The sequence below is a fragment of the Euprymna scolopes genome, chromosome 18, assembly GCF_053919585.1.
Source record: "Euprymna scolopes isolate OS-2025 chromosome 18, ASM5391958v1, whole genome shotgun sequence".
Lineage (NCBI taxonomy): Eukaryota > Metazoa > Mollusca > Cephalopoda > Sepiida > Sepiolidae > Euprymna > Euprymna scolopes.
Genome location: NC_136499.1, coordinates 107,912,810 through 108,024,392, shown reverse-complemented (window position 1 = coordinate 108,024,392; position 111,583 = coordinate 107,912,810). Strand labels below are relative to the sequence as shown.

At 34.8% G+C, this 111,583-nt stretch overlaps 2 protein-coding genes across 2 annotated transcripts; one reads left to right on the top strand and one right to left on the bottom strand.

Moving 5' to 3' along the window:
* Positions 1 to 14,127: 14,127 nt before the first annotated feature.
* LOC145297750 (4-hydroxybenzoate polyprenyltransferase, mitochondrial-like) lies at positions 14,128 to 47,205 on the bottom strand. The gene is made up of 8 exons (XM_080143981.1): positions 47,082 to 47,205; positions 37,864 to 38,222; positions 33,284 to 33,450; positions 31,801 to 31,922; positions 23,842 to 23,927; positions 21,765 to 21,898; positions 18,258 to 18,446; positions 14,128 to 14,471 (listed from the first exon to the last, which is right to left on the bottom strand). The coding sequence occupies exons 2-8, from the start codon at positions 38,207 to 38,209 to the stop codon at positions 14,349 to 14,351; spliced, it is 1,167 nt and encodes a 388-aa protein (XP_080000107.1). The 5' UTR covers positions 38,210 to 38,222; positions 47,082 to 47,205; the 3' UTR covers positions 14,128 to 14,348.
* Positions 47,183 to 103,547, top strand: LOC145297748 (DNA replication licensing factor mcm2-like). The gene is made up of 19 exons (XM_080143978.1): positions 47,183 to 47,518; positions 56,337 to 56,518; positions 56,976 to 57,148; positions 59,396 to 59,487; positions 69,450 to 69,621; positions 73,159 to 73,268; positions 74,527 to 74,636; positions 76,417 to 76,624; positions 80,276 to 80,410; positions 83,078 to 83,269; positions 86,082 to 86,175; positions 87,265 to 87,515; positions 89,346 to 89,510; positions 90,688 to 90,762; positions 93,716 to 93,802; positions 94,182 to 94,334; positions 96,071 to 96,253; positions 99,615 to 99,770; positions 103,323 to 103,547. The coding sequence occupies exons 1-19, from the start codon at positions 47,513 to 47,515 to the stop codon at positions 103,431 to 103,433; spliced, it is 2,655 nt and encodes an 884-aa protein (XP_080000104.1). The 5' UTR covers positions 47,183 to 47,512; the 3' UTR covers positions 103,434 to 103,547.
* Positions 103,548 to 111,583: the final 8,036 nt, after the last annotated feature.

Sequence of the window (111,583 nt, the reverse complement as noted above, 5' to 3'; positions counted from 1 at the left end):
AAACGGGGTTAAATGTTGAGTTATTAGGCCTTCATTGTTCCATTTTTAATTCATGTGTATGTATGTAGTATGCATGCATGCATGTGTATATATATATATATATATATATATTCTATTTAAGATTTATGCCAGAATTCATTAAAATTCTTAACAATTGAATTTGAAACATGAAGTATTTATTTCTCACAACTTCCTAGCAGACGCATTGGATATTTACAATGTGAGCATCATATATATGTGTGTGTGTATTCAGGCAGCATTTTTTCATTTAAGCAAACATTGTTAAAATAGCAGAAATGCTTAATTATACCTTTTTTTAAAAACATTTTTCTAATCTTTTTTGTGTTAAAATCAATCCTGAATGAAAAATCCAATAACCTACAATTATTAATGATATTACATATGGAACCAGTAATGATATTTTAAAATACTTAACATAATGCAATTTTATCCTGTGGTGCTAATTCTGGCATCGCAGGATTTAAATTGTTAATATATCACCTGGAACAGTGTGAAAACATTCCTTTAGCGTCTGACACGTTTTCTCAGCTTTTTTTTTTTTTTTTAATTCTTTTCAGCATTTTTGTTTTTTCACCTGATGATGATTCGATGAAGAATCGAAAACGTTCATGATACATAAACATTTTTTCTTATGTTAACATAAAAAGATAATATAGTGGAGCAAGTTGTCTCAATATTCCATAAAAATCTTTCACTTAGTGATACAAACACCAAGTGAAAGATCGTTTCAGCAATCTGCCCCACTAAGAAAAATTGAAAAAATAAAAGGTCTAATTAAGCAGAAGATCAATTTTTTTTTATAATATTGGCTTATATATATAGCACTAAAGAGTAAATATGGAATGAATATTTCAGATATATATATATATATATATATATATATATATATTCCAGGTTAAAAATATCCAAAAATAAAAACCATTGAATTTCAACAAGGTTGTTGATAGTGCTCAGTTAAAAAGAGCAAGATATTATTTTATTTAGGTAAACCAAATTACCATGAGTCACAATAATAAAGTTACTGTTTCAGTCTTAAAACATCGTCAGGCGTCAGTAACTTCATTGTAGCGACTTATCATAATTTTGTTTACCTAAATTGAATAAAATGATATATATTTTATTTTTTGTTGAAGACTTTTGCCAGAATTTATTCAAAAACAATTCTTCAAAACAAAAACTTTCATTATCCATGACCTTCTGCGAATTACCTGCAATCTTTCGAATTTGGTTAATGTACCAATAAAAAACTTTTGAGAGTCTCTTCAACCACCTCAAAAAATTTAAATTGACGGCCCTCTTGCAAAGATCAGCAGCAATATTGAAGAATTAGGCAGCGTGGAAATTCTACTACATCCATCGTTTATACAGTTTTTTCCTGATGAATGCATTTAGTTATTCAATGGAGTTGGGGAATACTCTCAAGAACTTTTAGATTTAAAACTGAAAGATTGGTACTTTGACAAAATCCGAAAGTTTGAACCATGTCATGGTTTTTATTCTGAAGAATATTTAGTGAAAGTTGATACCCCCCCCAATGTTTATGGTGTACATGAGAGAAAGAAAACATACACAAAAAAAAATCACCTAAATTGGTTTGCTAGTTTTATTTAGAAAAAAATTAAAGTCAGATTTTATGGTTAAACAATGATCGTCGATCTCTTGACCTCATTTTGTAAAACAAGGGAGATAATTTCAAAGAATTAAAATTTTGCAAAATTTTAGAAAGCCATTCTTAACATGAAGGAGATATTGGAATGACTGAAATTTATTACTAGTTAACTTAGCTCTTCGGAAATTAAGTTCAAAATCAGTATTGTACATCATGGTTTCTTTTTTGTTCCTTTTTTTTTTGGTTTAAAAACTTATCTGTAAAATATAAAACTACTTGATCAATTTACATGATTTTTGGAATATATTTTCTTTTAGTTACAAGTACATACATCTTATAGACTTTTTTAAAAAAAATTTTCCATGTGGGGTAGTTGTGGACTCGCGCCAAATATTTAGTTATATTTTTTTCAAATGGATTTTTGCATAATAAATTATTTTTGTTAACACTGCACAAATTCTTTTACTCATTGGTAAAAAAAAAATCATCTGACATGGAATTAATTGTCTCCGAATGAAGAACCAGATCAAAAGAAATGAAATGGTTTTTTTGAACCTCACAAATTTTAATTCACTGAATTTTTTTTTTTTTTAAATTAAAAGTTTTTCACATGACTTTTACATCCGGCAGCATTTACACAAGGCGGGTTCTAAACAAGGAAGAATCATGGGAATGTTAAATTCACATTATGTCCCCAGTCAGGGAAGATAATGATAACGTTGGCTTTGGTGTCGAGTTTCAGGGAGGTGTCGAGTTTCTCCTACATATAGTGCCTGGTATTTTCAGGTGGTCATCCATGCTCAACGTTGCTGAACTTCTGTGATTGAACTAAAACTGGTGTGATACGGATGTATATTGACTTTTGCATAATTATAAAAAGGTAAAAATTTGTACAGAATATCATCTGATCCTCATCTCGAAAATGGACTAAGATTTCGTTCTAATGCTTTTTCCTAATAATAAAAACCAACTACATTAAAAAAAAAAAGTAAAAGTAATCCAGAAATATTCGTTAAATTCGCCTAACAAGAAATAGATGCTGTGCTTAAACAACAGCAAAAAGTAGTTAAATAAAGAAATAAGTTAAGAAAAAACATGTTTTGAAATGCTATAATAATTTCTACCTCTACTTGTATATAAAAGGCACTTTGTCTATGTGTGTGTGTGTGTGTTAGAGTTTGTTTCCTATCGACTTCAAAATGGCTAGGCTGATTTATTTGGAAATTTCACACTAATGTACTTTATATGCCTGGCAATGTTTTTAGATAGGCTTTGTATCAGAATGCCTTCGTTAAGTATTGATAATCGAAAAAATCCAATCTAAGATGGAACAGTCAAATTTTTATCAAAGTTAACATCCTTATACAGCCCAACATCATAAGTGCATATGAGAAGTTTTATCATCACACAAGCAGAAAAGCCCAGCATATAAAATCAGCAGTAAATTCTTTGATAAAATGGGTGCATTCAAACAATGTTTAAAGCACAACTGAACCATGATGGCATAAATAACCTCACTTAAGTCCAATGGTGCGTTTCACCCAGTAGAAAATGAACATTTAAATTCCATTCCAGTCTTTTTAATCAACTACAAAACGAAATAAAGTGAAAGAAAAATTGGCATAAATAACCCTTCGAATCGGTTAAATCCATGGTGCGTTTCAACCAGTAGAAATCATAGAACGAAAAGGAATCTTAAAATTCTATTCCAGTTTTTTTAAGCAACTATGGAAGTAAAGAAAACCCAAACCGGTGTTCTTTTGTAACTGTCCCTTGTGAACGATCCTGCAACGGTGTAAAGTGGTGGCGGGGGAAGGAGGAATTTATTAGAGAGAAAAGATTTGACCACTTTCATTGATATTAACTGATTTTGGCAGTGAACTCTCACCAGAAAAAATATAGAAATCTACGATTATCGAGGAAGTGGAGCGGTAATAGGCCTATAACACACCTCAGATAATGTGCTGCAGTTTGTGCACATTACATTCGCATGAAATGTCCTGATTTTTTGGTCCTGGATATGACCTTAAACTATATCCAGTGGTGAGGCCCCAGCTTGTGGGCTTTGGGGAGTGTGGAGCCACCCTTTAAATGCCATTGCTCCCAGGTCCACTCTGACCCGGAGTGGTAGTCCCAACTATGGGTTAAATAGAAACTGACTTGAAAACAACACATATATTCTATTAAAAAATTTTTATTCAAAATCTTTGGATTCGGCATAAATAACCTGAAAAGGATTGATATGCTATAAAACAAAACCAACCAACCAACCTTGATTTTTAATCCTATTAAGGTCAAAATCAGAGGGAAAAAAATGAGTTCATTTTATATATATAGGGATAATCTGATAGACAAATGTCCATCCAATAATAATCTACTGAAAAAAAAATATGGAAATGCAAAAATATAAGGGGGTGGGGTACAATACAGAAATTGTATCGCTTCATTTTAATTTAATTTAAATCAGTATCGTTTTTTTTTTTTCTGTGGACTTTTTTGGGATTTAATTAAGGAGTTACCACTAATTTAGACCAAAAGCTACTCGAGGATAAAGAGACGGATTATCGGAAAAATAATGAAGAATATTATGAAAGGATTGAAACCGACTAATGAAATTTTGATTACTAATGAGGACGGTTTATGACAAATATTTGTTGACGTTGGATTTTGAAGACTACCATGTTGTAGTCTGCAGGGAAGTTCTTGAAAAGAAAACATGAAAATTCTCTTGCTAGGCATACAGGAGAAAAGAAACCTTAAAATGTAAATATAGATTTTTTTTTTTTGAGCGTCCGATTAATGGAACGCTGGCGGGTAATGAGTTAAGAAATCTGGCTGACCTGTGGGATTTTATCGTATGCGATAAATAAATAAATAAATAAACTGGAAGAATACTGACATTCCTCTTTTTTCCATGTAAATCAGTTTACAGTCAGCTTTTTCTAAGAGAGATCAAAATGTTAGAATCAAGACACTGTTTTTTTTACTTCCAGTTTCTGCCCTATGGATGGGACGAAGATGACAATGACGGTATGATCTCCTCCCCATCTGGAGATCATACTTTCATTGTCATCTTCGTCCCATCTGTGGGGCAGAAACTGTTAAGAATGGCTTTCTTATCCGCTTGTCCACGTCTAATTATCCAGCCAAAATGGACAGCAGAAAAAAAAAAGACCAGACAATCTTGACTATTGCCAATCGCTAAAAAATAAAATAAAATAAAATGGGGGGGGGGGGCGATCCTGCCCTCACAATGTATGGTGGTGGTAGGAGGTATTTTTAAACAAAACCTTATGAAGAGGTCATTTTCATCTCAATTCTATTTTGGTTTCACAATTTATCGGGTTTCAGTTTTCTTTCCAAGGATTTGACAAAAATGAGTTTTTTTTTGTTTTTTCTTTTAAAGATATTTTAATGAAATTGTTTTAATTTTTCAGATATTTTGTATTTTTTATTAACACAACTTAATAAAAATAAAATATTTAAATAAAACAACAAAAAAACAAAACAACTGGTTGTTGTGATTTTAAAAAATATTTTTATCCATGGTGGAAGGTCAAAAGATTGGAAAGGAGTCATCACCAAATAACAAATGTAACTTACAAATTCTAAAACCAGAAAATTACGTTTTTTTTTTTAAATATTTACATATAAATCTATATATTAATACGACAGTGTGTGCATTATTTTCTGTGCCACGCTTACATCCGGGTCGTTTAATTGTTATGCACTTCTATTTCTTGTAATAAATAATTTTACCAAGAATTCTTAATAAGTTTTGGTTTCGGTTTCAATTATAGCTGATGGCACTTAAATCATTTATTTTTTTTTATAAGAATTCTTCATAATTTTAATTTCGGTTTCGATTATAACTGATGGCACTCCAGCAATCTATTTTGTTTTTACAAATAATTTTATCAAGAATTCTTCATAAGTTTGGATTTCGCTTGTGGCCGAAGGAATTCAAGTTATAATTTTTTTTTTCATAAGTTTTAATTTCAGTTTCAATTTAAGCTAATGCACCCAAGTTATATGGATATATTTTTATTATTTCTGAAATCACAACTTTATCTTCTCTTCTGTCTATCTATATAAATAAAATGAACTCATTTTTTCCCGTATGAGTGTGACCTTAATAGGATTAAAAATTGAGACATTACATGCAAATCTATTACACACAAGCTGCAGCACAATATCTGAGGTGTGTTATAGGCATATTAGCTTTCCATAACGTCGTTGATTTCATCTGGTGAGAGTTTGCTGCAAAAACGCTTAGTTTCAATGGAACTCTACTCTCTCTATTAGATTCCTCTTTCCACTGCCACCCATTTACACCGGACTTGACCGTTCACAGTAGAAAATTACGAGAAAACACCGGTTTGCGTTCGTAGTTACTTAAAAAAAGTGGATTGCATACAGCTATTCTAACGGTTACTTATTCCATTTTCTTTTTTTTTTACATTTTTTTATTTATTTATTCTTTTTCTTTTATTACCTAATCCAATGGGTACTTACGCCATCTTTCCCTTTTTTATTTTATTGTTTTTTTCTTTCTCATTATCGTTTACAGTTTACACAGAGAAAATTGTGTTTATTAAAAAAAAATAAACGAAACAAACTAACCATGGATTCCATGTTTTACAACAAACTCTTACAGTCGACAACTACTATTTGCGTATTCAACTGTATTTATGCAACGTTCCTTTCTTTTTCAGCATAGAGTTTTATTTTCTCTGTGTTTGATGAGGTTTTTTTTTTTTTTTTTTTTCCTTTACCAACTGTGACTGATTTACGGTCAGGCATGATCACCGCGAACGTCCGATTGGAATATCCCCTTTAAATGGGGAGCTGGTTTCCACCCCCATCATTTTAGGGAAGCCAAAACTGATCCGCATTGAAACAAAATAAACAAGCACCAAAAGACTGCCCTGCAGTAATTAAAAAAAAATAACAGGTCATCGTAACAATCCTGCGATGACCTCATTAAGCGGCCAACTGTCAATCAAACCTCTGGGACTTTTTAACCCTTAATTTAACACGCTTCTCAATTCCTAGGTGGTTGCCTATTTTTCCCCATTCGTTTCCACCTTCGCGTCAAGGCTTCGGGGGTTCAATCCGATCTTCCTACTAAAACTTTCATTTTTTCTTTTAACGTTTTTTTTTTTAACACACACACACACACACACACACCTACAAACACACGGGCAATGCCAGGTACCCACCGCCAGTAATATATAAAAATGAATAGAACATTAACTCTATAATAATATATATATGAAATCTGCAAGAATTAAAATATATTTAAGCATACTTTACAACCGGGTTTTGCCGGGCGTTGTGCTAGCTTAAATAAATACTTTTGCAGTTTTAACAAAAAAGCTACAATAATTTCAGAGCGTCTCCATTTACCCTGAACATCTACAGAATGTCAACATTAATATATTACATATGACTGAGTCCCTTGTGGAATTTCCACAGGTCCCGCTAGTAAATTATTAAAATCCGAAAATTTGAAGAGCGGTTGCAAATACCTCTAATATGTTTCCATTATGCCATTTTGCTATTTCTATGTTTTGTATTGAGATAAGGTAAGGAGGTTAGGTAGCAAGAAACAGGCTGATATGATTTAGAAGAGGATTGGTGTGACGTGGGGGGGGGTCTAGATTAAGAGGTGAATGCAGTATTTAGGTGCCTTTGTGTTAATTAGGATGTGTATAGATTAAGTTATGCTATTGTTCGGCCATTTGACAAGGTAAGGAGGAATTTCCTTTTGTGGGGACATTGTCTGAAGATCTCATTTTTAATGTTCATACAGGCTATGGATGGGTAATTGATAGCCTGAAGAATCCTATATTTTTCGGTGGTGCATACGGGCCAGGTCTTGGAGGTTGGATCATAAGATTTTTTAACATCAATGATCTTCCATTCTATTTTATATGGAGTGTTTGATTCTTTAAGTGACCAAATTGTAATGCCTAAAGATGTGTCAAATCTCTTTTCAGGGTATTTGAAGGTGTAGTTGTGTGCATATAGTCTTAGCTTAAAGGTACCCTGAGTCATATCAATGTAAATTTCTTCTTTACTTGCGTTATTTCCAGGAATGACTTTGGCTTGGTAAACAATAGATTCAATTGTGCAGCCTCCTCCCAGAGGGCAAGTATCTCCTCTCCTGCACAAAGAGCAAGGTTTATTGGAGTTGGGAGTTTAGAGGTCAGGATAGAACCGACTGAGGAACAGCAGGAATAGCTAGTTTTGATTGTGTTTCTTTTAAAGATCTTATGGAGTTTGTTGGTGGGCGGAAAATGTTTATCTATTAGGAGAAATTGTCTACCTATATTGTACTTGACATTGAGAGTAAAGTGGGGGTGGGTGAACCAAATAATGTTCCTGGATCTGTTGGATCTGCGTTGTCTGGTGGGCGGATTGGGTATATATGAGATAGTAGCCACTTTCTCGGAGGGCACTGTTGTAATATGATGCAGCTTGTTGGAAAATCTCTCAGCTGGATGAGAGGTTGGAGATTCTTCTGCTGATGCTGGGGACAAGGTTCTGGAAAACATGAGGTGGGTGGCACGATTGAGTGTTGATGTACCTAAGCTGTTCATCGGGCTTGTGGTAGGGTTTGGTAGAGTTGCTGGACAGGTTCAATGTTACATCTAAAAAATCCCCACTAGTGAGGTTTGTGTCAATGGTGATATTAAAACCTGAGTTCTTTAAGGAATGTGTTCATTTGTTTCCTGAAGCTGTCTAGGTTCTGACTTGTGGTTGCACAAGAGACACAAGCCGTCGTCTTGGTAGAGGCCAAATTCATGATTGGAGAACTTGTTGTGCAGGGAGTGGAGAATAAAGAGGCCTATCAGATCACACACAACACACTATCAAAGGCTCCCATTGGAACATCAAATGGGTCTTTAGGATTGGATTTCTTAACCCACGTTTTGTTGTCAATGAAGAGGAGGAAATTTCTAGCGTGGAGGATAGTTTCAGGCTCTAGATTACTAATCTGGTGAAGGTTAGAGAGTTGGCGAGGATTTCCCTGCTGATGGAAGGGTAAAAGTCTTAATGTCAAACTGAGTGAATTTGCATGGCTCCTTATTGGGAATGGCTTTGAACCAGTGGATGGTTGCTTGGGGATTACTCCAAAGCCTTAGGTTTGAGTTATTTTTTATATGTTTATTAATTTTCTTGAATATATGTTTACTTGCTAAACCCATTTCACTCTTAGCTGGGTTGGTCTGTCTTGGAAATGGGGTTTGTGATCATTCAAGGTCATGAAGGCTGTCTTCTGTGCTAGCTGATTGGTTCTGTAATCAATTTTCAGTTTCATTGCAAGGTTTGAAGTTTCCTTGTTTATACTGAATAAGGTATGGCTTGATGCTATTTGGTATTGCTTTATGATGCTGTTTTAGGCAAGATCTTTGGACTTGTTTTTATGAATTTTGTAAATGTTTCTGGTTTTATCTGTGAATGTGAGTGTGTGTTCACTAGACTTAAGCTTTTTGATATCAGTGGATAAGTTTCTTTGAAAGGCGGTACTATTTCGTGTGAAATAGATTTTGAGAATTAAATCCAACAGGCGTCCATTCCAGGAGCTTTGTCTGAATATTTGTAGGATTTCAGACCATAGTGGTTATTTACGTTTGGGTCTTCCGTAGAAATAGAAAGATGATATTTCCACCTCATACGTTTCACAGCATCTTCCATTTTATTAAGGGATTTCAGGTAGAATGTGTTGCTGGGTGTCGGGATGTTTTTAGGAGAGTATCTGAGTTCTTGTTTGTTCATTTTCCTAAATGTTCCCTTCAATTGATGATATAGTTCAAGATTTATTTTCTAGAGTGTTCAACTGCACAACCGACCAATGTCAAGACAAAATCGGTAGAGATATCGGAAGTGTGGGGGCTGTATCGCATGTCAGGAGACAATGAAAAAAAACAAAAAAACAAATAAAGTGCTCGATCGCGGATGTGAGAGCTGAAAATACAAATATTTATTTCAAACTAATATATATATATATATATATATATATATATATATATAATGGTTGATTCAATGCAATGAAACCACTGGTACGCCTTGGAAATATGTATATATAATTTTGAAATAAATATTTGTATTTTCGATCGAGCACTTTATTTGGTTTGTTTTTTTTTTTCATTACTTGCTGACATACTATATATATAATATATATATATATGTGTGTGTGTGTGGTCAGGTCATGTCATATGCTACTGGTACAATGTAACCCAGTACTACCTGTCTCATGGTCGGGTCACCAGCGATTAAGCTGGTTCCCCCATCAGACTTGTTTGGTGAGAAGGGCAGCTAGTCTCCCTGAAGGATTAAAAACAAGACCTTCCAAAGGGTGAATGAACCCTTTTTTGGGGTCAATGGCCAACTAGCACCGTGTATATTTGTGTGTATGTATATATGTGTTGCCGTGGAGAGGGCAACCTTTCTAGGAGAAGCAAATCTCTGATTTAAAAAAACCATAAAGCAGGAGACCAGTATCTGCATTAAGCTGGTCTGCAGTTTAATTTGTTGCTGGCTATCTTGCTCTTGCTTGTTGCTGGATCTCAACATTTTGAACCGAGAGAGAGACTTAGCTGTCGTACAAAGCTAAGACTCTGTAACATCATCTTTGTATAGATACTCCCTCAGGCATTTGGGCTCATGGACTTTAAGTGTCTGAGGGAGTGGCACTCGTCTGACAAGACATTGCAATCATTGTGTGTGTGTGTGCATGCGTGTTTTTTGATATATACTATTAATCCTTCGTAAGACATATTTGATTTGGGGTAGATTCCTTTGATTTGCATGCCTAATTTAATTTTATTAAAAAAAAAAATTTTGTATGAATATGGAAGTGTCCTTAAAGTTCAATTTACACCTTAATTTTTTTTTCTTTTAGTCCAAAGAATCCAAATAACGTGTAACAATTAGTAATGAGACTATTCCGATATTTTTACAGATGCCGATACAATTACTGATTCCGATTCTCTATAAATCTCTAAATTAACTATAACATGGTTATTTTTCATATATATTTTAAAAATACATGTTAATTGTACAGATATTTTTCAAACATGAAAATACACTGGGGGGGGGGAGTAATCTAGCGATTTTAGTTTTACTGGAAATTTAAAATCAATAAATATTTAAAATTTTATCATTACCATCGACAGTGGAAGATTTTGTATTAAACAAAATTAAATCGAAAGGGCAATTAAAAGAATCGTTTTTGGCATTGGAAAATAAGCAGAAATTTTTCTGATTCCAATACCGATACTGCCAAAAGTACTAATTTTACTGATCACCGATTCGGCTTAATCATCCCAACACTAGTAACAATAAAATTTTAAACCTACTCTTTGTATTTTTCAATTTTAAGTCATGAAAGAATGGGCTTTCTAAAAGCAAAGTCCCCTGATGCTTGCTGCAGGCCTGTCAGACTAAAATCAAACATTATTAAAAAAAAAATGTATCAAATACAGAATATTCCCTAAATATTTTTTGGGATTTTTTTTTTTTTTTACACAGTGATCACCACTTATCAAGGCCCGGAAACCACTCAAGGATAAGGGTTAGATGATCAATTAGCTTTCAAAACCCCCCCCAAAAATAAGTAAATTCAAAGAAACAACTTTGGGTCTGCACCGGTTGAAATCTGTAAACAAACAGATCATAAATTAGAGTTATTTAACTAAAATAAATAGCGAGAATACCTGTCCCAGGACAGATAAAATTAATTAAAAAAAAAAAAATTTATTTAAATTTGATTCACCTCAGACAATATTGCCACTGAGACTTAAAACACCATATTTATATGGGGCGTCCTAAGTGGGGAGTCGTGTAGTGAGATGTTTGTTTACATTACATTTTAAATTTCTGTATGTTGGTATAGTCAGAGTAACTGGGAAAGAATTTCAATGGCAAGCAGTTTGAGGAAAAGTTATTAGAGTAAAAAGTTTCTCCAGCATCTGGGAACCTCTACAGCAACGGGGTGGAATTTTGTTCATTGTTGGACTGTTTAAGGGGGGGGGGGAGTATACATGCAGTAAATATGGAGCACATTCCATTAAAAAACTTGTAAAGACATTAAAAAGTGAAAATATTGAAAAAAAAATCATATTGTATGTACCCGTTATGGAATTAATAGAATTTCATAATAGAATTTCACTTAATTTGATCAAGTATTTTTTTTTTTCAGAAGAAAATCAAATTTTAATGAGATTGATCACCTTGCAGCCATCTTGCCTGTTTTACGGCTGAGGAGGAAGGTTCCTTTAAACGAAAAAAGGGATTAACAAAGGACAAAATGAAAAAGGGATTAAAAAAGGATATAAAAACTCTTTAAAATAAGTGAAAAAAAAAACTAAAATATTTATATAGGTATTTTTTCTGTCCAGGTTTCAAAATAATCTTGTCAAACTTTGACGGTCCTGGATATGACCTTAAACTATATCCAATTATTTCCGATGGTGAGGCCCCAGCTTGCGGGCTTTGGGGAGTGTGGAGCCACCCTTTAATTGCTATTGCTCCCAGGTCCACTCTGACCCTGAGTTGTAGTACCTGTTAGGGTTCCAACTATGAGTTAAGTAGAAACCAACTTGCAAAAAACAAATATACTCTATTAAAAAATTTTTCTTCAAAATCACCGGATTCAGTATTAAATAACCTGGAAAGGGTTGATATGCCGTAAAACAAAAACAACCAACCAATCAAACGTTGACAAACTTTAAGCGATGATGGAGTTATCTTCCTTGGCGCCCCCCCCCTTCTCCTCGTCCACAAAATAGGCAAGATGGCTTGGATACGATCGATTTCATTAAAATTTGATTTTCCCCTGTAAAAAAAAAAATACTTGATCAAATTATTAAGTGAAATTTTTTTTTTATGAGAACTTTATTCCATAACGGGTAGGTACAATATAATTTTTTTTTCAATATTTTAATTTTTTAATGTCTTGATTAAACTACACATGTACCCAATTTTTTTTAACGCAGTTTACGACCCAATCTACAGCAACCTTGCATTAGCATGTTTCAGTCAATTACATAAGCAGTCTGAAAAAACTGACACAAACACTGCCAGGAGATAAAATATTCAAAATGCAGCGTTCATCCCTTTCCCTTTCTAAATAGAAAGCAATTCATAACATGGGGAAAGGGGGATTTCTCGTTGACATGGCATGTTGAAAGTAATTTTCAGTTTAAAATTTTTTCTTGATTTAATGAATTTCACACTTTCATTGAAAATTGTCTTCTGACAGTTGATTGGATAATCATTTCAGCATTTTCCGGAGGCTGATGTAACATGCCAGAAAATGCCAAAACAAAATTGACAGAGATTGGGTCGTAAACTGGATAAGTACTTTTTCTTTAAATTAAATATATTAATAATAGAATGGGGTACACTGTTCAATTTATGAGTACTTCTGCAGTTACCAACCAGGATTTCCATAAATGTTAGCTCGGGCTAACCTGGCAACTGACCACCAGAATATGCCAAGCGCTGATCAAGTCGATCAGCCAATCAAAAATCGATAATAAATGCGATTAGCCAACTAAAATCTAAGCAGATGACTTGTAATGAATTGGAAGAAAAAAAAATGTTTAAATTACGTACAAATTTAATCAGTCTAAAAAAATGGAATTTATCGACTTTAGATAAAATGTTATATAAAATGGGCCCGTCCCAAATTATTAAATAATTTAGATAGTATGCGGGTAGGTTTGCTAGTTTTCATTTATGTGATTTGGATTCACAAGAAATGAAGGTTCAGTCGGAGTCAAATTAACCAAAAACAGATGTGAAGTCCACTTATTTATTTGCAGACTGTTATCCTCATCTTTTAGTTGTTGTTTCATGATGTTTCAGCCAATTATTCCTCTGGCCTTCGTCAGCCCTTCGGAGCCCGTGGAACAGTGAATAGAGATGTTAAATTTCTACAGTTCCAGGTGAGCATTGTCTGAAGATAGCGGGTTCAATCCTACCCAAAGCCGGCGAGAGGCTTAGTTGGCCAAAAACCTGGTGAGACGAAAAACAACTATGGAAGGCAGTAATTGCTGAGAATGGAGTTAGGGGATTCGTAGTTCCTATCCCGTCGCGATTACCACCTGATGAAGGCCAGAGGAGTAGTTGGCCGAAACATCATGAAACAACAACTAAAAAGATGAGGATAATAGTCCGCAATAAATAAATGAATAAATAATACTCATCTCAATGACCATTCCAATTAATTAAATAATAGATGCAAAATCCCTATTTACAATGCCTCCCCACGGGACAGAGTTAGACACCAGGATCGTTTTTTAATGTGGAGAAAAGGAACAAAAATAAAAATTGTCTCAGTCGTGACGGATTTCTCCTCCACTGACAGAGAACAAGAAATTGAAGTACAGCATCTGAAGAACAGATACTAAACTTTGATCTTGGCCCGAATGCAAAGTCGTTTAGCACAAAGATAGAGGGAGTGAGAGAAGTCGTGAACTTGCTGGAAGTATGGGAAGCGAACACTACATGCAAAGAATGATAATTAAGATAAATTAAAAGGGGATTACATTAAGTGGAGCAATTTCCATAAAAATAAATAATTACTTGAAATGGACATCTGGTTAATTTTTCTACACACAACAGACATACCTGCTCATTTTTTTATATTAGAAACGCACACAAACTGACGCACCACTTGCATTCTTTTAAATAAGGGAAACAATCAAGATTCAGTTTTTATAAGATTACTGAGCACTATTCCTAAAAACATGATGGATCCCAGACGGAAATTGGATCGGAATTTGTTTCCGCATTCTTCTGGATTATCCAGGTTGACACTATAAAGCTGCAAACAACAAAAGAAAGAAAAAAAAAATAAATAAATAATGAACATGAAATTTTTGATGTCTTAAAAAAAATAAATAAATAAATAAAATAATGACAAAAAAAACTAAAATAAGTTAAATTTGAAAATATGTTAAAAAACAGATAATACGATGCAGAATCTTTATCAAATAAATGAAATATTCATTTTTGTTTTTTTTAATTAAGTTTTACTATAATAGAATTGATTGCAGTATGAAATATTGTAAAATCATTAAATTTTTAATAAGAAAACAGTCAATTTAAAAAAAAATAATGATTTTTGCCAAAATATTTGTATCTTAAACAAAAACTCTTTATCAGTTCATTAAAAATTTAAAATTTCGTAACAAAAATAGCTCAAATTAAAGAGATGTTCACCATCTTACATTGTGTAACAATATCTGACAATTGCATCAATAACACAACATATTACAAAAAAAAATACTTTCTCCCATGATAGATATTTTTCCAAAATTAATAAAAATAAAATCTCTCACTAAAAATATATATAATAAAAGGGAACATCAGTCAGTATATAGTTTGATATGAAGACAACTTTTTCATTCATGAAAACAGAGTATACTTTTTTTTGGGTTTGTATTACTGTACACATAGATTCGAAAAAGTTGTCAAAAAACAAATATATAACAAATAAATGTTATCAAAGGCAAGATAAGTTACTGTTCTACCTAACTGGATATATTTTTTGTGTTTTTATTCAGTGTAACATGTTTATTCAGCTCGAAAAACATGCAGTGTTTACCGATGTATTGGAAAATTCAAAATGGCAGCTGACTCTCTCTCGGAGAGGGTACGTTTGGGAAAACATATAAATAATAAACTAGACAAAATACTGTTAGAAATTTGCTCAATATATGTTACCGTGACATAAGTTGACATGTATTCGGTTGTTTTCTAACAGTATTTTGTCTAGTTTATTATTTATAATACCTTTTCCCAAACGTACCCTCTCCGAGAGAGAGTCGGCTGCCATTTTGAATTTTCCAATACATCGGTAAACACTGCATGTTTTTCGACCTGAATAAACATGTTACACTGAAAAAATACACGAAAAATATATCCAGTTAGGTAGAAAAGTAACTTATCTTGCCTTTGATAACATTTATTTGTTCTATATTTGTTTTTTGACAACTTTTTCGAATCTATGTGTACAGTAATACAAACCCTTTTTTTCTAATATAAAATGTAAAAGAAAAACATGTTCGATCTGACTCCTTGTCTCTCTCTCTCTCTCTCTCTATATATATATATATATAGTAAGTTATAAAATATATATGGCGATTAAGCTACACAGAATATTCCACGTTTCATCCACTCTAGGATAAGCCTGATGAATCCTAGAGTGGATGAAACGCGGAATATTCTGTGTAGCTTAATTGCCATATATATTTTATAAATTACTATATAGCTTTACTTATGTATTGAGCACTGTTGAAGTAAATACTTAAAGTTTACACATAAATCTATACTTTCGTATATTAATTTATGTGGTTAAATGAAGTAGTCATATATATATATAAAGCTGAATGTCTGTGTGTGTGTTTGTGTCTGGTCACGAATAGGCTCCTATATGGTTGACTATTATAGAAAACTGATTACATATAATGATAGAAGATGTATCGAGAAACAGGAATGGGTATGTTTGATCTGGCAGAACGGTGGTTCATTAAAATTGTGGGGTCTGCGTTCGCGCCTGGTCCACAAAGTATGGAAATAGAAAATTTAAAAATTAAAAAAAAACGTTTACAAGTGTTTTTGATATAGATGTACATAATAATACTTTGATAAGCATGTTTTAACTTAAATAGGGATGGTATAATAAAATTGTGGGGTCTGCGTTCGTGCCTGGCCTCCATAGAATGGAAATAAGCACAAACTTAAATAAAGACTTTTTATATCTATCTGCATAAGTATATTTTGATAATTATGTTTCAGTTTGAAGAAATATGGTATAATAAAATTATGGGGTGCTCGTTCGCGCCTGACCTCCATAGAATGGAAATATGTCACAAAGTTTAACAAGGTTTTTTAATATAGATCCACAGAATATTGAAACCGTCCTCTCATGACGAGTTCGCTTCTACGCATGCGTCATACAACGTCGGAACATGATTTAGTTTAAATATTTGAAAAACTGACACAATTTTGTGGACGTCGTCTTAGCTCAGTTGCTTAGAGCGTGGCCTCATTATCTAAATGTTTTGGGTTCGAATCGTGGTGTGAAATGTCTTTTTTATTTTTCGATTTCTTAAATTTTAATATTGAAGCAGGGTTATTTAAGCCATTTTCACGTGTTTTCAGATTTTTTAACGTTTGTTTTTCTGTTTTTTTTTACTTTGCTTATTCTTAGGTTTTCATTAACACCCCCCCATCCCTGCCGACCACACACACCCAAAAACACCCGGGCAACGCTGGTTACTCCTCCCCCCCTCCCCCCGCTAGTCTATATATAAAAGGCAAAAGGAGCGCGCATTTTTGTATGCCCAGCAAAGGCTTTTTCTGCCAGGTTCGGGTGGGGGGGGGGTACTATTTCTTAGAACTTTTTATCTATCCCCTAGATCATAATATCTACCATTTGCAAAGGGACGTCATGTCTAGACTTATTTTGATCGACTTTTATAAGATTTGTGCTATTTCGTTGGGTCGCATGTTCGGCTTTTTAGTATAAATAAAGTGAAACTAAATTGCAATGAAGTCAGTTCCTTTGCACCAGGGACGTCCAGAAAGTAAATCATCTTTGATCAATTTGGTGAAAAACATCATATCAGACAATTGCTATTCATTTGGACACTCCTAATTTTTATGGGGAACTGGTTTTCCCCCAACAACTTTGCGAAACAAAACAAAACCAAAAAATACTGCCTCGTAGCCAAAGTTAAGTGCGGGATTTTGCTATGGCGTGATGTTTGATCTCATTAAATTTACACACCTGTCACATAACTTTTTAATCGTTTAATTTCATGCACTCTTATTCCATTGCCTTCGTAGCGTCGAGGTATCATGCTTTTTTTCTGCCTTCGCCTCAAGAATTTGGGTTCGAGCCTACTTTTTTTTTCTTTTTTTTTTTACACAGGCATCACCACATTATCAAGGCCAAGAGGCCACTCAAGGATAAGGGTTAAACAGTGTACAGTAGAAATTGGACAATATAGTAATCATTAGTAATGAAAATTCGGTAAATTTGATAACTTATATGGAACAGTTCATCAAGAACTTATTTACGTTAGACTTGAACACAACCATATTGTAGTCAGCTGGAAAGCAGGAAAACAGAAGACAATTCCACAGGTGTGCAGTTCTAAGGAAGAAGCTTTGTTCATGGAATCTACGTTTAGGTTTAGGCACAGATAAAGAGTGGGGGGAATTATTGATAGTGTTTTCAGCTAGATGAGTGTTTCTTGTGAAAGTTGTGAAACCTGTCTACCAAAACTTTTTTTTTTCTTTTACACCTACAAACACCCGGCAATGCCGGGCACTCCAACTAGTAACACTGAAAAACCACTTCCTCCTTATGAAATTGGTCCAGTTGACCCTCAGAGAATTAATAATTTTTTAAATTTTAGATATTATTTATCCAAAGCAATGCCGATCAAGACAATACCAACATTTTGGTAATTCATCTTGTTATTTTTGACATTTCGCTGGACATGCAAACATACACACAGACAACTGTCCTTTATATAATAGAATATTCTCAAGAAATGGCGGGTCTTACTGCTGGTATAATATATCGTTTTCTACTCACCTGATGAGCTATGTGGGCAGAGGTTAGGGCTAAAGCTGAATAGTATGGCCACAACTGGTCACTCATTATACCAGACAAGGCCAAACTGCTGACCATTACTCCTGTAAAACCGGAAAGCCACAATTTTGTCTGATTCCCAAACTTTAAGGCTGTTGATTTAACCCCAATCAAAATGTCGTCATCTTTATCCTAAAAAGAAAAAAAAAAGTGTTATTCACCCAAAATGTCAGATTTCAAATTTTTTTTAAGGAAAAAAAAAAAAAAAAAAACACAAGACATTTTTGCTGCTTGTCCATGATTTTCCCATACATTAAAAAAAAAAAAAAAAAAAATCAGTATGATATACATTCCCGTGACAGAAAGAAAATACATACGCCCAAATAACCAGACATGCAGCAAAATCTCATCACTTCACTGTACAGTTTTGGAATTCCTTTCCAGTATCTAGTTTCCCAACTGTACTAAAATGTAGAAATTTAGATGTAATATGAACAGACTTCTCGCTGTTCAACTCCCTTCTTAGAGTGCCCATGTAAGCCGTGTCCCTAATTCACAGTAACCCTTTACATTTCAGTGGCAATTATTCTTGTTTGGGTGAATATGACTAAAAAAAAAAAAATAAAAATAGTTGTGGAACACAATGCTGTGGGATTACTTCCATGTTGGTTATCTTCAAGTCCAATGTTAACAAATACTTGGTGATATATTCGCTGGAGTTATCAAATTCTAACAATTCCACCCATTCTTTTCAATCTTGTCATAGCATTGTCCATCATCCGACTATTTTACTAACCTTTATTCTCGAGTTGCTTTTGACCTTGATAAGTGAATAACATATCTATATTTGATTAGCATTTTTTTCCCCTTATTTATAAAGACAGGTGAACTGTTCTTTAGCTTTGGTAAGCAATTACTTTCAGATGATATCTCGATAAAAGCACTAGTGCCTATCACCTTATTAAATATATTCGCAATATTGCAATATTTTTGGGTGATAATGGGGTATGGTCCCTCACAGTCAGGAGATTCTGTTTATAAATGATACTGCTAGGAACTGAAGAATCAAATTAATTCACGTTCTGCTACCAACCAATCAGAAACCAGAATTGCTCCGTAAAAATTAAACCTTTTTTAGCAACTTCGCATGTGTTTTCTTCATGTCAACATGGGAAGAATCTTTTGCTCTTTGGCTTCCAACTCAAGAACTGTCTACTAAGAACCACTTACCTCCAGGACATGGCTTACAACTCTAGAGCCACCAGGAAGGGCATTCAGCCTATAAAAAAAATCTTGCCTTAACTAAGTATTACATATTAGATACCCTATATCAGTAGCAATTAAGTTAGCTAGCATGAATTTTGACACAGGTCAAATTTAGTGCATGTCAGCATAACCTTAATCTGAAAACAGAATCGTTCTCCAGAGACGAGTGACAGAAAGTTGAGGCAGGAGGGAAATGCTGAAGGCAAAACGGAGACAATGAAGAATGATGTCACGTCTTTGAACAGAAAGCTAAGGTTTTTAGATCAATCGCACTTCTTAGCTTTGGTAGATGGTGTCTTGATAAAAACACTGGTCTCCTTCATTTCATTGGATTAACATCAGGAAAGACATCTGACCTATAAAAAAATTTTGCCTCAAGGAAATAACTGCCAAAGAAAATATGTTGCATTTCAGGTTATGTAGTTTAAATAAAGACCTGGCCAAAGAAAGGTTAGTTTTTAGAAGTCAATTTCTAAAAGCCATGCCAGCATGTAAAACTAATGTTGAATCGAATAAGATATTCATGACAATCATGCATTCATTAACAGGTGATATACAGAGATAAACAAAGACATCTTTATCATTAATAATGAAGATTTATGTTAGATGTTCTTAATCTAAAAGAGTTGATATTCTTTTAATTCTCTAGTGAATTGGATAATCACTTGATTCAACGTAGAAAGTGAAACACAGATTTGTGCTGATTAATGCTGACTAAATTCATATTGAGATTTGTGAATCTGAAGTGTAAGCCATTTTGAGTTTCAGAACAGTTTCAGATGGTTCGCTGTTCCACACAAGTCCTGGGAGGTGACTTGTTTGTAGTAGACAGTTCCACAGAACAAAATATTCTTACCGTGTCGAAACCTGGGAAAGAACATGTGAAATTGCTCCAGAAAAGGTTTAATATTTATGAAGCAATTCTGGTTTTTGATTGGTTGGTAGCAGAACGTGAATTAATTTGATTCGTCAGTTCTTAGCAGCATCGTTTATAAATAGAATCTTCCGACTGTGTGGGATCATACCCCATCAATCTCAAAATATTGCAACATGTGTCCCATTTGAAGGTTCTTGATAAATTGTAGAAACATATCTAATTTGATTGGCCCCACACTTTCTTCAATGCAATCTCTCTCACAGATGTGATGTTGCTAGTCTCAGTCTTTTCTAGCAATACTATTATTCCAGTAGTTTCTTTCCAAGGACTGCAAGGTTGTGGAACTCTCCTCCTGCTCACTGGCCCTGTCCATGGGGCATTAGAATATGCCGACTGCCCCCCTGCAGAGAGTAAAAGTCCCTCAATGGGAGTCCTGGATATGACCTTAAACTATATCCAGTGGTGAGGCCCCAGCTTGTGGGCTTTGGGGAGTGTGGAGCCACCCTTTAATTACCATTGCTCTCAGGTCCACTCTGACCCAGAGTGGTAGTACCTGTTAGGGTCCCAACTATGGGTTAAATAGAAACCGACTTGAAAACAACAAATATATTCTATTAAAAAATTTTTTCTTCAAAATCTTTGGATTCGGCATTAAATAACCCGAAAAGGGTTGATATGCCGTAAAACAAAAACTGTTTTCCTTCTATCTACAGCCTTGATATTTTCAAGACTAAGGTCAATAGGCATCTCCTGTCTTTGCAATAATCAGCTTTCGTTCTTGTTAGCTCTTTAAATTAAGTGGCTTCATGCCTTGTCAAGTGATCACCATAAAAAGAAAAGAAGAATACATAATATGGCATCACCGAAATCAGAAATATATCTGTAATTTGATTTGATACTGATTACGATCACGCATTCGCTAGGTGTGAATTTTGACAAGATATACAAGTGACTTGAAAACATTTGTGAATTTGATATTCCCATGAAACTTCTTCTTTGGAGGAAACTAGTTCAACCCGCTAGGGTAAGTAAAGCTTCCATTAAGTACTTCCTGGAGTTTCAGAATGATCCAACCATTTCTTTTCCAGCAAATAAAAGAAATAGTTTTTTATTTTCTGAACTTGTGTAAAAAAATTGAGGCATTTCCGACTAAATTGTTTGTTCGTAATACATTTTAAACATTTTTTTTGTTGCTCCCAAATTTATCAGAAAGATGAAGATGAAGATGCAAGTCAGAGCCAAATGATTCTGCTGATCTGAGCAACAATTCAGAAATTGATAAATGCCAAGAAAAAAAGAAAATGATGCTGCGCTGAGAGTTGATGGAGTGTAGAGAATAATGTGTGATGGTTCACCTAATCACTTACCTGGTGGGCATAGATCGTGTCATAGATCAACGTCCACGCTACACAGCCTGCATAGAGAGGCAACACCACTGACCAATCACATGACCCGTTAATGGCTGAATATCCTACAAGGGCACCATAATTAAAAGTCAAACCTACAAAAGAAAATCAGAAAAAAAAAATATAGCAAAAATATTTTGCACATCATTTTAAAAAAAAAGTCTTTTTTCTATCTGAGTTTCTTTCAGTCTTTGAAAAAATATTTCAGTAATTAAAGAAAATTTGGGTGACAGGGAAGATGGAATTTGTCGGGTTAGGGTTAGAGAGGATTTTTTGACAATTTGCGTAAGAGCATTTAATACATGTGATATTTCCATCTTATTTTTTTTGCTCATTTTTGTTTCATGCTGACATCTGTTTTTTTTTTTGACTCGTTAAATCAGTAACTCCACTAGTATATAAAATGGATAGTTGATAATTACAGGAACTGAAAGTTCAGTTGGGGTTAATTTGCTGAACATGATGGTTAGATTACAGGGTTTGTGAGAATTTATACAGACTGATGTGACATCACATAGCTGAGTAAGAGAGTGAGAAAAGTCAGCAGTTCCTTAAAAGCACTAAAAGGAAAATTGGGTGGGGGGTAATATGATGTTTTGGAATTTATTGGGAAGATTAGAGTTAGGGTTAAATGGAATTCTTTGACAATTTGCTTGAGAGTACAGTCAAACCTTTGGATTCCAAAGAAAAAAAAAGTCAAGCGACAAATGCCATGATGTGTCGACAAAATTTTGATTCCTGGACAACGCTGACAGCAATCAAAGCATACGGTTTGATGAAACGTTAACAGCTTTGCGCAAGGTAGTCACTCCCATTTTCTTTTTTAATCCAGATTTGAGTGTTTTTAAAACAATATAGGGTTTTTTATTTATTTTTTTAACCTACTTTTTTTTTTTTCTTAAGAATTATATTTTTAAATACCTGGACTTAACAACAAGCTGAGCATGCAAGGTCTTCCGCCCTGAGTGAAAAAATTATTTTCACCATGACTAATGTTTGTGCAAAATTAAAAAAAAAATCCAAGGTGTGGTTATTGAGAAAAGTGCGAACAAATGAACGGATGAAGGATTTGGGGGCAATTTTACCCTATAATGACCCCCACCTAGGAGGATCAACCAGGGTTATCCCGGAAAATACATGCTGACAAAAATTTACTTTCAACATGACTATTGTTTGTGCAAAAGTAAAAAAAAAAAATCCAAGGTATGGTTATCGAGAAAAGTGCAAACAAGCAAACAGACGAACCGGTTCAATCCCTTCTTTGTCATCATCATTATAGCCTTGAGACTCTGGAGGAGCATAGGTCATCCACAACAGCCCACCAACATCCACGATCCTGGGCAATTTGCTCCAGCTCCCCCTCAGTAGTAGTCTGTCTGCTTGGCATCTGCCACCAGGTTTCTTTTCCAGGTGTTCCAGCACTGAAACATTCTTTGACCCCAACATGTCATACTTTCTGCAGGTGCAGTACCTTCCTCTTCCAGAACCGGAGCCTCTCGGGTTTTTGTGGATGCTTTTGTAGCGAGGAGTTCTTTTTTTTAGACGAAGGGTCCTGGCCCCACGCCCAACCTTCCCAGAAATAGGTGGAGTGCTCTTAGTCTGGCCTCTACTTGTTAATTTTTCTGTGCAACAAATGTTTCAAAAAACATTTGTTGCAAAGAAAAGTTAATATAGTTTTCTTGAAAAAATAAAAATATTTCTTTCATATAATTAAACATACAGTAAGTCTCATCTTGTGTTACTAGTTTTATCTCCAACGTTTTGAATTTATCGTCTGGCAGTGTTTGTGTCAGCTTTTTCCGGCAACCTTTCCGGATGCCTACTATAAACTCCTAGAAGATGCCGACACGACCTGGGGTCAAGTTCTGGATCAATATCAAAATTAGATTCCAAAATATAAAAAAAATAAAAAGGTAGGAACTTATTTGCCAAACCAATGTAACAAGACGCGAGAAACCCTTATCCTTGAGTGGCCTCTTGGCCTTGACAATGTGGTGATGCCTAACTAAAAAAAAAAAAAAAAAAAGTTGAAATTTACCAAGTACAACCTGTGGCCAATCCGTGTACCTTTTAGCAAGAGGATATGTCGTAACAAGCAGCATTGATGAAGCACCAAGAAAGATACTGAAAGGAAAGGAAGAGAAAAAACATTGCTACATTTTTAGAAGGGCAATATGTGACAATCTTCCCCCCCCCCCCCACCGTTATCCCAAATTAAAATTAGACGATATATTTCTAAGATTGGATATAATTTTATTACTTACTAATAAATTGCTCGGTCCTAAAATATGCTTAAATATATTTTTTTTATCTTATTTGAATGTTGATTGTTGTATTCCGTTGGGAAGCAGTCCTATGGTAAGGTGTCCCACAGATGGAAAATCATGAATGGAATGAACAAAGCTTGATTACTTATGGAAATGGTTTATGACAAGTATTTGTTTACATTGGAGTTGAAGATGACCAGAGTAAAAGTCCCGTAGATTGGTGCACAGGCAGTAGAATATGACAGAGTTAAGATACAAATGTTGATATTAGATTTGAAGATGACTCTGTTGTAGTCATCAGGAAAGCAATCCCACAATAATGTGTTCTGCAAAGGTGAAATTCTTGTAAAAAAAAGTTTGTAGAAATTTCAAATGTTGATGTTAGGTTTGAAGATGTTGTAGTCATCAGGAAAGCAATCCCACGGTAATGTGTTCCACTGAGATTAAGTTCTTGTAAAGAAAGTTTGTTTGCAGAAATTTCATTTGCAGACTTAAAATAACATAAAAATCCTTTGGGTTCTTGTTGTAGTTTACATTCCTTCATTTATAAATACCTCGTTTTCAATTAATCTATATATTAATACGATAGCGTGTGTATTCTTTTGCGTGTCACGCTTACATCCGGGTCGTTTAATTGTTATGTTCTTCTATTTCTTGTCATTAATAATTTTACCAAGAATTCTTAATAAGTTTTGGTTTTGGTTATAACTGATGGCACTTAAATCATCTATTTTTTTTTTATAAATAATTTTATCAAGAATTCTTCATAAGTTTTGGTTTCGGTTATCGCTGAAGGAACTCAAGTTATATATTTTTTTTTTTAATAAGTTTTTATTTTGGTTTCAATTCAAGCTAATGCACCCAAGTCATATGGATATATTTTTTTTATTTTTGAAATCGCAACTTTATAATATATAAAAATCGATAGAACATTAACTCTATAATAATATTTAAGTGTACTTTACGACCAGGCTTTACCGGGCATCCGTGCTTGCTTAGATAAATATTTTTACAGTTTTAACAAAAAAGCTACAATAATATCAGAGCATCTCCATTTACACTAAACATCTACCGAATGCCAACATCAATATATTACATATGAAGGAGTTCCCTGTGGAATTTCCACAGGTCCTGCTAGTTAATTAATTAAAATTATTATTTTGTAAAGAAAAACAAATCTACAACATTTCTTATTAGTTGATACACAGATTATTTCATTCAATATATACTTACATATTTATGCATACATGTGTCTCATAAAAGACACTCTTAATAAAATGTGTATGTGCGTGTATTTCATAAACCAAGAGGTAATGATTGTACAGTAGAAAAACCACACTGACTGACAACCTGGGTCTGCCAAGTTCATACCTAGTCTATTCTACCGTATCACTGTGATTTAGGGATGTTGTGGAGTATCCTATCTAGGCTTGATAGAGTTCAAATCAGGCTTCGAAACCTAGTAGGTAATGCCTTTTTCTCTTCCCTGCAACCACTTTCCCCACAAAAAAGACATTGCAAGCCTGTCTCTGCTCTAACGTTATTTTCATGCCAAATGCTCGACTGAGCTCCAATCTATGGTCCTCCACTTGCCAAACTTTCACAAAAAATACTCAACTAGCTACAACCACTATATATGATTTCCCCCACTCTCTATCTGTGCCTAAATCTAAATACAGATTCCATGAACAAAGCCTCTTTCCCAGAACTGCCCGTTTGTGGAACACTGTTCCACTAGCCTGCTTCCTAGTTGAATACAACATATTAGCCTTCAAATCCTATGTAAACAAGTTCTTGTTGAGCTGACCCCATAAATAAATCAAATTCTACCCAATTTACACAATTAACGATTACTACACTACAACCTTACATTCATTAACCCTTATCCTTGAGTGGCTTTCAGGCCATGATAAGTGGTGACTTCCACGTAAAAAAAAAAAAAACTTAACATAATCCATCCTGTGGTTGCGTCCCAACAGGTCACAGGTATGTTTTGTACAGTTGAAATAAATCTCTATGCGTAATTGTTTGTCATCTATATATGTTGCACACGTTTTTGTATGTCCAGTAAAGGCTTTTTTCGAAGGGGTTCTCGGGGGGAAGGGTTTACTATATTTTAGAACTTTTTATATACTCCCTAGATTGTAATATCTACGATTTGTGAACGGTCGTCGTCTCTACATTTACTTTGAGCAAGTTTTTTTTTAAAAAAAAACCTGGTTTCCAGTGTTTGTCTGTCCTTTCCGTATAAATAAAGCGAAACTGAATCAAATCAAATCAGCTCGCTGGCCTTCGTGGCCGGCACGTCTTGAAGACAATCAGCTTTGATCAAAGTGGGGAAAACCCTTCATATTAGACAATTGCTATTCATTTGAGAGCTCCCCCTTTTTCAGGGAAGCTTGGTTTCCCCAACATTGTGAGGAAACAAATAAATGAAACAGCGGAAAGCTGAACTGGCCTTCAGCCAACGTTCATTTCTGCACCTGTGCAGTCACTTTACAAGTCAATTTTTTGATTGACATCACTGAATTTGAACGCTTTTCAATTCCTATGGCCTCGTAGTGGTAAGATGTCACGTTTTCTTACATTTTCTTTTCCGTCACCGCATCACGGGTTCAAGCCTGCCTAACTACTAACACTTTTTTTTTCTTTTACACCTCCAAACACCCAGGCAACACCGGGCACCCAGGCTAATACATAAATAAAGATATAATGACCCATGTGCCAAACAGCTCTCACAAATCGTTTTTGTTCAATTTTACAACCTATGAACCCCTTTTCGGTGCTTTTTTAATGTGCATAATTATGCAATAAGAGACTTATTACTTTTAGTGTCTGTACACACCACAAACACATATATAAATAAGATGGCAACTTGATGAATATCTTTTTTTCTACTTATCAAGGCCTGAAGGCCATACGAGGATAAGGGTTAATGAATATAAGGTGGTAGTGTAGTAATTAATCATTATGGTGTAAATTGGGTAGAATTTGATTATGGGGACAGCTCAAGAAGAATTTGTTTACATTGGATTTAAAGATAATCATGTTATATTCAACCAGGCAAGCAGTTCTGGGAAAAGAAGCTATTTATTTCTGTGTTATTCATAATGATAGCATTGAAGTAAAAAAAGATGCTTTATTTTAATTATTCAAGAATATCTCAACAAATTTATGAATTTTCACATGAAATCAAAATAGAATAAGTAATGGTTGTGACCCAATGGGTCGCAGGTAAGTCTAATACATGATACAATCTCTTGCAACGGTGTCCGTACATAAGTAAAGATATAACGACCTCTGCGTTGCCATACAGCTCTCGCATTTTTTGTTTGGTTCATCAATTTTTAGGTCCTCTGGCTACCCATTACTTCTATATTTTCTGTAAATACATACACTTTTTAACTCTACCTCCATGTTGTCTTATTTCTTTTAAACCATTTAAGGCCACAATATTAAATATAAAAGCTTGTAAATATAGATGTTAGAAATGAAGTTTTAATTTTAGTATTTCTGACTGTTTACTGTCCTTTTGTCAAAAATGAATTTTTTTTTTAAATAAAATTTTCCTGAATATGGAACTTTCTAAAAAACTGTAGATTTTTAATGTCATTTTCAAACAGTTTTACTGAATATGTACGACTAAAAATTATGTACGACCAATGTACGACTAATTGTCACTGCTGCTGATTAAAGCAACTTTGACACAGGCGATTGACTGTGTTAAAATATCGTAAAACAATCTTGTAATAAACATTAAAACTAATTTACTCAGAAATTTGGAGGGATTATTTTTGGCAAATATCTTATTACGTCCATGCTTAGAAAGATATTTACTAAAGAAAACTCCCTATTTTTATTAAATATTGCCTCTTACACAGGCGATGTATTGAGTTCAATAGCACAAAAAATGTTATTAAAAAATAACTTTGTTTATTTTTTACAAAATTTTTAATGAAAAAAAAAAAAAAAAAAAATGAAAAAAGTACCGCACAGAATTGAAAAAAATAATTCTTTCAGTTTTTAAGGAGTTCATAATGTAAATAAATACTTATGTATCTACAGGTTACCCCCCCCCCCAAAAAAAAACAAAAGCTTAATGGAGGCCATCTAGAACATATGCTGCAGAATGGAGAAAAAAAGGCCAAAGACCCCAGTGTTTTTATGTGATGTTTTGAATATATATATAATCATGAAACACTAGTGTTTGTAGGTATATAATATATATATATATATATATATATAAAGCTCCCCTCTTTGGTAGAGCACTCTCGTAAATTATCTTACTCGCTACTTAATTTAGCTGAAATAATGCGAAGCTCGCGATTTGTTTACAAACAAACGTTTGAGCCCTCTACGAGTAGCGGACGGATGTTTATTTAAATAATCGTTCGGACAGGTTAATTTCGGCCACTGATTCCGTAGTCAAGGGGTAGGACTGCCGACTGTCATCACGACGGTTCTAGGTTCGATCCTCGGCTTGGGAGAGGTGTTAGTCTAGCGGCACTGATGAGTTGTGAAACAACGAAACAGGTCTGTATGTCGATGACTAAAATATATTTTATAAAGCTCCCCTCTTTGGTAGAGCACTCTCGTAAATTATCTTACTCGCTACTTAATTTAGCTGAAATAATGCGAAGCTCGCGATTTGTTTACAAACAAACGTTTGAGCCCTCTACGAGTAGCGGACGGATGTTTATTTAAATAATCGTTCGGACAGGTTAATTTCGGCCACTGATTCCGTAGTCAAGGGGTAGGACTGCCGACTGTCATCACGACGGTTCTAGGTTCGATCCTCGGCTTGGGAGAGGTGTTAGTCTAGCGGCACTGATGAGTTGTGAAACAACGAAACAGGTCTGTATGTCGATGACTAAAATATATTTTATATATATATATATATATATATATATATATATATATATAGGGTGACCCAAAAAAAAACAAAAGAGGCCATCTAGAACATATGCTGTAGAATTTAGAAAAAAGAAAAAAAGGCCAAAGACCCTAGTGTTTTGATGTGATATTTTGAATATAATAAACTAGTTATGCCCAAAGTTTCATTTCATTTGGACAAAACACTAAGAAACGGGGCCTAATTAGAGTTGGGGCCCGTTTTTGGGGGGGTCACCCTGTATTTATTATCTGCCTTCAGAGAGAATATTTTAAAAAATAATTTATTTTTGTAAATACTTTTTATATAAATCTAAAAATATATTTGCAAAAAAATAACCTCTCGACTGAAACTTCTGAGTAAATTCATTTTATTGTTCATTTTAATAATACCATAGCAGATTTTTACAATATTTTGTGCTGATAAACCCAGGTAGTTCGTTCGTGTCAAAGTTGCGTAATTATCAAATCAGCAACAGAAGCAAATAATCGTACATTATTTAGTTGTATAATTTTAGTTAACCTCGTTATGTACGACCAAAATCTGCCACAACTAAATGTCCAATTCAGCTCCTGCTGATTCAAACAACTTCACACGCTGTTTCTATATGTCAAACAGCAGGAGCAGTCAGTCATACAATGATCGGGAATAATTTTGGTTGCACATTTTTAGTAAAACCCTACAGCATCTGGTATTTTTGAATGATCACCCATCTGGTACTGACCAGAGTCAACATTGCTTAACTTTGGTGATCCAATGAAAACTATTGTGTTAATGCTTTTTTTTGTTTGTTTACATGGAAGTCATGACTTACCAAGGCCCAGAGGCCACTCAGGGATAAGGGTTATTGTGTGTACAGTAATCAATGGGACAATATCGTAGTAATCGTTAGTAATGGAGATCTGATAAAGTGTCTTACTTAAGGGGGCGGTTCATCAGGAATTTGTTTATGTTGGACTTGAAGACATACAAGTTGTAGTCAGGTGGGAAACAGGCAAACAGAAGAGAGTTCCACAAGCGTGCACTTCTAAGAAAGAAGCTTTGTTCATGGAATCTACGTTTTGATTTAGGCACAGATGAAGAGTGGGGAAAATTACTGACAGTAGTTTCAGCTAGATGGGTGTTTTTCGTGAAAGATTGGCAAGGGAGGACCAGAGATTGGGGCTCACATGAGCACTTCCCATGGAAATAACGATAAAATAACGACAGGCTCGCAACGTCCCTTCTGTGAGAGAGAGGTTGCAGGGAAGAGAAAAGGGCATCCTCCACTAGTCTACGAAGTCTATTTTGTACTCTGTCAAGGCAGGATAGGCTGTTTTTAGCAGCTCCTGCCTAGATATGACAGGAGTACTCCATCCTTGGACGTACTTGGCTTTTATATAGATAGAGAATTGCATGTGATTATGCAACTGAAAAGAGGAGAGTAACTGCCCCGCGGTCTACGTAATTTGAACACAGTATTGTATGCGGCGATATAAAATACATAAATTACATCCTTTCTCACGGTTAGTTAGTGTGTCAATACTAGAGATGGGACGGTTCCAATATTTTTACTAATTCTGATACAATTACCGATTCCGTATTAAATTCCCAATTCCGATTCTTTCTAAATTTAAACATATTTAACTCTAAAGTTGTTATTTTTAACGATTACCATGAAAACGTGTGTTAAATGCACAGATATTTTCTTAAACGTAAGGATACACTTGTGAGGGATGATCTATCGATTTTAGTTTTACTAAAAGATTAAAATCAACAGATATTCACTATTTTAGTTATTATTATCAGTGGTAGAATATTTTTCTTTAAAGAAAATCAAATAAAAAATAAGCCAATTAAAAGAATCATTGTTGGCATTGGAAAATAGATACAACTATTTCCGATTCTGATACCAAAATTTCTGATTTTTTTTGATTTAACACTAGTCAATACTTAGATTGATAAGTATTAAAATATTGATTTGGCTGTTTCGTTTAACGGCATATCAACTCTTTTTTTGGTTATTTCATACCAAATCCAGTAATTTTGTTATTGTTTTCATGGTGTTTGGTTTGGTTGTTTTGTTTTATGGCAAAACAAACCTTTTCAGATTATTTAATGTATAATTTGATCATTTCAATAAAATTTTTTACGGTTTAAGTTCTTTTTATTTTCAAATATTTATTCATGGTATTTAGTTTGGTTGTTTTGTTTTACGGCATATCAACCCTTTGCAGGTTATTTGGTGTTGAATCGGGCCATTTTAGTAAAAGTTTTTATGCTTCAAAATTTTTATGTATCTAAATATTTATTCATTGTGTTTGGTTTGGTTGTTTTATGTCACAACATATCAACCCTTTTTTTTTTTTTCTTACTGCCGAATACAAATGTTGAATTGAGGACAAATTTTATGAAGGCTCATACCTTCTAAACTAGTATTAATCCACAAATGAACATAATGCATCTGAAAGGATTTTTTTTTTGTTTTACCAATTAGTCACCATTTATTAAGGCCACAGACAACTCTAGGAAAACAATTAAAGAGATGGATTAGATCGGAATGATGAAGAATATTATGAGAAGATTGAAAACAATGAATTTGATTTGCTTATGAAAACGTTTTGACATTTTTTTTTTTGTTTTACTAATTAGTCACCATTTATTAAGGCCACAAACAACTCTAGGATAACAATTAAAGAGATGGATTAGATCGGAATGATGAAGAATATTATGAGAAGATTGAAAACAATGAATTTGATTTGCTTATGAAACGTTTTATGGCATTATTTTTTTTTTTTAAACTTTTTATGGTTTTTATATGACTGATCTAACAGTGGCCAAATAAAAACATTTCTCTTACCTGTACCAGTTGAGTTGCATAAGAATAAAGAGACCCAAAGAAAGTTGTGAACCGAGAAACACGAGAGCTTGGAACGGAGTAATCTCGCCTGCAGCAATTGGTCGCGCCTGTGTGCGTTTCACCTAACAGGTTAGGGTTAAAAGATACACAAATAAAAGAAATTCAAAAACAAAGTTTTAACCATTATTTCTTCAACTTGCATATTTAATAATACAAAAAATTGAAAGTTCAGAAAACCTATTTAAAAAAAAAAAAAAAAATTATAGAAAAAAAAATGGTTGTGAGTTTATGAAAAAGTCAATACGTTGATTGTTGGTATGGATTTGGAATATTTCACTAAATTTCTGTGGTTGCTTATTTATATTGAAATACATGCAAAATATGGCAGTACAAAAACATGGTTGTGAATTTATGAAAAAGGATTTAAAAAATAAATAAATAAAAGAAATTCAAAAATACAAAATTTTATTTCTTCAACTTCAATAATAAGAAAAGCTGAACGTTCAGAAAACCTCAGTATACTTATTTATATATATAAAAAAATGGTTGTGAATTTATGAAAAAGGATTAAAAAAAAAAATAAATAAAAAAAATAAAAGAAACTAAAAAAAATACAAAATTTTATTTCTTCAACTTCAATAATAAGAAAAGCTGAACGTTCAGAAAACCTCAGTATACTTATTTATATATATATAAAAAATGGTTGTGAATTTATCAAAAAGCCAGCCAATACATTGATTGCTGATATAGATTTGAAATATTTCACTAAATTTCTGTGGGTGCTTATTCATAAAGAGATACATGCTAAACAGAGCAGTTCAAAATAAAATAACAGCAAAACTTATGCATATGTTTACTTATCAGTGAAAAATATTTGTGCACACCAAAAATTACAAAAAAATTATTGTGCAGAATTTTAATAAAAAATAAAATTAATTTACTATTCATAGTTCACAAACTCTGAACAACAAAACCATCGAGTAAAACAACAGCTATTGTGTTTTTTAGTAAAAAAAAAAAAAAAAAAAAGATCTATCGCTATAGACAACAAATATTGATTGCAGTCATGAACAAATAATCTAAAATATTTGTTACGGAGTTACGTCCTCTGCATGTAGATTCCCATTGTATACTTTATAATGTCTTAAAAATAATTAAAAAAAATGCAATTTTACCAAATTTTCTGTAAAAATTACTTTCAATTAGAAATAACTTTCTACTCGATTTTTCGTCATTTTTGGATATATTACTATTTTCGACATGACAATTAAGTACATAACATTGTTTTTGATTAGAAAAAAAATCAATCTGTCGATTGTATCTTAACAAATACCAAAATTTATTTCCTTATTTTCTATATTTCATGCAAATATTTTTTTACAAAAAATTAAGAAAAAGGACAAGAAGGACGAGAGGGTCAAAAAGCTATAGAACTCGCTATAGGAAGAGAAAGGGGTGAAAAAAAAAAAAAAAGAAAAGAAACCTTTTTATCAAAATCCTTGTCCCACATATCATTGATAATGCAACCAGCGCCCCTCATAACAAGAGCTCCAACTCCAAATAAAGCAAGCATCTTGAAATCAGGAAGATGGCCAGGGGAAGCAGCCATTGAAATACTCCAAGTACAAGGCCAGTAGAGGAGCCAGGTTCCTAGAAAAACACAATTTAAAAGTAATAAAAGGACCATAAATAATTCTTTTTTAAAAATTAAATAAACTTAAAAAAATTTTTTTTTTTTTAATTAGATTTAATTTACTTAAATAAATTTAACATTTATTCAAGATCAGCAGGGCTACCCGGGACTAACATGTAACATATTTCTATTAAAACTTCTATTGCTTCTTTCTTTTTCTCTCTTCCCTTCTTTTCTTTTCTTCATTGCCCAGCCCATTTCTCTCTCTGGACACACACACACAAATAACTTCCCCTTCTATATATTCCCCACAGAGTAAATCGACATAAAGGAAGTAACTACTTAAGAAAAAAAAAATCAGTTTCTTCTCTTTACCTATTGGTTGGAAAACAGACCCTCACGCCCTGAGGATATCTGTACCAGTTTAGGGTGAAAGAATGAATAATCTTTTATTTTTAATTTTTGATATTTTTCATTTCAACCAATGCTCATCAAGAATATACCAATTTTGTGGTTACTTGTTTTGTTGTTTTTGACTTTTAACTGGACATACAAACACACATACAACAGCCTTTTATATAACAGACTAGTAGAGGTATCTGGTGTTGCCCAGGGCAAAAGTGTAATAGGTTATTATTAAAACTTTTACCTCTTTACCTCTCTGTCTCTCTTTCCTTAGTTTCCCCCTCCCTTTCCCCACCCAGCTTGTTCCTCTCTCCGCATATACATAGACAAATCATTTTTTTTTATAGATTCCTTGAGGAATGAGTTGGCATAAGGGAATTAACTCCTTGTAAAAAAAAATCAGAGTTATTCTCCTTTAGTCAGCACATACTCTGGCTGGAAAATCTGCACCAAATTAGAGTAAAAAAAAAAAAAAAAGAGTACTTTCCCCTAAATTTTAGATATTATGTGGTGCATCTGCAAACAAAATGAAGGACTTACGTGTGTTGCTCCATGAGAAAGAAGAGAGACAAAATGGCCGACTCATTTATGCACTTGGAGTGCATGATGGGAAAGGCAGTTTTTTTTTGTTTTTTTTTTCTTTCAAGTAGGACATAAAAGGAGATGAGCAGGTCATTAAGGTAAGATTGGAGAAAGGAGAGACATGTGCCTTTGCATTGGGTGAGCACTTCTAATCAGCCTACTCTTTTGTAGAGCACAAGCTATTTTAGCGTAACACTTTGATGAACATGGCTGAGTGGAGGTGAAGTGGTCAAATATTGAGACCCTTCACTGGAGAAGGGGACCTAGTTAAATGGCTAGACAAGTTAAAGATGATGGCGAAGCTTCAAAAGATCGAAGATGTGGTTAACTTGTTATCATTATACTTAGAAGAGGAAGCCCTCACAATATACCAACAAATGCAGGAAGAAGACAAAGGAAACCTTGCCCTGGTAGAACAGCGACTGAATACTCACTAAGAGACCCTTTGAAGCACTTGGCAAGTTTTCAAAGTTTGGATTGACTGGTGAGTCGGTTGATGTCTTCGCCTTAGGAGACTGGCAGGATTGGCTGGTTATGTGGAGAGGAGCCTAGAGATGACTGTGAGATTGTACCTCGTGAACGGTTTCCTGAAAGAAGTTTCTGCGAATCTGCAGAGAATACCAGGGATTGGTAACCTGGAGGTGGATGATCTTTTGGTCCACACTAGAGTTCTGATTAAGAAAGGCAATCAAGATTGGATTTTTTGCTCATATAAATCCAAGTTTTTTGTTATCTGATCTTCCATTCTCAGGTCCATACCAAATGGTATATATCATTTAATTATTGGAATTCTTTTTGAGATAATAATTTGTATATTTTATTTATAATAAGACCAAAAAATCCAACCTTGATCGCCTTTCAGGGCCCATGGTACAGTGGATAGAGACGTTGAATCTCTACAGTTCTAAGTTAGCAATCCTACCCAAAGCCAGGTAGAGGATTAGTTGGCTGAAACGTGATAAGACAACAACAACAGGCAGTAATTACTGAGGATACAGTTGTAGATTCAGCATTCATATCCCATCGCAGTTAGCAACCTGACGAAGGGAAAAGGAATAGTTGGCCGAAACGTCGCGAAACAACAACTATAAAGATGAGGATAACAGTCCGCAAAAAAATGAAAAAATGATAGTGTTATTGAATTTGGAATTCTTTTTGAGATGAGTGATTTGTATAATTTATTTTTATTCAATTATTTTTGGACTATTATCCTTATCTTCTAGTTTCGGCCAATTATTCCTCTGGCCTTCGTCAGGCGGTTAACCACGACGGAATAAGAATATCCACCTGACAAAGGCCAGAGGAATAATTAGTCAAAACTTGAAACAACAACTAGATGAGGATAACAGTTTAAAAATAATTAAATAGAAATAAATTAAAATTATAGTAGTTCGTTTTGTATTTTTTTACTTTTAGTCAGACATATAAAAATATATACACACAGCCAACACCCATTTATATCTCTACTTATACGGGAAAGGCACTTTGTGTGTGTGTTTGTGTGTGATATTTTTCCCTGTGGGCTCCAAAACAACTGGGATGATTTTTATGAAATTGCACACAAATATACTTTATGTACCAGGTAGTGTTCTTAAATAGGTTTTGTATTGAAAAAATCTGATTAAAAATGGAACAGTCTGATTTTGTTCAAAGTTAACACCCTTATATAACCTAACATTACAAGTGCAGAGTGAGAAGTTTTATTACTGCACAAGCAGAAGAGCCCAGCATATAAAATCAACAGTAGGTTCTTTAGGGATGTGTTTGAAATGAATGTTTTTATTTAGAGCACAACTGAACCATTATACTTGACATTTGCATTTTAAAGTTTAATTAAAGCCATTAATAAAAAATTTATTTCAGAAAATCAACAGTAGTTCTCTACAGTGCAATGTAGACTATAATGTATTGTGGACTAAGTCACTGTGGGAAGGCATGTGAGATTCTTCCTGGTGCATCGTGATGGGTTCCTGAATAGAGCAAGCAATCAATCGAATTGTAGATGTTCAACGTAAATGGAGACCCTCTGATATTATTGTATCTATTTACAATGCCTCCCCACGAGGCAGAGTTAGACACCAGGGTCGTTTTATTGTACCTATTTACTATGCCTCTCCACGGGACAGAGTTAGACACCAGGGTCGTTTTTTAACGTGGAGAAAAGGTACAAAAATAAAAATTGTCTCAGTCGTGAAGGATTTCTCCTCCACCGAAAGAGAACAAGAAATAGAAGTGCAGCATCTGAAGAACAGATACTACACTTTGATCTTGTCCCGAAGGCCAAAGCCCTTTTGGTAAAACTGCAAAAGTATTTATCTAAGCTAGCTGGGATGCCCGGCATAACCCAGTTGTAAAATACGCTTAAATATGATATTTTAATTCATGCAGATTTTGCACATATTATTATACAGTCAATTTTCTATGAATTTTTATATCTTATAAAGTTGTGACTTCAAAAATAAAATATATCCATATATGACTTAAGTGCCATCAGCTAAAATTGAAACCGAAACGAAAACTTAAGAATTCTTGGTAAAATTATTTATTACAAGGAATGGAAGTCGATAACAGTTAAACGACAGTCACTCGAATGTAAGCGTGACATACAAAATAAACAACACACATGCTATCCTATTAATATATTTATATTTTCATAAGTTTATCCTACAATTCTACTAATAAGATCAGAAAAAATTGTTTTTTTAAATCTAATAAAAAAAAAAAAAATGTCCTTATTTTATTTGTCTCTCCAGGAAGTTCAACACAAGGTCAGGTATTAAGTTGAAAAGCTGGTACATTAGAAGTAGCACACTCTGACCTGATATATATATGCATATATCAGGTTGACAAAAAAGTTTTTGCAGTTTTTTAATAAATTCAGATAAACATATCTCGGCTCAAACAAAAATTTATTGATCAAAATAAGCACGATCAGAATCCACACACTTTTGCCAACGTAAAACAAGTGTATTTATACAAGGAGTTCCAGCTAGAGACGTTGTGAGCCTGTCGTTATTTTATCATTATTTCCATGGCAAGTGCTCGTCTGAGCTCCAATCTCTGCCCCCCTACTCGCCAATCTTTCATGAAAAACACCCGTCTAGCTGAAACCACTGTCATTAATTTTCCCCACTCTTTATCTGAATCAAAGCGTAGATTCCATGAGTAAAGCTTCTTTCTTAGAAGTGCACGCCTGTGGAACTCTTTTCCGTTTGCCTGTTTGCCACCTGACTACAACTTGGATGTCTTCAAGTCCAACATAAACAAATTCCTGATGAACCGCCCCCTTAAGTAAGACACTTTATCAAATCTCCAATACTAACGATTACTACGATACTATCCCATTGATTACTGTACACGCAATAACCCTTATTCCCAACGTAAAAGTGAGCTGTTAACTTTTTTTAACAAATGAAAATCAAATGCAACTTTTATTCACTCACCAATGGGTTTGTCGAATCGTACAAGGCGTAAATACGGCTGAACATAATGCGGAGAGGCTTTGATAATTGTGTTTGCGTTAAATGACAGATGACAGCGAGGAGAAGCGGAAAAAGATGAAAACGTTGAAGGAAGAAGATTCGACTTGTTTGGCGTTTTTTGTACGCTGCGATCAGATTTCCATAAACAGGCAGGAAGCGAATGCACCGGCCGATTTTGAAAATGGAAAACGTGTGACTCACGAGAGAAAAGTGCCAGAGTTTTCGCTCCAGCAAGAATCGAGCAAAACCTGTTGTCTGCCATGAAAGAATGGCGGCCAAGTTGATGGACGAATGGCCAGAGTTTCATTGCTTGAAATTTCCTGAAGAATACAAAAAGTGAATTAACAATTTAAATGCTTTAATCGGCTGAAGTGCAAGGATTAATTTTTTTTTTTATTAAAAATAAATTAATAATAAAAAAAATAATATATTTATTTATAAATATATTATTTTTTATTAGTAAAGAAAGTTTATAAAAGACAGAACAATGCAAATGTGTAACAGACAGACTCACACTGAAGTAACTTAAGATATAAACAAACTGAGCATGCCCCCTCCTACAAGTGAATAAATAAATCTGTTCTAGCAAAAATTTACTTTCATCATGACTAATATCTGTGCAAAATTTTTAAAAAGTTCAAGGCATGGTTATTGAGAAAAGTGCACGGCCAAATGATTTGGGGGCAATTTTACCCCTATAATGACCCCTAGGGAGACAACCAAAGTTATCCCAGAAAATCCGTTCTGGCAAAAATTTACTTTCATCATGACTAATGTTTCTGCAAAATTTTTAAAAAAATCCAGGGTGTGGTTATTGAGAAAAATGCAAATGGATGAACGGGAGTTTGTTTGTTGCATTTTGTAACCCCTTTTGTAGTGTGCTGATTGAGTTTGGAGGAAGTTAGGATGTGTTTTAAGTTTTTGGGTTGGCGTTTGCTTTTTATTATTTTTGTTTTAAGCATGTTGTTTAGTTCTGACTGAATAGGAAAAGTTTTTTTTTGCTATCTCTGTGAATAGTTCTGGGTTGTTTGTATTGTATGCTAGAATTTGTTCTTTGTTGTGTTTTTTTTTGGTTTCTTAGTTCTACTGGAATGTTTTCTGGCAGTTTATATAAGAACAAAGAATTAATAACATATGTTGATAAACACTTTAGCAAGAGTCAAAAACACATTTTTTAAAAAGAAAACACAAATGAAGTGGATTGTCCTTAATCTGCAGAGGATCTAAAGAAATACTTTCTTTCTCATCAGAGGAGAGGAGTTAGCAAAATGCGGAATCAGATTTTGCTTGCAAAGTATTTAATGGAGCAGATGGAATGGGGAGAAAAATGAAAAATGATTTCATGTGAATGGATATTCGAATAACGAGTGGAAGATCCAGGGATGGTAAAATCCAAAAAGCTGGGAAAAGTGGAGGATCCAGATGTAAAAAATCCAAAGGCATTCCGTAAATGGAAGATGATATTTCGAGGTCATCCAAAAGACAGAATTCCGTGAAATAATTCACAAATAGGTACAAGGAGAAAAAGTTAGTCTGAGATATTATAAAAAGGTAAATTGTTGGCAAATAAAGAAATAGAGGGTTTGAAGCTACAAAAAAAAAAAAATAAATAAAATTCATTCAATGAATTTAAAAATTTATGACGTGAAATGTTTGTATATCGAGCAATTCTTATTTAGGTGGGTTGGTTGGTTGGTTGTTTTTGTTTTACGGCATATCAACCCTTTTCGGGTTATTTAATGCCGAATCCAAAGATTTTGAAGAAAAATTTTTGATAGAATATATTTGTTGTTTTCAAATCGGTTTCCATTAGCAAGAGAGCTAACAACAAGTTAAACTGCAGACCAGCTTAATGCGGGTACTGGTCTCCCGCTTTATGGATTTTAGATCAGAGATTTGCTTCTCCTAGAAAGGTTGCCTTCACCACGGCTTACGGGAGCCCTCTCCACCCCAACCCACACATATATATATATATATATACATGCACAAATATACACAGTACTAGTTGGCCGTTGACCATGAAAAAGGGTTCATTCGCCTTTGGAAGGTCTTGTTTTTAATCCTTCAGGGAGATAGCCACCCTCCTCACCAAACAAGTCTGGTGGGGAAACCAGTTTAGTCGCCGGTGACCCGACCATGAGGCAGGTAGTACTGGATTACATGGTACCAGTAGCAAATGACATACATACATACACACATTAAAATATGCATTCCAATATTAGTAGAAAAATCAATTCCCTGAATAGAATAGTTTTAGCACCAGTTTTATGTCCTCTTATAAAGATTAAAATCAAAATATAATAATATTAAACCTTATGTCTAGAATCCGTGTTCTCATTTTGATCAAAATCCATGACATGAGTTTGATTCTAGAAAATGTCTAAAATTTAAGGATGAACCTTAAGAAATTGAAATTAAAGGAATCATCTTTACCTCGAAATCCAGACGTTTGATGAGAATAATCTGAATAGCTATATGAATTAATGAGAAATAAATCCTATTATGCCAAGTAGGCGGGCAAGGATAGTCAGCAGTCATAATAGTGTTTGACAGGAAGAAACTTGCATTAAAGCTAAGAATTGATGGCTTACATTACAGTAGAACTCCAGGATACAGCATTAAAAATTAGTAACAAAATAGAGCACATTATATAATACACATGTATATAATCAAATAACATTATAAATAACACCGCACGGCAAGGCAAATAACATAACCAAGAGCCAGAAAAACATCATATTCCACCTCGTAGCCTGAAAAAACCATATCACCATATTGCGGGGTTCTACTGTAGTTGTTTTTTTTTTTACATAATACACATGTATATAATCAAATAACATCATAAATAACATCGCAAAGCAGGGCAAATAATGTAACCAGGGGCGAGAAAAAAATCATATTGCACATCGTAGCCTGAAAAAATCATATCCTAGAACCACCATATTGCGGGGTTCTACTGTAGTTGTTTTTTTTACAACCATTTTTTAACGGTTTGGCTATGGCTACTTCTGCTGACCAGACGCCAATGAAAAAGGAGCCGGGAGATGCTACATCTCCCACTCCAAGCAACAACTGAAGTAAATTGCCAATGTTACGCAATTAGTGGAGAGGGCTAAACAATGCCTGAATTTTGTTGTGGAAATGGGACTAATTGTCAACTTACCAAGATTGGAAGAAATAAGAAAATGTCTAATTTTATTTGTCGTAGATCACAAGACAAAAAAGGGTCATCAGAGCTTCCACGGATATTATAAATAACTTACTAGCACCAACAAGATATAGTCCGCAACGTATTATAAAGTGTAAGGGGTACGACACTTGGAGTACTTTGTTTAATACAAAAGAAGAATGCTTGGCAATATCTCAAAAAGAAATTATTACGAATAACTATATTCTAAGATCTGAATGTATAGAAAAAAAAAGAGAACCACTGTCTCAATCTTTCACATCCCACACCACGTCGACAGAGAGCACATTAGAGCATTCCTTCTAAAATCTGGAAAGATTGTCTCAGTACAGTGTGATGAATTTCACGGAATATAGTAATTTGACATTCCTCTCAATAAAGAAAATTTTACAAACATCCCATTCTTTCTCGAAGTGGGGAAAGAAAAGCTCTCTATCATTGGAGCAGACAGACAGCCAACGTGCTGGAATTGTGGCGAGATTGGCCACCTCACCTCTGATTGAACCCCCTCCCTCCCAACCTAACAAATCCAAAATTTAGAGTAAGGCAACATCTGGGGATACAGCTGACAGAAAAGGAACCCCCACCCCTTCCCCCAAGAGACGACTAAGGATGATGATCCAAAAGAAAACCCAAAGAGAGAACCTTGGCTAATTGTTTCCAGAAAGAAAACCCCTGGCCGCCTGCGTCTTATATAAATGCAGGAGGCGGCCATATTAGAAAAGGACCCTGGCAAAGTCAACAAATACATGGAAATTGTAAATTTAGAAAAGAAACTGGATGCACAAAGATCAACCACCCCCAAATCACCCAACAAACCTCAACTCCCTTCTCCTAAACTGTTATATCCGGTTTTGACGGTATATAATAACATGACAAAATACGCCGAGTGGAATGCGTAACAAAAGGTTTATTCGTACTTCGAAGTAATATACAATACAAAATGGCTGCTTGCCTTGAAGTTGGTATACATGTAAAAGAAGGTAAAGGAAAAAGGTAACTTAATGTGTGTGAGCGGAACGCTCGTCCTGGGAGCTTGGTTAATCCTGACTACACTTGGAGAGTGTAAGACGCGAGACGGTCGGACTAGTGCGTACCACTTGACTCCCCACAAGACAAGACAAGACGCTCTTTTATACACCGTTTCATATCCGGTGCTATACGTAATTATGTCCCTTATAACATAAACAAAGCTCAAACCAACAACCAAATTCAACTCCAAAACTCAACACACAGTTCCAACAAAACTCAAATCCCGAGTCACATCTCCCGTCCTCCAGAAACTACCTAAATTATTCCCTCTTAGTCCCATCAAAATGTCTAAACATCACTCTTCCCCTGTTCCTTCTACTTCTGCAACCCCCATAATACCCCTCCTATATCCTCTGCAAAGTCCCTACCTGCTCCACACACCCCTATCGATACTGAAAACCCTGCAACCCTTAAAAAGAGACAGAAGCTCCTTCTTGAAAAAAAAAAAAAGAAGAAAACAAGGAAATTTATAGTATTGTAGTGATGCCCAAATCAACAACTCTGTTTATTTTAAAGGGGTAGACCTTTCTAAACTCATTGATTTCAGGGAAAAGGTTGGAAAACCAATCGCTGACCCCAGCAATTTCGCAAAAAGAATCTTAACCGTAATTCAAAAAAAGGAAGACGTCAAAGATTTATAGACTATCCTTGAAGAAGCAAACAAAGCTTTTGAACTTGCTTTGGCTATTTTCAAAGATTCAGACAATCAAAATTTACGAAAATGTGTTGGATGGGTCCCGGTAAAAATGCACCCATCCCTGAGTAGGGTAGCTAAATTAACATATTCCTTGCATGTCGGCAGTATTTCGCATGATGGGCTCATTGACACTTAGATGGTTGGTTGGTTGTTTTTGTTTTACGGCATATCAACCATTTTCAGGTTATTTAATGCCGAATATAGTTATTTTAAGGAACGATTTTTAATGGAGTATTTTTTTAAGTCAGATTCTATTCAACCCATAGTTGGGACCCTAACAGGTACTACCACTCCGAGTTAGAGTGGACCTGGGAGCAATGGCAATTAAAGGGTGGCTCCACACTCCACAAAGCCCGCAAGGTGGGGCCTCACCATCGGATATAGTTTTAGGTCATATCCAGGACCACACACTCAGATGGGTACCTATTCAATCAAGAGAGCTGTCGGCACGCTAACAACCGTGATGTTCATTTCTGATTCTCAACCCTAACGCATCATAATGGATCTCAAACTTGCTACTCAGAATGTCCGAGGACTAAGGGCCGACTCGTGAAAATTTCGCTTGAGCCTGGACCTACAGCACCTCGGAGTGGATATTTGTTGTTTGCAAGAAACCCATCTCATTCCAGGTGACCATTTGGGTGCACTAAGACGTATTGCGCTTACTCAGCGTACTTTAATTCTCACTCGAGAGGTGTTTCTGTGTGCTAATTAAAAAGTCTTTAGATGCGTCGTGTGACTCGTGCTACATGGATTTGGAAAGGAAACTGCGTTTTGGATGTTGCCATAAAAAGTACGGGATTTCGTTTCATTGCACGTTGAGCATGCTGCTGCTTTTTTTTTTTTTTTGTGAATTGAGCAGTTCATGAGTATTTCTCAATTGGTTATCTTAGCGGAAGACTGGAACGCGGTCCTGGGTGCTGATTTAGATAAATTTGGGTTACCTTCTAGGGGTACTATCAGAGAGTGGGATGCTGTTTTATTTTATAAGTTTGTGGATAAATTTGAGCTAATCTACAAATTCCAAAATAAAAAGCCCCGTGACTTAGTGTGGACTTTGGACAGGTAGACGCGGCTCCAGTGCGGTACAACTCTCGAGTTATACGACCGGTCCTTAGTTAAGCGAGTCGGCCTAGGAGTATTAAATTGTCAAAGTTTTCACAATATAGTTTATTCGGATCGGATTTTAAAATAGGGGGGGGGCGTGAATTAAAAAAAAAACGTTTGTCTAAAATATTATATTCGGTTTATTGGAAAGATCATAAAATTTCACATTGACCCTGAAAATATCGTAAAAATAGAATCAATAGAAAAATTTTGATAGATTTTTAAAGTTTAAAAATACTGAACTCGTAAAATTCGATTAATTTCATTACTGTTTTTTAAAAAAATAACAAAATAATATTTTTATTACTTTTTATACAACTTTAATAGTTTATTTTGGAAGTATAATCCATAAAGAAAATAAACAACCCACTTTTAAAAGAGAAATTACGAGGTTTTTATATTTTATTCGCAGTTTCGTGTTAGGGGTGTCAAAAATTCTAACAATATTTCTCTGATACACCTAGTTATGCTTACATCGTCAAGTAAATACCAGACGCTGATGGCAAATATTTCTATTTCATTGAATGTTTTCTTTTTTTAGATATTTAAAAAAAAAAAAAAAAAATAGTCGATAAAGAAGTATTAAAATATATCAATCAAAAACTCGTGTATTTCATTAAAAGAATTAAAAAAAAAAAAAATCAACGAAGTGGATTTTTTGTTCTAGGGGAAAAACTTATAAGTGAATGTGCGTTTCCTTTTTAACTACGGAGGATGAAAAATACTAATTTTGGTTAACACACGCAATAAAAAAGAGACATTATTTATGTCCCTTGGACGAATCCGTATTTCATAAATTTAATTTTAGTAGCAGCAGCTCTTTATAGCTTCGCGCAAAACACGTTGCGAAAATGCGATTTTCTACGACCCTCGCTTTAAAAAATCCTTTTACTTAAAAAACACATGGAATTTAAAATATAAATAAATTCTTTACAATGAAGGATGGAACTACCCATTTAATAGTATATTTTTTAAGTAAGTGATTTTTTGGCATATATTTATAAACAAGTAAAAATATATTGATTTTCTTTATATTTTTTTTTAAAGAAAACCGCTGTAAAAAAAAAAAAACAAATATTGCATAATTTGCTATTAAACCTGTTATTTTTTAAAAATTTTGGTCTTTGCTCCTTTAATTGAAAAAAAAAACAATTAGGGTTTGAATTACATTTTTCAAGTAGTTATAAGCTTCGAAAAATAGTAAGTTGAATTATTAAAGTTCTGATCATCATTTTTAATTGCCACTTACTGACACCTAGTACTACTACACACACACACACACACACACACATATATACACACACACACACGTTTCATCAAAAAACTTTCCGCTTTCATTATTTAAATCAAAACATGTCAATTAAACAATTACGGATATATGTTCTCTTTCACTTTCTTTATTTACTTTTTTTTTTTTCATAGTTCTTTCCGGAAGTAATTAATATCTAGTTTATTTTTTTTGTTATTTAATTCCTACTTCGAGCATAGTTTAAAATTCTGATTTCTCCCTCTGATTTTATTGACAGGTGCCAGAAAAAAAATAGTGTCGCCATTTTCGGCGATAAACTGTAGAAGTACCAATATTTTTTCTAATAACTTTAATAATTTTTATGTTTGATGTAAAAAAAATTTTTTTTTTAAATACCAACACTTCTGATGTTTGATTAAAAAACAGTTCATAAACATATGTTTATTATAAAGGTTATGTCAGACCAGAACGAGAATCACGCTCCCCTCCCCCATGATTTTAACCGGTATTCTGGAGTTAGTATTTTGGTGCTAATGCAGAGAATGGTCCGCGCTATTTTTTAAATCGTATTTCCACGTTTAATTAAAGTTTTGATACCTTTTTTTTTATTATTATTATTCAATTGTAACGTTCAAGTACAGAATAGGCACAAAACACCCTCCCCTCCCCATGTTAAGAATAGCTTTTTAAATAATAACGTTATTATTTCAGCACGGTGGTGATGTGCCTAATTTGCTTTGGTGGGGAAGCAAATAAATACAATAATTGCACTAGTACCGATTTATTAAATGTTTCCACGTTCGGAATGTCTACTATATGGGAATGTTATTTTAAAGCGCCAATCATGTAAACACGATCACTCTCTGCATGATGAGTACCAGTATTTTTTAACGCCATAACCCAGCGTAGTATAAACCCTAACCCAACCTATAAAAATTAATTATGATCGTGTGTATTATTATTCATCGGACTATTGTTCTCATCTTGAGTGTGATTTTCACAACGTTTCGATCGACATAACCTTCGACCTTTTTCAGGTGTATCTTGTCGAACTCAGGAATGTTTCTGTCGAATTCGAGAATTTGGACGGAATTTCGAGCGGAATGTGTGTGCTCTTGTTCCGTCAGCCCTGACTAAATAGAGGTCCTAAGTAATTCGCAAATGTATATTTCGGTCGCCCAGCGACCACAACGAGGATTGAACCTTCAACCTTCAGAAGAATATCACTTTTACAATTGATTTTTCCCAGTACTTTAACCACTGCGACGTGGTCATTCGTAACATAAAATTTGTCTGACGTCACTTTCCGCCACATGGTTTTGTAAACAAAGAAGTGACAATCTTAACGAAAGCAACCGCGACATTTCAACAATTGTTATTCTATGTTATTCAATGAAACCTAAACATGACCTTGACCTTGAAATAAATTTGAACAAAAAATAAAATAAAAATAAAAAATAATAAAGAACTGTTAATGAATTTTCTTCAAATAATATGGATTAGTCGAACTACTATTCATATCTCGCTTATTATTTTCACGCTTCGGCCAATATAATCTCCGATCTCGTTCAGGTTCATTTTTCGAACTTCGGACCCTTTCATTACCTAATTATTAAGAGCGTTCTTTTTTTTTTGGGGGGGGGGGGCTATGAATAAAGTGTAGTATATGTTCTATTCGCGGTCAGTGAAGAACAAATCCTTCTAGAATGAGGTAATTTTCATTTTTTTGTTCCACTAGGTCAGAGATTACATCAGCTGAAACATTATGTAACAAAAGGAATTGTAGTCCGAATAAAAATTAATTTTTAATTATTTCTTTTCTTCTTCATATTAATCTATTCCAAATATTTTTATTATATAATGTCGGTAATTTAGTACTTTTCTTAAGAGAAAAAATATTTACGTACAAAAATCAAGTAAGACTCGAAGCCCAACAAAATAATGGATGCACCGGAACCACGTGGTTAGTACTCTGCGGAGCATAAGTGACCAGACGTGACCTTTTCCCGCCATTAAACTTCTCACTCAAACCTATATCGCGCAATAATTCATGTGCTTTATTTATCATTTAACCTTTTTAATATATTCTTTTAACTTATCAACAAAGTAAATACATAAATAATCATTTTATAAAGGTTTTCTTGCGACAAAAGATTTAAAAAATGAGTATATGTTTTGTATTTATTGAAGAACTATTTTGTTAACCTCGCACTTCAGATTAATTGACCTCTGTGAACTTCAACGATTTCCCGCGCTTTTTCCACGCACGTAACTTTTTTCTATTGTGATCACAACTTATCTTATTATTTAACTTTTGAACAGGAAATTAACGAAAACGATGTCGGTAAGTTAATTTTATGTTATAAAACAACTTTTAAGATATATTTATATTTTTAATTAAAGAAATTAAATTTTGTAGTTTAAATTAAACTTTTAAATCTGCCGTTTTTATGGCGATTTTTCTTTTTTTTTTGTTCCAAATATTCTGAAATAGTTTTGACTTTTTCCCCGATTTTCGTACATTTTTCAAATCTTAATTATCTTTAACGTGTCGTGCTGAAATAATTATATTTAAAAAGCCGGTCTTAACATGAGGACTAGGACGTTTCTAACTATTCTGTTCTTTGGCATAACAATTTAATGAACAAAAACTAGCGTAAAACTTTAATTGGTACCTTGCACTAAGGGAGGAAGTTTTGTAACTATTCTGTGCTTCCACCTAACAATTTATCGTGAAACTTGAATTTAACCTGAAAAAAAGACAAAGAAACTATTGAAAAATAGTGCGGTGGCAAAAAGCAACTTTCAATTTAATTTGAAAACTTTTTTTTTTTTTTTTTTTTTTTTACAACCTGCCCCAGCGTAGTATAAACAACACCCTCAACCACCTCATGTTAAGAACGGCTTTCGGAATACCTCTACCCAACCTCCCCTTGTTAAGAACGGCTTTTGAAGTTGTGGTATTCCGAAAGCCGTTCTTAACATGGGGAGGTTGGGGTGGGGCACGTCGTAAAAATTTGCCGTTTACTTCAAGTTTCACGATGTTTTTATTAAATTGTTAGGTAAAAGTACAGAATAGATACACTACACCCTCCCATCCCCATGTTAAGAATGGCAATGAGTTTGTATTACTGTATACATAGATTCGAAAAAGGTGTCAAAAAGCAAAAACGGGTTTGTATTACTGTACACATAGATTCGAAAAAGTGGGTTTGTAATTACTGTACACAGATTCGAAAAAGTTATCAAAAAGACAAATATATAACAAATAAATCTTATCAAAAGCAAGATAAGTTACTAACTGGATGTTTTCAGTGTTTTTATTTAATTTAACATGTTTATTCAGCTCGAAAAACATACTGTGTTTACCGATGTAATGGAAAATTCAAAATGGCGCCGACTCTCTCTTTAACACGGTAAGTTTGGGAAAAGGTGCTATAAATATAAAACTAGACAAAATAGTATTAAAAACTCTCTCAATATATATTACCGTGACATAAGTTGACATATATTCGGTGTTTTTTTAATAGTATTTTGTTTAGTTCATTATTTATAACACCTTTTCCCGAACTTACCGTGTTAAAGAGAGAGTCGGCGCCATTTTGAATTTTCCAATACATCGGTAAACACAGTATGTTTTTCGAGCTGAATAAATGTTACATTAAATAAAAACACTGAAAACATATCCAGTTAGGAAGAAAAGTAACTTATCTTGCTTTTGATAACATTTATTTGTTATATATATATATATATATATATATATATATATATATATAATTTTTTTTTTTTTTTTTTTTTTTTTTGACAACTTTTTCGAATCTGTGTACAGTAATACAAATCCGGGTAAAAAAAAAAAAAAAGATATTAATAAATGTGTAGTAATGTTTTATTTCAATATTCATAAACATTAACGTTGTCATTTAAAAAGAGTAAAAAAAAAAGTTTTAAAAAGTCGATAAAAGTGATTAAAAGTGAGATATTATTAATAAATGTGTAGTAATGTCTTTTATTTCAATATTCATAAACAGTAAAACAATGTCGATAAAAAGTGTTGTTACTATGGCGACTAAAACATGTCCTTTGCGGCTGCGCGGGGAGAAATTATTGTTTTTTGAGGGTGTTCGGCAGGGAACTCTTACCGCGACCAGTACCCAAATCCGCAAAAACAAATAAATGTTATCAAAGGCAAGATAAGTTACTTTTCTACTTAACTGGATATATTTTTCGTGTGTTTATTCAGAACCTGTTTTTATTCAGCTCGAAAAACTTTTAAAACGTTTACGTTCAATTATTATAGAAAAGTGATCCCCCCACTTTTTAAAATTAACATTTCTTCATATATTGGAAACTACTCGTTTGCCGTAATTTTAAACGTTATTTTCGTTTTCAGCAACCCCGAAAACCTTTAAGAGTGGTAATTTTAAAGGAATTTTCGAGGGTGGAATAATTCTTCATATTTACCTTTTTTTAATTGAATTGTTAGGTGAAAGTACAGAATAGTTACAATACACCCTCCCTTCCCCATGTTAAATGATAGTAGATAAGTACAATTTACTTTTTAGAGTGCCGCAATGACCAAGGGTTTATTGGATATCTGAAGGAAATACAAAAGAGTGTTATTTACATGGCACAGACGTGCATATCAAGCAAAATGAATAGTAGTCCTCTACGCCCCCCCCCCAAGTCTTTGGTACTGTAAGTGGCGAAGACTGAGTGGAGATAAAATGCACTTAAATGTGCCTAAAAAGTAACTGAGGTTATAGTCTTTGGAAAACTAATCGCTTTTCAATATGGGAGCATGGTGTAACAGACACTTTGCTTCGAAAAGTCACATGGTCGGGTCGCGTCGTTGACGACGCAGAGGTTGAAGTTCATGGGGACCAGCCTTGTTATGGGGGAGCAACCTGGCCAAGAACCGAGGGAGTTTCTTGGGGGTTTCCTTCGATGGTGTAGTAGTACCCTGTTCTGTGGGGATATCCGGTGATGTCGCTGGAGAGCCCGGGGGTAGATGACCCTCATTATGTGGCTGAGTGGGTCCAGGAGTTGTCGCCTGCTGTGGAGATGAGCCAGCTGAAATTGGCTTGCCTTGCGGGGCTAGCGTAGGTTTATGTTGGGAATCAGGACCAGCTGGGTTCGGGTAGTGCAATAAGAGGGGGCCAGGAGACGAGATGATTGGGCCCCTCTCCGTTACCGGTGTGGTGTATCTCCGCTACCGGTGTGACACGTCCGGAACCATCAACTCGTACCATGCATTGATGGAACTGACGAACTTCTATCACAATCCCAGTTTTATCCCATTTGTTTGGGTAGGGCCCGACTTGGTTCTGGATTCGGACAGTGTCCCCAACCTTGAGGGGGGGGGGGTAAGTTGACTGTGTGTTTTGACAGCCTTTCAGCAGCACGCATGTGTCTGTTGCGCAGGGCCTCTTCTCTGCTTTGTAGGGTCTCCTGCCACATGGGATGGGGTCTGTATTTTCCCGGGTGTATCGGGATGAAGTCTCTGATAGGGCGTCCAAAGAGGCACATAGCAGGGGAGAAGGCAGTGTCACGATCTGGTGTATTGCGATATTGGAGCATGGCCCTTTGGAAGGAGTCAGTGTTTAATGATCCAGATGCACTTGTGTTGTTGACTAACAGTCGTTTTACAGTTTTTACACTGATCTCAGCTCTGGAATTACTGTGAGGGAATGCTACTGATGAGTGTCTGTGACTCACTCTCCAAGCATTTAGGAAGCGCTCAGTTTTGGAGGCGGTGAATTCAGGGCCATTGTCAGAAGAAAGTTCCTCTGCTATCCCATAGGTGACAAATGTCCTGCGCAATGCCCTAATGAGTCCTTCAAATCCTTTTCTCAATTTTCCTAGGTAACACCGAGATAAGTCTCGCTAGTTGTATATAATTTTTCAAGTTACAACTCACCCCATAGATCCAACGTAATGTTGGGTTTCATGCCTCTAGAAATTATGAAACTGTCTTAGATTTGTTTTTTGTCTGCTGTGGTCCAATTTTTACTTGGATTATTTCTTTACGACATAAAATTGTTGTCCTGAATTGCTAAGTAATATTCTATGTGTGTTATTTTGTGTGGCATCTTTTTTTCTTCCGAGTGACTGTCATTTAATTGTTATGATATTCTATTTCTTGTAATAAATAATTTTACCAAGAATTTTTCATAAGTTTTTGTTTCGGTTATAGCTGAAAGAACTCAAGTCATATATATATATATGTTTAGGATTTGAGATGGACAACATACATATCGGCACCCGATAATAAAATGTCTAGCTTTGTCCAAAGCCTCTACTACTGCCAAAGCCTCCCCTTCGATGGGGGCGTAGCGGGACTCTGCTGATGATGTGAACCTGCTTCCTACCAGGGCAATCTTCCATCCGTTTTTGCAGCAGAAGGGTTTGTGAGGTGCTGGGCAGAGACAGTGTTTTTGGAATAGCCAGAATCCTATGCCGTCTTTGCTCCAATCGGTTGCTAGACAAGTTGGCCTGCGTTTGTCAAAGATCTCCACGCCATGTTTGATCTCGTGGATAATCCGTCTTTTTGCTTCTTCAAAGGTGTGTTGCATTTTGTCAGTCCAGTCAAATTTGACACTGGGTTTCAGGAAGTCTCTGAATGCTTTCATTTTCTCTGTCGCTGCAAATGCATACGAGACTTGTGAACCAAGTCCAAAGAAGCTGCGTATATCCGTGATATTTCTGGGAGTGGGAAATTTTTTTATTGCTTCCACGAAGGATTCACATGGCCCCACAGTTGTTTCCCTGATTTGAAAACTGGCGAACTCCGTTTCCTTCTTGGCAAATCCAAATTTGTCAGGATTGCCTGTGATGCCATTGTGACCGCAAAGATCCAGTCACTCGACTGCTTGGAAGAAGCTTCTCTCAATTCCATTGTCACTCTGGTATGTTGAGGTCCACAAGAGGGTGTCGTCGATGATTTTCGCTTTGTTCGGAACATCCATAACTATCTCATCAAACCGCCGTGTGTAGGCGTCGCCTGAAGCTACGTACCCTTGTGGGGCCACACAATATCTATATCTACCCCATGGGGTGATGAATGTTGTATAGTGGCGATCCTCATTGTGAAGTGGAATGCTGTGGTAACCATTTCAAGCATCGAAAACGGTCTTCCGTGTGTGTGGAGGGATGGATCGGACTTGGTGGAATGGGGACTGGGTGTGATGCGTTTCTCGAGTGGCATACCGGTTGAGTGGTTGGAAGTCCACCGTGCGTCGGGGTTTACCAGATTTTTTGGGGCAGACAACCATTCGATGACACCATGTGACTGGTGTGCCAACAGGAACTGGCTCTATGACACCCAGTCGAACGTCTTGATCAAGGCCTGCTTTCACTCCCTCTTGCCAATGTATCGGCACAGGAATAGGGGTGTGGTAGGCAACTGGTTCTGCATTCGGGTCGATCATGAGTCGCATGGGTGGGCCTGACATCATGGGTAATGGTTGGTGCTGGCAGGTGTTGAATGTGCTGGAGGTGTAGTGATCCAGTAGCCAGTTTTCTATTTTCTCCCTATTCTCCTCTGTTGGTGGGTATGGGATTGTGGTCGGGGGAGGAGGGGGTGTCTCACGATCCGGACACTTACATGGTCTTTTGCTTCCTTCCGTGGGAGGATATGTGGCATCACAGGAAGAAAGTTGTGAGGCTGTACCAACAGATGGGAAGTTTGCAGGGATCATGCCGAGAGCCACACACGCATGCTTAGATAGGTAAAGGCGCTCTGTGGATGGTGTGAAATATACGAGCTGCCGTGTGCTGTCAGATACGCCCGATATGTGCAGTGGAAGGGCGCCTGCGATTTCAATCAATTTGTCATTGGCAGCTGACATCTTCATTGTGCACGGAATGAGGTCACAGACTGTCAAGCCCATCTTATGTAATACTGTGATGCCACCTAGGCACGACTGGCATCCTGTATCTGCCATAGCTGTATGCGTCACAATGGCTGTGGAAGTGAGGGGGTATGCCAATGTCAGCAATGTCAGAAGGGATGACCTGTATATCAACCTTTATGAATGGTTGTGGATCGGACGCACAACGTTCCCACACTCTACACAGGTCATTGTATATATGGTGTTCAAGGACAAAAGTGTGTGTCTCAGAAATAGCTTCTGGATCTGCGTTGGAGGGAGGGGGTGTTTCGACGGAGCAAAGGGCATCAAATAGAACCGCAGGGTCGTTATCGAACACAGTGATGGCATTATTGCTTGCGATGGGAGTGCGCCTCTGTTGATTGCGTCGGCAAACCTTTCCAAAGTGATGGGGTATGCCACAATGGGAGCATGTGTTATTATACGCCGGGCAAATTTTCATTCTGACTGCTCTTGATGTAGGTATCTGGTGAGATTGTCCGCAGTAACCGCAGGGTGGGTTGCTTGGAGAAGGGTGTCGGTTATGCCGACGAGTAGAGTTCTGGTTGGAGGTAGTATTTGATCCACGATTCTGTAGACGACTCCGCTCTTGTCTTCTGTATGAGCTGGTAGCTGCAGCAGTAGTGGGCTCATTGCTGTTTATGAGAAGGCGGCCAGCGGAGCGCTTCCCACTTTCTTTGGCCTCGATGAGGGAGACAGTTTCCTCAAGCGATTGCTCTGCTAGTTGGGGTTGTCCCAGTATGTCCAGTCGGATATCATCGTCGTAGATACCCCGGATGACACAATCTTGGATCACGCTGTCACTGTAGCTAATTTGGCTTCCACAGTTTGTACAGCCTATCAGGTACCGACACACACCAGCCTGCCCTTTGAGCCTTGCGGCGAACGCACGAACCGGTTCGTCCCTGTCCTGCTTCATGCTTTGTAGTTGAACTCTTGCTACCACAACATTCTCTTGTCGTACAGCGAGAGTTTTTATTTTTTGTAGGACGGTTGTCTCGTCAGAATGTGCGAGAGATCCGAACGCCCTTGTGCTCTTTTCTCAAGGGGTCGTCACAGCACTCGAGGAGTTGAAACACTAGATCCGTTCCCTGTAAGTGGCAGGCGGTTTTGTAGTCGTCCCATCTCTGCTCAAAGTAGGCGAAGTCAGCACTTGAACCTGCAGCCGATACTGTGGGTCGCTTGATTTCTCTGCCTTGGCTGGTGCTGCTGTAGCTGTGGCAGTAGTGGGCAGGTGTAATAAATAATAAACTAGACAAAATACTGTTAGAAATTCGCTCAATATATGTTACCGTGACATAACTTGACATATATTCAGTGTTTTTTTAATAGTATTTTGTCTAGTTTATTATTTATAACACCTTTTCCCGAACTTACCGTGTTAAAGAGAGTCGGCCGCCATTTTGAATTTTCCAATACATCGGTAAACACTGTATGCTTTTCGAGCTGAATAAACATGTTAAATTGAATAAAAACACGACAATTATATCCAGTTTGGTAGAAAAGTAACTTATCTTGCCTTTGATAACATTTATTTGTTATATATATATTTTTTAACAACTTTTTCGAATCTGTGTACAGTAATACAAACCCGACCTTTTTTTTTTTTTTTTTTTTTTTAACAATTAAAATTATCAAGTATGAATAGACATCAAGATTTAATTCTGAAATATCTAGCATTTGAAGCTAACTTCATCAGAAGTTTGAAAGGTCATCATACATTTAATATGTACGTTTTAAATTATTTAGCAATAAACTACAGGTTTAAAGTAATTACTTTTTTGAAAAAAAAAAAAAAAAAAAAAAAAAAAAAAAAAAACAGTATGAGGAATTATCTTCTCACCTGGTTTAACTCCAAGACAAAAATGGCAAAAAAAAAAACAATTACAACAAAGCATACCTCTAAAATTCGACACAAATTTTATATGCCTAATTTGCCTCTGAATAAAGCTGGTAACACCTCGAAAGGTAATAGTCCTTTATCTTGAGCAGGAACTGGAATACAAGTTCAGCATTGTTTGAAGATCGGATTAATTACAGCCGTTTGAAGGGGTTGGTTTTGATGCCGTCTGATTAAAGATTCGATTCTCGACTAGAATCGACGTCACAGAAATTTATAAAGAATGTTTAATTGAAGGAAAAGTCATTAATGACAGGTGAATAATTCTGACCTTAAAAATCTGTGGGAGATATAAATAAAAACATAACCTAATTATTTAGGATGAAGTATAAAGGTGCTCAATATCTCTGAAAGAGTTGAGTTCCATCTTCCTCCATTGCTACTTTTCGATAGGGTTTTACCCCGATTCATGTTATGATTCGCCTAATAGAGGTTTGTGGTATACTTAATTCCATAGGAGCTCTTCTGGTAGATTTTTTTGACTTTGACTTTAAACAAACGCATCGGCAACACGTTGCTTATTATTCTCCGTGCAGACTGTTTTAGATCGACCAGTTTTAGGAGCATTAAAGACCAAGTCAGTTGCATCGGATTTGTCATGCATACGGTAAATGGTTTCTCTTTTCGGAGCTGGAGTACCAACCCACTTTCTCCTTACGGTTTCAGTATTTTAAGATTTCTAATACTCTTTAAACAACCATATTCTTGTATCGGTACTTAAATTATTTGACATTATGGGTTCTCTTAAACATTTGAAAAAAGAAAACATTAAAATAAATGTAATTATATAACAAAATAACATAGTTGCAATATAGTTATAATAAAGGATTGCTTTGATATAACTGAGACATAAACCTGTTCAAAATGTTCACCTACTTCTGACTCCCCGTGTGTGTGTATATTTGTAGTCATCAACATACAGTTCTGTTTTGTTGTATCACAGCTCATTAGTGCCGCTAGACTAGCACCTCTCAAGCCGACGATTGAACCTGGAACTATCACATGGATAATCCGCAGTTCTACCGATCAACCCACGAAACGGTGGCCGCAGATAACTTTGCCAAATGTCTATTTTAAACATTCGTCCACCACTTTACACACACACACACACACACACACACACACACACACACACACACACACACACACACATATATACACACACACACACACACAGTGCCCACAAAGTCTGGCTGCATAATGTAGCCAGACTTTGGACACCCTGGTTATATATACACACGCACACATCTGTTTACAAATTTTTTTTTTTTTTTTTTTTTTTTTAAGCTTTAACGAAAAACAGCAGGCTCAAATGTTTGAAATTTGTATGAAGTAACTTTTTTTTTTTTTTTTTTTTTCATTCTTGACGACAGGACCCAACTTCAGATCCATTTTCTGTAGCCAGTCCTGATGGATCTCAAAGCCGGAGGGATCCAGTAACTTCCAGCCCTGGTCGAGATCTTCCTCCATTCGAAGATGAGTCTGAATTGGCTGATCCTGTTATTGACGAGGAAGAAGAGGAAGGCGAAGAATTGTTTGGCGACAATTTTGAACAGTAAGCAATGAACATTTTTTCTTCAAATTCTTCCGTTTTTGTGCTAATCCATCTTTTCTCTCTCTCTCTCTCTCTCTCTCTCTCTCTGTTTATACAGTTTAGCAAAGATGTTAAAAACATAAAAATAAAGAAAAATATATGATGTACATACCCATTATAGAATGAAGTTTTCATTTAAAAAATTGCTTCATTCAATCAAGTATTTTTCTTCCTGAAGAATCAAATTTTAGTGAGAACAATCACAGCAACAGGAAATTTCAACTAAGAGGGGGGTGGGGGTGGAGATAACTCCATCTAATTCTTGAAGTTTGTCAAAATACAGATGGGGGTTCTAATAATTTTATTAATAAATTTTATAATCATCTTTTGAAAGAAAAAAATAAAAGGAATACCTAAAATTATTTATCTGTTCTACAATATTTTGTCTCATTCTAGATTTTCTTTCTTTCGTTTGCAGGGATTATCGTGTTATTCCAGCTTTGGACGTTTATGCCAAAGATGGCTTGGATGATGATGCGGATTTATCAGAGCTCTCTGATGGAGCTCGGCAAGAAGCGGAAAAAGCCATGAAGAAACGTGACCGTGAAGAAGGCTTGGCTTCTGGACGGATGCGAAGAGGACTGATGTATGGTAAGTAAATCCCCGTCTTTTTTTTTTCTTTTTTTTTTTTTTTTTTTTTTTTTCTTTTTTTTCCGTGACAAAAAAAATGGAAAATTAAAAAAAAAAAATATATAAGGAGTGTCCAGCATTGCCCAAGTGTTTTGGAGGTGTGTGTTGACCAAAAAAAAAAGTGGTGGGGGCAGGCAGGCTTGAACCTGTATCATGAAGGAGGAAAATAACATAAAAAAGAATAGTGAATTAAATGACTTGATAATTAACTTTTGCCCAGGTGAAGGATATTGGCACAAGGACGAAATTTAAAAAACAATTTTTTAAAAAATAGAGAGGTAGGATGAACTCGAAAACGTAGGGTAATTAGTAGTGTTGGGACGATTCCTAAATTTTTTTCCGATTCCAGGAAAATGTTGATTAACGATTCTGATACCAAGTACGATACCGATTCCCATGGAATTGTTTTGAAATATACCATTATATAATCAAAAGTTTTTGTGTAGTGAAAAAATTTTGTACAGTAAAAAAGTGGAAATACAATTAAGGGAATTTCGAAAACGATTTGATTTTTTTTTTTTTTTTTTTTTTTTTTTTTTTTTTTTTTTTCATAAAATTTCTTTCCTTGAAGATAAGTCAAAACAAATATTGTAACCATGAATTAAACATGCACCATGAAATTAATAACAATTTCAGAAGTTATTTTATATATTAAAAAGTATAAAGAAAAAGGATTGATGTACACGAATGCTACCCCTGTAAAGAAATACGCATCGTCTCCGATGTTGTTCGACTGAGGGAGAAGTTATTATTTTTACATAGTTTTTTTTTTTTTGCGCCGGAGTTTATATAATTATTAACAGGAAAATTGTAAGTCAAAATGGAATCCACGCTATTTTTAAATATTATTTTCAAGTTTAATTATGTTCACGGGACTGTAAACCATTCACAAAATTTTGTGGATCCGCTTACTGGTGTTTGCACCAACAATATTGAAGCCTACTGGTCTCGTATTAAAAGAATACTGAAATACATATCGGGATCAGTAGGAGAAATGAAATGGTTTCATGTCGATGAGGCCATGTATACAGAGGCTTATAACATGAAAAGTGAAAAAATATTAGATAATTTTGAAACATTTTTAGAGCATGTTCATGAAAAATATGGTTATTAAAAAAAATCTGAATAAGCTTTGGAAAAAAAAAAACATGTTTTGAACAATTTTTATTTTTGAATAAAAAATGATTATTTAAAAAAGTGTTCTCATTGAGTAGTTTTTATTTTATTCTTGAAAATAGAAGGTATTCATGCACTTATTGAGCCGTGCTGAAATAATGACATTTAGAAAACCATTCTTAACATGGGGACGGCAGGGTGTTGTGTACCTATTCTGTACTTTCACCTAACAATTTAATAAGAACAGGTATCGTAAAGCTTTAATTAAACTTGAAAATACTATTTAAAAAAAATGCGGATCAATAAGTGTACTAGCACTAAATAACGTTTCACTGTTTCGATCTACGACATTTCATGAGAGGTATGTACACGCTAAAGTTTTTTGTTTATTTTGGTTTATTGCCACAGGATGGAACGATAAGTGTTGTCCTAAAGCTTTTTATTAAAACTTTTATTGAAAATTTAATTCAAGTATGCTGGTCTGGAACTGGGAGCATGCCTTTTCCACGAGCACTGGGAGGATAGCAGCAATCAAGCTGGTTTTGGTGTTGTGGGAGGTCAGGTTGGTGATGTTATCAATGTATGACCAAACGAAGTAGTCTAGCAGTTTCAGGTCGGGAGGGGGGGGGCAGTGAGAGAAGGGAATAAAGTCATAGCACTCCTTCTGAAGCCAAGCCTGGGTCTCTGAACTTGTGGGCCAGCGCAGAGTCCTGCTGCCACACCCAGAGTCTGCTAGCGGATATCTGATTGCACTACGGGATCACCACACTCTTCAGCACATATCCAGGCTGACTTCGAAGATGTGAGGTAGCCTAATGTTGTCCTCACTTGAAACCACATTAACGACCGTAACCGTGGCCGGAAACTCTTTCATCATCCTGGGCACATCCCTGTTATTTGTAGCAATCCAACAATACATTTTGAAGGTGCTGGCAATGATCCTGTTATGCTCCATCAATCATACCCAATTGATCCCATTTAATCGTTTTATAGCTTCCAAGACAAATTACTCCTAATATTTGTTACATGAATTTTTTTATTGCACAGTTTTATTAACCGTTTTTTTTTTTTTTTTTTTTTTTTTTTTTCTAGATGATTCTGATTCTGATGAAGATCGTCCTACAAGACGTAGACGCGTTGCTGAAAAAGCTGCCGAGGGGGCAATGGATGAGGATGATGAGGAGGTGAGTGGAATTTGTCCGTCCAATTTACAATTTTTTTTAATATATATATACAGGGTGTTCCAAAAGAAACAGTGCAGTAGAAATATGCTAATAACCCAAAGAAACAAAACTCACAGAAACATACTATTTATTGCAAATACTCACAAATCCAATACCTTATCAACTAAAGTACGATTGAGGATTGACTCGTGCAGTAAGATATGATCTACAATAACTGTTGAAAGTGTGCGCCATTCACCTGCAGACATAAACGAGCGCGACGCTGCATGTTTTGAAAAACACTCAAGTTCATCAGGTTTGATGTTTTGAATAACACTTGTTATTCTCTGCTTCAGTTCATCCGTAGTTCGAGGATTGTCTGCATACACTGAGCCTTTGAATTTGCCCCACAAATAAAAGTCAGGAGGTGTTAAATCCGGTGATCGAGGTGGCCACAACCACGAGAGATCACACGATCCCCAAAGACATCACCAACTGCAGCCATACTGACACGAGCCATATGTGCAATTGCACCATCTTGCTGGAACCAGCCTTGTTGCTTTTCTTGCTCCGTCAGTTGATCAAAAAATGGCTCCAGGATGTTATGAATGTAACACTCAGATGTGATGGTGTTTTCAAAAAAGATAGGTCCAATTATACGCCGCCTTGACAAAGCACACCAAACACCAACTTTTTGATCGTGGAGTGGCTTCTGAAACAGAGCATGAGGATTTATTGTAGACCACACTCTAGAGTTCTGACTGTTCATGTACCCAGACAAATGGAACCATGCTTCATCACTGAAGAATGCTGGTGCTACCAGATCAGGCTGTCTACTGACTTCCTGAGATGAAACGCACCTACATAGATGTCTTTGTTTTTTTATTCCCTTTTGCAAAACTTAGTCATGTTCTGCGAAAACAAAAACAAAAACAACATTCTCCTCCCCCTCCCCTCCCTCGTTTTCTTTTTCCTTCACCTCCTCACCTTTTTTTTTTTTTTTTTTTTTTTTTTGCCTAGTTGGTAGGGCGATAGAACATACCAACTGCCCCCCTGCAGAGGGTAAAAATCCTTCAATGGGACCACCAGTTGACCGTTGGTGGCAACCCGTAATGCATTAAGAACGGGATCCTGGTGGTTGAGTGGAACATGCCTAGGAAATAATAACATGATACTACAACACACCACTTTGGCCCTTACTAGGCTAGACGGGAGGTTGGATAGGCCCGATCCAATCAATCGGTTGGTCATGACAAGCACTAATTCAGACAATCCAAACAAAAACACACTAACACTCAACATAAACAATAAACTGAATTAATAAGCGATGGCTGAAGGGTCAATCAAGCTGGGAAAAAGGTAACCATCAGGAATAATAAAAATACAGGGAAATCCCATACTTGGGTGGGCATAACCATATATTGTGAATGCTTGGAAACCTCCCCATGTTTGAGTATACCAGCTATGTAGCCCTGGAGAACCGAGGCGAATGGGATTTACCCCCTCATAGTTCTTCCCCATAAGGGGCTCCGAGGAGGGTGGGGAGCATGGCTGATGAATTTTTCAAAAATTATTATGAATACCAAAAAATCCAAGAGACCACACACAGAAATTGACTCTGACAGCGACAATGAAGATACAAACTTTCCAAGATTCATCGTGCTAGAAGCAACGTCTAATATACCGTTAACTAAAATGTCACCCTTCATTATCCAAAAGGTAATATCAAGCAAAATAACACCTAAAAATGTCAAAAAATTAAGGAATGGTACCATATTGGTAGAAGTACTAAATAAAAAACAGGCCAAAACTCTACTTCAACTACAAAAATTGCATGAAACAAACATCAAAGCTTATCCACACCAAACACTAAACTACTCCAAAGGAGTCATAAAAAACCAGGAAATCTCCGTCTGCACAACAGAAGAAATCAAAACAGAACTAAAAAACCAAGGGGTCACAGATGTAAAAAGAATCACATTTAAAAAAAAAGGAGAGGTAATATATACAAACACTTATATATTAACATTCAATTATCCTCAAATACCAGAGACCATCAATATAGGTTATGAAAGAACGAAAATAGAACAATACATCCCAAAACCTTTACAATGCTACAACTGCCAAAAGTTTGGACATAATAAAGACCAATGTCTAAGATTCTTCACATGTGGAAACTGCAGTGAAAAAAACCCAGACCACGATGAAGAAGACTGTCCAAATAAAACCAAATGCACAAACTGTCAAGAAGAGCACCACTCTCACTCAAAACAGTGCAAAATATATAATCAAGAGAAGGAAATAATAACAATCAAATATCAAAAAAATATAACCTTCCAAGAAGCCCGCAAAGAAGTCACAAATCGCACCAAAAACTCATATGCCACAATAACCCAACAAGCAAACAAAATGTACAACTACAATGAACTAAACCTTGCTCCAGAAATTGCAAACCTAGCAAAAGAACTAAAGAACATACTTGAAGAATTAAAATCTTTTTTATCAGAACTGAAAATAAACTCCAACAGCCAAATAAAAGTCAGAAACGAACAACCCAGTATAAAAGAAAACGAAACAAAGGAAATCAGAAAAACTTCCATCAATATTGAGGAATCAATCCCTAAAGAAATGAAACCTCCTCAATTATCAAAACGTGAAAGATCCAAGTCACAAACAAGGACAAAAACAGATGTTAAAAATAAACACACAACAACAGAAAAAATGGAAATAGAACAGAACAACAAAAAAACTACCCCCCAAAAACAAAATGACAAACAAAAAACAGAATTAGTATTAATTGAAAATGAAAATAAATTTGAACTAGTTGAAACTGATAGCCAAAAAAGACAGTCAAGACAAAGTAAATCTAAAAGTCCCAGACCAAAACCCAAAAAAAGCCTCTCACCAGAAACAAGAAACAGACCATCCACTTCCAAAAGAAACACCCAAACTAACATCGAAACTATGGACGTAGACATAAACACCAACAGTCCAAAACCAAAAGAAAATATAAACCATGACTAACAAAATCCTACAGTGGAACATAAGAGGATTAAAAATTAATATCGAAGAAATGCAAATACTTATCAAATCCTTATGTCCTGCAATAATTTGCCTACAGGAAACACACTTAAAAGAAAATGACAAAATTAACATAAAACACTACTCAATATACAACCACATAAACAAATTATCATGCAAAGCCACCGGTGGATCATCAATACTGATAAACGAAAACATTCCACACAGCAAAGTGAACTTAAAAACAAATATGCAAGCTGTTGCAATAACTGCAACACTACACAAAACAATAACCCTATGCTCACTCTATATACCACCAAATGAAACAATAAACGAAACTGAATTAAACAATATAATCAAACAACTACCTAAACCTTTTCTACTGTTGGGAGACTTCAATAGTCATAATATATGGTGGGGCAGTAAAAAAAACAACAAAAGAGGCCAAACCATAGAAAAAATAATTAACCAAAACGATCTATGCCTACTCAACAACAAAGAGAATACATATATGCACCCACCAACGGGAACCCTATCAGCAATCGATATAACACTATGTGACCCAACTATATACATGGATTATAGCTGGAGAACACATAAGGATGCATGCGGAAGTGACCACTTCCCAATCATAATAGAAAACGAGAATCCCAAGCCAGAAGACAAAACACCCCGCTGGAATTTACAAAAGGCAAATTGGGAAAATTTCCAAAATACATGTCAATACAGATTAATACCTGAAGCGAATCCTGACTTAGAACACATCACATATTTCAGCAACACCCTACTCACAATAGCCGAGGAGAACATACCAAAAAGTTCCACTACTACAAAATATAACAAACCCTGGTACAATAAAGAATGCAAAGAAGCTATAAGAGCCAGACGTGCAAACCTAAGGAAATTTAAAAACAGTCCAACGAAAGAAAATTTGGACACCTATAAAAACAGCAAAGCCAAAGCACGGAAAACTATCAAAGAATCAAAACGGAACTCGTGGAAAGATTATGTAACAAAAATTAATCAAAACACAAAACCCAAAAAAGTATGGGAGATGGTCAGAAAAATAGCAGGAAAAAATACAAAGAACCCTATTAAACACCTTATATGCGACAACACAAAGATTACCGACAAACAAAATATCGCAAATAAATTAGCAGAACAATTCTCAATGAACTCATCATCAAAAAACCAAAATAAAAAATTCCAAGCTATAAAGAAAAATGAAGAAAAAATAAAAATAAACTTCAAATCAAAAAATGAAGAAAACTACAATCAATTATTCAACAGTGCAGAACTAGAGGAGGCAATAAACAAATCTCCCGATACAGCAGTCGGCCCCGACGAGATCCATTATCAATTCCTCAAAAAACTACCAAAACCATCACTGGACTACTTATTACAAATTTACAATGAGATATGGATAACTAACAACATTCCAAAAAACTGGAAGCAGGCAACAGTAATCCCAATACCCAAACCAAAAAAAGACCATACAAACCCAACAAACTACCGACCCATTGCACTAACTAGTTGTTTGTGCAAAACTTTTGAAAGAATGATTAACGAAAGATTAAATTGGTACTTGGAAAGCAAAAATCTAATTACAGAAAGCCAGTCGGGTTTCAGGAAAAATAGAAGCCCCACCGATCACTTAATAAAACTGGAAACACGCATAAGAGAAGCATTTGCAAAAAAAGAACATCTAATAGCAATTTTTTTTGACATGCAAAAGGCGTATGACACCGCTTGGAAATACGGAATCCAAAAAGACCTGTATGAACTAGGACTTAGGGGTAGAATGCCAGAAATTATCAGAAATTTCTTAACAAATAGAAACTTCCAAGTACGGATGGACAACACTTATTCAGTCCAAAAAGATCAAGAAATGGGGGTCCCCCAAGGCAGTATCCTGTCTGTCACCCTCTTCAACATTAAAATAAACAATATCATAAAAAACATAGACCCAGGAATTGAAAATGCCCTATACGTGGACGACCTACTTATATACTACCAATCTAAATATATACAAACAGCCGAACGCAAACTACAACTCTGTCTGAATAAAATAAACAAATGGGCCATAGAAAATGGATTTACATTCTCAGAGGAAAAAACTAAATGCATCCACTTTTGCAAATTACGAAAATTCCACCACGACCCCAACCTGAAACTGGATAACAAGAACATCCCACTTACCGACCAACATAAATATTTAGGTATTATATTTGATAAAAAATTGAACTTTATACCGCATATAAAATATTTAAAAGCAAAATGCCAAAAGACAATGCAATTGATCAAAGTCCTAGCACACACCGATTGGGGTGCAGACAAAGTCACATTATTAAAATTATACCAAACTCTAATCAGATCTAAAATGGACTATGGATGCTTCATCTATGGAGCAGCAAGGAAGTCCTACATAAAAGAACTAAATACAATCCACCATCAAGGATTAAGATTAGCCTTGGGAGCATTTAGAACCTCTCCAGTAGAAAGCCTCTATATAGAGGCCCACGAGCCTCCACTGATTCTAAGACGACAGAAGTTAGCGCTACAATATTACCTAAAGCTGGTATCAAGTCCAACAAATCCTGCATATCAATGTACCCTTCACCCACAATACACACATCTCTTCAACAAGAAAGAAGATATCAAGCCCTACAGCCTCCGGATAAAAAACCTTCTCACAGAAGCCCAAATGGACATTACAAAAATACATAAATATAACAAATCAAAAACTCCACCCTGGATGATCAAACAACCACACATAATATTAAAATTAAATAAATATCCCAAAACGAAAACCCACCCATCAACCTTCCATGAAGAACTACTTATCATCCAGAATACATACAAAGAATATACACAAATTTACACTGACGGATCAAAAGATGGAGATAAAGTAGGATGCGCAGCCATCCACAAAAAAATAAAACTAAAGAAAAGGCTCCCAAACGAATCTTCTATTTTCAGCGCAGAAGCAACAGCCATAGATTTGGCACTGAATATAATAACCAATGATGACCATCAAAAATATATCATATTTACTGACTCACTTTCAATACTCATATCTCTAAAAGAAAAAAAAATGACAAACCCACTTATTACAAAATTGCTAAACAAAATAGATGCCATAACCATGAAAAAAAACATTATCTTTTGCTGGATACCAAGCCATATCGGCATATACATGAATGAACAAGCAGATAAGGCAGCAAAGGAAACTCTGCAACAAAACCACATAAGTGGAAAAATCCCCTATACAGACCTAAAGACTAAAATAAACACATTTTTGAAGAGAAAATGGCAAGAAAACTGGAGCTCATGCACCAAAAACAAACTATTCCAAATAACACCAAATATTGGAACGAGAGACACCAAAAAGTTAACAAGAAAGGAAGAGGTAGTAATGACCAGACTGCGAATAGGTCACACTCACATCACCCACTCACATCTACTAAAAGGGGAGGAGACACCAAACTGTATAACGTGTCAAGAACCCTACACAATACACCATATACTGACAAACTGCATTGACCTTGAACAAATCCGAACAAAGTATTACCAAGAAAAAAATCTGAAAACAATATTAAACAAGATTGATCCCCAAAAAATTATCAATTTTCTGAAAGAAACTAAAATATACTCAAAAATATAAGGAAAGACCCCCCCCCCAAAAAAAAAAAAAAAAAAACCTTAAGAAGAACAAACCAATATTTAACACAACATAACGAACCTTTCGGCATTAAATGACCCCAAAGTGGTTGATATGCCGTAAAACAAAACAAACAAACAAACAAACAAACACTGAAGAATGTATGGTTTAAAATGTTTTCACCTTTCTCTAGAATAAAATTTTCACACCACCGACAGAAGAGTACGCGTTTTTCTGAATCCTGAGGCTTCAGTTCATGAACAACATGCACTTTATATGGAAAGAATTTAAGTTGATGCACTGCTCGGTGAGTTGATGTTAGAGATATCCTAGTTTCTTGAGACAAACGCCTCAAAGACTTTCGTGGGCTCCTCTGAAGTTTGTTGGTAACATTCTGTAATAATGTATCTGTAACGACTTTTGGGCGGCCACTTTTGGGTTTGTCTTGAACACTTCTAGTTTCTTTGAACTTATGCAACAAAGCGGAAACACAATTTCGATGCGGCAAACGTTCTGCACCAAATTTTTTCTTGAAATGACTCTTGCACTTCTTTTGTGAATTTGCCACCATCTCGGAAAACATTTTCAATAATAAATATCCTTTCTTGTAAGGTAAGCACCATTTTCAAAGGGTCCCGAAACAAAAGCTTATTTAATATAAGCGGACTATATTTAAACATTTTATATATTTAAACACCATTTAAACATGATAATATATTTAAACATTTTCAACTACATTTAAACATTTTCAATGTATAGATATCCTTTCTTGTGTTCAGTGCACTGTTTCTTTTGGCACACAAATATCCTTTCTTGTGTTCAGTGCACTGTTTCTTTTGGAACACCCTGTATATATATATATATATATATATATATATATTAGTGATGAGACGCCTTTAATATCTTTTCCGATACTGATATAACTATCAATTCTGATTTTCTTAAGATGTCTAAATCTCTTGTTTTTCATATTTTTTCCTTTCTTTTGTTGGATTAGCACAAAAACCCATGCATATATTTTCAATCAAAAAAAAAAAAATTAGACCTGTAAGGTTGATCTATAAATTTTAGTTTTACTAGTAGTTTAAAATTAAAAAAATATTTATCATTGGTACCAGCAATGGTAAAGTAAGTTTTAAACAAAAAAAAAATAGAACAATTAAAGAATGGTTTTTGGACTCGGACACAATTTTACTGATTTCTGATTAATCATCTTTACATTTATATATTCCTCCTCTTTTATTGGCTATCACTCTAGTCAGTTTACATCTGCTTCTTCTAGAGCAGTCATTCCCAACGTGGGGCGCATGCCCCACCAGTGGGGTATGCCAATATTTTGGTGGGGCATGGGCATGACGTGCACCCTTGGGCTTACTATACCAAAGACTATGGCCTCTGATTTTAAAGACCGAAACAAATTGATTTTCCAACATGGGTGATGCAGCCAGTGCTAGTGGATATATCTGATATTTCGATGCAGTACCAAGAAGAACTCTCTGAAATGCAAAATGATGAGTCAGTTAAAACTTTATTCAATATAAAAGGAGTGATGTCATGGCTTTGTGATGAGACAGAAACTAAATACCCACATTCAACCAACTTAGCAAGAAAATTGTTACCCTTCCCATCTTCATATTTAGCTGAATGTGGCTTTAGTGCTGTCAATGATTTATTTCTGAAGAAAAGAAATTGACTAGATATCACTAGATGAGGAGACTTGAGACTTAAGCTCACTAAATTAGAGCCTGACATGATGCTCAAGGATCTCACTAACACATTTTCATGTAAGCTAAATTTAATTTTATTATTCAATAATGAAAATGATAAAAGTATTATAAAATAATTTTTCATTTAAAAAATTCGATATTTTCGCATCTCAGTTCTCTGTTAAAACTTTATTTATTTGAATTTCCTTTCGTTTAAAAATTTTTCTCTTTCATTGATGCCATGTTCTTTGGAACCTTGTTTAGATACAAGTTAATGGCCTTTTAAGCTTACTTCACTGAATAACAGGGATTTTTAATAACAAAAATTAAATATCACGAAGGGGAGGCATCAGGATTTTAGAAATGCCTAGGTGGGGCATGGCCCAAAATAGGTTGGGAACCACCGTTTCAGACTGTGTAGTTTCTTTGATCAAAGCTTCGCACTTTCAATGTTTCCGAGTTACACATTTTGATGCTAGCCAGTAACGATTCTATGATTGAAAACTAACTATTTGTAGTGCTCTCAAAATGGCGGACTTAGTCATTTCTTTCTTCTTTTTCTCCCCCCCCCCCTTTTTTTTTTTTTTTTTTTAGATGAAAGTCGCCACTTATCAAGGTCGGGAGGCCACTCGGGGATAAGTAAGGGTTATTGCGTGTACAGTAATCAATGGGACAATATTGTAGTAATCGTTAGTAATGGAGATCTGATAAAGTGTCTTACTTAAGGGGGCGGTTTATCAGGAATTTGTTTATGTTGGACTTGAAGACATCCAAGTTGTAGTCAGGTGGGAAACAGCCAAACGGAAGCGAGTTCCACAGGCGTGCAGTTCTAAAAAAGAAGCTTTGTTCATGGAGTCTACGTTTTGATTTAGGCACAGATAAAGAGTGGGGAAAATTACTGACAGTAGTTTCAGCTAGACTGGTGTTTTTCGTGTAAGATTGGTGATAGGGGGGGGCATTGGAGCTCAGACGAGCATTTCCCATGGAAATAATAAAACAATGACAGTCTCGCAACGTCCCTTCTGTAGGAGAGAGGTTGCAGGCTACGAAGTTTATTTTGTACTCTGTCAAGGCAGGATAGGCTGTTTTTAGCAGCTCCTGCCCAGATATGGCAGCAGTACTCTATCCTTGGATGTACTTGGCTTTTTTTTTTTTTTTTTTTTTTTTTTGCCTGGTGCAGAACTCAAATTTACATATATTAAGGCCTAAAACTGCACTGTTTGTTCATTTTCACCAGGATTTGATGTCCCCTGGGAACTTTTGGGGCTAAATGGGGAAGGGGGATGAACTTAGTCATTTTTTTTTTTTTTTTTTTTTTTTTATTTTAATGCCTCATTCACTGTGCACTCACGGGTGGGACCATGCATGCTTCACTTGTTTTATTTGGTAAAAGTTTTAACTTAAGATTTTCTCCATCCATAGTCACAACTGCAGACATATTCATAAAAAAGGGTTCAATTCAAAATTTCTAGAATTTTACTGCCAAAAAGCATTACAAATATAACCATGCTTGTTGGATAGGTACACCAAACGTTTGCCTCTGATTTTTGAAGTCCAGACTTATATCATTATTTTTAACTTTTTTCTTTTTCTAGATTGAAAGTATTGAAAACTTGGAAGACATGAAGGGTCATTCAGTCCGGGAATGGGTCACTATGTTGGCACCGAAAACTGAGATTAAAAACCGTTTTAAAAACTTTCTAAGGACGTTCATCGACTCGAAAGGTCACAATGTCTACAGAGAGAAGATTCGGCAAATGGTTGAAGGTCAGTTTATTTTAGTTATTTATTTATTTTATTTTTTTTTCAATCATTTATTATAATATCCAAATGTCTTTGGCCTCAATTTGTTTGAAAATTGGAAAACATTATTCCAGTTACAAAGATTATTGTAATGATGATAATTTTAAATGACATTTCTCTCTTACATTGTTTGAACTGAGCTTTCTTTATTTTGAATCTGTGTTAACTAAGTAGATGCAGTTCAATTCAAAATTTCTAGAATTTTACTGACAAAAGACATCACAAATATGACCATGCTTGTTGAATAGGTATGCTAAAAGAAGCAGACTTAAACTGACTCAGCTGGTAGTCTAATAATTATAAAATATATTTAAAAAAAAAAAAAATTAAAAGTATGATTAACTTAGTTTTCATGTGGTAATCTGTTTTTTTTCCTCAAGTTTCAATGTTATATAATATCGAATAACAAGTAATATATTTGCAGAAGTGGGGTCCTTTTCCCTGAAGATGACAATTTTAACCCCAAATTGTATTTAACTAAATGGATCTCCGATTTCTTAAAGATGTTTCTATTCATTATATTTTTTCATCTGTGCTATTCTCATGGGTGTTGACTTTTAACTTTTATTTATTTTACTTTCAAATTTATTTTACTTTCAAATTTATTTTACTTTTAAATTTATTTTACTTTTAAATTTATTTTACTTTTAAATTTATTTTACTTTTAAATTTATTTTACTTTTAAATTTATTTTTTCTCCTTACCAAGATCTAACGTATAAAATTATATCGTCTGATGTTTCAAATCTAATCCTCAAAAAGCTGGCAAACAAGCATGAGTTCTCAACTTTTTTTCAAAAGATCTGTTAAAAAAATGACTTTGTCTGGTCCAGATGACTGTCTTTATGAAAATGTTTTAACTTTATTAATTGGACACCAAATAATTTTTTTTTTTTTTTTTTTTTTTGATCTATAATAGTTTTAAAAAAAAGGATAAAATTCATCTATATTCAACTTCTTTCTGAGAATTGTTGGAACCCTCTTAAGAGTTGTTAAATTTACTAAAATTCCATTTGTTCGATGATGTATGAATTTATATAAATGATTTTTTCAATAGTAAGCCATAGGTACCTCCAACGTGTGCCACAGTTTTACACCCACCCCCACATGTAATACGATGTAACTGTAATTTAAGTTTAATATCATCATCCTAAAAAAAATTTACGGCATACGAAAATAATGAAAATGCGAGACAAAAATCGCGTTTACATTATCGACACTTTAAAACAACGTCCCTATGTAGTGACGTTCTTTAAGCTATTGACACTCATGTTTTAAAAATCCAGCAAATATCAAATAGTCATGTTTTTCTGAAATTTTCGATATTTATTCATTAAGTAAATTTATATAATAAAAGTAGGTTTTGTTAAATATATGAGAGGAAATGTTTTTAGGTGTTCTACCCTCTCCCCCTCCATATTTCATATTATGAAAACTAAAAACAATAAATGTAGGTCAATAAAAATTTCAACATTTTTTAAAGCTAAAAAGATCAAATAATTGAAAAATAGTTATATTATTATATTATAAAAAATCCTGTCATTTATTTTTTTTTCACTTTAAATTGTAAATAAAATTGGATATAAAATCAATATTATGTTTTTAAAAAAAAAAAAAGTTTTTCTTGATTTATTTTTTGTTTTGTTTTTTTCTCTAATATAATTATTTGAATTAAAACAAAAAAATTTCTAAAAATTATTTTTCAAAAAGCTTTAAATGATATTAAATTCAAATATCACAATATGAAGTTTAAACAACTTTTTTTGTATAACGGGTTTTTAATAATAAAAAAAATATAATATATAATAGAATATATGACTCTTGAGATAATAAAAACTACAAAAGCAAAATCGACATAAGAAAATTTGTTTGGATTTGATCATTTAAAATGCAGAGGTGATTATTACCCCCCCCCCCCAAAAAAAAATGTATGAACGCCCGTAGGCAGCAATATCTTTAGATAGATGTATCAAGAGAACAGGTTAAAATTAGTTAATCGTCTGTGTAGTTCATTATTAAAAATCTATTTGTTTTATAAAAGGTGAGTTTATATTGTTTTTCGTCCATTTTTTTATTGTACATTTTATTTATTCATAAATTTCTGCATAAATGATCTTCCATAGAAATTGACCTAAACACACAAAATGATGACGTGTGTATAATAATGACATTCAAACACAATGGTTTGAAGGTACTTAGTAAGCCATTAACTTATCACCAAAGATGCAATGTAAACGCTCTAGGTGAACAGCTTTGCTCCTTACGATGTGTCAATTTTAAAGTATTGTAATCTGGAGTGACTTTGAAGCATTAAGAAAAACAAAAATAAGAATTAAATAATATGACCTCTGCATTATTTTTATTTTTTTTAAACCATAGTCATCGCCACTTATCAAGACCCAGATGCCACTCGAGGATAAGGGTTGAAGAGTGTACAGTAGTCAATTGGACAATATAGTAATCGTTAATAGTGGAAATTCGGTAAATTTGTTAACTTAAGTGGAACAGCTCATCAAGAACTTGTTTACGTTGGACTTGGAGACAACCATATTGTAGTCAGCTGGAAAGCAGGTAAACAGAAGACAGTTCCACAGGTGTGCAGTTCCACAGGTGTACAGTTCTAAGAAAGAAACTTTGTTCATGGAATTTAGGTTTAAGCACAGATAAAGAGTAGGGTAAATTATTGATAGTGTTTTCAATTAGACGAGTGTTTCCCGTGAAAGTTTGGTGAGGGGGGGGTATAGATTGGAGCTCAGACAAGCACTTGCCATGAAAATAACTATGCCAGAAAGAGGTTGCAGGGAAGAGAAAAGAGCATCCCTTACTAGGCTACGAAGTCTATTTTGAACTTTTTTGAACTATCAAGGCAGGATAAGTCCTTTCTAGCAGCTCCTGCCCAAATGTAACAGCAGTACTCCATCATTGGATGTGCCTGGCTCTTATATATAGGTAGAGAATTGCATCATCAGTGAGATATTTAAAAAAAATAATTTCTAGGTTCAATACGATTTCACAATTTTCCAGACACTGGTACAGCAGCAAATATTTACTGCAAAGTTATTTATGCATTATTTTTATTAATGGCTCAAAGTCATCCCAAGTGGCCAGTATCACCCCAACTTATGGTATATCATATGTACTATGTTCTGAGCCAATATTGCACTTTTTAAATAAAAAAAATAGCTTTTCATTTTGTGTATTTTACCCCATTTTTAGTCATTATAAAGTGTTATAACTGAACAGTTAAAGAAAAATGGGGGGGGGGTTATCTTAGGACTATATGGGTTAAAATAATCACCTAAAATGGGGAAAATCAGCAAAGATAACTCTTTTTTGAATTGAAGAATATAATAGGAATTTTTTACCTTGAGCTAAAAATAAAATTAAATTAGTCTTTCATGCAACGTTATCTAGGTACATTTAATGATTTATATTTTTGGATGTTTTATTTTATTGATTTTGCTTGCCAAATTTAGATTTCAAAAAAATTTTTATTTTATAGCCAATCAACAAAGTCTTGTGATAGATTATAACATGTTGGCTTCAGCTGAACAAGTGTTGGCTTACTTTTTGCCAGAAGCCCCAGCCGAGATGTTACCAACTTTTGATGAGGTATGTATCTATTCAGTGGTGCTGATTGATAGGTTTTTTTTTTATTGCTTGCTTGAGACAAGGCATGAAGTCACTTGTTGTGTAAAGTACTAACAAGAACAAATGATTATCGCAAAAATAGAAGATTCTTGGCCATAATTTTATTGAAAAGCAAAAAAAAAAAAAAAAAAGACTATTCCCAGAACTGCCAATTGTTTTCTTTCTACTGCCGAAAAGTCAACAAGAAGAGTTTCACAAGCCTACAGTTCTTTGAAAGAAGCTACTGGAATAAGAAACTGTATTTTATATATATATATATATAGGAAAAATGAGCGCAAGTTTTTTGTATGTCCAAGAAAGGCTTGGGGGGGGGGCACTATCGCTTAGAACTTTTTATATAACCTGAAGATCATATGTATGAATTGTGAACGTGCGTCGCGGCTAGATGTATTTACATCGAGTTTTATGCGGTTCTTACTATTTCGGTCCCTCTTGTGTTGATTCGGCTTTTTCATATAAAAGTGAAACTGAGGCGCGGTTCTCGGCTTACGGGCCGGGAGCATCCAGAAAGCAATAAACATTTGGTCAATGTCGGGTTTTCACTGTCATATCAGACAATTGCTTTCATTTGGACACACTCCCCTAATAAAGGGGGCGCTGGTTTTCCGAACACCTTGGGTAAAAAAACAAAACCCAAAAGAACTATCTCGCAATTAAAATTAAGTGTGGAATTTACTTTCCTTTGACCTAATTACATTCGCCGCGCACCTGCCATTTATAAACGTTAAATTGAAATTGCTTTCAGTTACTTTCCTTTCGTGGACGAGCGAGTGACTTATCAAGTTTTTTGCCTCAATGTTCCAGGGTCGATCCTTACAAAACTTTTTTTTTTTTTTTTTTTTTTTTTTTTTTTTTTTCAAAAGAAGTTTATAATGTTTTGATCTCTCTCTCTCTCTCCTTAACACGCACATCTACAAACACCCAGGCAACGCCGGGTACCCCCGCTTTTATATATATATATATTAAAGGGCAAATTATGTGCATGTCTCACAAAAACTTCCTTCAGACAACAAATATCGAAAAATTGGCCAAAAACATTCATTCCTTCCTCCTCAACTGAGCAGTTTTGTACAAGAAGGGGGTCACTTTTTTGCTGACATTTTAGCACGTCATCATTTGAAGTTTTTTTTTTTTCTGGAATGATTTGTTTGTAATGACATTTTTGTTATTTATTTGTTTATTTAAAAAAAAAGATTTATTTTATTTATTTATTTTCTAGGCTGCCAAAGACGTTGTCATGAACATGTATCCAAATTACGAAAAGATCGCAAAAGAAATTCACTTGCGAATTGCAGAATTGCCTCTCATTGAAGACATCCGATCTCTCAGGTAATTATATGTAAAATATGTGTCCAAGGATGAAATCTATTCCCCAAGCAGAATCGTTTTCATACTATTTTTATGTCCCCTTTCAAAGATTAAATTTAATATATTATACTAAACCTTTATATCTAGAATCCCTATTCCAATTTTGATCCAAATCAATTATATGAATTTGATTCTAGAAAATGTCGAAAGTTTTAAAAAAAAAAAAAAAATTGAAGTTTAAAAGAGTCCTAAAAATAAATTGAAATTCAGGAAATATCACTTTCTATCTAATCAATATGGATTAAATTTAATACAAATCTGAAAATATTTAAATGGGAAATCATGTCTATATTTGTTTCTAAAAACTCTTTAAGATACTTCTAGTAGCAGAAAACATATCAGGCAGTGAGAATCAATTCCCCAAGTAAAATTGTTTTGCACTATTTTTATGTCTCTTTTCAAACGCTAAATTTATTATGTGATATTAAATATGTCTAGAATCTTTATTCCAATTTTGATCAAAATTAATTACATGATTTTGATTCTGGAAGAATGTCTAAAATTTAAGGCTAATGGTTAAAGGGTCTTCAGAAAGTATTGAAATTCAGAAAATCATCTTTCATAGCATAACAATAGAATCGTAACAAATGAAATAAAAATAAAAAAACTTAAAAATAACCATGTTTATTTAAAACAACACAAAAACAGACATCTAGTCAACGGGATTATTTTCATATTGTTTTTTTTTATTTAAAAATATATATATATATATATATATATATATATATATTTGAAGTTCTTAATCCTTAAAAAATTAATTAGAAAATAATTAACCAAAAAGTGTTTTGCAAAAACATTTTTTTTTAAAAACATATTTTCATAGTTTTTATTTATTTATTTTATTTTTTTTTTTTTAGTTATAAAATGTTTATTAAAATGTGACTAATGTGGTTGACACTGAATCGGTCACACCGAAACGTCCCATTGCCTCCAAATATACTTTTACATTTCGTATTGGGCTACTATCAGAGCTCCTTCAGGGGTTCTCAAATACACTAAAAAAACTTAAGCCTTTCATAGCATAACAATAGAATCGTAACAAATCAAATAAAAAAACAATTTATTTGATTTAAAAAAAAAAAAAAAAATTAAAAATTACCATGTTTATTTAAAACAACACAAAAACAGACATCTAGTCAACGGGATGGGCCGGGATCAAAGTGTAGTATCTGTTCCGGCAGATGCTGCACTTAAGATGGTTTGTACCAGTCAATGGAGGGGAAACCCTCTATACTGGGACAATTATTATTTTTGGTAACCAGAGTGCCCCCCTTTTTGCCTACTTTTAGGGGAGCTGGTTTTTACCTCACATTAAAAACGGCCTTGTGCCTAATTTGCTCAGTGGGGGAGCAAATAAATACCATCTAGTCAACGGGATTATTTTCATATTGTTTTTCTTTATTTAAAAATATATATATATATATATTTGAAGTTCTTAATCCTTAAAAAATTAGAAAATTAACTAAAAAGTGTTTTGCAAAAACATTTTTTTTTTAAAACATATTTTCATAGTTTTTATTTATTTATTTATTTTATTTTTTTTTTTTAGTTATAAAATGTGACTAATGTGGTTGACACTGAATCGGTCACACCGAAACGTCCCATTGCCTCCAAATATACTTCTACATTTCGTATTGGGCTAATATCATACTATCAGAGCTCCTTCAGGGGTTCTCAAATACACTAAAAAAAACTTAAGCCTTTTTTTTTTTCTTTTCCATCTTTGAATTTCTGTTGCCAGACAATTACATTTAAATCAGCTCATTCGAACAAGTGGCGTCGTAACAAGTACGTCTGGTGTGATGCCGCAGTTAAACATCATCAAGTACGACTGCAACAAATGCAACTTTGTTTTAGGACCATTTTATCAGTCGCAAAGCCAAGAAGTCCGTCCCGGTTCTTGTCCAGAGTGTCAATCAAGTGGACCTTTTGAAATCAATATGGAACAGGTAAGTTGTTGTCAAAACCTTCACCAAAGTTCGTTTGGGCTGCTGTTGTATGCCCTTACTGTCGGGGCTTCATAACATCTCTTGTTACCTAAGTTTCATTAATGCTTGGCTGGGGGGCATAAATAAGTTTACGAGGGTTGTAAAAAAAGAAAAAAAAAAAACAGTTCAAGTGTAATGTGAACAGACATCCTGCTGCCCCCTACATAGTATCCCTATAGATTTAGTCCCAAATAGTAGCTCCTTACATCTAAGTGGCATTGTATCTTGTTTGGGTTGAAATGATAGTAACTTTTTTTTACTTGAGACTTACCACTTATCAAGGCCTGAAGGCCACTCAAGAATAAGGGTTAATGAATGTAAGGTAGTAGATTTGGTAGAATTTGGATTATTTAAAAAGACTCAACAAAAACTTAGACGTGAAAGCTACTATATTGTAATCGCTCAGGAAGCAGACCAGTGGAACAGTGTTTCACAAGCGGGCAATTCTAGGAAAGAAACTTTGTTTATGGAATCTGCTTTTAGATTTACACACAAATAGGTGAAGATTGTTAATATTGGTTGTAGCTGATCAAGTGTTTTTGTAAAAGTTTGGTATGGGAGGACCATAGATTCGAACTCAGACAAGCACTAGCCATGTTTTTAGTTTTAGAAGCATCCATTTGATAGTCAATCTGTAGAAATCTTGAATTGTAAAAGTTTGCAGATGAGTAAAATTCCTTCTCGTGTGGGCACAAAACTTTGTGGGAATTCTAAAAGATCAAGTATGGTTTATGGAGTGAGTCTGGTTTCTGATTCCTTCCATTTTTCTGTAATCATATCCTCTTACAATTCTTTGACTGTTGGAAAATGATTCTCTTCACTGCACTGTTTTGGTTAGAAGTACCAGTCTTGACAATCAGCCCGACAGGTGCAGGGCCAGAAAACCGGCTGGATCCATCCTAAGAGGTCTACCCTTCTAGCCCATGCCATTCAGGTGCAGTAAGTTTATCACTTACTGCCTGAAGCACCCCTATATGGGAATGCTGATAGGGCTGTCCAGGTAAATTTTGCTTTACGGGCACTGGTTTGAGCACCCCACCTTCTGACCTTATGTCACAGCATGCTGCAGTAGGAATCATGTTAAATTATCTATCATCTCACAATACCAGTATTGCAAGTAAGGAAACACATTTTGTTTCTAGTTAAATATTTGAATAAAATTTAAAAAAATATAAACCAATACAAAAGTTGTTTTTATTTAAAAAAAAAAAAAAAAAAAAAAAAAATACAAATTTATTAATATTGTATATCCTTACCATCACAGGTGTATAACACCATTTGGTCATGCATGTTCATTGTAAATTGGGTTTTGGCAATGCATGTGTTGTTGGCTCTTGTTCCTTGTTTGTTGATCAAGAACCGTGCCAACACCAGTTTGGTTTTAAAAAGTTAGTGCTTGTTATATTAATCAAGACATTTAAAAAATGAAAATAGTGAAGAAAAAATAAAATAAAAAAAAAAAAATTTTGGTAGTTAAGTATGAGCATCAAACCCGAATCCTTGAGGCAAAGTTGGAAATTAAAGTGTGAAAAAAACATGTGCGACGTTAACCATTGGGCCACCGCGAGATGCTGAAGGAAACACGTTTGAATTTATTTAATTACTTAGAATTGGCAGGTGCACGGTTTAATGACTTAATGAGGTCAACTTTGACTGCGACTTTTTTAATGCAGGAACGCTTTTTTTTTCTCCCCCCCCCCCCCAAGATGTGGGGGGGGGGCAGCTCCTCGTAAAAAGGGGATTGTCCAAATTGAATAGCAATTGTCTGATATAAGGAAAATGTTTCCACATTGATCAAAGCTGATTGCTTTCGGACATTTCCGGCAATCGCGACCTGAAAAATACCGCCAGAATTAGTGTCGCTTTTATTATAGGAAAAAGCCTAATCCACATGCGGCGAGCGAAAACTGTTGAATATTTATCTTCCCGAAGTCAAGCAAATTAAATAGACAGGCAAGATCCGTTAACTAGGAGATATTATGATTTATATGTGATATAAAAAGTTTTAAGAAGTTGTGAGCCAACCGAACGCTTCTCTGAAAAAAGCCTTTCTTGGACATATACAAAAGCGAACATACATACACACATTTTCGCTTTTATATACATAGATGCTTACTTTTCAATAGTTGTTCTCAATTCTTTATGGCTGACATTACCTTGTAGTGTATTCACTTTGCAATTTTTTTTTTTTATATATAGTAGCTATGTATTAAAAATTATTTTGACCCCCCCCCCTTTTTTAAATTTGGTCAAATTGCATTAAATTCTTAAAAACATGCAACAAATTATTCACCTTATCAAGGTTATGTACTTTGTTAGGATAAGTACACTCTGGCCTATTAAAAAAATGCCTGAGTAATCCTATCAGCATTCCATGATAGGAGTGCCTCAGCTGATTAGCAATAAACTATAACCCTTTCTATGTTGAATCACAACATCTTTTATTCAATTTTTATCATTCCTCTTTATCACGTTGTCTGCTAATGTGTTTACTTTTTTATGACGTAATGACAATTTTTTAAAAAATTGCTTCTACCTAAAAAAAATTTTTTCCCCAAGGAATAAAAAATTAAATCAAATTGCATTAAAGTCTTAAACATGCAACAAATTACTTGCCAGGAGGTTAGGTCGACACACTCTGACCTACAACTAAATGCCTTAGCAGGCGAGTCAGCATTCCTTGGTAGCGGTATTTCAGGCGGTTAGCAGTAAATTAACCCCTTTCTCAAGAAGGTGAAGCTTGGAAATGTGAACCTCCTAGGACGGATACATCATCCCAACAGCAATCCACAAGAAAAACTAACAAACCAGAAATAAGAAAACTATTGCTAACAAAGAAATGATAAAGAGACAAACTTTACTTTATGTATTAGAAGAAAATCTGGAACTAACTTAATTTAATAAGTATGCTCTCTCTCCTTAATGATCTTTCTCGTGCGTCTTTCACTTCATAATTAATAATCATGTAGATTACACTATCAAGGTGGCCTCTCTTTAAGGTTGAAACTTTGATGCTATACTTTATCCGTATCAACTCCTATGCAGGTTAAACCGCTTTCCTTTACTGGGAATATCAAATTTATAAGTGGTTTCTAGTTGCTTGTATATTTTAAGGGGAGATAAATGACAGATTTTTGCAGAGCATTGAAAAACTAAATTCGTTTTTAAATGAATTTTTGGTCCCTCAACAAAAGAGGGATTGGACATAGTAATTTACTCCAGTTTGTTCGCACATTTCTCAATAACCACGCCTTGGATTTTTTTTTTTTTTTAATTTTGCACAAACATTAGTCATGGTGAAAGTAAGTTTTTTTTCACTCGTGGAGGGGACCCCGCATGCTCGGTTTGTATAGGAAGAAAACGATTGCTAACAAAGGAATGATAAAGAGACAAACTTTGCAGAGCATTGACAAACTCAAATTTGCTTTATTTTTTTTTTTTTCTATAAAACTACCTGATCAATTTACGTGATTTTTGGTGTTTGATATTTTCTTTCTGTCACAGATGTACATCATACACATTTTGGGGGGGCTGCGGTTGGGGGTCTAGACAAGTACCGAAAAGCATATTATTTATTTAACATTTTTATTTTATTTATTTTTTTTTTTTCAGACTGTTTATAAAAATTACCAACGAATCACAATCCAGGAAAGTCCAGGCAAAGTTCCTCCTGGACGATTGCCACGTTCTAAGGATGCCATTTTATTGGATGATCTTGTCGACCAGTGCAAACCCGGAGATGAAATTGTAAGTACCAAAGTTTGTTTTTGTGTATCAAATTCTTTTATGTAATTTTATAAAGTTGGGTTTTAAAATGTTAAAATCATTTATTTTGTTAGTGCGTGTCTGTTGGGGAAGGGGTGTTATACTAACATTAAATTTATTTAAATGTTTCTTTAAATATGGGTTTGGTAGACATTGATATGACCTATGGCAGACTGTTTCACAGAGCAGGAACACTGGCTGCTTTTCTTATATTAGATCGAAAATGGCTGGTACATCTGCGGCTACCCACAGAGACCACGACTTGCGTCACTGAAGTGAAAAACTCCTCAAAGGTTAGGTTTAAAATCCTGTTATATGCTAGAATCAAATCTTGCATCATTTGTTTAAGTAAGGAAGATGGTTATGGATGCTTGATTAAACCAACACTGGCATTTACAAAAATAAGGTCTTCAAACTAGATGGAATCTGTTGTATAAAGAGAATTTGTATGTATGTTTAGCTAAAAGTTAAAAACTACAAAACAAAATGCTAGAAAGTTTAGTGATTTTTATTAATCAGCATTGCCCTAGATGAATAATCTTTTTTAAAAAAGTTTTTGATGCTTCTTCGTTATTAGAACGAAAGAAAAGAAAAAAAAATCATTAAAAACCAATGTTATCTTTTATGTCAATTTCAACTAGTTTTTTCTACTTAATTATTATGTCGAAATAAGTTAAATATTACTGCATATAATTTTATGATTCGTTGATATTCCCCATTTAATTGTAACAAGACAACAGCAGAAAACTAAATGTCATCCTAACAAGACTAAGAATAGGTCATACACACCTAACATACTCCTCCCTCTTAAAAGAAGAAACACAGTCACAATGTATTCCCTGCCAAACATCACTCACTATAAAACACCTGCTAACTGAGTGTATAGACCTCTCAGAAATAAGGGAAAAACATTACAAAGAAAAAGATCTTAAATCTTTAAAAAAAAAAAAAAAAAATTATTAAAAAAAAAAAAAAAAACGCTAGAAAAAATCCTACATCAAAGAAATAAGATTCTTCCAAAGAATACCCCCCCCCCTAAAAAAAACAAAAAAACAACAACATTTAATACACAACAGTATAAATAATATTGATATTGAATGACTGGATTGTTGAAGTGCCATCACAACGAACTATAAATATCAAGCATCCAAACCGAAAAAAATCAAATACTAAAACTTTTCTAAAAGATGAAACTCACAATTTGAACAAATACAAAAGTAAACCATCAATGCAATAAAACTAAACTCCTAGTAAAAAAAATAATTAAAAAAAAAAAAGTTATAACAGAAATCACTCTAACTTCTGTAATATCTATATACCAATCCCATTGTATTAACCCTAAACAATTTTCAGCATAAAATGACCTAAAAGGTTGTATTGCTGTAAAACCAAACAAGTAACAAGACAGACTGCTGTTATTTCCCCTGCATGCTATTTATTTAAGTATAATGTGCAATTTACTTTGAAAACTTTTCATTAATCATTTCCTACTGTATCGTTTTTCATAATTTTTGGATATATTAATTTTGACATTGCAATTAAGTAGATACCATTTTAATGAAAATCAATGTTTTGATTTTCACTCTAATAATGAAGCAGCACCAACATTTTTGAATATTCATTCTTTAGAGTGGGGAGGGAGTAACTGGGCCAGGTTTCATCAAGGTTGTATGTAGAAAATTACAGCTTGTTCTTTTTAATAGAAATGTTGCACTTTTATCTCGGGTAATGTTATGTAATCCTTCTAGTAAATGTGAAAAGACTGTGCTCCTTGTCGAGTCTGGCCTCAAGAATGACATATGAACACAGTCCATGAAAGATAAAAATTGCAACTGGTCTAAAAAAAAAATAAATAAATGGATAATTCCGGGAATACAAAGTGTTAGCAAAATGCAGATAGTATTTTTAAAAGGGGACAATATCCATCCTTAAAAACTAGCCTCTGATATAACTCAAAAACTTGTGTTATACCTGGGTTATAGGGTTTTGATTTTTAAATTCTAGTCAAATTGAAGATTTAAGAAAATAGGTTTATAATGAATTTCAAGGCAAACCAATGGTCTCTACTTAATTGTGATGTTGTAATAATGAATATATCCAATAATTTAAAAAAAAAAAAAAAAAAAAAAAAAAGGCGATGAGGTAGGAAAAAATTAAAGAAAACATTTTTTAACAAAAATTAGCAAAAATAGCATTTGACTAAAAAAAAATCACCAAAGAGTTCCAAATAATGTGTAACTATTGCCATTTTAAAAAAAAAAATAAATTGTGCATGTTGCCTTGTTTTTAGCATAAGAGTTACTTCGCTTATGTCACGTCTTCCCAAAGAAATGAGTTTTTTTGGTTTTTTTTATATATGATCAAAAACTTTTTTTTTTTTATTTAAATAATGCAGTAATATTTAAGTACTTCTGACATGCCAATTAAGTAGATATTGCTTTTAGTTGAAATTGACACAAGATACTTTTTTTTTTTTTTTTTAGCTTTTTTTTTTTTTTCCGAATTTCACTATTATAGTGTACTTGCACCAATAAATAAATAAAATCCTTATAAACGGTGATATGATATGTGAAACAAACCTTAACGACAATTGTATTGGGTTTTCCATTTTGTTCCTGATAAAATTTGATTATGTAACTTTTGTTATAGGAATTGACCGGAATTTACCACAACAACTACGATGGCTCTCTTAACACGGCGAATGGCTTTCCAGTGTTTGCAACTGTCATTCAAGCTAATTACATTAGCAAACAGGATGAAAAACTTGCTGCAGATAGCATGACAGATGACGATGTTAAGGCAATTGTTGCTTTATCAAAGGATGAGAGAATTGCAGAAAGGGTAAGTTCGTTTTTTTTTTTTTTTTTTTTTTTCCTCCCTCACATTAACATAACTTTTATAAAGAAAAATTTTATTTACTATTTATTGAATATTTAAGTTAATAGTAACATAAAACACTAAAATGATTTTATAAATATACTATTTTTTTGTAATAATGGCGATTTAACGAAAACAGCTGAAGAAATTAGAATGTTTATTCCTTTAAATCTTAACATAAAATTTGGTGCATATTTAGAATTACAATGACACTTATTTTAAAAAAAAAAAACAGAATTTTCATATTCCAAAAATCACATGAGTTTGGCTAGTAACTTTTCTATTTGGTTAGTAAACGAAAATATTTAGTTGTCAAAGGTCAACTAAAGATAAATTTGTTCGTAGAGCTATGTTTTGTTTTTCTACTTCATTTTGTAAAATTTAATTATGTTAAAAAACAATGACCCTCTTTCTTTTTCTATCTCCCTCACTTCCTGACTGATTTCCGAACTTAAAATGTCCCAAACATTAATACTGTAACCGTTTTCCCTCTCCTATTCCAAAACTCATTCATGTTCTGCAGGGCAGGGAACAAAAATGATAAAATCCACTATAAAACAACCAAACCAAACACTATAAACTAGCAATTAAAGATACAAAAAGTTTTAAGAATAAAAACCTTCTACAAAATAACAGGAAGCAACATGAATACTATTTCCAAAGCAACTGGATTCGGCATTAATATGCCATAAAACCAAACCAAACTACTCCTATTGTTTTTTTGCTCAGCCAACACCCTTACACACACCTCCACTTTCTTTTCCACCTTCACGTCATGGGTTCCAGCTTGCCTGCCTACTACAACTTTTTTTATTTTTTTTCCGCAACACACACCTCCACAAAAACCTCAGCAACGCCGGGCACCCAGGCTAGTTTAATATATAAAAGGCAAAATGGGTGCAAGCTTTTTGTATTGAGGTTCTCACGTCGGTTAAATTCTGCGAGAAGTTTCTGCATACTTCTCGGGTCGTAATATCTCATATTCGCAAACTGACATCCTTTTTTTTTTTTTTTTTTTTTTTTTTTGATCGAGTTAAACAAAATTCCCACTGTGGCATCGTCTCTGGTGTTTGTTTGGCTTTTTTGTATAAAGCGAAACTTTATTTTTATTATTTTTTTATTTTTATTTATTTTTTTATTTTTTTTACAAGGTGGTCACCACTTACCAAGGCCTGGAAGCCACTTGGGGATAAGGGTTATTGCGTATACAGTACGTTAATGTTGAGATTTGATAAAGTGTCTTAAGGGGGAGGTTCGTCAGGAATTTGTTATGTTGGACTTGAAGACATCCAAGTTGTAGTCAGGTGTGAAACAAGCAGACGGAAGAGTTCCACAGGCATGCACTTCTAAGAAAGAAACTTTGTTCATGGAATCTACGTTTTGGTTTTGACAAAGATAAAGAGTGGGGAAAATTTTTGACAGTGGTTTCAGCTAGACAGGTTTTCGAAAAGTGGCAAAGCATTCTTGGCCTTCGGGCTGAGATTAATGCTTCACTTAAATTATTTGGTCTTTGGTCAATGTAGTGGAAACCCTTCATACTTAGTGCCAAAATGCCCCTTTTTGGGGGAAGATAGTTTTCCCCCACATTAAAAATGACGTCTAATTTGCTTTCGTGAGGAAGCAAATAAATAAAATGACAAAGCAAGAAGCTAACCTGGCCCCTGGCCAGTTTAAAAGATGTGTGGCGACTCCTTATCCTCTTTGGCCTAATGGTTAGTGAGGAAGAATGATTACCCTACATTTTCGAGTTCGATTCAACTTTTTTTTTTTTTTGTCATCCTTGTGCCAATATCCTCCACCCAGGAAAAAGTTAATTACCAACTCATTGAATTCACTATACTCTTTTTTCACGTTCTTTTCCTCCTTCGTGGTACGGGTTCGAGCCTGCCTGCCTGCTACTACTTTTTTGCTCAACACACACCTCCAAACACCCGGGTAACACCGGATACCCAGGCTAGTTAATTCATAAAAGATGCAAGAACTGTTGGTGTTGATTTCTAGTTAAAAAAAAAAAATTAAAAACATAACATGTACAAGTGAATTGAAAATAATTTGCGTTTTTTAAAAGCTCATAATTTATTTCTGATAAAAATTCTTACAACAAACAAATATAATGAAAGTGGGTGCTTTACCATGAAAATCAAGGGAGATAATTCTAACTTTTGTTAGAAACCAATAAATTTTAACTGGGGATCAAACACTAACAAAAAGGACTTATCTTTGAATATTCTCACAATGGCAGTGATTCTTGTAACAACTAAAACTTGGATTTAGTTTACAAAAACAAAGCTGTTTACTGAATTTATATAAATTTCGGTGAACGGTTTTTATTTTTATTTTTTCCTGACATGTAAGTGCAACATAATGATATGCTTTTATTTTTTATTTTTTTCATATTCCGTAGAGGTGTTATCATCACAAAGCACCTAAAAATGTATAAGGTAGTTTTACTTAGAATTCAATATCGGCATCAGCATTTGTCACCATCTTCAAGCTGCTTGGGAACTGCAACTGTTTTCAGGGATGGATTTAGTCTTGTAACCCCTCTCTTTCTCTCCTCCATTGTATCTTTTTTATGAAATGTTTCTAAGGAAAAGAACAATTGCTGTTTTGGGATCAATTTTGTTTTGAGTGAGTTGTATAAAGAGTTTTTTTTAGTCCTTTCGAAATATTCATAAAAATCAGTCTGTCCATTGCAAGTTTTTCTAAACTTGATACAGCGTGACGCTTTTTTTAACAACGTAAATCTAATTTCTATATTTTTTTTACTCAACAGATTTTTGCCAGTATGGCTCCTTCCATTTATGGCCATGAAGATATCAAAAAGGCCCTTGCACTTTCTCTGTTTGGAGGCGAATCAAAAAATCCAGGTGCGTGGAAACTTTTTTGCATTGAAAATTTCCGCAGATTCCTTTCAGCTTTTTTTAACTAAATATGAAAGTCAGAATTAATTATTTTAAAAACATACATTGTTTAAAAATTGCCCTCAGCTATTTGATGTTTCTTTCTTTTGGGTACTATTGTGCCTTGGGAACCGGATTTCTGTAGATGTCCGTTTGGGCTCTTACTGACACCTGCCATAAACTGCCAGGATATGCAGAGCTCTAAAGAAACAGAAAATATTAGATATCAATTTAAAAATAAATGAACAATAAGTTTCACTTTTTTTTTTTTTTAAAATAAGAAAAAATTTTTTAAATAAGAAAAATTTCTCTTTTTTTCTGCACATGATTAAGGTACTTTTGCACCTTAGGCACTGGTTATTGAGGGAGAGGGGGTCATCTCCAAGTGAAAGCCGCGTTAACTGAGAGAACAAAAAAAGATTAGTAACTTTTTAGTTTGATATAGATTAGATAGCTAGACATTTTGAATGTCCGGATACGAGTCTTACCACCACCCAACCTAAGAACAATTGGAACATAAGGAGCATAAAAAGGTTGAGATAAATTTTCTGCAAGAAAATTACAAATATTACATGAGATCTTATTTGACACATCTAGAAAATATAGTTTTGGAACGTTGCACAACTGTTTTTTAAATGTTTGTTTATGGCAAGTTAAAAAAAAAAAAAAAAAAGTGGACATTGGGTTTACTTTTAGCAGCCTTGTAACTCTAACTTCTCTTATTTTGTCCTTTAGTCCTCACATTCCATGAGCGATGTTTCTGACAAAAGGGAGAATTGCTTTCTGGGTCGGAATATATCCATATAACACTTATGTTAGCTTGTTTTTCATCTTGAAGTTTTTTTTTTTTTTTTTTTTTTTTTTTTTTCTTTTACATCAAGTGACTTGATGTCTTGTCTGGAATGATTTCCATTTCAAAAATAAAAAAAAAAGTATTGTGAATCTTTATCAATACAGCATGAACAAGAAAGTCTAAATCTATGCGGTTCGTGTAGCATAAGACCGTGTACAGAATTCAAATTTAGACTTCCAATAATGTTTCTTGTTTCTTTACAGGCGGCAAGCACAAAGTGAGGGGAGACTTGAACATTTTAGTTTGCGGAGATCCTGGCACGGCCAAATCTCAATTTTTGAAGTACGTTGAAAAGATTGGACATCGTGTGGTTTTCACCACTGGCCAAGGAGCTTCTGCAGTAGGTTTGACAGCATACGTGCAGAGGAACCCGGTCTCTAAAGAGTGGACCCTTGAAGCTGGAGCCTTGGTTTTGGCTGATAAAGGAATTTGTCTTATTGATGAGTTTGATAAGGTGAGTTTTTTTTACATCCATTACATGATTTTGATTCTAGGGTGGGGGTGGGGCACTCTGTCTTGCCTGGTCATTAAATATGCTTCAATATATTTTAATTCATACAGATTTTGTATTTATTATTACAAAGCCAATTCTCTATTGAATATCATGGAGTAGTGATTTCAAGTTTTTTTTTTTTTTTTTTTTTTTTTAAATGACTAAGGTTCCATTAGCTAGAATCAAAACCAAAGCATTTAGCACTCAGTAGTGTTTCTTACCATTTCAGCTAACCCACTTCTAGCTATGATTGAATTGGCGCACGCGTAAAATTAATAGAAAACGTCCGCAAGTTGAAATGAGCATTTTGCATTTCAACTTGCTGACATATTTCTGTGCGTGTTATTCATCGATCCAAACAAAGCCTTTACTCGCTATATAACCCATCCTTGGTGCACAATTACTATTTCCTGTTAATTTCAGTGTTATGTGACCAATAGTTTAAGAGTTTAGTAGTTAAATATTTACAGACAGACACACATTGTTTTTATTTATATAGAAAATGGTAAAATGTTACTGTATGGGAACTTAAGAAGAAATTGAAATTCCAAAAATTCTGTTTAATTGATGTCTAATAACTACATGTCAAATTTAATGCAAATCTGAAATATTTTAATTCTTTAATGAGGATCTGTATCTGTATCCAGTACTCTTAAGAAATTATTTTTTAATTCTTCACAGCAACTGAAATTTTGAATATTTATTAATTGATGTCTAGTACCTGTTAAAATTTCACAAAATCCTTTACCTTTTTTACATTAACTAAATATAGCCCACATTACCCACTGTTACACCTGCCATGCCTGGTGTTACCAGATCAGGCTGTCTGAAGATATCGGCTTCCTGACCTAAAATACACAAAACATTTGTTATTGTTTTGTTTTTTTCCCTTAAATTTATGCTCATTTTCTCATTAAATAATGGCCTCTATTAATCCCTAATGCATCGAACAGATACCATAATACTTTGTTTGCTGCACCTTTATAGCAAAAGTCCATTCAAAATTTGGTGCTTGTTGAGAGAGTTGACAGATCGATTTTTTTTTTTTTTGTGATTTTAGATCACTAAATTACGAAAATTCGAATAGAACAACTATTGTTTTTAGTAATAAAAAAAAGTCTATCACTATAGGTTGAAAAATACTGTGGTCATAAATCATAAAATGAGGGAGATAAATCAGTTAAACAGAAAATATTAAAAATAATAAATAAATAAACAATTCACAAAAATATTAATTTATTTAAACAACAAATAGCAAAAACAGTAAGTTAATTAAATTAAATAAAATTTGAATATTTTCCATAATAAATTTTTTTTAAACAACAAACAGCAGAAATTTCAGTTCTGTTTTCATAAAGTTATATATATAAAAAATATTATGCAATCTTCAATGTTCACATCTATGTAAGATGCAATTTCCCCTAGTTTTCTGTGAAAACTTATAAATTTCTACTTGAATTCTCATAATTTTAGAATATATATATATTACTATTTTTGACATGACAAGTAATATTGTTTTGCTTAAAATGACATATTTAAAAATATCATTCTGTCACCTCTCTTTGAACAAGCAACCAAAATTTCAGCCAGATCAGCCTTTTAGTTTCTGAAAAAAAGTGGAATAAACGGACAGTTTTAAAAAAAATACTATTAGATATATTAAGATATTTATTTTATGTTTTTAATATGTGTGTGTGTATATATATATATATTGTGTGTGAAATAGACTAAGAGATATAGATGTATTTATTTTTATATTTTAATTTACATATATATTCAAATTTTTCTCAGATGAACGACCAGGACCGAACAAGTATCCACGAAGCAATGGAACAGCAAAGTATTTCCGTATCTAAAGCTGGAATCATCACTTCCCTTCATGCTCGATGTGCTGTGATTGCTGCAGCCAATCCAATTGGCGGAAGATATGACCCATCACTCACCTTCTCTGAAAATGTAAATGCGTTTTTTTAATTTTTGTTCAATAGTAGGAGTGTCGTATGTGCAGTTCACTCAACAGTTTTGTATATATTTCTCTTAAGGAGCATTATTTTTCCAATAAACAAAATTTAAATTGTATGAATCATTAAAGGAATTTTAGCCAAGTTTAAATTCAAAGTTTTGTTGTCCAATATATTCAGAGATTTTGTGGGGGGTAGACTATTTGGCAGGATTTTTTTCTCTCTCCTTCCTTACTAAGTTTTATTGTCCAATTTATCAGGGTTTTTATATATATATATATATATATAGAGAGAGAGAGAGAGAGAGAGAGAGGGTGGTATACTATTTGGCAGGATTTTATTTTTCTGTTTCTTCCTTGTTTTATCTTGTTTTTTTTTCCATTTTCCACTTTGTCTTGACTTGCCTTCCTTTTCCCTCTCATGCCAACTCTCTTTGAAAACAGAATATGTTAATGTTGTCATGAAGGCGAAGTCTTTAAACAATTCATGATGGGGTGGGGGGTAGGAGAGATAGATGACCTTTCATCGCTTTCAACCCACTTATCAAATGAATTAAGGAAAAAAAAAAAAACTTGATTCAACAAATGAGTCAAAATACCTTAATTTGAGCAAAAAATTGATATTAAATAACCAAAAAGGATCGATATATTGCAAAACAAAAACAACCAACGTTCACCACACGTGTGCACTTGGTGTCTTTTCTCCTTATTTTGACTTAAAACTTAAGTTGAAACACATTTGAGATAGAGAAAAAAAAGTTTCTCTCTCTCTCTCTATCTCTATCTCTTTCTCTCTCTCTCTCATATTCGTGTTCAATTTTTTTGTGCCATTCAATAATTATATCCCTGATAAATTCTTAACTACTCACAAAATGTCATTGGACAGCTGAAGACCTGGGCCAAACAATTAAGGACAACCTCACAGTATTATCTGGCCCACAAGTAATTGGTTTCTAGCGATTGGATCAGGGGTGGTTAGCCATATTCTGCAATCTGGCCAAAGATCATTGAAATAAGACTATGATGGTGTGAGATGTAGCTTTTGCTCAGGAGGAAGCCAACGCAATCCGACCAGGATGATAGCCACTAAAAGAACAAGTATATCCCTAATAAGTGTTTTCTACTGGTCCTAATTACTTACAAGATATAATAAGGATTTTTTTTCCTTTTTAGGTTGACCTGTCTGAACCAATTTTGTCTCGTTTTGACATTTTGTGCGTTGTAAGAGACACAGTCGATCCTATTCAGGTGAGTAGAATTTATTTACTATATTTGACTGCTTTAAAAGACTCTGGCGAATCACTCAGCATCTTAGGTAGCTTGTCAGCTTCTCTAAGAATTCCAGTATTTTAATGGCCCTTAAATTAAACTTAAAAATAATTCTTAGATCCTGTTTATTTTAATAAGTGTTCTGGAGTTTTCCAATTTTAGCAGATTTCAGATATAATGGAAGACTTTAAATAGAAAGAAAAAAAAGCTTATCACACCTGGCTATGAATATAATTGTACAAATCTTTGTGATCATACCCAGTACGACCATGCCACAAAAACATTGCAACAACTTCTGTTAGATGGAAGCAGATTTTCATTTAATATCAAACGTTTTGTATTTGAAAGGGAATTAACTCTTTACCTTTTGTTGTCTTGAAATAATGTGCATTTTCCTTTTTTTCTTTTCCCTCCTTCTTTTCCCTCTTCTTTTTCCCTCTTCTTTTTCCCTCTTCTTTTTCCCTCTTCTTTTTCCCTCTTCTTTTTCCCTCTTCTTTTTCCCTCTTCTTTTTCCCTCTTCTTTTTCCCTCTTCTTTTTCCCTCTTCTTTTTCCCTCTTCTTTTTCCCTCTTCTTTTTCCCTCTTCTTTTTCCCTCTTCTTTTTTTTTTTTTTTTTTTACATAGGCATCACCACATTATCAAGGCCAAGAGGCCACTCAAGGATAAGGATTAAAGAGTGTACAGTAGAAATTGGACATTATAGTAATCATTAGTAATGAAAATTTGGTAAAGTTGATAACTTATATGGAATGGCTCATCAAGAACTTATTTACGTTAGACTTGAACACAACCATATTGTAGTCAGCCGGAAAGCAGGAAAACGGAAGACAATTCCACAGGCATGCAGTTCTAAGAAAAAAGCTTTGTTCATGGAATCTACGTTTAGGTTTAGGCACAGATAAAGAGTGGGGGGAATTATTGATAGTGTTTACAGCTAGACGAGTGTTTCTTGTGAAAGTTTGGCGAGGGGGGGACCATAGATTGAAGCTCATTCGAACACTTTCCATGAAAATAACGATACATCAGAGACAAACTCGCAACATCTCTTCTGTGAGATAAAGGTTGCAAGGAAGAGAAAATGACATCTCCTACGAGGCTACGAAGTCTATTTTGAACTCTATCAAGGCAAGCCAAGTCCTTTCTAGCAGCTCCTGCCCAGATGTGGCAACAGTATTCCATCCTTGGACGTACCTGGCTCTTATATAGATAGAGAATAGCATCAGCAGTGAGATATCTACCGGATCTATAGAAAGATCCCACCATTTTTCCAGCGGCCTTGGCAACAGATTTGATGTACGTGTTCCATTTAAGATCAGGAGTAATGGTCAAGCCAAGAAGCTTGTCAAAACTTGAGGCCTCCTGAAGACGAGAGCCATTCATTTCAATTGATGTCAGATGTGGATCAGAATGTTGATGATGTAAAGAGAGAAGCTTGGTTTTAGATGCATTAAAAGTAACCAGCCATTCTTTACCCCATTGTACTACGTGCTCAAGATCAGAGGAGAGAGAATTGGAGAGAACTTGGTCGTTTACTGTCTTAGATGTGCTACCATAAATGGTAGTGTCGTCAGCATAGATGTCTACAAATGATGTAAGAGTGTGATTTGGAAGATCGTTAATGTAGATCAGGAAAAGAGTTGGGCCCAGGATGGACCCTTGAGGGACACCGGCATTAATACTGTGAGCTTCTGATTTTTGCCCCTCAACTACTACTCTTATGAACCTATCAGAAAGAAATGATTTAATAATTGAGAAGACATTTCCAGCAATATCATAGCTAGAGATCTTATGAAGTAAACCTTTATGCCATACCCTATCAAAGGCCTTAGATATGTCAAGAGAAATTGCCCTAGAAAGGTTGCCTCCGTCGAGAGATTTGCTAATCCTATGAGATATAACTGTAAGCACATCTGCTGTAGATCTAGCAGAACGGAAACCATATTGAGTGTCACTAAGAAGGTTATTTTTGTTGAGATGGTTGATTACTTCTGTATTTAACAGATTCCAGCAACTTACTCATGACGCACAGGAGACTTATTGGCCTGTACTGAGAGGGTGATGAGCGATCACCTGAATTCTTAAATACAGGGCATACTGATGAAATTTTCCAGGGAGATGGGAAACTATTCTCCTTAAGACAACGTTTAAACAGTTTTGTAAGTATGGGCGCTAGTTCAGGTTGAAGTTTTTTGAGTACTATAATTGGAATACCGTCAGGGCCAGTTGCTTTACTGGAATCAAGGTTTTTGATTAGCTTGGCAACATCACGTACAGATATACGTATATCACATAGCGTGTTTTCTGATACAGGAGGAAATATTGGGGGTTGGCACCCTTGATCGCAAAAGGTAGAATTAGCTGCGAAGTTCTTGACAAAGAGTTTGGCTTTGTCTGATGCTGACGAGATTACCTCAGGTCCATTGATAATAGTTGGGATGGAGCACACGCTTCTGTTCAGGATTCTGTTTGCTATTTGCCAAAACTGGTGGGAACCAAGCCGCTGCTCAGCTACTTTGGACTTAACAGATTGAGCATACAACCCTCTTGCATTCTTTATTACTTTCTTACAATGGTTGCTGGCAGTCCTGAAAGCGGCTTTAGTTTTCATACATCTATTACGTTGGAAACAGTGGAAAAAGTAATTTCTGTTTTTCTTTTTCCCTCTTCTTTTTCCCTCTGCTTTTTCCCCCCTCTCCAATATTTTAATTTTTTAATCTCTGGATTAAACTGTGCAAGTACCAAATTTGTTTCTGGAGGAAGTACTGTAGCAACTACAATTTATTATGTCTGTATTCTTTCTTCGTTTGTAATTAGCAATAATTATATTTGTTAATCTATACTGAAGCGTTTTCATCCAATTCTTCATATTTGTATCTTACCATTTACATTAAAAGCCACATTATTTCATGCTTAATTTTTTTTTTTTTCTAAAGGATGAACGCTTGGCCAGATTTGTTGTGAGCAGTCACATGAAGCACCATCCCAACAGCAACGACGACATCCAATGGGATGAAACCATGGTATGTTTGATTCAAAAGCATTTCACATTAAAACTTTGGTGCTTATTTAGAATTACACTTTTTAAATTAAAAAAAAAAAAAAAATGAAACCAAACATTACAAACTAGCAATTGAAGATACAAAGAGCTTGAAGAATAAATTCCTTCTACAAAATAAATGGATGCAACATGAATACCATTTCCAAAATAACTGAATTCTGCATTAAATAACCTGAGAAAGGTTTGATATGCCATAAAACAAAGCAACCAAACTTGACATACTAATACTGTCGGAAAAGTATAAACCTCTAAACTGTATTCAGTTGTGTATGATGAATCCTTTTGCTTCAGTATTTTCCAAACTGGGTTGATATACCATGAAATTCTTTGTTGCATTTCAGATTTCCTTGAACGTGTCTGGAATCGAACCAATTCCTCAAAGTCTTCTCAAGAAGTACATCATCTATTCCAAAGAGAAAGCTCATCCCAAGCTCCACCAGATGGATCAGGACAAAGTTGCTAAAATGTATTCCGAATTGAGACGAGAATCTATGGTAAGTTATGTATATACACATGCATACACAAGTAGTATACCTGTCTCAGGATGGTTAAAAGCAATAAATGTAGCATTTATTTTGTAATGAAGGCCCCTTCCTGTCGATTTCAATATATGAGCTAAGTTGTTTTTTTTTTTTGTTTTTTTTTTTACATGGAGGTCACCACTTACCAAGGCCCAGGAGCCACTCGGGGATAAGGGTTATTGCGTGTACAATAATCAGTGGGATAGTATCGTAGTAATAGTTAGTATTGGGGATTTGATAGGTGTCATTACTTAAGGGGGTGGTTCATCAGGAATTTGTTTGTGTGGGACTTGAAGTTGAATTCGGGGGGAGGGACAGGCAAGCGGAAGAGAGTTCCACAGCCGTGCAGTTCTGAGAAAGAAGCTTTGTTCATGGAATCTACGTTTTGATTTAGGCACGGATAAAGAGTGGGGAAAAATGACTGGTTTCAGCTAGTCGGGTGTTTTTCGTGAAAGATTGGCGGGGGGGGGCAGAGAATGGACCTCAGACGAGCACTTGCCATGGAAATAACGATAAAACAAAGACGGGCTCGCAACGTCTCTTCTGTGGGAGAGAGGTTGCAGTTGTTTACAAATTGACACAAATGATTTGTTTATAGTGGTGAAGGCTTTGTGTAGAACCAACCACACTTTTTGGTACAACTGTTAATCTTCGTTGGTGCAATGGCTGCCACAAGACAGAGCAGACAGAAGACCTCAGGTTCTGAATCAATTTTTCCTTCTAGATGCAGGTCTTAACAGAGACTGGGAGTGCATCTCCTAGTGAATTAAACCCCCATCCTACCAATCTAAAAATTTCTATGACTGCGCGGTACATACAGTACCTAGCCTACCTAAATGGTCACCTATCTGGTACTGGCTAAGCTTATTGTTGCTTAACTTTGGGGATCTGCCGAGAACCTATGTGTCAAAGTGATTGTGCCATATAATTTTATAATATATATATATGGTACAATTTTAGTGGCACACTCTTAATAGTGAAGTTGACAAAAAAAAAAAAAAATGATCTGCTCACTTACCCTGTTGCCTGGAATATATATTCAATAATTCATGAAGTTTTTGTGCCATTTTGATTTTTAGCTATGGAGTTAATCTGGAGAAGTACCAAAAAGAGTATTGCAACATGAAATTGTTTCAGTTGAGATTATTGTTCTTTAGTATACAGTGTGAACACTATCCTCCACCGACTGCTTACAATCCAGAAAGAAACAGGAAAATTTTACCCACTGGGTGTCTCTTGGTAACTTGCCATGTCTGTGACGCGAGATCTTGCTATATAACTCCTAACTCTAGTCTATTTACTTTTTATGGAGTTTTCCATTATGTGGAAAAATACGTTTTTAATATTTTTACACACCCATGTTTTTTATCACAACATTTAATTGATCAATTTTTAAATTTTGACAAAATATCCGTGATATTTTTGTGTTTCTGCTTTTCTGTAAATTTTTTTTTTTTTTTTTTTTTTTTTTTTTTTTTTTTGTAGTAATTGAAATTTAAAAAAAAAAAAAAAAAGTATATGAATGCGGTATTATGGTGACTGCAAAAGTTTAAGAGAATAGATCAAAACGATGATGCACAATCCACACCCACCCATACAACTTGGCCTTGTGCCACACTCATTGTGTAATTTTATTTTTTGTAATCTTTTAAACTTTTTAACCATAGAATCCATATATATTTTAAAAAAAAAATCTTATTCACTTGTAGGCAACTGGCAGTATTCCTATTACAGTCCGTCACATAGAATCGATGATTCGAATGGCAGAGGCTCATGCCCGTATGCATCTTCGCGATTACGTTAACGAAGACGATGTTAACATGGCCATTCGCATAATGTTAGAAAGTTTCATCAGCACTCAAAAGTTCAGTGTCATGCGAAGTATGAAAAAGGTAAGAAACGTTTTTTATCAGATTTTGTGACTCCCTCCATCAATCTTCGTCTCCAACTATCTCCGGTCCTGGATATGACTTTAAACTATATCCAATGGTGAGGCTCCAGCTTATGGGCTTTGGGGAGTGTGCCACCCTTTTAGTTGCGATTGCTCCCAGGTCCACTCTAACCCGGAGTGGTAGTACCTGTTAGGGTCTCAACTATGGGTTAAAAAGAAACCAACTAAAAAATACAAATATATTCTATTAAAAAAATTTTCTTCAAAATCACTGGATTCGGCATTAAATAACGTGAAAACGGTTGATATGCCGTAAAACAATCAACCAACCATCTGTCTCCGTCTCTCTCTCTCTCTCATCTCCGTCTCTCTCTCTCTCTCATCTCCGTCTTTCTCTCTCTCTCATCTCCGTCTTTCTCTCTCTCTCATCTCCGTCTTTCTCTCATCTCCGTCTTTCTCTCATCTCCGTCTTTCTCTCATCTCCGTCTTTTCTCTCATCTCCGTCTTTTCTCTCATCTCCGTCTTTTCTCTCATCTCCGTCTTTTCTCTCATCTCCGTCTTTCTCTCATCTCCGTCTTTCTCTCATCTCCGTCTCTCTCTCATCTCCGTCTCTCTCTCTCTCTCATCTCCGTCTCTCTCTCTCTCTCATCTCCGTCTCTCTCTCTCTCTCATCTCCGTCTCTCTCTCTCTCTCATCTCCGTCTCTCTCTCTCTCTCTCATCTCCGTCTCTCTCTCTCTCTCTCATCTCCGTCTCTCTCTCTCTCTCTCTCATCTCCGTCTCTCTCTCTCTCTCTCTCATCTCCGTCTCTCTCTCTCTCTCTCTCATCTCCGTCTCTCTCTCTCTCTCTCTCATCTCCGTCTCTCTCTGTCTCTCATCTCCGTCTCTCTCTGTCTCTCATCTCCGTCTCTCTCTGTCTCTCATCTCCGTCTCTCTCTGTCTCTCATCTCCGTCTCTCTCTGTCTCTCATCTCCGTCTCTCTCTGTCTCTCATCTCCGTCTCTCTCTGTCTCTCATCTCCGTCTCTCTCTGTCTCTCATCTCCGTCTCTCTCTGTCTCTCATCTCCGTCTCTCTCTGTCTCTCATCTCCGTCTCTCTCATATCTCCGTCTCTCTCATATCTCCGGCTCTCTCATATCTCCGGCTCTCTCATATCTCCGGCTCTCTTTTTGTTAAGCTGTCTGAAGATATTCACTTTCTGAGACGAAATACAACATTGATGCTTTTTGTTTTTCTTTCCTTTTGCAAAACTTGATTATGTTCTGCAAAACCAAAAACAACCCACCTTCTCCCATTTCTCCTTTCTCTTTCTATTTCTCTCACTTTTTGACTGGTTTCCTAACTTAAAATGTATCAAACATTAATACTGTAACCCTTTTCCCTTCTCCCATTGCAAAACTCATTCATGTTCCGCAGGGCGGGGGAGCAAAAACGATAAAATCCACTATAAAACAACCAAACCAAACACTACAAACTAGCGATGTAAGATTTCGAAGAGTTTGAAGAAAAAAACCTTCTACAAAATTACTGGATGCAACATGAATACTATTTCCGAAGTAATTGGATTCGGCATTAAATAATCCAAAAAGGGTCGATGTACCATAAAACAACCAAACCAAAATCTTATATCCGTCTTTCTCTTATCCTATCATATTGACTTTTTCAAGGATTTGAGTTTAATTTTTGTTTTTTATTTTTCTCTTAGGCTGATTTTTGCCAAATCTATAGAACCTTTTTTTTTTTTTTTTTTGTCAGTGGAGCATAATCACGTTGACACACCGTTGTTGGATCGCCAAAGTTAAGCAACGTTTAAGCTGGTCAGTACTAAATGGTTGACCATTTGGTACTTCCAGGTGCTGTATGTGCTCTACCCTTATCTCGTTCATATAGTCGTTCTGAATTTCTTCTGGACTCGGTGCTGATTCAGGAGAGGTATGGTTAGAGATTGCACAACCCTTGCGTCACAATTACATGCGCAGCTGCTCCTACAGGGATATCCTTTGTCTTCAAAGACTGAGCAGAGGCATCGATCATCATTGGAGCATCAGAATATGCTGATTGCTGCTCTCCCATCCCCCTGCAGAAAGTAAAAGTCCCTTAATGGGACCCATGATGTCTTTGGATGGGATCCTGGTGGTTGAAGAACTTGAAGGTCAGGTTTAGCATCCCCACTTCCTAACATAACACTTTGGCCCTTACCTTGGGCTAAACAAGTGATTGATGATGCCCGATCCAATCACTCTGTGGGTGATGTCAGCCCTTTTTCAGATATACACAATGTGAATTATGACAAGGGCTGTAGGGCCAATTTGCATTAACAGTAACCTTAATGAAACAAGGATGGCTTTTTACTTCTGCAAAAAATAAAACAGAACAAGGAACATTTTTTCTAATGAAGAATTTTAAATCTGAAATTAATAAGTATTTCAACTTGAAAAAAAAAAAAAAATTTATTTTATTTTGCATGTTAGCGTGTTTTTAAAATGTTTTTTCTGTTTATTCTATATTTTCCTACTGTATTGTGTTAAAAAATGACTACCTTTCTCCAATTCATGTTCTAGCTTTTTGGTCCCCCGTCACCCTTGTCTGCTTGTCTGTCCGCACTTTTCAATAACTACACTTTGGAATTTTTTTAAATTTTGCACAAATATTAAACATTAGTAAAAAGTAACAGAATGGATTTTCCGGGAAAACTCCAGTTGCTGCCCCTAGGGATGGATGCCTTTCGGGTTAAAATGACTAAAATTGACACTTTCTTGCTTATTAAAAACAATTGATGCCTTGGATTTTTATAAAGTTTTCTGAAAAGTTGTAACTGATTTTTATATAATCTTGTTTGTCTATACCTCACGATAACTATTGGGTGTGCTCCAGGGACTCTTTTAGGGCAAATAAAAACACTCCATTCTTTGGACTTTTACCATATTTGTCCAAAATTTTCTGTGTATGTCTATTTAGCAGTTTTGCATGGTGCTGAACTCAAATTTAAATATGTTAAGGCCTTGGGGACTTTTGAGGCTAAAATGGGGGGGGGTGTGGGGTAAATGATTGACTTAATTTTTTTTTTTTTTTTTTTTTTTTTTTTTTGCATGGTGTAAAACTCAAATTTACATATGTTAAGGCTGAAAACTGCACTATCGGTTCATTTTCATCAGGATTTGACATCTCTGGGTGAGGGAGGGGAGGCAATGCTGAACTTAGTCTTTTTTTATGCCTCATTCACTGTGCACTCACGGGGGACCATGCACGCCTCGTTTTTTTTTTTTTTTTTTTTTTTTAATCTTGTTTTAAACACTACTTTGTATTAATTTGTTAATATTTCTTTTTTAGTAAAATGAACTTGTTTTTTTTGTTTCTCCTCTGCAGACATTCAGTCGCTATTTGTCGTTCCGCAAAGATAACAACGAACTCTTGCTCTTCATCTTGAAACAATTGTCACAAGAACAAATGACTTTCCAGAGAAATCGATTTGGCGTCCAACAAGAACAGATCGAAATCAACGAGAAAGATTTGGCAGACAAGGTAAGATGTTTTGTTGGAATTGGCACTTCTCTGTTAAAGCGAAAATCGAAATATTAAATTTCAAGTAAAACCAATGGTATCTACTTAATTGTCATTTCGCTATAATGAACACAAAAAAATAACGTAGAAAGTTAATTATTAATGGAAACGGTAAAATTAGCAAAAATTGTTTTGCTAAAAAAATAATTTTTTTATTTGAACTTCAATATTTAGAATTTTATGATTGTAATGAAGAAGCACATAAAGCTTTTTTCTTTTCCATTTTGTTCGTTTTCCTTTTTCTCTTTTTCTTTTACTTTTTCTCATTTCCTTTTTTCTTGTTTCCTTTTTTTTTTCTCGTTTCCTTTTTCTCGTTTCCTTTTTCTTGCTTCCTTTTTTTTCTCGTTTCCTTTTTTTTTCTCGTTTCCTTTTTTTTTCTCGTTTCCTTTTTTTTTCTCGTTTCCTTTTCATTTCTCGTTTCCTTTTCATTTCTCGTTTCCTTTTTTTCATTTCGCGTTTCCTTTTTTTCATTTCGCGTTTCCTTTTTTCATTTCGCGTTTCCTTTTTTTCATTTCGCGTTTCCTTTTTTTCATTTCGCGTTTCCTTTTTTTCATTTCGCGTTTCCTTTTTTTTCATTTCGCGTTTCCTTTTTTTTCATTTCGCGTTTCCTTTTTTTTCATTTCTCGTTTCCTTTTTTTCACTTCTCGTTTCTTTTCCTTGTTTTTTTTTTTCTTGTTTTCCTATTTTCCTTATTTGTTTTCCGTTCTTGTTTCCCCCCTTTTTTTCCTTTCCTGTTTTTTCTCTTTATTGAATATTATATATAGTACTAATTTCAAAAGTTAAAACAAATGGCTCGGGCGCCATGAGCTAGAATCAAAACCAAAACATTTAGCAATCTAACCATTAGAGCTATCGAGACATAAATAAGAAAGATTTAAAATTAAACCACTTAAAGCTATGAATAATTTATGCAAAAGTAATAGAAATATGTTGGCAAACTGAAATAAAAATTTTGTATTTCAACTTGCCAAAATATTTCTGCACGTTATTCATCCATCCAAACAAATTTTACTCGTTATAAACCATCCTTGGTGTATGATTACTATTTCCTGTAAATTTCCGTGTTATGTGATTAGTAGTTCAAAAGTTTATTGGATAAATATTTTCACACATGCATACATATATTTGTTTTATTTATACAAATCAAAATTCTATTTGCTTATTTTCTGTAATTTTTATGTACACTAATATTTTTCAATGATAAAGAAGTATATTTGTTTTGTTTTATTTCGAATATTTTAATATCTCAAATGTAAATAAGCATAGAATTGTTTATGGAAAGTATTCACATAATCTTGCAAAAAAAATGTAAAATAATTTTTTTTTAAATTAAGTAAATTGATTAAAATTTTTTTTTTTTTTTTTTTTTTTTAACCTGTCTGTTTAAATGTATGTTTCTATAAAAAAACTTTTGACAGAGGTGACTGATTTTCACAAGATCAGTATCGTTTTGAAGCTCGACCCTTCAAACGATAAATATCGAGTAATTGACTGAAATCATTAATTCTTTCACCTCCTCAACTGCACACTTTTCTACAAGGAGGGGTCGCATTTTTCATCAATATTTTTGAAAATCATCCCCTCTTTTTGATTGACTAGCCTTAATTTAAACCTTCGCCACTTCTGGTTTTGCAATGGACATAGCGGTAAAGATGTCACTTTTTTTTTTTTTTTCTCGCGTTCTTTTCCTTTTTTTTTTTTCACGTTCTTTTCCTTCTTCGCAGTACGGGTTTGAGCCTGCCTGCCTATTACCACTCTTTTTTTCTCAACACACACCTTCAAAGATCCGGGCAATGCCAGGCATCGAGGCTAGTCATTTTATATTTGATCGGATAAGTTTGTTGTTGCAGTGTCCAAGAAAGAAAATGGCTGCTGTGTTTGAATTTTATGTAAAAACTGAAACTGAGAGAAATCCTTTCTTTCACATATAAATTATAAAGATAATTGAGCGCTTCTACGTTATTGGGACGACAAAATTTTGGAAATCATAAAACTGAATTTCACATGAAAACAATGGTATCTACGTATTCCTCGTATTTGTAAGATAATTATATCCAAAAATCGTTTCGATTTAAACAAGATGGCCACAATTTTTCACCTGCTAACAGGATTAAAGTCTTTTTAGTATTTCAGCAATATTCCGGTAATTTCGACTGCATAATTTGGAAGCTACCATTGTAATTTATCAAAATTTACAAAAAAAATCAGTAGAAACCATTGTTTTTTTTTGTTTTTTATCTGAAGACTCCATTTATTGAGTACAAAAGTTTGCTTCTCATAAAAGTTTATTTTTCTTTTTATATTGAACAAGAAAAAATATCTTTTGAACATTTTTATCTCCAACTATCAATAATGGTTCAATCAATACGCATGGTAAATTAGATTTCACACCGTCAGGAATTGGCTATTAGTCGATGCTTGGCAATTCATTGAATTATTTTGAAATTGTCAGACACCCTCCTGACAAGTTGGAATATTATTTCTTCTAGCCGCATTAAATCATTGTCATTAACATCAAAACTTGTTGAGCATATTTTCTTTTTAGACCCGTGTATTTATACATTAACATATGTGTATTTATAATGTAATCATATGAAAATGTACTTATGACTGGTTTTCCTGTAATCAACAGTTGCTCTGTGTGTATGTATGTGCGTGCATATAATAATTTAATAGTGATAAGAACATAAGTATTTTCCATAGCTAGATATAAATTATACATTGTAAGTTTGCTTCACTCAAAAAAATACTTTTTCATATTGAAATATTAAATCTATCCTTTTAAACATTTTCATCTTCAACCACCAATTGACTGCAAATAACAGTTTAGTGCACATGGCAAATTACATATTTCATATGGACAAGAATTGGCTATTAACCGACGCTTTGTAATCGATTGAATCATTTCGAATTTGTATGCTTCAGTCAGCTTCACAAGTTTGAATATTGTTATTTCTTCAGTTTGTATAAAACGTTGTCATAGCATCATTTATAAGATTTGTTGGGCGCATTCTAATATCTCGGCAGCCATTTTCTTTGTAGGCTGCTGTGTCTACACATTACTAAGTTTAGTTAAAAGATGAAAAAATTCAGCTTTGTTATTTGTCAATCTGCCATTATCATTATTTTGTTATTTGACAGACTGACTTATCTCCCTCTGAGATAATAGCTGTGTAGAAGCATTTAATTGTCTGCTATCTCTTTGTTTATCTATCTGTTTATATAATTATCTATCTATCTATCTAGCAACAGAGATTTGAATAGTGACATGTTTTGACATGTATCAAACTTTGTGACCAATCAGTTTGCACCGGAAGTTTCCGAACTGCCATTCATCATTATTTCGTTATTTGACAGATTGACTTATCTCCTTCTGTAATCACCAGTTGCTGTGTGTAATCATTTAATGGTAATAAGAAAATCAGTATTTTCCAGAGCTAGAGATGTTCCATCATATTTGTTTGATTCTGTGATAAATTTATTAATTTTAAATTTTTTTTTTTCCCCCTCCAGGCACGGCAAATAAACATCCACAATTTGACTACGTTTTTCGACAGTGATATTTTCAAGTCGAATCGTTTCAGTCATGACAGCAAGCGGAAGATGATCATCCAAACGGTTTAAGACAAAACATTTAATAAAAAAAAAAAAAAGTTCTTTCTGTTGAGCTTTATGCGCTCAAAAAAAAAATCATCTGTACATATCGATTTGAAAAAAAAAAAAAAAACAAAAAACAAATATCAACACTCTTCGTTTAGATTCATTCTCCAGCTATAAGAATCAGCTGTTTCAAACAAAATCACGTTCTTTGAAATCAAAAGTTCTGGCATTTTTCTTTGTCATTTTTTTTTTTTTTTTTTTTTTTTTTTTTTTACATATTGAGTCGACACCCCACCTTACCTCTCACACACACATTGAGCCCTCCCCCCTTCTTTTTTTTTCACATGTTGAGTCAGCATTTGTTATCATTCCATAATAAACAAATTATAATTATTTTGTTTGTGTTTTAATTTCTTTGAAGAATAAGCTATCATCTTTTTAGTGCCTCTATATTAATATGCGTTATCTTTACTCTCCTCTGTTAGGTACATCGACAAGACGTTCAATATGAGACAACGTTCAGTTGTAAACGTGTACTGTAGATGCATGTTTTGCTGATGCATATGAATTGCAGATGTTGCAGCGATACATGATTGGCAAAAGAAGAACAGAAAATATCTCTGGCCAGAGATAATCTCTGTTTGAAAAGTGAATTGGGGGGGAAGTCACGCTGAGGATCAATCTTTGACCAAAACAGCGAATCTGGTTATGTGCAAGTCATAGACAAGGTCAGATGTGTTGTTTATCCGGCATGCATGCAGGTTGATTTTTCATCGGTCAAAAAAACTTGTAACACAAAGTTCGTTTTTGTATAAAAATTATTTTCGGTACTTCTGCCGTTTAAAGCCTGTTTTTCCGTGAGTCTTGCTTGGGCAACGCCTAGTGGACAACGGAAACCGCTGGACTGAGTGAACAGAAGTCAATAATGAAAAAAAAAATAAAGCAAACAACTTATGGTAATAATTTAATAAATTTTTTTTTTTGGGGGGGGGAAATAAATGTTTTGTATCTTTGAATTAGTAAACAAATTTTTTGTTTTGTTTGTGTATGGAAAGTTTTTTTTTTTTTTTTTTTTTTTTTACTACCTTCTCCAGTGTAGTATAAACACCTCCAACCTCCCCATGCTAAGAATGGCTTTCGAGGTTGAGGGAGCTTATTCCGAAAGTCATTCTTGACATGGGGAGATTGGGAGTGTTTATACTGAAATTATTCATTTTCCTTCCCTGTCACAAAATTTGTTGCTAGAAGTGCCCTTTTTTTTTTTTTTTTTTCCAAATTTTTACTGTCTGCTCACTTGCGTCTATTTTTGTTCATTTGGTATAATCCGGCATTTGCCAAGCACTGCTTAGAGACTCACGGAAAAGCGGCCTGTAAACTGCAGAAGTACATTGTTTTTTTTTTTTCTTCTTTATTGCCTTGTGTGCATGTGCCAAGTTAGAGGGTGACTGGATGGAACTACGAGCTCGTCTAATGTTGATTTGCCTACTGGCTGTTTGCTTCTCCATTCTTTTGCTTTCCTCTAGGTTATATATGACTTGCTCTCTGCAGGTGCACTAACCTTGGCAGCTGTGAGCGTCAAATATTTGACCTTTCACCACTGGTGGCATCCATTTTGACAGCCTGACCACAGTGTGTTTTGGCTACCAGCTGTCATGCATACATATATAGCTTCACCACATGATGTATGTCTCGAGTGGGCGTCTGATCAGTGACCGTTAACAAAAGGCCAGAACCAGTCGAGGATGAAAAAACTTTAGAAGATGGAAAGAAGTGGGGGGGGGGAGTATCAAAGGAGAAATAGAGAGTGGAAGCTGGTCATTTGAGGTAGGAGTTTATCAAGGTTTATAACAAAAAGTAGAACTTCTGGTCAACCATGCGTTTGGATTCCAGCACAAATAAGGAGACAATTCAATTATAAATGTCAAGATCAAAATCAGCCTTATAATGAATACATTTATTATTAAAAAAAATTTTATTTTCTTAGTTTAAATTAAAAAAAACAAAAACAAAAAAAAAAACAGAAAATCCATCAGTGAATGATATAGCAAACAGACATAATACACTTCCTCTTAAAAGAGTAAGAAATTATATAACACGCTGCCAAAATAAAGGCGGAGCAGTGGAGTGCTTAAATTGTCATCATATTTCATGAACTCAAAGATTCTATTGTTAGCATTGGTTTAATTGATATTCTTCTATTCAGCTTTATGGTGACCTACCACCAGTATCACTGAAAGTACAGCAGAGAAGGATGAGAGTAGCCGGTCACTGCATGAGAGACAGCAAAGATGAAGCAAACAAGATAGTTCATACCAACAGACGGACATCCAAACTGTGGTTGGAGAAGATTGGCTTACGTTGATAACCTGCTACAGGACACAGGATTGGAAAGTGTTTGGGACTTGCAAACTGTCATGCGAGATTGAGAGAACTGGAGAAGTCGTATAGATTTGGTGGTGAAGCATCCTGTAAGACGACAGATGATGATATTCAGAATTTCTCCGAAAAAGACACCAGGGATTATGAGAGGACTGTGAAGGTTGCCAACATCCTAAGTGAAAGTGATTTTTGTGAAAAGAACTGGATTCAAACTTGGAACACCCAGATTGTCAGTCCATATCATTAATCACTAAGACCACCGTCACCTTCCAATGTGTAAATATCTCCACTGGACCATTTGTAAAAAAACAATTGAATACCCTAACATTTATTTGGTGGGTTTCTACCACTATTTTGTTTTATTTGTTTTGAAGTGATTATCAAGGCCCGGAAGCCACTCGGGGATAAGGGTTATTGCGTGTACAGTAATCTATGGGATAATTATTGTAGTAATCGTTAGTAATGGATATTTGATAAAGTGTCTTACTTAAGGGGGCGGTTTATCAGGAATTTGTTTATGTCGGACTTGAAGACATCCAAGTTGTAGTCTGGTGGGAAACAGACAAATGGAAGAGAGTTTCACAGGCTTGCACTTCGAAGAAAGGAGTTTTGTTCATGGAATCTACGTTTTGATTTAGGCACAGATAAAGAATGGGGAAAATTATTGACAGTGTTTTCAACTAGATGGGTGTTTTTCATGAAAGATTGGTGAGAGAGGGCTAGAGATGGAAATAACGATAAAACAAAGACAGGCTTGCAACGTCTCTTCTGTGGGAGAGAAGTTGCAGGGAAGAGAAAAGGGCATCCCCCACTAAACCACGAAGTCTATTTTGTACTCTGTCAAGGCAGGATATGCTGTTTTTAGCAGCTCCTGCCCAGATGTGGCAGCAGTACTCCATCCTTGGACATAATTGGCTTTTATACAGATAGAGAATTGCATCAGTAGTGAGATATCTTCTGTAGCAGTAGAAGGATCCCACCATTTTCCCAGCCTCCTTGGCAACAGATCTGATGTACGTGTTCCATTTCATATCAGGAGTAAAGGTCAAACCCAGAAGCTTATCAAAACATGGAACCTCCCTAAGACAAGAGCCATCCATTTTAATTGATGCCAGATGTAGATCAGAGCATTGATGATGTAACGATAGGAGCTTGGTCTTAGATGCATTAAAAGTAACCAGCCACATCTTCCCCCACTGTACCACGCACTCAAGATCAGAGGAGAGAGAACTTTGTCATTTATGGCCTTTGATGTGTTGCCAAAGATGGTCGTGTTATCAGCATAGATGTCAATGAATGATTTAAGTATGTTTTGGGAGATCATTGATGTAGATCAGGAAGAAAGTTGGGCCCAGGATGGACTCCTGAGGGACTCCAGCATTAATACTGTGGGCCTCTGATTTCTGCCCATCAATCACTACTCTTACGAGCCCATCAGAGAGAAATGATTTAATGATTGAGAAAACATTTCCAGTTATACTGTAGCTGGAAATCTTGTGAAGTAGGCCTTTATGCCATACCTTATCAAAGGCCTTTGATATGTCAAGCAATTGCCCTAGAAAGGAAGCCTTTATCGAGAGATTCACTAATCCTGTGGGATATAATTGTTAGCACATCTGCTGTAAATCTAGCAGAACGGAAACCATATTGCATGTCACCAAGAAGGTTGTTTCTGTTGAGGTGGTTGACTACTTCTTTATTTAGCATGGATTCCAACAACTTACTCATAACACACAGGAGACTTATTGGTCTGTACTGAGAGGGAGATGACTTATCACCTGAGTTCTTAAATACAGGGCATACTGATGAGGTTTTCCAGGGTATTAAGGCAACGCTTAAACAGTTTTGTAAGTATGGGGGCAAGTTCTGGTTGAAGCTTTTTCAACACTATAATTGGAATGCCGTCAGTCAGTTGTTTTACTGGAATCAAGGTTCTTGATTAGCTTGGCGACATCATGCACAGATATTTGTATGTTGCATAGCGTGTTGTCTGTTATAGGAGGAAATACAGGGAGTTGATGGCCTTCGTCGCATAGGGTAGAATTAGCTGCAAAGTTCTTGGCAAATAGTTTGGCCTTGTCTGATGCTGACGAGATTACCTCAGGTCCATTGATGATGGTTGGAATAGAATGCATGCTTCTGTTCAGGATCCTGTTTGCTATTTGCTAAAACTGGTGGGATCCAAGTCGCTGATCAGCTACCTTGGATTTAACAGACTGAGCATATAGCTCTCTTGCATTTTTTATTACTCTTTTAGAGTGGTTGCTGGCAGTCTTGAAAGCAGCTTTAGTCTCAGTACATCTATTATGCTGGTAGCTTTGGAAAAAGTGATTCTGTGCACGATGGCAGTAGCACATTCTGAGAAGAACCATGGCTGGCTGTTAGGTTTTTGTTGGAATTTTTTGGATGGTATGAATCAGTCTATGCCTACAATTAACCATTCGGTCAGGTCTGATACTTTAGAGGGCACATCCTTTTTAAACATGGAATACAGAGGTAAATCAGATATAAATGTACGGAAGCTATCCCAGTTAGCCATAGAGTATCGATATACAGTATGGTGGAGAGGTACGTCTGAAGACTTATGACATTTCATTTTTATCCTAACTGATACAACCAAATGGTCAAAAGATCCCAGAGGATATAGAATGGAACATGAACATAGCTCAGGGAAAGTTGAGAAAAAGATCTAGAAGGTTAGCATATTGACCGGTAGTATCAGGCACATGGGTGGGTTCAAGAAAAATCTGGGTGAGATCATAGACAATGGCGAAATCATGACAGAACCTCCCCCCTCATCATCTGTCTTGTTCGAGTGGGTCAGTCATTCCACATCGTGGACATTGAAGTCACTACAAATGTGAATGTTAGCCGAAGGTTGAGCAGACAGGATATGGTCAATTTTCTCAGATATACTCTTAAAGATAGTAATTCCGCTGTTGTGAGGGACGATAGAGGGCAAATATAAATGCGGTGGTGTAAGCAAGTGCGACCCGGAAGCACATATAAGGTAAATTATGGTCTTCTCTGGAGATATCCCTACACACGGAAAGCCATTTTTAATGTAGGCACATATTCCATGCCCATGGCGATCTTAGGGGTCAGATTTAGATGTTAAGTTAGAGTATCCTTTAATTATGAACTAATTTAGGGAAGTGGTTGGCCCTATGCCAGTTTCGCTTAGGAAGAGTATGTCCGGTTTTTCTCCTGTAATTGGGTTTCAACCTCTGGAAGGTTGGAACGTAGACCCCTGATGTTGGAGAAGGAGACATGGTAGTAGGGGGTCTACGTTGGAGGATTGGGTTCTAGGTTTATTCGCATTTTTTTTCTGGAGATATTTCATGTTGAGGTTTTGGGATTTGTGGAACAGGTCGACAGACTTGGTTAGAGCAGGACAGAGAGAGAAAGTAAAAGAGAAAAAGACAGGAACATTTTTTTTTTTTTTTTTTTTTTTGTAGCACATGATAAGGTGAAGCCGTAACAATTACCCATTAGTACGGCATCGAGAGGCCCCACCAGAAACTACTGTATGGTCCAGAATCCATTCACCAAATGGAAATACAGCAGCCTCAGTACTTTACACCGACTGATAGGCCAGCCTCCTTGGTGGTTAATCCAAGGTTCGGGTCCATGACTATCAGGTGGATAACGTCAGCCCAGATGAAACGTTTACCTCCAGCACCCTTACTAGTGACATGGCCACAAGAATAGACATAGAAACAGAAAATTGTCGACATCTCAGGCTACTGTTCACAAAGTGCTGCCGACCTGGAAAGCAGCTTTTTCTTCACTCTTTGTCAGGAAAATCACTCATTGGAAATGAGGACTGAGGGACAAGAAAGGAGAAGTGAGAGTTACTGGAGCTGTTGATAACACATCCACAGTGCATTATCTACTTGTTCTCTGTCAGCGTTCAACATTACTCGTTTTTCGAACTGAATAAACATTTTACATGAAATAAAAACACTAAAAGCTTACCCAGTTAGGTAGAAAAGTAACTTATCTTGCCTTTCATAACATTTATTTGTTATATACTAGCAGTTCAGCCTGGCTTTGCTTGGGCCCTATGTACTGTTCATAACTTTATGTGCAGATGTATATATTAAAAAGTTTGACTCGTGTCCAGATAAACTACATTAAAAATTTAAAGTGTTTAGACTCAAAATTGTTGGAGGAATGTGTTAGAGTCTGCAATAGTCAATTCTTTCAACTTTGACCTCTTGGCAGACAAATTTTCGGCTAAAAAATGATTAAAAAGCTTGTTGCTTATCTGAATACCCGTTATGTAAAATTTCAAATGTTTAGACCCAAAATTTGCTGAACAGTTTGCTAGAGACCGCAAAGGTCAAATCTTTTGAACTTTGACCCCTTGGCAGCCAAATTTTCGGCCCAAAACCGATTAAAATGCTTGCCCTATGTCTGAATACACTTTATGTAAAATTTCAAATGTTTAAACCAAAAATTGGCTAAGTAATTTGGTAGAGACTGCAGAGGTCAAATTTTTTAAAACTTTGACCCCAATTTTGACCCCTTAACATTTGTTTTGGGCTCAAATCAAATTAAAAATTTTGATTCATGTCCAAGTAAACTACATCTAAAATTTCAAGTGTTTAGACCCAAAATTGGCAGTGGAGTTTGGTAGAGTTTCAAAGATCAAATCGTTGAACTTTGACCCCTTGAGCTTGACAGCCAAATGTCTGGCCAGAAACCGATTAAAAAGATTTTCCCAAATCTCAATACCCCTTATGTCAAATCTGGAGTCTGTAGACTGAAAATTGACAGAGTAGTTTGGTAGGGAAATGTACACGCACAGACACACAGACAGACAATTTCACTTTTATAGATATATACATTTGTTTTTGACAACTTTTTCATACTGCTGTGTATAGTAATACAAACCTGTTTTTGTAAATAAGAGATGTTCTTTAAGTAAAAATAAGTAATTCGAAAATAATGCTGAAATCTATTTCATTTGGAATAATTTACGTGACTGAAATAGGAATTTTCCTTAAAACAGTATGAAAATTAACAAAGTAGATAAATGTTTTCGTCTGTTTATTGTTTATTAGTTGTGATATTCACAGAAAATTCATGTTTTGTGATTGTTTCTCCATTGTCACGCCCATATGAAATATTACTGTTAAAAAGAAAATAACAAGAAACCGTTATGAAAGATGTAGCAGTTAAATAACTATTTACTATAAGAGGATCAATGCCCGGTGCCGAAGTGATTTGGCCACACTGACCAATCGGGTGGCAGGGCGCATTGATTTGAGCTGTCCCCTTAAGGACCATTTTTAGCCCTTTGGGATCTCAGCTGCGATCGCTAGAGAAACGCCAGCAAGCAACCTATACAGACCTCTCTCACTCACTCCTCCCACTGCTACTTGTTGAGGACTGCAATCTGATGACAGACGACACCTAAAAATAGACATTTACATTTTCTTTCTTTCTCTCCAGTCTGAGATAGGGGAACCTGGGGCAAAATGAGATAGCGGGGTAAAACAAGACACCACAGATAACTGAAACAGAAAGAGAGAGAAAGCTCTTTCGTGAGACGTCTGATCAAGAGATCACGTGGTAACGCCTTGCCGCCAACGTCTACCATTGTTTTATTCAGCCCCGTACATCAAAAAGGGGTAAGTATTCAAAATTTATCTATTGTGATCTATTTTTATGGTTCTGTTGAAATGGTGTTCTTTCCGTAGCCTGTAAAGGGGACTGTAGGAAATGGGCACACTACGGCTGTGCCGATCTAGACGAATGCAACAAGACCCCAATCTTCATTTGTGAGC

Excerpts from the sequence above, each read along its gene's own strand:
- LOC145297750 (XM_080143981.1), bottom strand. The coding sequence starts at position 38,209 with ATGAAACTCTGGCCATTCGTCCATCAACTTGGCCGCCATTCTTTCATG. Across the intron at positions 31,923-33,283 it reads ACAAGGATTTTGATAAAAAG|GTGAAACGCACACAGGCGCG; the intron begins GTTTCTTTTCTT and ends CTAACCTGTTAG. Across the intron at positions 23,928-31,800 it reads ATGCAACTCAACTGGTACAG|TATCTTTCTTGGTGCTTCAT; the intron begins GTAAGAGAAATG and ends CTTTCCTTTCAG.
- LOC145297748 (XM_080143978.1), top strand. Across the intron at positions 73,269-74,526 it reads TGTTACCAACTTTTGATGAG|GCTGCCAAAGACGTTGTCAT; the intron begins GTATGTATCTAT and ends TTTATTTTCTAG. Across the intron at positions 83,270-86,081 it reads ATGAGAGAATTGCAGAAAGG|ATTTTTGCCAGTATGGCTCC; the intron begins GTAAGTTCGTTT and ends TTTACTCAACAG.